We start from the raw sequence: 121,896 nt of genomic DNA on the forward strand, positions 1-121,896 counted from the left end.
AGAACTGCTGGGAATAAATCCCTTCTCTGCCTGGCAGTAATCAGCTCACGCCCTGAAGCATGAAATTTGATTAGGGCTTTTATCTCCACTGCATCACTTGGACTGTTATTACAGATCATAAAATTTACTGTGTCCTGCCCTGTCCACCCCTCTGTCAGTGTGACCCTGATGTAGGACTCAGCGACCTCCAGGAAACAAGAACAGGGTTGGCCGCTTACTGAGTGAGGCACTTCATTCTTTTTCATTTCTATAAACTTGCACATACAGACCAAGGTAATGCTGCTAAAGAAGGGAGCTTTCTTCTCAGGGAAACCTAAGGGTTACTGGGGTTGGTTTTTGTGCCTTAGTATATCTTAAATGAGGATAGGAGATAGTGTAGGTATGTGTAATAAAACCTTTCTTACTGCATTTACAGTGCAAATTTTGTCCAAAATGGTAAAAAGAGCTACATGTACATGGTAGAAATGTCTGTATCTGGAAATGGTAGCCTATAGTGATTTCTCGAACTGATTTGCAAATTAGAATATTCTAGGGAGATGTTAAAAACACTTGTTATTAGTCCTTATCTCCTACCATTTGCATGTGAGCCCATATTTCTGAGAATTCAGCCCAGGAGTCTATATTGATCACATTGGTATTCTAGAATGCACTGATGCTCTTTGAATACCCAAGGACAAGGCATATCAGGGTTTGGGTGCCCTGGTCTGAGGATCCCTTTTCCATGAACAAAAAGCCACTGAAACTTGAGTGAAGAGGGTTTATTTTAAGAATTCAACAGGATATCTGAGGCCAGGAGAGAGAGTCCTGCTGGGCTATGTGGAGACAGGGACCAGAAGTGGGAGTAGAGTCAAGACAGAGGTTGCTCTGTTGTTCCTCAAATGCCTTACTCTCTGCCTGTGCAGGTATCTACTACACTGACCAGTTTCTTGTTTCATGGTCCAAATTCTTGAGAGATGAAAGATGACTGGTCAGATTTGCCACAGGTCTCCCAAATGGTATGGCTTCTCCTGTATCCTGAGTTCACTATCAGGCAAACTGACTGGAGCTGAGGAAACTAGGTTAGTCAGGCTCAGCTGTGCTTGGAATATGCTCCCCCTAAATTCACATGTTGAAATTCTACCGCTCAAGATGATGGTAGTAGAAGATGGGGCTTTGGGAGGTGATTGGGTCATTAGGATGGATCCTCATAAATAGATTTAGTGTCCTTATAAAGAGACCCCAGAGAGATCCCTTGCTCCTACCACCATGTGAGAATACAACAGAAAGTCTGTGACCCAGAAGAGGACTTCAGTTGACCATGATGACACCCTCGTCTTGGACTTCCAGCCTCTAGAATTGTGAGAAATAAATTGTTTACAGGCCACTCAGTCTGTGCTATTTTGTTACAGTAGCCCAAACTGACCGGGACGGGCCCTTAACATCCCCCTTCAGGGCTCTGAAGGTCTTCCTTGTTAAGATAAATAGGATGGTGAGAAAACAGGCACACTGTTTAACATTCATTATACCACCAAAGACTGACAAATGCCATTTTAACAAAAACACAGCTTATACATGGTCCAGAAGCAATTATGGTGGCACATTCTTTTTCTGTAATCAAGGTGCATGGAAGTCAAGACAGAATTCTTCATTAATTCATTAAACATATATTTATTGAGCATATATTATGTTCCAGGTACTCTTTTGGGACTTTTTACTACTTTAAATGCTTGGGATAGTTTGGTGAGCAAAAGAGGCAAATCTACTTGTTTTTGAGGAGCTTACATTTTAGGATAGAGAGGAAGATAGGTATTAAACAAAAATTCTCTAAATAAATTATGCAGTGTGTTAGAAAGGCATTAGTTCTATGAAGGGAAAGGGGGAAAATATGTCAGAGTAAAGAAAGTCAAGAAAACCAAGGAAGTGGGTTGCAACTTCAAATATGGTGGTCAGTATGATCTGAGATGACATTGGAGCCAAGACTGAAGGAGTTGTAGATGTGCAGAGAATAAGCAGTCTAAGCAGAGAGCACAGTCTAAGCAAAGGCCCTGAGGAGAGAGAATGTCAGTGTCACTGGGATGGGTGTGTGAGGACACAGTAGAAGCAGAGGCTCTAAGGACACAGCATACTGGGCCTTATAGCTGTTACAAAAACACTGGCATTTTTCTCTGAATAAGACAGAAGTCAAGGCAAGATTATAAGGAGAGAGAAGACATGATTTGACATATTTTTGTTTGCTTTAAACTTTTCATTATGGAAATGTTAAATAAAAGCAGACCCTATGGCCCATCACCCAATTTTTAAATTATCAATTTGTCAATCTTTTATATAATCCCGTACACTTCCCCTCCTCTCTCAACCCAAATATAATATCATTTAACCAGTTGTCAATCTTTTATATACCCCATTCACTTCCCCTCCTCTCTCAATCCAGATATAATATCATTTAATTAGTAAATATTTCAGTTACGTAATGTACTTTTGAGGAATAATTTATAGTAAGACATAGCTGCATGATTATTTTCATGTATATATACACCCTTGTAGCCACCATCCAGATCTAGGTATAAAATATTTCTACCACTCAGATTCCCTTGTCATCTTCCAAATCCATAACCCCACTACCACCATTTAGGGTAGCCACTATTCTGACTTCCATTATCACAGATTTGTTTTGCTTTCCTATAGAAAGAATCATACAATATGTAGTCTGTCGTGTCCAGCTTTTTTAGCTTACCATTTTAAAAATTTACAATATTCATTGATGTGATTGTGTGTAGTAGAAGGTTGTTTTTTTGTTTGTTTGTTTTTAGAGAGACGGTTGTTATTTTTAATTGATATATGATATTTCTTTATATGGACATACCACAGTTTATCAATTCTCCTGTTCACATTTGGTATGTTTTTAATTTTTGGCTACTGTGAACATTCTTGTGTGTGCTTTTTGTGGACACATGAACTTATTTCTGTTGGATATACACCTAAGAGTATTGTATTCAGGAGTGCAATTCATGGAGTAGGCAAATATTTAACTTTAGCAGATGTTTCCAATATGGTTGAAGTGATCTCACTGTGTCCTGTAATGTATAAAAGAGTTCCAGTTGCTCCAGATCCTCACCAATACTTGCACTGTCAGTTTTAAAAGTTTAACCATTGTGGTGGGTATGGGAATTTCCAATTTCCTAATGAGTTATATTATTGAGCACATTTTTCATACACTTGTCCTTTTGGAACAAAGTATCTTTTTGAATTTTTGCTCACTTAAAAAGCGGTTTTCTTATTATTTCTACAAATCCTTACTTATTGGATTTGTAGAAGAACAAATCCAATTTATTGGAAGAACACAGGATCTTTGTTGGTATTTGTATTATCAGTATCACCTTCTAGTCTATAGATTTCCTGTTAACTTTCTTCATGATGAGATTTGATCATTCTTAATTTTACTGAAATATAATTCATCATGTTTTTCCTTTTACATTATGGTTCTGGCTTCCACTTTAAGTATGTGATCTACTTTGAATAATTTTATGTGTAGGGTGGGAGGTAGAAGTTTGTTTGTTTATAATCAAGCAACTGCCACATAGGTGTGTGTGTTTATCCTGATCTATTTTCTACTGATATATTTGTCAGCATTTACACCCACACCACACTGCCCCTTATTGCTGTATTTTGAAATCAAATAGTGTGCAGTTTTCCAACTTGGTTATCCTTCTCCAACATTATCTTGGTTATTCTGTGTTCTTTGCATTTTCATAAATTTTAGAATGACCTTTTCATTTTCCAGAAGACAATCTTGCTGTAATTTTGATTGGGAATGAACTGATCAATTCAATTTGGTAAAATTTGATCAATTTGGCAAAAATTGACATCTTAACAACATTGACTCCTTCCATTAATATACATGTAATATTTATCTCTTAATTTAGATCTCTGATTTCTCTCAGCCATATCTAGTGGTTTTTAGTGTGAGGTCTTGCACATTTTTTGTTATATTTTTATTAGGTATTTTATCATTTTGATGCTATTGCAAATGGCATTTTTTCATTTAATTGTACAATTTTTTTTGCAAGTATATAGAACTATATTTTTTATATGTTCACTTTGTATCTAGTGACCTTGTTCAATTCACTTTTTTCTTTTTTCTTTTTCTATGAATTTGACTATTTTTTATCTTATTTTATTTTAATTCCAGCAAAGTTAACCATGTTATATTAGTTTTAGGTGTACAATATAGCAATTCAACAATTCTATATTACTCATTGTTCATGAAGATAAGTGTACTCTTAATCCTCTTTACCTATTTCACCCATCTCATCACCCACCTCCCATCTAGTAAATCCTTCCAGTTTGTTCTTTATACTTAAGCATATGTATATATATATAATAGGAAGTTATTCATCCATAAAAAAGAATGAAATCTTGCCAATTCACTTTTTAATTCTAACAGTTTATAGATTCTTTTGGAATTTTAATATACTGTTATGTCATCTGTGGATCAAAGAGTTTTACTTATTCCTTTCTTATCATTAAACACTGTATATCTCATTCTTGCCTCACTGCATTGGCTAGGACCTCTGGCACCGTGTTGAGAAGAAATGATGGAAGTAGAGAATCCTTATATTGTTCCAGACTTTAGGGGAGAAAGATTTCAATATAACACCATTGAGTATGGTGTTTCTTGAAGATAATCTTGTTTTTGTAGATATTTTAATGAAGTTTCTTTCTATTCCTAGTTTTTCTTAAACTTTTTTTAAGATCAAGAACTGGTTTTGGATTTTATCATATGATTTTTTGGCGTCTATTGAAAAGATCCTGTGGTTTTTCTCATTCTGTTAAACTAATAAATTACATTGACAGATTTTCAAATATAAAGCAATTTTCTCAATTTTTAAAAGAATTACTCTGATTACTATGTTGAAAATAGACTGGGAGAGGCCACAGATGGAATCAGGGAGAACTGTTAAGGGGTTGTAATAGTCATCCAGAAGAGAGAGAATGGTGGTACAAATAGAAGTTGTAAGGAGCTGTCAAATTCCAGATATGTTTTGAAATATATGATTTTCAGACACATTTTACATGGAGAGTGTGAAGAAAACCCTGAGTCAATAATGAACTCAAGGTTTAGGGGTGGGATAACTGGAAAAACAGAGTTGGCATCAACTGAAATAGGAAAGAACGTGCATGAAACAACTTTGGGGCTGCAGATCAGGGGTTAAGATTTGGATATGTCTAGTGAAAAGTCATATGTCCAGCTGGCCCCTGGAGTTGGACATATGGGTCTAGAGGTAAGAAGAAAGGTCTGTGTTGAAGACATAAGCTTGGGAGTCACCAGGGAATAGATGGGACTGAAATAGATGAAACTGGTTCAGATCATCAATGGAATAAGTGTCCTAGACAAAAGGCTGATTCCAACATTAAAATGTTGGGGAGAGATTAAGAGTCACTTATGGTTTGTCTCCCTCCCCATCCCATCTTGATTCACAGACCTGTACCCCTGGGGATAAAAATATATGTTTATAAAATAAAAAATTTAAAATGTTGGGGAGAAAAGAAAGAAGAGCAAAGGAAGGTACAAGTGGAACCACCAGGGTAGGAGGAGAAAGAAACAGAGAATGTTCCTTTCAGGAAACTAGTGAACAGTGAATCCAGGAGAAGGCATGACAAGTCCATCAAGTTAGATGAGAACTAAAAATCATTAGATTTGGGAATGTGTAGGTAACCAGTAGCCTTAATAAGAGCAATTTGGGGAGCAAGAACCTGATTAGAGTATTTGAGACAATGGAGGAAAGTGTTTGACCAGAATACATAACACTTTTGAGGAGTCTGATTCAAAGGAGAGCAAAAAAATGGGGCCAGAGCTCCTGGGGAAAGTAGGATTATAAGAATGTTTGTTTGTTTGGAAGGGGAGAGAAACAATAGCATGATTGTGTGCTCATGGTAATGACTCAGTGGGAGAAATAAAAAAACCTGATGATGCAAGAGAAGGAAGAGTTTTTGGAGCAAAATCTGTGGGTAAGTGAAGAATTTGAGGTCCAATCACAAGTAGTTACATGCAGAGGAACTGGCTTCAGATAGGAAAAAGAGATCAACAAAGACACGAGAAATCAATGCCTTACAGACAGAAAATTTTTGTGGTGGGCGAGATTGGTAAGCATGTATACTCCAGGTATCTTTGGCTTTGTCATCTTGAGAATACAGATGTAGTTTCAATAAGATCCAAATCTCCAGGACTCTGAGTCCCTCTGTTTGCTGCTGGAATATCAGTCTTTTCCAGATTTATTTTCTCCAAATAAGTTTAGAGACCCAGAGGTGATTCTTATATTTGTACAGATGGGAGTCCTGTTTATTAATAGCTATCAGAGCTAGATGAACTTAAAAAAATCACACACTCAAACTCTGACAGTTCTACAGGACTCAGGGCCAAGTATCTTTTATCCTTGTTCTAAAGAAATATTTCTTCTTAGTTATGCGAAGTCCCCAGAGAAAGGTTGCTTGCACAACCTCTTTCTCACAAGACAGGCACATGATACAGGACAGATTCTCATGTAAGTTGTTGTACATCACCGAGAATCTCTAACCTCTTCTGACATCAGGCCCCAGCATTGGGTTTAGCTCATCATTGCACAGTTCTTCTTCCCTTATGCTGAGTTAGCTCTCAACACTCCCATTATTGCCTCCTTTCAGTTGGGTCTTACTAGTTCCCCGCTCTCCACCAAATGGCAAGGAAATGGCAAGGGGCAGAGAAGGACCAATGTCTCCAGGTATCTGCCTATGTGGGCACTAGAAACTCACTAACTGCTAACTTCAGTATTGTGGCAGCAGAGTATAGAGAGGGAGGACACACACACACACACACACACACACACATGTGCATAAACACACACATGCACACACACTGTATAGTACCTGGGTGTCTTTTTTTTTTTTTTTTTTTTTGCTATAGGTAGAAAAGGCTTTATTTGTTGAGTAAATTTGACATATAACATTGTGTAAATTTAAGATGTACAACATGTTATTTGATACATTTCTATATTTTAATATGATTTCTGTTACAGCAATATTTATCATATTATGTAATTATAGTACCATATTGTTGTCTGTGTTCATTGTATTGTGCATTAGATCTCCATGGCTTACTTACTGCTGATTGCAAGTTTACACCCTTAAACAACATTAATCTTATTTCCCCACCCCATTTCCTGGTAACCACCATTTTACTCTCTTTTTTTTTTTCTGAGTTTGATTTTTTATACTTCACATAAAACTGGTAAAATATTTCTCTGTCTGACTTATCTGATATTATCTCATAATGTGCTCAAGGTCTGTCCATGTTGTTGCAAATGGTAAGATACCCTCCTTTCTCATGGCTGAAAATATTCCATTGTGTGTATGTAACACATCCTTTTAATCCACTCATCTACTGATGGATGTTTAGGTTGTTTTCATATCTTGGCTATTGTGCCTAATGCTACAATAAATATGGGAGTGATTATATCTTTTCAAAATCCTGTTTTCATTTCCTTTGGGTATATACTGAGAAATGGAATCTAGATCATATGAATAAGATCTTTGGTGGAATGTAAACTGGTCCAACCACTGTGGAAAACAAGATGACCTTGGACATTTTATACCCCCTTCTTACCACTGTACTAAGCCTCATTATTGTCTAGTTCATCAGCTGTGTTGTTTATAACTAAACTCCAGAATTTGAGACTTCACCCTAGGAACTTTTCACCCTTTCTGCAAATCATAGAATATATCCTTTATACAAATGGATATATGGGTGGGAGGTTGTGGGATAACCTAACTCAGCCAGTTCCAACTCATTCAGTCCATATGGGATCAAGGAATGTTTGCTCAAGTGGATAATGGTGTGAGGCTAAGACCTTTTGACAAGGACATCTAGACCACTTAAGTCTTGTTCTTTCTAGGACACTGATTTTATGGACACTGACATTTGTCTATATGGCTTTTTTTCTAAGTGTCATGGCTACAGCCCACATTTGTGTAGGTATAGTTTTCCTTTACTCATGCCAATGAAATCAAATGTGCAACGGCAAAGTTTTGCTGGCCAAGGTGTCAGAACTCTAGATAAGATTCAACTTCATGAATTCTAGAACTTTGAACTCAAGGGGAAGTGGTTTAGTTTCATGGCAGTTTTTTCATTTTTTTGTTTTTTGGGGTTTTTTTTAGACAGAAACTGATGAGGCTTGTAAAAATCACCAGGAGAGAAGACTCAGTGTTCCTCGATACCCTTGTTTGTCTCCTGGATGATTCATGAATCTGTCAGTGGAACCCAGTTGATTTGTCTAAACGAAGTTATCAATCTGCCTTTCTCTGGTCCCCAAGAATATTCATGTATTGTAATGGAAATTACAGTGTTGGAAAATCATAACACTGTTGTTACTTACTTGTCAAGGATGACCATAAGAATGACTCTTATGGATCTGGCCTTATGGACAACATGTCTTCCACTCCGTGCCTCTGTATTGGTTCTACTGGTCTGTTCTCAGCTGGTTAATTCCCACAGAGCTGGCTTCAGAGAGATGATCTATTCCTCATATCCTGTAAGGCTGTGGGGACAGCTGGGATCCAAGACACTACAGACTGGCACATCCATTGCTATTGCTTCTTTTGGCTAGGAGTCCCCTCCTTTGTACTCTGTATCCATATTCTACTGGCTCACCTAGATGATATTCTTTAACAGAGGGATTGCAGGTCACTGTGATAGCCATTTACCTAGCATTTTCAAAATGACGCATTTATACAGGAGAGCAGAATGTCTTCTTTGACATCCACATCCATGGGATAGATGGTCTGAGTAATGCATACAATGTCCTACTATCTATAGTGTCATTTCCAAATATACCTCCATTTGCATGGTATGGTAGCAAAAGCTTTGGATTAAAACCAATGTGGTTGGTTCAAATCCCAGTTTTGCCACTTACCTTTGACACTGGGGAAATGACTCTACTTTTTATGATATTCAGGATAATAATACTTTCCTCACAGTCTGAATGAACCTGAGCAGAGTCTGGCACATGATGAAGACTCCATGAATATTCATTTTCTGTCCTCTGAGAGATTTTTAAGGTATAAGTTAGAGTCTCCATGAAATTTCAATGCCAGATAGCCACACAGGGCAGTATTACTAGATAGGACCTTGCAACTAAATATTTATTTGTTTATTTATGTATTTATTTTGTGAACATAAAGGGCTGATTTGTGCAGTCCCAGACATGGGTGATACTAGAACAGAAAACATACCTGCTGACCAAAGCTCCTTGAGGTAAAAGCTGCCCTAATCCACCTATAGGTCTCTAGAAGGCACGGCCTCATGTCTACAGTTGAGGAGGTCCTAAGTGACTATGAATTAATTTCAGAATCATCTGGGTTTATAACCTTAGATTCTAATGTGGCAATGTTTCAATTTGAATTTACTTATCCACACAGAGGCACAATCACAGTGAAGCAATGGTCCTTTGGGTGTTTAAAACATATATATTTTTTATGTGGGAATGATGGTTTGTGGTTAAACTGGGTTTACAAAATCTGGTTAATCCCGATCCCTACCACAACCCTGAGAGGCTATTTCCCATTACTTAATTCTACCATCAGAAAGGTAGCCTGGGTGGGATGAAATGATAAGACCAAGGTCTCCTCTCCTGTCCAGGGTAGTGAAATGGGGACTTTTTGTTATAGCAAACTCCTATTAGGTATTGTTACTGAAATCCTGATAGACCAGTGGTTCTCAATTGGGGTGATTTTGTCCCCCCAGGTGACATTTGCCATTACCCAGAGATATTTATAGCTGTTATGCTGCTGGGTAAAGTGCTCCTGGCATCTAGTGGGTGGAGGTCAGGGATGACTTTACGCATTCTACAATGTATAGGACAGCTCCTACAACAAAGAATTATCCTGCCAAAATGTCAACAGTGCCAAACTTAAGAAACGGCAGTAGACACAAATATAACTTTGTCAAAGATGAGCGAGAAATGACTCCCAAGTTTTCTGAGTTCCCTTGAAAAGAGTTGTACTCTAAGCATGGGCTATGCTGCTGAAAAAACCATGCTATTCCTCTTGGCCAGAATGTCATTGGCTTCCTTAGCCTTGGGAAGCTTCCCGCTTTTATGTTTTGTCTTCTTTTTTGTTCATGAACTCTTGTTCTTGTCCCTGCCCCTCCTTGTGGGGACAAAAATGAACTCTTGTGGACTCTTCATTATTTTTATATCTCCTCAAACACTAGATACATTACTAATGGTAATCTTAAAATTGCTTACTAATGTACTTACTTAGCACTTACTAATGGTAATCATAAAAGAATTTATTGAACGCTTATTATGTGTCAGGCAATTTTCTAAGCATTTTATATTTATCCTATTGTTCTAATCCCTCAATAACCCTATGAAATGTGTACTAAAACCATCTCTACTTTACAGATTTTTGAACTAGGGCATCAGGTGTCTAAAAATCTTATACACAGAATTAGAATTAGTTAAGTGGTGGCATTGAGATTTGTTGCTGGGCTCTGGAGTCTGGGTGTGTGACCATTTAGTCACATGATTTCACATGCTTGGTACTGTAGTCCACTTGAAAACCCTTTAGAGTAGAGAAAGGATCAAGCCCAGTGAACTCAGTGCTTTCGGGTTCTCTGCAAGGCAGGAAGGAAGCAGATACGGATAATAGGTATGGAGCTCCTATGGAAAGAATCTGAAGTAGAATCAGCAAAGCCAACAACTGTTTTGGAAGGAAAAATAGGACTTGGGGAATGAGATGGCTCTTCCCTGGACAACCTCGTTTCTCCATCCTTCCCCAGGGTTAAAAACAAAACAAAAATTGTAAAAGAGAAAGCAACGAAATACTGGATCAAAAGGCCAGGCTGTGAGTCTTTCAGTTCAGTTCACTTTTGTCCCTGGAGGGTATGTCTGCGGCTGCCTGCGGCCCGTGGGGTCAGTCTTTGGTTCATTTGAGTGGCAGTGGCTGGGACATATTTCAGCAGAACTCTCCACAGCTGGTTCTTGTGCAGGTAGTGCTTGATGAATGATTTTTGCCTCGTGCTATTCATTAAAGGCTGTTTGCCCTGAATGGACTGTCAGGTTTTGCAGGATTCACCAGCAATCACCAGAATTCACCACTCATGTGGAGGAAAGAACAGATCGGAGACTTGGGAGGCACTAATTAGATATGCCTGTAAGGGGTATTGTGGACACTTGTCTCTCTTATTCATTCATTCACTTACTCATTCATACATTTCTTTAGCAGACATGTATCAAGTTGTCCAGCATGCCTGGCCTAGTGTAGGTCCTGGGAAAACAAAGATAATAAAAGCATTGTTGGGAAACATGACCATGCCAAGGAAGGGTTGCCATATAAGAATGTGATTGTTGTAATGAAGGCTGGAGAGTGGAAAGCTTTTTGAACACAGGCTTCAGGCTTCAAATCTTGGCATCGTCACTACCTGTGTGAGCTTGAGCAAGCTATTTAATCAATGCCCTTCAGTGCCCTTGTGCTAAAATAGGAATAATGATCAATGTACCTACCTCATAGAGTTGTGATTATTTAAATTGTAAAAGTGCTTGAAAGATGTCTCATACATTGTAGGTGCTCAATAAAGATTAGTTATTGATTTTTTTATTGATTACTCAGTGCTTATTGAATGAAAATTAGTGTCATTGTATATTGAGTACAGTGAATACAAAGGTGAAAGAGAACCTAGGACTGCTCACAGGGTCAGAAATGTTTCCAAGAAGGTAGCATTCAGTCAAGACTTGAAGAGGGAGCATGAGATTGCCAGGAAGGCCAGCAAAATGAAGACATTCCAGGCAGAAAAGACAACATATGCTAGAGCAAAGAGGCATATTTGCAGGACCAGTTGTGGTTTGCAGTGTCATGGCCATAGAGCACGATGGGGAGAGGCTGGAGAGGAGACAGGACAGGGAAGCAAGGACCCATTTGTGTGACATGATGAGGTTTGGGATCTGTCCTATAGGGAACTTAATGTCATTGAGTGATTCTGTACAGGGATAACACAATGCTGTTCTCAGATCACCCTGGCAGCAGTGGGAGGATAGATGAGGAGGATAGAAAAAGAAACAGAGAGACCAGCCAGAAGGCCACCAGGCACTGGCAAGTTCGAGAGAGCTGAGCACCAGCACCAGCAAAGACAAGGAGAGAAGCAACCTACGAAGAGATTCGGGGAGGCAAAATTAGTAAGAATCTGTGCCTGATCGGATGGAAGGGCTGAGAGAAGAGGATTCTTGAACGGTTCCCAACAACGGGTAGATGAGGTGGTGCCCATCCCAAGATGGGGAAACTGGGGGAGGATGAGGGAGGTAGGTGTTGAGGTGAAGAGGAGCACTGGGGGACTGAAACCATTAGCAGCTGAGGTTCCTCAGGAGAATGTCGAGGAAGGAGAAGCAAAGACCAAGCTCCAGGGGATACATTTCAAGAGCAAGAAATTAGCCCCTAATGTCAACGCCACGGCCAAGTCAAATAACAGAGGACCCCAAGGTCTCTCGTTAGGTTTGCTAGCAGGTGGTGTTTCTAAACTTGGTGAGAGGCATTTCGGTGATGAGACCAGCAGCCAGACTGCAGTAGGTGCCAGGGTGAAAACAGGGCAGGGACGCCTTTTAGAAGTCTGATTGCAGGGAGGAATTGCTGTTTTTTGAAACATATTTTTAAAAGCTATCTCTAAATCTATAGTGGCCAACAGGGAAATCTCTGAAACGGCTTGCTGTGATAAAGAACAGAATATTAACAAGTAGAAAATTCTTGTGTAGAGACAATTTCAAAACGTATCTATGTTACATTCAGGCAATAATTTTATAATGGAAAAGAATATTTTAGAAGCTGTTTACATGTTTCATAAGCTCTGACTGCTAGTGTGCTCTATTAGAAGACTTATAATTTCTAGGAACTTATTTGTGTACTGAATTTCCTTGGAACACAGCTTATGTCTTTTTGTAGGCTAAACTAATGAATGTATTTGTCAGTAGGTACTATAGTTCATGGAGTCTGGTAGCAAAATCTCCAAATTTCAAATGAGTAACCCGTGAAGTCTCAGATTCTCACATTTTGTGTGTTGTTTTGAGAGTCATAGATTCTCATAAATCTGCTTCCCGGAGCTCATGAGACGAGGGCTTATATTTTGCATGGCACAATCACCATCCTCTCTCCATCCCAAATTCTTAGAAAAATCCAAAAAGCAATACTTTCTTTAGACCCAGAACATGTTTTAATTTTTCTGGCTGGAATTGAATGAAATCGCTTTCAAAAAGTGGTGACAGAATATCAGAGAGACAAGTAGAGGAGTCTCATACTTGAAAGCTATTTAAAATCGCTTGATTCCAGCATCAAATTCTAATACTAGTGATGGCAATCATTTCCCACTGAGGTCGCGGTAGGTGTCTCTGTGAGGAACGTTGTTTTTGAGGTAACATTTGAAGGATGACTGGAATTTTGATGAAGAAAATAACCACCGAGGAATGAGAATAACCCAGGCAAAAGCCCAGAGGCTGAGATGCAAAAACCTAGTTGAAGAACAGTAATTTAAAGTATAGTTCTTTGAAAGACGTATTTATGATGAAAATAGTGGAGATAAGACCAGAAAGGGTGATTAAGCTCGGTCTGTCTTGGGGATTGGACTTGGGGAGCTGAAGGAGCTAGAAGCATGGAGCTACTTGAGTAGGGCATGAGCCAGATTATGAGATTTAAGTTCCCATAGACTGGTGAAAGAAAAACAAAAAAGCAGAATCTATAAGAGCAGTTAAATCCTGGTTAACAGATGATGGGAAGAAGATGGCCAAGGGAGCTACAGTCTGTGCTTGGCTCACAGTGCCTAGTGGAGGCAGGTAGATATGGTCATGCTGGGCTGTGAGAGACAGGTGTCGGCACTGGATTGGTCAGACTGGGCAGTAATGGCAGCTCTCACCCTGAGCCCTGCCTGACTCTGCTGTGGTTTCACAGTGTTGACTAATGTTTCCTCCACTTACCCAGAATGATCATGGATGATATGAGCTTTCCTGCTTGAAGTCATCACCTCTGACTTGAATTGGCTCATTCTCTGGAAACAGATTTCTCTGTGTAATGCTGACTGGTAGATTGTAGAGCCTTCTCTGGGTCTCTCTTCATTCTTCTGTGTGTACATATGAAGAGAGATAAATCCTCTTTCTCCTGGGACCAGGAGAAACTGTTAAGAGGTTAAGTGTAAAAGAAAACCAGTGCATTCAATTTTGAGGTAGGTATCTATTGTTTTGTCTGCTTGGTTTCCCTTTCACCCTGGTATTCCCTTTCCTTATGGAAATGCCCATTTTTCTATACTACATGATTCTGAGGGAACTGTTACTCTTGGCACTCTGCTCTGCTAAGTCTTGGGTGTGGACATGTGACCAGAGTCTGGCCAGTCAGTGCCTCGTCCTCAGGCCACAGTTAGTGAACATGGGTGGACATGTGACTGAAGCAGGACCACTCAGAATTCTTCTCTGGGATTTTCTGGTTGTGCTGAGATGATGGTTAGAATTTTCTGCAACTAAGATCTTCCTTCAGTCAGAGAGAATGAGGCTATCCACTGAAAGAAGTAGCCCCAACAGGGATATAGGTCCGATTCCTTCCCTTTGAGTTCCTGAACATGGCTGTGTTGGAGCCACTCTCTGCAACTTTCCACTCACCCCATGTTTTTCTCGCTCAAGTTATTTTGAGTTGTATTTTGGTCACTTCAACTGAAAAACAAGTCCTGATTGACGTAAAAATAGCTTATTGGTCATTTGCTCTGTTATTGACTTTGCCTTTATAACTTGTTTGGTTTCAGACAACCAGAAAAGACTTCCGAGGGTATGACATGCCCCCCCCCACAGTGCTAATTTAAAATTAGCCCACAAGATATCCTTACTGATGTGACACCTTTTCAACATCTTGTAGGTCTGTAAGCTTAATTCTGTGGAGTTATGCATTTCTAAAGAAATCTCAAAATACTTAAGAAGGAATCCCTGCTCTTTGGGTTTAGTTTCACAAGAAGGAAATGGAGTATTTCTGAAAAACAGGTGAAAACTGTGGTGATAACAAACATTAAATACTAAAAATAAAAATGGTTCAGAGAAAAGGTATTATTTCTGAGAGTATCATTAAGGTGTTTCATTATATAGTAAATGAGATGCAGTTTCACACCCTGTCAACTTATATTTAAGATATGGGGTGTGTGTGTGTGTGTGTATGTGTGTGTGTGTGTGTGTAATTTTGCTATAGAAAATGGGGCAATTTAAAACCATTACAAAGCCTGGAATCTTTACATTAGAGAAAGGTTTCACTTGCTTATATCTACATCTCATATTATATATATATATAATATACAAATAAATATATTTAGTTCCTGGTCAGAATTGTCATTGGCTATCTAAATCCCTGCTGCTCAGCCATGAGTCAGGCTGGGAGTGAGCTGGCAGATAGGGGGGAAGGGTCAGGAATAGGTCACTGAAATGAGAGCATCTGAACCAGCCTTGCCACTCAGGTCACTCAGAGTGATTTTGAGGAATGAGGTGTGGCATCAGAAGGAGCCAGTTACCTGGGATGGAACTTGGGGTCTGCAGTGGCACCATTGTTCTTCCAAGTCTTCCTCTCTTTGGAGGAGGATGTCAGGTGGCAGCGGAGGTACTGAGAATCAGGGAACAGGTATGGTTTCCTCATGCAGCTGAGGGAGCTTGGGCTCATGTAAGGGCTCTGTTTCCAGCAGAACAACTAGGAACTAGCGAAACTAAGGAGCAGGTAAACATAAAGGAGGCTGGGGAAAGGCCACAGCTCAGAAGAGGCACCTGGTCCTTGTCCCTGGGACACAGGCTCAGGGCAGCAAGTGAATCCAACCCTAAGAGCAGGGCAGGCACAGAACACCCTAAGCAGCTATGCCGTTTGTGACTTAGGAGCGATGGAGGCAAATATGCAGGGCTGGTGTCAATGCCAGAGCCAAGCAGATGTAGGGAGGGGAGGGGCTGACCCATACCAAGGAAGGGATGGGGTTTGGTGCCTCAGAGGGGGAGACCCTGAGGCTGCATCTACTTCTCCCCATTCCCTCCCATCTATTCCTGTCATGGATGAAGACTCATGATGTAGGAAAGGAGCTGAACCAGAGTGGGTGAGACACACCATAGTCTCCTTGTCTGTGAATCCTGACTCATCCGCGTCAAGAAACTCCCCTTCATCTGCAAGGAAGGGCCAGGTGCAGGCTTCTTGAGTGGGTCCGTGGACTTCGAACAACACATCTACTCTTCGTGAGCTCATGGGTGGGCCTATTTCAGTCTCACCCTACTTCTGTCATCCTTCCTCAGGACCACGCCTCTCTTTGGGCTGTTTCTGAGACACTTCACTTTTCACTGTGATGTTTCAGTGATGCTGCTGGATTCTTTCCTATTTACAGGGCTGAAAGTTGGGCCAGTATAAACCAGTAGCTAAACAGTGGTTGGTGGGGTATGGTTTGAGGGGCACCAGGAAAGCTCTCCATGTCCCTACCTCTGCTTAGAATTCTCTCAGAGTCATTTATTTGCACTCAGTCATCCTGTCACCCCTACAAGACCATGTTCAGTTAAATCTGTTCACTGCTGTGCTTATATCGGCATGCAGCACGTAGCGGGAGCTCCATAAATATTGCTTGGATAAATGTTCTTCAAGGGATACTGTGTTAAAGCGTAAATACCTTTGGTGCAGTGCACTGAGCTGTTATCTGTCCTTACCACCCAGGCAGGAGTGACTGCTTTTCCTTCGTGTCAACTGACCCTGAGCCACTCTTCTCTGTTCCCTTCAGGGAGCCATATACAGGCAAAGGAGATTCACAGTTAGGGACAGTTATCCCTGGCAGGACACAGGTATTTTTCCTTCCTGTTCCCATTCTACTCCCACTTTTTCCTGGCTCACAATCCCTGACTTGGTCTCTTATTTATGACTCTGCTCCTGCCTTAAAGCTGGCCTGGCCTCCCAAGCTTGGATTTCAGTTCTCCCTGAAGTTGGTGGCTCAGTCCATCCACCTCTGTGCCCTGGCCTTTCAGACTGCCTCCTTGAGGAGGATTTTTTACCCTGGAGGGGTCCTTGGCTCTGCCCCACAAGGTCCTTTCTGTGGCAGGGATGCTCTGAGATATGGCTGTGATCTGGACGGTGGGGGTTGGGAGGACAAGGTAGGGGTGTGAGAGGTCACATGTGAGAGCTCACATTCCTCACTGACCTCCCCTTCCCACTTCAAACTCCATGCTGCCTCTCTGTGCCAGAAACTGTCCTAGGATTTGGTTGGTCTGAGAAAATGAAGCGTCTCTCCTCTGACCTTTCTCCTTTGTGATTTTTGCAAGCTCTGCTTACCTGCATATTCCTCTTTGTGGCTCTCTATACCTCCTCCTCAGCCTCCCCCAAGTGTGTGTCTTAGCCTGCTATCCCCAGAGAAGGGCAGAGCCAAACCTTGAGCATGGGCAGCCTAATTGGGGAAATGGTGCCTGGGGTATGGGGATGGAGACTGGAAAGTTTGCAAAGGAGAAGGTGGGAAGGCCACATGAGGGGGTGTTCTTGCCTGAGTCATGCCTGCAGGCCACTGGGGCTCAGCACCCCCATGCCCAGAATTGTCTATGTAGTGACAGAAGGAAGGGATGTCCATCAAGTACTTCACAATCGCCCTGTGAGTCATCAGGTTCCTTGCAGATCCAGGCTGGGCTCCACGCTGTCGTGTCCAAGAAGCCTGAGGGCACAGCACAGCTGAGGCACGAAGCTCTCAGCTTATCCCTGTGCAAAGCTGGTTACCATGGCAATGGCAGGATGGGATATGGGCCAGGAAGAAGTGCAGCAAGACTCAAGGACTAGTCCTCCCTTGTCCTGCGCCGATCTAGTGATGCCTGTGTTAAGCCCTATTTGTCACAAGGACTTCAAGCTGTTGCCAAACATTATCTCCACCAAAGACTTCGGACAGTAGGGTGAGTGGAACATACCATGGTTTATGATCTCACAGGCCACTTCCCATACCACACCTTCTGTTTCCCTACCTCAGGGAACACTTCAGTTGGTCAAGGCTGCTAGCCTGGTGGGATGGCTCGGACCTTCCTCTCCAAGGGCTCTGGGCCTTTCCAGACTGTGATTGTACAAAGGGCCCCTGTATAGTCCTTACTGGGTACAGAAAGCCCCAAGACACACCTCAGGGGCTCTTCTAGGTTCCAGACATACTCCTTCCTGCCGCTCACTGTAGAGTGAGTCATCTGGTCCAGTTACCCCACCAATGCCCTTTCTTTGCCTGCTTGTCCACTGGCATGAGAAGCCTCATATGAACAGATGGCAGCTACAGCTAGTAGAACTCCAGCTGCATGCCTTCCTTGGGACCCAGGGCCTCTGATCCCGCAGAGTCTGGGGTCATGAGACAAGAGCACCGATTCCACAGGGGGCCACTGACAGTGATGGTGGGGAGAGGACCACATGCACATCTACTCAGGTTATACCTTTGCAAAGCAAGGGCCAAGGCAGCAAAGGTGTTCCATGCCTTCAGACCCTCCTTCCCTTTGTGGTTTCTGACTCTGTCTCTGTCCATCCCTCCTCCTCCCTCTCTGTGTCTGTCCCGGGCTTTCTCCATGCTCTCGGCCTCTCTCTGTCCCCTGACAGTCTGATCCCCCTCTCAGGGGACTAAGGCTGTGACTGCTGATGTTTTTCCTCCACACATGTTCTCCCAGGTCTGCCTCACCTGGGCTGCTCCTTTTCAGAGTGTTGGGGGGGGGGGGCTCTGGGGAGTCAGGGGCAGAAGGGAGCCTGTGCATAGGGGCTGCTTATGAAGGTGGTGCTCAGGAGGGAAAATTCTAGAACTGAAGCTCCACTCAGAAACTTGCCAAGGATTCGCTCTATTTAAATTTAACTGGGAAGCCATTCCATCCCAGGCCAGACATCCCTTCGTCCTTCCTGCCTCCTACCATGGGGAAGTAATGAGAACAGATGCTGAGCGCACTGATGGGCGCAGATCGGAGATGCCCCCCTTCTCTCCCAGGACCACTCCTTTTGTACCTAGGCAAGGACCGCTTGCTCCCTGCAGTAGAAGCTCTCCAGATCACCTGGACATCCTCCTCCCTGCACACACATGACCATCAGAGCCAGGAGAGGAGGCCCAGGGATCCAGAAGCCTCCCCTCCCCGTTCTCTCCCACTCCAGCCTCCCGTTAGCCAACAATTCCTGGGTATGTTCACTTCTGTGCCATTTTTATGCTAGCTTCTCCACTTTTCCATTCTCCTTACACCCCTGCTCCATATTTTTTCAAGGCCAAACCCAAGCATCATTTTCTTTGTGAAGGTCCTGGTGGAATTATTAGTCTCAGGTCTTCTGTGCTCCTTTGGTGACATCTCTAAAATAGTGCTTTATACATAATAACTCGTTTAATTCTCATCGCATCCTTTGAGGTCATGTATGTTCCTCTACCTGTTTATGGAGGAGAAAACTAAGTCACAGGGAAATTAAATTACTTGTCTAAGATAACACACAGAGGACTGTCACTTATAGGATAATGCCTTCTTGTATACTGACAATGTGTAGCTTTGTGTGTCATAGAGCAGGCCACAGATATGCCTCCAAGTGAGTGATCTGGATGCTGGTGCTTTCTGAAAAGAGTCAGTTTGGTCTAATTTAAGGATAATGCAAGTGTGATTGATGCTTCATAATATGGAAGCAGATTCTCTTGTATGCAAGCTCCCTAAGCCATTCAATCCTCTTCTCTTTCTGGTCATTTTCCAGTTTTGTTTTTGTTTTGTTTTGGTTTTGTTTTTTTCTCTTCTGGATGGAGAACATCAGACAAAATCGCCAAGAGGAAGAGGATTGCTTGGGGGAGAGGGCTGAGGTCTTCACTAGGTTAGATGTTTGATGAATCCGCCAGCTTCACGTTCTTCATTAGGGTTGGATAAATGAGAATTGGCTTCAGGCAGGGGTGGAAGAGGGAAGCTATCAGAGTACCTGGTGAGAAATTGAATTCAAAGAGAGGGAATGAAGTGGAATATGTTCCTTTCAGTGCCATTGATCTTTCTTTCCATCAAAGCATCTCCTGCAGGCTTCGGTTACGGATATAGAATTATAGGAATTAGATATGTTACCCTATCTACAATGATGGCAGGATCATTTGTCAATGAAAAAAATTCAATTGTAGAGTTTCTGGAACACTCTTTATGCCTGACTTGTTTCTGAGATCTTTTTAATTGGATTTGAGTCTTTTGTTTTGTTTCTTTGGACAAAGTCATTAACCCCTGTTTCACTGGGCTGGAAGAAGAAATGAAAGATAGTTTTGACTGTCAGGGAACCCTGAGTAAAATATAAGAGTCAGAATTCATGCCTGCCTTGTGTGGTGTGAATGTCACACCTGCTCACTCCTCATATGCCTCAGCACTGCTGGGGGAAGGGAGGGATGTGGTCCACTATGACCCTCATTCTCTCTGGAAGTTTTTTAGGAAATGCAGCATCAAAATCAAGGGCTAACCCATGGGAATTTGGAACTGATTTGGTGACAAAGGCACAGAGTGGTAGGAAAAGTTCTGCTTTCTAGTTCTGACTACTACTGAACTAAGGGTTGGGAGAAGACAGAGAGAGGTGCATTAGTGTGGAAAATGTTTCCTTGCTTGTAAAGGGGAGGGAATGAATTAGAAGTGTCCAAGTCTCAGGATTGTGTTGCAGGGTAGAAAGCCAGGTCTGCAAGCCAGTGCACACACACATCTTTCCTTACTCCTCCTTCCATCTTTAATGACTCCTTTCATCCTAAATGTATTCCTCTTTAATCCTTGTACTCTAAACTATGTCCTCAGAATATGGGATAGATGAAAGCAATAATGATCAAGATAATGATCCTATTAATCTAGTAAGAATCTAATTAATTTAATTTAAGGATTATGAACTACTTTTTATCAAATACTTAGTATGTAGGAGATACTAAAAAATACGATTTCATTTAATGCTCAAAGTAATCTGAAGAAATAGATACAATTATCCTTATTTTAGAGATGGGAACACTGAGGCCCCAAGAGGGAGAGTGATTTGTGCTGGGGTAACAGAAAGTAATGGCTGAATTGGCATGGGCTCCCAGAGTTGTTTTTTGTTTTTTGTTTTTTGTTTTTAACACAAAGCCATGCTCTTAACCATTATCATACACCTAAAAGGAGGAGAAAGGTGGTTAGCAACGAACCACAGATGCAGAATCCAAAGGACGTTTCCTTTGTAATCTTAGGCTTCTCAGGTAGTCCTCATGTTCAGCCATCATTATCAATCTTAAAATCCTATCCTTGGACTTATGTCTTCATCTTCCGAACTTATGTTCTCATCTTCTGGGATCATTAATTCTATGTGTCAACTGGCAGGGCCTCAGTGCCCAGATATTTGGTCAGACATTATTCTGGATATTTCTATAAGGTTATTTTGTGAATTAGATTAATGTTTAAACTGGTGGACTTTGAGTGAAGCAGATTACACCCCACACACCCAATTTAAGTGGGCCTTGCCTAATCCGTTGAAGGACTCTGAGACTAAGAGTCCCTGAGCAAGAAGGAATTGTGCCAGCAGATGGCCTTTGAACTTGAACTGCAACATAGCTCTTCCCCAGGACCCTAGACTGCCAGGTGACTTTGCATATTTCAGACTTGTCACCCTCCATAATCATGTGAGCCCATCCCTTAAAATAAATTTCTTTCTATAAGGTACACATCCTGTTGGTTCTGTTTCCCTGAAAAACCCTAACTAACACTTTTCCTTCTTGGACTTCTCCTTTTCCATCTACTTCTAGTCCTCATTCCCCCTTCTGCCCTGATAAGAGAGGCTTCCTCAGTGTTAGATGGCAACTTCTTGTTCTTTTCTCCTTATGTCTTTTCCCTTTGAGAAGACACCTATTCTCACAGCTTCATGATGGATATGTGTTACTCTGAAATCTTGGCTCCTACCCCTGACTGCTTTCTTTACCCCCAGTTTGGAGCTGCCTGAATCTTTACAGGAGGACGTCACCAAACACCAGCTAATCATTCAGCTCCCACGTCACCCGACACTCATCCTAGTTAGAGTCTTTTAACACTCAGACTTAAACCTAGAGTTGTTTTCTTCTTCTCCTCCTCCTCCTCCTCCTCCTCTTTCTCATCCTTCTTCTCCTCCTCCTCATTCTCCTTTTCTTCTCTTTTTAAAGATTTTATTTATTTATTTGAGGGCCAGAGACTGAGCAAGAGAGAGAGCATGAGCAAGGAGAGAGGCAGATGGAGATGCAGACTTCCCCGCTGAGCAAGGAGCCAATGTGGGCCTGGGATCATGGCCTGAGCCATAGGCAGATGCCCAACTGAGCCACCCAGGTGTCCCAAACCTAGATTTTCTTAACTGGTCCTTTTCCCCTTCCCCATATTCAACTGGCCACCCAGTGGTTCAAATAGCTCTTCCTTGGAACCACCTTTCATCTTGCTTTGGTCTGAATGTTTGTGTCCCACAAAAATCATATGATGAAATCCTAACCCCAAAGACGATGATATTAGCAGGCGAGGACTTTTGGAGGTACTTAGGTCATTAGGATTTAGTCCTCATGGCTGAGGTCAGTGCTCTTATAAAAGAGATCCCACAGGGCTTCCAAGCCCCTGTGCCACACAAGATACAGTGAGAGGTCTGTGACCTGGAAGAGGACCCTCACTAGAACCTGACCTGGCTGGCATCCTGACCTTGGATTTCTAGCCCCCAGAACTGTCCCCAATAAACATTCATTGTTTATAAGCCACCCAGTCTGTGATATGTCATTATAGCAAGCTGAGTGCACTGAGACATATCTATTCTTGCCTTCACATGTGTATGGCTGGCACCACCTGGCCCAGGCCTGTTTGTCTCCCTCCTGGACCATCTCCCTGTCTTCAGATCGATCTCTTCCAGCCCACCTCTCTCAGAAATGGAAGATTAGCTTTCTTAGAGCGTCGTTTTCTTTATCTCCCTTATCCCGGTTTGGCAGGATAGGGAAACAATCCCTGTCTCAAACCAGTGCAAAAACTAGATCTCAAATTAATCCTTTCTTTGAGAATAAGGCCCAACTCTGCTTCTCACCATGTGCTCGCAAACCCCTAGAAACCAGTGCCACAAAGAATATAACACTAAATCAGAAGCCCCTTTGGGACCAGCTGTCTCTTTAAGAGCAGCACCAAGGGGAGCTTAGACCGGACTGGATGGGGTCTTCTTGGGAGGGATCCACCAGGATCCACCACTAACGCCCCAGTCCATTCTTCCTGCACATCAGGGCTGACTCTTGCCATCAGTCTCCGCCAGGTCAGACGAAGCTTATTTCCTTGGAGGCTGAGCTCAGATGGAGATGTCAGAGAGGAGTCAGAATTGGAGAAGCTGGTCCAGCGAAAGGAAAAAATTTCTTTGTTTCTGAATGTTCCTGTTGACTCGAAGGCTTCTTTGGGCTCATAAGGACCAGTAAGCAGGGGGGCAGTGGTTTATCAGAGTAACTTCCCTATGAAGTACCCATATTAGAAGGCAATCTGTCGTTCTGGTGTGGGGGATAATGTGATATTTGTTATTGTTTTTAGGGATGATATAAATGCTGTGACGGCACTTTGAGAGGAAGACTTTTTATCAAATTGGACCAAAGTTATGGAATAATAATAACAACGGCAGCTATTATTTATCAAGTACTTAATGGTACCACACGCTGTGCTAAGTGTCCAGCATATATGGGCTCATTTACTCCTCACAATAAAATCATGAATTAGGAACCATTATTACTTTCCTTTTACAGATGTGGAAACTGAGGCATAGCGAGTTTGCCCAAGGGAACAAGATTTGAACAGGTAGTCTGGCTCCTTAGCTCATAGCCACAGAGAAGGAAGGGGATCTGACTGATTCCTATAGCTGGTAGGTGAGAATTCACTCTAATTAGTGCCTAATTAGATGCTGGCCATTTGGAAGGGTTTTATTGTAACTAGAGAAACTATAATTTCTCTGCAATGGGAACCTACATCTGAGACTCCTGATAAGTGACTGAAAATTTCCCAAGATACCAAAGGGCTCTCAAATTTGGAGTGAAATTAGGTCAAAACAAAAACTGAATGTATTCCTGGTGGCTGGTGGGTTATCTGGGGGTGTGGGCCTTCAAGGTGGCTCCTGGTCAAGTCACAGGGCAAGAAGGAGAGCAGTAAGAATAACTGAAGATGGGTAGAAATTTTCAAAATGTACTTGCTGGAGTCAGGAAGGATTTCTTTTCAATGATGCTGATTGCTTGAGGGCAGCTAGAAAGAGCAGAGGCTTCATGAATGCTGGGTCTGAATTCTCTGGGTGTACAGATAAATTTAATGGATGTTCTGTCACATTGATGAAGAGAAGACCCTGGAGCTGTCCAAAGGGAAAGACACAGTTTGACAAATCTTGTGCACTTCCCGTGGCCCCGGGGAGCTACAGGGGCTGTGACTCAAAGGCTTCCTTCCATTCTGATGGGTCTGATGTATCTGGAGCCTTCTACACTGTAACCGAGCTTTCCCGGGCTACACTAATGTTAGGAAGGACATTCAAAAGTGTCATTAGAATGATAACAGAAACCATGTTTGACAACGAGTTCTCAGACAGAGAGACCCCAAGTTTCTCTCTTCCCTGACACAGTTCCTGGTGGCTTCTGGGTTCTACCTGGCACCATTTAGGTCCTCCTGCTGCCACCAATGCATAGTTGGCTCTCTGTGGCTGTGGGGTCCCATTCCAGCTTCTAGGGAAGGCAGAATCTCGACTACCAGCCCAGTACCTCGGTTTGACTGGTTTGAGGGCCACTGATTTGGCTTAAAGAGAAATGGGTAGGATCTGGGGTGGGGGGAAAGGAAAGAAATTACAAGTTCTGTTTTCTGGGAGATTATCTTTCTTTTGCAATATTTTCCTTGGTGACACTTTTGGGCTCCCTTCTTCCTGCTGTCATCTTCCTCTTCTTCATTGGATCAACTTCAGAGAAAGCTCCTCTGACTTTCTTTCCAGACACTGTGGGCCTGGGACTGCCTCTTGTTTGGAAGGCAGGCCCCCTACTCGTGTACAGCAGCAGGGATAACAGCAGGGCAGAAGACAAGAGGAAAATATGAACAGGTTTGGACCAGCTGTCCAAGGCCTATGAGAGAAATACCCTCTTTTCCTGTGTGTGTCTCATGCTTCTCACCAGCACAGCAGCCAGAATCTGAGGCTTCAATCGGGATATAAAGTCTTGGGGAAGAAGCCAGCAGGGTCACCTGACCTGCTCCCAGGCCAGCTCGCCAGTGAAGGACCAGCTCAGGCCAAATGCCCAGGGCTGCCACCTATGTTGGGTGTTTTGTGCAAAGAACAAGTTGTAATTGGATGGCATCCCTGTTAGACAGCTTTGGGTAGAACAGAATGAGGCTGTTCACCTCCAGGAGAGAAGCAGTGAGCAACGAGTGTCCACACACCTTATCCTTGGACTTTTATCTGCTGTTTCCTCTTACATCCTTCGGAGGACAGCCTTATCCTCTTTCATTCAGCCTTCCCAGGACAAGTGGCAGGTGGGTCTCAAACCCCTGCTCTGACGTTTGACACCATTCAAGAAGCAATCTCATTAAAAGAAAGAACTGAGAAAATCGTTTGAGTATTTTCTGATTATAATTTAACATTTTCTTGAGTAGAAAATTGCAGGATTTTGTTGAAAAGCCCCTTTTTGACTTATGTGTGTCTCTTCTAGTTCTGAACATTTCAGTCACTGTCTTATAAAAAGAATTTTACTGGTTTGAGGCTTGGCAAAGAGAAATGATCTAGTTTTCAAAAATGGTCTTATAAAGAGTATGTGACTTTTTTCCCCCCAGAAGTTCTTTGCATCTTCTTTTATGTCTAAACTCTCATGATGATACGCCTTGCTTTTTCCACTTATTGTGCTGAGTGCTTGGTGGGGCCTTTAATCTGAGGAACGGTTTCCCGTAGGAAAAATGCCTCAGACATTTGCTTCTATTACACTTCTTTGATAACTTTGTCCCCCTCTGTTTACCCTGTTTGTCTTTCTCAAGCTCTAGTATTTGGATGTTGAATTTCCTGGATTAAACATCTAATTTTTTCACAAATGTTTCTCCCATGATTTTTCTCTCTCGGTTTGTTAACTAATTTTTTAAAAATGTAAAACAAACCCAAGCTTATATAAAAGTTGCAGATGGGGCACCCGGGTGGCTCAGTCAGTTAACTGTCTGCCTTCGGCTCAGGTCATGATCCCAGCATCCTGGGATCGAGCCCCAAGCCCCACACATGGGGCTCCCTGCTCAGTGGGGAGTCTGCTTCTCCCTCTCCCTCTGCCCCTCTCCCTGCTTGCACATGCACTCTCTCCCTTCTCAAATAAATAAAATCTTTTTTTAAAAAGTTCAGGATATAGCAGAAAAAACTTTTTTTCCTAAGCCACTTGAAAGCAAACTGTGAACATAATTCCATGATGTCCAAATGCTTTAGTGGTGTTTCCTACATAAGGTCATTCTCCCATACAACCACAATACAACATCAAACTCAGAAAAACTAATGCTGCTACATTACTACCATCTAATTTTTTTTTTTAAGATTTTATTTATTTATTTGACAGAGAGAGATCACAAGTAGGCAGAGAGGCAGGCAGAGAATGAGAGGGAAGCAGGCTCCTCGCTGAGCAGAGAACCTGATGTGGGGCTTGATCCCAGGACCCTGAGATCATGACCCGAGCCTCAGGCAGAGGCTTAACCCACTGAACCACCCAGGTGCCCCTCACCATCTAATTTTCAAACCCCAGTCATGTTTTTCCAGTTTCCTTTAGGACACCCTTTATAGCAAAAAGATCCAGTTCTGATTCATATGTTACATTTATTTGTTTCTCTTTAGTCTCTTAATCTAGAACAATTTCTCATTGTTTCCTTTGTGACCTTGAGACTTTTGAAGATTAAAGGTCAGTTACTTGGTGGACTTTTCCTCAACTTGGATTTGTCTGATGTCTCCTCTTGATTAGACTCCAGTCATGCATCTTTGGTAAGAATATCCCAGAAGGGGCACTACATGCTTCTTACTGTATCCAATGCAGGGTTTTAACTTGTCTTATAACTGGTGATGTTTTCTTTGATCATTTGATGAAGGAGGTGTCTTCTAGGCTTCTCTGCAAAGCTGACTTTGCCTTTGTAATTAATAAGTACTTTATGGGAAGGAATTTTGAACCTATGTAAACATTCTGTAAACCATATAAATAGTATAAGTAGAAACTATAAAGAGAAATACTTATTAGGAAGAAACCCTTGGCAGCTTGCTCAAGGTACTAATATATTTTTGCATATTTGTTCCATGTGAAGGAATATGAAAGAACATTTACAACTTCGTGAACTGAGAGCACTGGAGAGTTGTGTTGTGCTTCTCCATTCTTCCTCTTGGAAGCAGATTTTAGTATATGTCAATCTTAAACTAAAATTTGAATCTCTATTTTTAAAACAACTATAGGATATAGGTGTATGTGCTTGCATGTGTGTCTATACATTTATTTTCTAGCTCTGTCTGCTGACAGGGTCTAGAAGAGATGCACCCCAAAAGCAACAAGTACATCTAGGGGCTGCCCTGGTTTTGAGATATCATTCTCTAGTAAAAACAACTAATGCTCCTTGGAGAACTAGGTCATTCCAGGCTAGGTTAGGAAAAGTACAGGATGAGCCTGGAATATCTTGTGGTTTCAGAAAGTCAGAAAGTACTTGGGTTGCCTGGGTGGCTCAGTCAGTTAAGCATCCAGCTCTTGGTTTCAGCTCATGTAATGATCTCAGGGTCATGAGGTCAAGACCCCCATCAGGCTCCATGTTCAGCAGAAAGTCTGCTCTTCTCCCTCTCTCTCCCTCTGTCCTTCCCCCTGCTCACACTCTCTCACTCTCTAAAAGAAACAAATAAATTTTAAAAACAACAACAACTAAGAAAGTACTCAAAAAATGGTAGGGACGTATTGAAAGTAGGGAGGAGCCAACTGAAAAAAGCTTTCACTGTACAAATGTGGGACAATTGGAAGAACAAAATAGATGGTAAGAGTAGAATAAGATAAGATAGAAGATGGTAGCTACACTTGCAGTGAGCATAGCATAACATATAAACTTGTTGAATCACTATGTTGCACACCTGAAATTCATGTAACCTCATGTGGCAACTACACTTCAATTAAAGAAAAAAGAATAGAATAAGATAAATATCCATGAATCTATACTGATATAAATAAACACTTTAGTAGATAAATAAATTATTTGGGGAGAAGATCAGCTCTAACTATAGAATTTTAATTAAAAATATAGAAGGAATGATAAAAATTTTTGAAAAATCACCATTTGGCAAACACCAGAGTAATCATTGTTACGGGCAAGAGCATCAGTGGATGATAAAAATTAGCAGGTCAAAATATATTTGGGAAACAGGATAGTTTGTTCCCCACCCATAGTTATTAATTAGAAAAGTAACAATAGAGTGGAGAAGCCAAGCAGACACCACCCTAAGCAAATGATCAAAGTTGACATAGCCAGTAATGAGATATACTGATATCATGTGTTTCCTATTATGATCCACTTAGAATGAACTTTCTAGAAGGTAACTGACCAGTCCTCTTCAAAATGTCAAAGTCATTCAAAGCCAAGAAATAATAATCATTTGTCCTAAATGGTAGGAGGAGTCTCAGACACAAGACATCTAAGTGTAATGCATGGCCCTGGGTTAGAGCCCAGATCAGAGAAGAAAAGTTAGTGAGGCTTGATAAGGGCCTCTACATTAATTAACAGTATTGTATCGATGTTCATTTTCTGATTTTGATCTTTATATTATACTTAGGTAAAACATTACCATTTGGGAAGGGTGAGCAAAGAGACTTGTAACTCTATGCACCGTATTTGCAATTTGATAAGTCAAGATATTTCAAAGAGAAAAACTTAAATATTTTTAGTAAAATAAGTAAATCAGAGCCTGTGCCTTTCTGTTAGGCACCCCTGAAATGCCATCACAGTTAAGTCTTGAGCTGCTGTTGTTCATTTTCTCCCAAGCGCCTGTCTGCCAGCCTCTGGAGAGTGGTGGACATAGGGCTTGGAGCCCCACTGCCCCGTATGTAGACATTCATCCATTTAGTATTTTACCCTTTATTGAACTTGGTGTCTCCATGTCTGGGAACATTTCTGTTTCTGGAGAAACTGTACAGTTTTTCCAGGGAATATGTCTCTTGTCTCCCATGGAAAGTGGAGGAAAGTCGGCCATTTTGCTCCATGGGTGTGGGAAAGGATAGATGCATAGATGCTCCTAGTGAAGGCTTTTGTCCATCAGGTTGTTTCCAGACCCACTCTCCATCCCTGCCTTTAGAGGTACCTGGTGCCTTCAAAGCCAAGCCTTGTAGGGGCTCCATGCCACACATCTGCTTGCTTGTCATTGGCCTTCGTCTGAAGGCAGCTGGGTTCCAACTTTCTCCGATCTGCAGGTTTCATTCAACCAGTCACTTTCCTTGCCATGTTTCTTGTCATCTTGTCATCCATTCTTTTTTTTTTTTTTTAAGATTTTATTTATTTATTTGACAGAGAGAGATCACAAGTAGGCAGAGAGGCAGGCAGAGAGAGAGAGGGAAGCAGGCTCCCCGCTGAGCAGAGAGCTCGATGCGGGACTCGATCCCAGGACCCTGAGATCATGACCTGAGCCGAAGGTAGCGGCTTAACCCACTGAGCCACCCAGGCGCCCTTGTCATCCATTCTTATTGTCCACATGATTTCTTCTTTTACATTTCTTTCTTTTTTTTTTTTTTAAGATTTTATTTTTAAGTAATCTCTATACCCAGGGTGGGGCTCAAGCTCACGACCCTGAGATCAAGAGTCTCAGGCTATACCCACTGAGCCAGCCAGCTGCCCCTCCTTTACATTTATTTTTGTACTGTCATTTTTGAGATAGTTCCATGGGAAGCAAAGATCCATACATGCTTTCAATATCCAGGCTTTAGTGGAAGTCCCCCCGATGTTTTATACCATTTCTCTGAGCAGGTCCATCTGCTCCTCATGCAAAAAACATTTGGGCCAACACCATGACCTGCAGAACTCCTGAGATGTACGTGAAGGTCAGGTGCCTCTTTGGGAGCCTTGCAACCCTGAAAGGCTGGCATTTACAAAGAACAGTTCATGTGACAGACCAATGCAGGTTTTAATTTCAGCAGATAGGGTGAGTATTCAGATGAGGGACATCGAGGAGTGTTGTGGAGGTCACTTTCTTCTGAGGGCTTGGCACACTCCAGGTCACTTGTCTGAGGCTTGAGGTGCAGCCATCCTAGGCAGGGAGGGCATGGAAGGTGGAGGGGGAAGGCGGCCTGACAAAGAGCATGTGCTTTGGAGCTGGTTCAAATCCCCCTTCAGTCATTCACTTGCTGCATATTCTCAAGTAAGTTTTTTATCCCCTAATATTTTTTAGGTTATTCATATATAAAATGAATATAATAATGTTCATTTCATTGGTTTATTGTAAGGATTTAATAATATAATGTATATAAAACATAAATGATACCTAATATGATTATTGTACCCTATTAAATGGCTTATCTGCTGGGCTTCCAAGGATGACAGAAGCAGGGGAGAAAATAGCCTTGTGCTCATTCAAGAAGAGAGCCAGGCTTGTCTGTCCACCCAGAACTGAACGGGAAAGCGTGGGCCTGAAGTGGCACTGCCCCAAATACTCGGATTTGGTTTTGATGTCTGAGGTTGTCCAGCTACAGGAGTCCCCTTCCCTCTCTGTTCTTCCCCCTGAGAGAGCTGCTGCTGTCTCTTTCGCAAACAAACCAGAGACCTGTCAGGTCGGGCTCCTTGCCAACAAGCGCCATTTTTGTTCTCTTCTGGAGTCTGTTCAGCAAAGAGGATCTTTGCCTTCTTCCTCTGGAGGTTAAAACTCAGGAGTATCTTGGGTGCGAAGGGCTGACTCCTCACCTCAGGCCTTCTGGAAACTCCAGAGGGGAAGTCATGCCTGAAGGAAACAGCTGCCTCAGAGTAGGGCCGATAGACACAGAGGAATGCCGTCCAGGCTCTTGGAGAGCTCTCTCTCATGCTCTCTTTTTCATTTCCTTCTTGTGTAGTTCATAGGAGGAGGGGCTCGTGGGCGGCACCTCGCCTCAGCTGCTGGTGGCTGGCAAAGTGTCTTCTGGATCACACAGAGGGCAGGAATTGGGGGGAGCCACTTTTGAACTTTAGTGGGTTCCCTCCAGGGAAGTCGTAAAAGCCCATCTCAGTGCTGCCGAGAGAGTTGCTGTTACAACAATAAGAGCAGCTGTTGCCTTGAGGACTGTTGTTCCAGAAACTCATAACAGCACGAGCCTTGATTTTAATATTCTTTTACAGAGGGGCTTGTAGAAGACATTTTGATCTGGCAAATGTTTGTAATCATAACGGGGTGTGTGTGCCCCAAGGAGGCCTGCAGACACCAAGGGGAAAGCGGAGTATGACCTGGAGCCTTGCAATTTCTTTGTGATAAAAGACATTTGACAGAAAGGAGAGGGCAAAGCAGGGAAGGAGAAGTGATGGTTGTTGTCTCAGAAAGCAGAATTAAGATTTTGGTTTTTGTTTTGTTTTTTAAGAGCATACAGTGGGGAATAAGATTGTTTCTATTCGCATACAGGCAAATATTTTAAAACATATGTTTTCTGTAACCCATGGATAAAACTTCTTTAAGTACGCTGTCGCCTATGCTCTGTATCTAGGCAACTAGCACAATTTCCCCTCTTGTGAGTATTGCTTTTTAAATGGTAACTGGAAAATTGTGGAGTCCACGAAGTAGTGTTTTTCAGGCCATGGAAGTTGGTGGCGGTACAAATGGATGGTAAATTCTGTGTGCCCAGCATGAGCAAAGGACCCTTGTACAGGCTTCGGGCTTTGTAGTTCCAGATATGACTTGTCATGGTTTCTTCACTGATACCCAACTGCTGGGTAGGGGACATCCAGTGGTTCAGTGCATTTAAGAAAGAACCCAACCCTCTTGCTCTTGGATGAATTTGAAAAATCAACAATTAGAGAAAGATCTGGGTAAGTCAGACCCATCCATCTTCACTGACGGTAACATTAGACAGTCCTCAAGGAAGATGGCTCTGTAAGCAAATAGGTAGTCTTACAGAATTTAAGACATAGGATATTATTTTTTTTTTAATGAGGCCAGCTGACAGCCTACACAGGCTGCATGAAGGAGCCGCTAGTAGGACATTTTAGTCCAGCATCTGCGTCCTTAGCCTTGTGATGGGGGAACTCCCTCGGCCCAGTGTATGCAGGTTTGTGCTAGCTCTGGAGTATGGAGGGACACTTTCCAGACCCATGAGACACTGACTTAGAGACACATTAACACAGGACTCCTACTAACTGGACACTCATGTACACTTACCTGGATCACCTCCTTCCCAGTGTCTTTCCTGGAGATCCTAAAGTTTCTTGCAAAACTGAAAGTGAAGGAACGGTTACCTAGTCTCACAGGACCAGCTCCACTAGAACCTAAAGAGTTATCCCAGTTGTCCCAGGAAAAGATACTTTTCTAGTAACCAAAAACCATAAATTGGTCACTCTTGGTTAGACTCATTTCTGTTTTTAAAAAGTGTTCTATTTGAGTATGGTTGACACACAGTGTTACATTACTTTCCAATGTACAACATACTGATTCAACATCCCTATATGTTATGCTGCATTCCCCACAAGTGTCGCTGCCATCTGTCACCATCTAACAGTTATGGTATCATTGACTCTATTCCCCATGCTGTGCCTTTTCTTCCTGTAGAATTATTTTTAAAACCCTGACCAGGACTTTTCTATTTATCCCCTATCTTTAGATTCCAAGGAGAGCTTTCCTTTGCATTTGTCATTAGCATGTTACAATTTTCAAAATTACAGCTTATCTCAATAAGCGAAAGTCCATTGACTAGTCTCCGGTGGCAGTGCAGAACACTCCTGGGGTCCTTAACTGGGTCTGGGAGCACTGCAGTCTTATCTATGATATGTCTGCCAGGCATCTCTGAGGTGGAGGAATTATAGTAGATGAATAAAACTAGGGGGGACTAATCCCATTCATTGCATATTGATTTTTGTCATTTCCAGTTTTCAGAGATGTCATTCTCTGACTAAATCCTAGTGCTAACTTCAGAGACTTTTCTGACTATTCAGAAGAAATATTTTTGTAGCATATTTCCTGGGTCATCAGGAAGGCAATTTGCTCTAATTCTGCTTCGTCGAGTTGCATACGTACAAAACCAATGTGAAGAAATACAACAATTCAATGGCCTGCCCCTTTCAGCTTGATTCAGGAGTTCCTTTCTGACTTAAAATAGGGGCTGGGGGAATCTTTGGGGTAGCTCATAAACCAGTCTGTCCTCAAGTTGTGCTCATGGCAAAGTGTCAGATGGTCCCCCAGGAGTCAGGGACCTGAAGCCATGTGACTGCTAGGACTTGGCCACTCCCCATGCACTTCTACCCAGAGACTCTGCGGCCTCTCTGAGAAGCTCCTCTGGGTCTGTTCTGTGGACAATTGTGGTCAACCATGGAGATGGCTGATGAGAGTGTCACAAGTGTCGCTGGAACTGGTGGGTTTTGCCACCTCACAAAGGGTGTACTGAGATACACATGTGCGATGTGGAGGACATGGAGAGGCCAGGAAAGGAAGCCTCCACCTTCTTCAGGCTCTCCCCTTATGAGGGTGGTGCCTGCCACTAATATATTTGGGAAAATCTTTCAATTTCCTGGAGAAAGCTCAAGAACTTCGACCTTAAGCCCCTTGTAAGAATTTGATCCAGGGTATTGGAACACCTTTAAAGAAAAGCTTCATTTTCAAAGCCCTTAAAGCTTTTCTGCATTGTTAAAGGTTGAGATCAAAATTCACTTTGATTCTTTTGTTTAGGGAAAAATCATTCTGTGGGAACGTTAAAAAGAGAAAAAAAAAATTTTTTTTAAGCAGTTTTAGATTTACCTGTCTCCTTGGGCTCCTCTTGGCTGTGACCATTTGTCAGCTTCTCCTTATTTTTGAGGACCTTGGCATTTTTTGAGGGGTATTGGTCAGACATTTTGGAGAATGTCCCTCTCCTAGAATCTGTCTGATGTTTTTCTCATGATGAGGCTGGGGTTTTGAAGTTTGAGGAGTAAGATCATGATGGCAAAGTGCCTTTTTATCACATCATATTAAGGTTACATACTACTTAATGTGATTCATGATTGTTACTGTTGACCTTGACCACCAGACTGAGATGAGCTTGTCAGGCTTCTCTACTCTGAAGCTATTCTTTTTCCTCTTTCCTGGCTGTCTTATTCATGAGAAGGCCACTGTGCATAGCCACACTTCCTGAGTGAGAAGTTATGCCCTCCCTCTCTCAGGCAGAGCATCTACATAAATTATTTGGGATTCTTCTGCATAAGATAATTGTTTTGTCTCCTTTCCCCACCATTTATTAATTCATTCAATAATTTATTTATATTAGCTTGGGCTCATAGGTATTTAATATTTAGATTATAATACAGTATTGCTTTATTCATTTTGTTGCTCAAACTATACTCCCAGTATTGGCCATTGGGAATTCTGTGCTCCTTTGACATACCCATCAATGTGGGTTACTTTATTTTAATTTATTTTTAGTTCCTTCTTACTGTATCACATTAGAAGATGCTCTAGGCTCATCTTGTATATTTCACACCCTATTCCTAGAATCAGCCATTTCTTCAAGGAAAACCTTTGTTCCTTTTATTGGAGAATGGTATTAGAAATAAAGATCTGAGGCACACCTGAGTGGCTCGGTCAGCTGGGTGTCTGACTCTTGATTTGGGCTCAGGTCATGATCTCAGGGTCATGGGATAGAGCCCCGCACTGGGCTCTGTGCTGAGTATGGAGTCGGCTTGCCTCCCTCTTCTCCTCCCCAGCTCTTGCTCTCTCTCTCTCTCTCTCTCTCTCTCTCCTTCTCTCAGATAAATAAATAAATATCTGGGCATGAGGTGAGTTCTCTGCTGCTACTGGATGTCATTTCTCCTAGTCCCTACAGCTGATAGAACAAAGAACCATGTGTACGTATATTAACCTGTGTGTATACACATATCTATAAATATTCTATGTGCCACCATCTGTGCCTATATTAAGCTAAACATGAGTTCATACTGATGCCTCAAACTCCAATCTATTACCATATGGATTATTCTAGCCTCCTCCCCTCGCCTGTCTGTAAATTTCCACTCCAACAGTGAGAAATCTGGTTCTGTAGGAACTCTTTTATACAGATAAACAATGTTAACATTTTGGCAAAATTTTTTCAAAGACTGCTGTCTTTGTTTTGCTCCATGTTCTTGCTTTTTTGGTAATATTTTTCTAAATACATACATGTATATGAACATATACATATATTTTTTATTTTCATATATATGGTATTACCTTCCATGATGTCTCATAACATGCTTTTTCCTACTTAACTACGTATCAGCAATAACTTTTCAAGTTAATAAATTCTGACATACATTTTTTTTAAATATATATTCCACAAATTAACTAGTCCCTTACTCATAGATGCTTTGGCTGATCCCAATTTTGTCACTATTATAAACAGTGCCTCAGTGCAAAATCCTTCTGCACATTATCTCTGTAGAAAATATTCCTAGAAGTAGAGTTTATTCTAAGAAGATAGAAGTCTTTAAATTTTTCAGAGTACTTCCAGGAACATACGATTTTATTTACACTGAACTTGAAGGAGTCAGCCCCAATGTGATGGTTGATTTGGGGGCTGCAGGATGGGGGTCATGTCTGTTTTCACCTTCACTGCAGAATGGATGCCTTCTCTCCTGCTGGCTGGCCTTCTGTCAGAGCCCGGGATCTCCCTAATGTCAGGGTGTGGAGCAAGAACTTGAGAGTTCTCTGGCCTAGCCTGACCTTACCCAGGGGCCAACTGATGAAATCTGTGACCCTTGGCCTCCCCTCTCCCCCCACACTTCTCTATTCCAGCATTTCTATAGATGCTTCCCTGTCCTAATTGACCACAGAAGCTCTGAGGACGTCAGTGCCTGCTTGATTCCCAGAGCTCCATTATCACATATCTTTAAGTGTCTGGGATGGGCGAGTCAATCTGCAGATCAAGCAAAAAAGAAGAGAAATTAGATTAAATCTTGCCTCAGAACTTGGAACTAAACCCAGGGCAAGCCCTTCTCAGAAGTGCCAGGGAAAGACTTTCTATGACATCCTGAGGGGCTAATGCTACTGATCTCTGGCCTGGTGTCAGCTGCTAAGCTTCTTGCTGAAAAGAGCACGGAGACCATTCTTAGAGATGTTTTCATTAAAGAAATTTTCCAGGATTACAAATCTTCCATGAAATGGCAAGATGACAGTACTGGGGCCTGGAACCCCTCCTGAACGCATACTATGTGGGTGGACACTGACTCCCCTCGGGCATTTGTTGTGAGGATTAGAGAAGATAATTTAATGCATTTGGCATATAGTAGATATTCAGTAAACAATAACAACTAAAAATAGCTAGTATTTATCGAGAACTTATTATGCACCGGAGACTATTCTAAGCATTTTGCATGTGCTAACTGATTTTATCCCCATGACAATACTGTGAATTGAGTGGGATCCCCCACCCCGTGAATTTTATGGATGAGGAAAAGGAGATATGAAAAGATAAAGTAATTGGCCCAAGGTCACACGGACAGTAAGGGAGCCAGGATTTAAGGTTAGCCACCAACCCCAGAGTTTGTATTTCCTTCCCAGACCGCTGGCTCTCAGGAAACAGCATTCTTTACTGGAATGAATGCTGCCTTTGGAATCTGTGGCATATACTGCTAGCTGCCTCCTTGATACCCATTCTCCCCTACTTCCTTACTCACTGAACCCCAGTATTTTTTGCAGGATGATGATATGCCCAATTGCAAATAAACACCTCCACGGACTTTCTGGCATGTAGAGTGGACTTGTGACACAGTCTGACCAATGAGATGTAAGCCGAAAGGACAGACCAGGCTGGCACTCATGGTTCCTCCGTCTTGTCCCCTCCCCCTGCTTATAATGCCCACATGTACAGGAGCCTTCTCGTAAGCAAAAGGATGAGAGCCATATTCTCAAGGATGGAGAAGCTGAAAGAGGGAGCCTGGAATGTCAACAGCATCGTAAAACCGTCCAGAACTCCTGGAGGGCTTACATCTGACCCTTCTGGGAAAGAGAATAATTATCCCCCTTTTAGTGAAGCCACTCTAAGTCTAGTTTCTCTTACCTGCAGCCCATAGCAATTGTAATTGATAGAAAATCCCAGCTGTTCTAGTAGGTCCCTCAAGTGAGGGTCTGCGTGTTACCTCATTAAGCTCAGAGCCTCAATCTACTTATCTGCTCTTTATCTCAAGTTACATCTCATAATATCTGGAAAAGCAGGTGCACAGCCATTACCAGCATTAAAGGAAGGAAGAGAAAGCAAGGAAGAGAGGGAGGAAAAGAGGAAGAAGGAGCAAGGCAGGGAGAATAGGAAGAAGAGAGGAAAAGAGGAGAGAGACGGGGAAGAAATTTCTCCCAGCTGGTCGTGAACACCCATAGTGTACCCCAGAGTGTGGTACAAAACAGAACTTGTCCTTTCTCAGGCCACACAGAGTCAGCCTCTACGGATGCCTGGGAGATTTGTGTTCGCCTAACCTTCTCTTTACTTCCTTTTTTCTAGCCCCTTTCCCTCTCCCAGTCTCTGGCTTATCTTGCTGATGCTCCCTGTGGTCAAGGCAAGGAGGCCCTCCATTCTGAGTCTATGTTACCAGGGCAAAAGGGGTGGGCCCTACAGTTTTCTAGGTGGGGTCAGCTCAGTGGGTTCTGAGACTTGATAAAATCGACAGTAGTAAGAGCATGGATACAAGAGCTAGACTAAATGGGTTTAATTCCCACTCTATCACTTACCAGCTGTGTGACTCTGGAGAAGTTACTTAGCCTTTCTGTACCATCGATTACTTATCCCTAAAATGAAGATAATAACAAGACCTATTTCATAGAGTTTTTGTGAGTTTATATGTAAAACATTCACAATAATTTTTCTCAACTGAGGACAGTTTGTCCTCACTCTCACCCCTGAAGGGCACTTGGCAGTGTCTGGAGACATTTTTGGTGGTCACAGCTGAAGGAGGGGTGTTACTGGCCTTTATCTAGTGGGTAGAGTTCAGGTTCTTTAAAATGTCGAATGCAGTGCCTGGCATGTAGTAGGTGCTCAGTAAACATGAGCTGTTAGGACCACCCCACATTTGTCACTATCACAGGGAGGGTTGTGAATATTTTTGTGAGCTAGAATTGCTGTGTATTTTCCAAAGCCTTTTGATGATAACAGAATAAGAGTACGTGTGGGTAAGGGCATGGAGTTAAGCATGGGGAGGGATGGAATCCTTCTCCACAGAGAATGCTACCATTCACAGAAGGGGATTTGGCAGGCTTGGTCTTGGGTGGGTTGTGGGGACAAGGATGGATGTTAGGATTAAAGGGTCCTTGGCTAACCATTTGGAGCAGAGGTCAGCAAACCATTTCTGTAAAAGGCCACATATTAAATAGTTTAATCTTTATGGACCAAGAAGCAAAATTTATTACAGGTGGAGTGCCTAGGTGGCTCAGTCATTAAGCGTCTGCTTTCGGCTCAGGTCATGATCCCAGGGTCCTGGGATTGAGCCCCGAATTGGGCTCCTTGTTCGGTGGGAAGCCTGCTTCTCCCTCTTCGTCTCCCCTGGCTTGTGCGCTTTCTCTCATATTCTCTCTCTGTCAAATAAATAAATAAATAAATAAATAAATAAATAAATAAATAAGACTATTATGTAGGTACTCATATAATAAGAAGACAAATTCCCATAAACTCTTAGGAAAATTAAAGATCTTATTTATGGGGGCACCTGGGTGGCTCAGTGGGTTAAAGCCTCTGCCTTCGGCTCAGGTCATGATCCCAGGGTCCTGGGATCGAGCCCCGCGTCGGGCTCTCTGCTCAATAGGGAGCCTGCTTCCTCCTTCTCTCTCTCTGCCTAACCTCTCAGTCTACTTATAATCTCTGCCTGTCAAATAAATAAATAAAATCTTTTAAAAAAAATCTTATTTATGTACTCCAGTTTGAATTTGATATAATTTTCACATCATGAAACATTATTCTTCTTTTGATTTTTCAGGCTTTTAAAAATGCAAAATCCAGGGGACCTGGGTGGCTCAGTTGGTTAAGCGTTGCCTTCTGCTCAGATCATGATCCCAGGGTCCTGAGCTCTGCCTACATTGGTCTCCTCAGCGGGAGCCCCTTCCCCACCCCCCAGTCTTGCATGCACACACATTCTTTCTCTCAAATAAATAAATAAATAAGATCTTTATTAAAAAATGTGATATCCAATCTTTACTCTTAGGTCATACTGAAACAGGAAGTGGATTGGATTTGGCCTGTGGGCCATAGTTTGTCCAACCCTGGGTTGGGCGTCATCACCTCAGCCAGTGACTGTTCCTGCCCTGAACCCCTAGCCTGGTTCTCTGTCACCAATTCTGGTCATTTCGTGTTCAGTTCCCCAGGAGCAGACTTATCGCAAAATGGCCTGTCATTGCCTAGGGCACTGGACTGGGCATACAAATGGGCCAAGTGTCTGTCCCTGCCCTGACGTTGCTCACCACTTCTGGGAGACGGCCATGAATCAGGACAGGAAGAGAGCCTGGTGATACAGTGCCACAGGGCAAAGGATGTAGGGGAAGGAGGCTCTGTGGCCCTCAGAACTCATGGAGCCTGTGTATGCGGGGGAGTGTCCTAGAAGCCACAGGCTTGAGCTGAGACCTGAAGCATACATAGGAGTTTTCTAGAGATGGGGTGGGGATGTAAATTTTCAGGGAGCAAATGATGTAAGTGATGGCAAGGGGTCAAGCAGTGTCCATGTCCGGGGATCAAGAGGTAAGCATTGTTTTTACTGCTGGGATGCAGGGGGGTAAGGGACAACAGCCCAGGAGAGGTGAGCCCAGCAGGAAACGTGGAGCAGCCATCCTGTGGCCCAGACTCTGGGACCTGCCGGGACCCCACCTGGTGTTTCTCTGTCACACAGAGGCCTGGCCCCACTCCTCAGGCCTGTGCCTGGGGGCTGTGCCGAACCACCTCCCTGGACCTCTGTGAATCACCTGATCTCAAATGGGGCCGCAGCTGCTCCTCACCTGCCCCGAAGCCCACCACTCCATGCCCAGCTGCTGACCCACCTGCCCTGGCCCAGAGTCTTCTGGCTTCTGCAGAAGGAAGCTCTAACTTCTGGTTAATAAAATGGTCCCCTGGAATCTGGCCCAATTCCTCTCCTTCCTGCTTCCAGTGAGGTCTAGACTCACCTTTTCTTCCTTATCTGATTCGGAAGGCGAAGCTTGCACATTCTTACCCGATAGACCTCGAGGACAGGGGCGTTTTCCGATGTCCCTGCAATTCTAGGTGTCACAGGAGCCCTGCCTCGGTGACAGCCACAGGGAGCCCGTATTGGAGGGTGTGTGACTGGAGGTGTCAGGCGTCAGCTCACATTCAGCTGGAGCCTGTTTCCCCATTTCAGATTTGAGATTTTGACTCTGTTACTATTCAGTTGGTTGTATTTCTTGCAAGGTCGGTAAGGAAGGTCCCAATCTGAGGAATTAGAAGCCAGCGAAGATTTTAGAAAGTGAGTGAATTGGAACTCTTATACATCACTGGTGGGAATGTAAAATTTGGTGCAGTTGCTGAGGAAAGCATATTGGCAGTTCCTCAAAAAATGTTAAACATTTGATGAGGCAATTTCACTCCTAGCTATATACCCAAGAGAAATGAAACCATATGTTCACACAAAGACTTGTACACAAATTTCAAAGCAGCCAAATATTCATCATTGCCAAAAAGTGGGAACAACCTAATAGCCATCAACTGATGAATGGATAGAAAAATGCAGGACCAGAGTACGGCAGTCATAAAACAGGAAGGCAATACAGACACGCACCATAATGTGAATGGCCTTGAAAGGATCATATGGAGTGAATGAAGCCAGACACAAAAGACCACTTGTTATGTGATTTCATTTCTTCTTCTTTCTTTCCTTTTTTTTTTTTGTTTTTAGGAAGGCTCCATGCATGGAGCCCAATGTGAGGCTCAGACTCATGACCCTGAGGTCAAGACCTATGCTGAGTATCAGGAATCATCAGGAATCAGGCACTTAACTGACTAAGCCACCCAGGTGCTCCATGATTTCATTCCTATGAAATAATCTTAAGAGGAAAATCTGGAGACTGTAAGTAGATCAGCTGCTGCCAGGGTTTGGGAAGAGGGGCATAGGGGGAGTGACTACTTATTGGGTACACGTTTCCTTGGGGCTGATGAACATGTCCTGGACGTAGACAGTGGTGATAGTTACATGACATTGTGAATGTAAGAAAAGCCATGAAATTGTATACCTTAAAAATAGTTAAATGGTGAATTTGATGTTATATGAATTTTTTCTCAATTTTTTAAAAAAGTGAGTGAGGGGCACCTGGGTGGCTCAGTGGGTTAAAACCTCTGCCTTCGTTCGGCTCTCAGGTCATGATCCCAAGGTCCTGGAATCAAGCCCCGCGTTGGGCTCTCTGCTCCGAGGAGAGCCTGCTTTCTCCTCTCTCTCTGCCTGCCTCTCTGCCTGCTTGTGATCTCTGTCTGTCAAATGAAAAAAAAAAAAAAAAAAAGTGAGTGAGATCAACTCTCAGCTTCCTGTGGGTGTAGGGCTCCCTGGAGAAGCAGTGGTGTCTCTCATGTCCTTATATCCTGGCTGGTACAGATCCTGAAGCCTGGTGGCCCTGCATCCACATTTGGACCCTCCTGCAGAATAGCACAAAATGCAAGATCAGCCTTCTTCTGATCCCAGGAGTGGCAATAATTTCTCTCCTGTGACAGCATGGGGACAGATAGTAATATTTTTATACTTCATCTGTTATTCTGAGGGACTTCGGTGTCTGCATTTGGTTTGCCCCTTTGCCCTGGAGGCCCAGGACTTGTCCCAGGCAGGGTTCCAGGCCCTTGATGAGGAAGAGCCTCTTTCCTCTTTCGCCTCATATGTTCATAGTCTCGCTCCAAAGTCTTCCCCTCTACAAGGAGGGACCATTCACAGACTCACACTCTCCATGGGCATTTGTTTAGACTTTTGTGTCAGGTTCTGTCCTGGGCCTAAGGATCCAAAGATGAACAATACAGAGTCCCTGCTCTGAGGAACCAGTGAGGGAGGCCAAAAGGTGGCTGAGCGGCACTGGTGTGACAGAGGACACGCATGAGGTGATGGAAGGAAGGGCCCAAGGGGAGACATGTGCACAGGCCTGGAGGGACAAGCAAGACTTCATCCAGGAAGCAAGGCAAAGACAGGCATTCCTAAGCCATGGATGTGTAAAAGAGCCCAACACACTGAGCTCGAGTTGAGAATGGGGTCAGGGATGGGTGAGTAAATGAGTGGATGAAGTTGGACCACTAGACAGGGGCAAAGCTTGGAAAGCCATGTTCACTAGCCTGAGCTTAGAATTGATCCTGATAGTGGAGGGAAACTACTCAAGGAATTTAGGAAGGGAAGTTCCACCATTAGATTTGCATTTCAAGATGGGGGTACATATTGGGAACAAAACAGAGGCTGAATTGGAGAAAGAGTTGGCTTGGGGGTTGGCAGGAGGCTGCTGCAGATGATATGTCCAGACAAAGGCCATGGACATGGAGGAGGCTGGGGCAGAACTAGCTGGGCTCAGGTGCTGAGTGGCTGGTGCAGGAGGGTGGGGGTTATAGGAGAGAGCAGTTCTGGGAGACTCTCAGACTTCTGATTTGGGTAGGAGTCATTATGTGATGAGGGACCCCTAAGAGGAACAAATTGGGAAGGCAGATGGCAAGCTGAGTTTGGAGCAGGGTGAGCCTAAGAGCCTCAGGCATGGCCAAGTGGAAAGGTCAGGCAGGCCAGCAGGTGGAGGGCTGGCGCTTAGGTTGGAAGCCTGGGTGACTTCTACCTATATTTCCCTGCATGCATGTCCCATTTCTCCCCAGGAGTTCTGTTTTGGGAACTGTGACCTGGAAGCTGCTGGTGCCTGCTCCTGTCAAGGTTATTCTGGTTTAAACTCTTTCTCCCTGTTGGCATGTGATTTCATGCTTTTCACTTCTCCCTTTAAATGGAAATGCAGAAAATGATCTTTGCCCTCCAGTGGGGATTGCGATTTTTTTTTTCCTCTCTCAGCTCTGACACCTGCTACTGTTTCACTTGCTATTAAAGGCCTGTGTGACCGTGACTGGGTGGCATGCCTGGGGCAGTGCTAAATGGGTGTGTGGGAGGGCTGGGAGAAGTGTCAGGAGAGAGGTGTTAGAGAGTGACTCACAGGCCCCAGGGCAAAGACCGTCAGGCTGGGGCTGGGGAGCCAGAAGGAGGGTTTCCCAGCAAGGACCCATGGTATGTGCCCCCAGAATGAAGGGTCACCCCTACCTTGGCATCCAAGGCTCTGAAGCTCTTTCTGGGGCTCCTACCTACTACTCTCACCCATCTGCCCGGCACGCCGTATTCTGCCTTGTCAAAGGTCACACAGCTCCTGCACAATGGAACCAGAGTATCAAGTCATATGTATACGACTGTGTATGGCAGTCTGCCCTTTATCCCTCCACCACTATGCCTCTGTCACCATGACAAATGATCCCATCAGGGTGAGAACAAAGGGCAAGCTACTTGCCGACCCAACCCAACCCTACTGGCTCAACCATGAGTGACTGGATTGGGGGTTCCATCTGTAAGGCCAAGCCGTCAGGAGAGAGATAATGGGGTGTGGTCGTCTGTCCAGCCTCTTTTTTCCCCTCCCCTGGGAGCCTGCCACTGCCTTGGGCTTCCCTTGGTCTTCAGCCCTGCTCAGGCTGCAGAGGGAGGTGGGAGCCACCTGCTTTCTAGTCCCAGCTTGTTTGCCAATTTATTCTCTTGCAAACAAATCCTGCCTTGTGGTATTGTTGCTGTAATGGGAAAGAGGTTCATCTATTTCCAATTCTGCACTGTGGGCAGACTTTTAAGGGATCTGTCTGTTTTCAGTTCCATATTAATCTGCTTCCTGCCACAGCTCCAAATATCTTCTGCTCATAAATGCGGGCCATTTTACTTAAGGGCTGGGGGTAGACAGGAGATGGGGCAAGGTTAAAGGGACTTGTCCTATCTTGAGACAATACCTGAAGGGATTTGGACAAGGTAAACACCCAAATCCTTTACCTATGAAAATGCTTTGCTCAACAGAGCTGATAAGAAGCACGGGTGTGTGTGTGTGTGTGTGTGTGTGTGTGTGTGTGTGTGTGTGTCTGTCTGTCTGTCTGTGTGTGTCTGTGCGTGTGTGTGCACGTGCATGCACGTGCCTATGCAGGCTTGCACATTCAAGCTGTTGAGATTTCAAACCACCCCTCCTTGGTCAGCAGTACTTCCATACTGGAGAGATGAATCTCAGTGATGCTCAAGGCTTCCTTTTTTTTGTTTTTTTTTAAAGATTTTATTTACTTATTTGACAGATAGAGAAATCACAAGTAGGCAGAGAGGCAGGCAGAGAGGGGAAATCAGGCTCCCCACCAAACAGAGCGCCCGATGCGGGACTCAATCCCAGGACCCTGAGATCATGACCTGAGCCAAAGGCAGAGGCTTAACCCACTGAGCGACCCAGGCGCCCAAGGCTTCCTTTTTATCTGGAACACTGTAGGTCTTTGAAGGACAAAATCAAGCCATAGGAGATCCTTCCTCATGCTCTTGAGGCCGGCCTGGGGCACATTTTTGAACATCTTTCTGTTTCCCCAAGAGAGCTCTAGGCTGAAACCCTGCTGGTTAGGAATCCTACATCACAAGGCTTTTCTGGCGTTTAATCTCCCTAATCCATATGATGATGCCATGGCATTATCTCATGTTTAACAAATGAAAACAACACATCTTGGCCTTGGCGGGCAGACCTGTCCAAGGAAAGCTGTTGGAGACCAGGAGTGAGATGTTGGATTGGTCCCGGGAGTTCTGCCGCCTCTCACTCCATCCTGTGTCTGCTGCCCTAACCATTGCTCTCTTATGTTCATCCCTGCTGAGTTTAAGGAGCTGCAGTTCTAACCCAGATAGGAAGATTTAAATATCCTTAATTCTCTGCCCTGAAACATCGTTCATTAAAACCCTCATGTTTCAATCTTTTTTTTAGATTGTGTTCCTTGATTGATCTCCCCCCTCCTCAAATGGGAGCCCGGTGACTTGCAATTACCATTATCTGAGAGGAGATGTGTTTGCGTACATAGCCAGGGGCTTAGATGTGCTTATTATTTCCAGAGTGTGTTTTGTGCTCTCCCAGGTTTTTTCTTGCCTACGTGATGCTACTTAAAATCTACTGTGCAATCTTCACAGTCTGGGTCTCATTTGCTTTCAGACTTCTGGGCCTTCAGATCCATGTGTGGCCTGCCCATCTATGTATTATTCATACACACACCTGTTCTCAAGAAAGAAACCAAATACAGATTAATTTATTTTATTAATTTTTTTTAATTGGAAGATGAGGAATCACAGCTCTAGTTTATAAACCTGTTGCCCCCTCCACCCATAAGCTACTCCCAAAACATCTCTCAAGAGCCTTTTTCTCCATAGCAAAAAGCTGCCTCCTCTCCAAAGGGGACCCCCAAGAGCTCTCTTGGGGGCACCTCTGCCCAGAGACATACCTCTGCAATCCCTAATGTTGCTCAGTTGTGTTCTTGCCTGACAGGAATGGCTCAGCTATGAGAGCAGGCCTGTATCACTGGAAATTGCTTCATTCTGATACAAAAAAATTTCCAGGGGCACTTGTGTGGCTTAGTTGGTTAAGCATCCAACTTGTGATTTCGGCTCAGGTCATGATCTCAGGGTTGTGAGATTGAGGCCCTCGTCATCAAATCATCATTGGTTTCCATGGTCAGTGTGGAGTCCGCTTGAGGATTCTCTCCTTCCCTCTCCCTCTGCCCCTCCGCCCTCTAATATAGATAAATAAATCTTTTTTTTTTTTTTTAATTTCCAGAATTTAGAAGATGGGAGAATCTTGCAAGGCTTACATTATTGTCAGACTTTAACCTTTGCTATTATTGATTGGGTTTGTTCCTAAAATCAACTTTAAAAATATTTGCAGTAGTCTTATATTATTAATGATTTTTTTTTCCTAATCCCTCAGAAATTCCTTTCATGTGTTTCCGTCTTTGAGCTTCTTGGTTGCACTGGCTTGAATAATTCCTCATCCTGTGGTAGATTTTTCTCCCAGAATGAATCAGCTGTCATTGTCACAGAGCAGTGTGTCAGGTAGGCATGACCTGTGGGGCAGAGAAACCCAGGAAAGCTCCTGACAGGAAGTTGATGTTCTGAAGTTAACAAAACTACAAAGAAGTTTGTGAATTCGTAACACAGTTAAATGGTCGGAAGTATGGCCCCTGGGTTTAGAACAAACTCTACCACGTATTGGTCAACAGACTTGGGACAGGCTTTTTTACATCTCTAAAAGAATATAAACTCATCTGGACAAAGAGAGAGGGAGAAAATAAAGGATTAAATAAGATATTACATTTTAATGTCAGACGCCCTCCGTAAGTGTTAGGGACTGCACTGTTACTCTTGAGTTTGTAAGCCAAGATTTAAAAGCATGACTCTAACTGGGAGACGGAGCACAAGATGGTTTGCTGTGAAGACAGCCATCTCCATGACAACCACAGTGACCTCCACTTAGCAGGTTTCTTGACAAATCACCCAAGGCACCATTTTGCTTATAGCTCAAAGATTCCCTGGCCCTTCCAGGAGCTTTCTAAATGAAGATTAAGGAAAGTTTCCTTCTTTTTAATACAAGAATAGATTTTATTAATTTTAATTTTATAAGTAATACAGGAATATATTCTCTTTTTAAAAAAGTAAACATTCCAGAAAAGGCTGATGTCTCCTTCACACACCATCTCCAGCCCTCATCTCCACCCCAGGGGAAACTCTCACCATCAGTTTGATGTGTCATCTTCTACACATTTTACCATGCAACGAATGCCCACAGAAAAATATATAATATTATTTAATGTGCATGTGTGTGTTTATCCTAAGCTATTACATTATGTGTCATATTATAGCTTGGTTTTTGTACACACCAGAGTAGGTCTTGAAGATCTTTTCATGTCAGCACATATAGAACATTTTTTAAAAACTGCTATACAGATATGTGTGTATGGTGTAGATGACCTACGCCTAATTTAGCCAATCCCATTTTGATGGCCATTTGTTATCTCCAATTTGTTGCTCTTGCAAACAAAGGTGCCACAAACATCCCTGGGTCTGCCTTTTGAGCACATGGATAATAGTTCTTCTGGGGGAGATATGGAGAAGCCAAATCACTGACTTATAGTACATGAACGTTTTTCACTTTAACAGATACTGTCAAATTGCTCTGCAAAGTGATCATACCTGTTTAGAATCCCACCTATACAGCATGGAATTTTTTTTCCTCTTTCACCTTTTCCAATTTAGTAGGTAAAAAAAATAATTCCCTCATGTTTGAATTTCCATTTTTCTGATTACCAATAAAATGGAGTATTTTGGTCACCCATTTGGGGGCCATTTATATTTCTCTTAATTTATATTTTACATTTTTTATCTCATAAAAATTTTATAGTTATATTTTGCATTTATATTTCCATGAATTAGAATTTTATATCTAGAGTATTTTTCTACTGGATTATTTTTTGGCTTTTATTTGATCTGTAGAAGTTCTTTATGTATTCTAGATACTGCTCCTTTGTCACAAGTATTTTCTCCTTTTGTTCTTTAGCTTTATTTATGGTGTCTTCTGTCATACAGAAGTTCTGGTTTTTGATGTAGTCAAATTTGTAGTCTTTTATGTGTTTTTGTGCCTTGTTTAGAAATCCTTTTCTATACCAAGTCTTGAAAAAAATCTTCCTGCATCATTTTAAAATGTTTCCTTGCATCTAGGTTGTTACTGAGAGGCGTCTTCTAGGTAAGTAACACATTATCTATGTGGCAGGTGTAGCCACAGCCCAGACAGGAGGCTCAGGCCCTGATGGTTCAGAACTGGCTAACTCAACCCTCACAGAAGACTTGAGCAATCGTAACAGTTTCCAGTAGAGGGCAGTGTCTGAGCCGGTCTGCCTCCCTGTATTGGGGCCCTCCTGGGTTCCCTGACTGACCAAAGGGAACATTTTAACTGTTCTAAAATTACCAAGTGCCAGTGAAAAGAAAGTATGTCTAGTCGGGGAAAAGACCAGGAGCAAAGTCTGTTGTGAGTGTGCTACACAGCGGGAAATAAAACAGGGCCAAGGGGAGAGTGTCCTGGTGTACTCTGTGTGTTATGACCACACCTAGGGAAAGAACAGATCAAAGTTAGCCGGGATCACAGAGGGTTTTCTCTAAGGCAAGCTTTGATGTCTGCTTAAGTCTGGTCCACACACTTGAGATGAAAGCTCAAGTTTTACAGAGGAATTGTTATTTACTGAAACATGAGGCAGGATGGAACATGCAATGCCCAAACTTCCCCTTTTTGATTCCATCAATAATGCAAGCCCTGGCTCCTTCAGAGGGGAAACTGAGGAAACAACAGACAGCGCTGTTCAGTTTAGTTCCCACCCCATTTCACCCCAGGCATATCCTGGGCTAGCAGGTGTTCTGTTGTTTGTGTGTTTCATACTATCAATGTAGGATTAACTGTACCATCATGAACCTGGAAGCGCTTTGGCAGTGAGACGCAAAGATTTTCGTAAATCTGTGGATCCACATGAATTTACAAATCTGACTCAGCCTCTCAGCTCATGGGCTGGGTTCTCCCTGTTGTTCCTGCTCATCCACTCTCTACCTCTCCCTGTCCTGCTTTATGTCCAGGAAGGTTGCCTGTGTGGGAGGAGTCACAGTCCCTTGTTCATTGGTTTCTGGTTTGCATAGACTGATGAGAAGTACTTGCAGGAAGAGAAGTTTGCATATTTATTCCCCAGGCTCCCTCCCTGCCAGGCTGCAGCTGGCAGCAGCTTCATTTCTTTGCAGATTCAGGGTAATCCTACAGCTATACGAAGGACTAACCACGCTCTCTTCTTCCCCTTTCATGCCTTGGGGTGTGAGAGCTTTCCAGATAGTCTGGGTGCTTCACTACCCTGTGTTGGCCTCCTTTATACCTTCATTAACTTCTCTTCAATCGTCTCTCTGAGTGCACTGTTTGATCCCTGCCCCAACCCTGACTATTGCAGAAATCTAAATCTATCTGGAGTCTTCACCCTGAAGCAGATCAAATGTATAATTAAAATTTTATTGTTGTTTTGACAATAAAACACACCTTTGCCACACTCGCAGTCTCCAAGCCCAGTGGTGGCTGCTGCCTTTCCAAGACACACACCTTTCCAAGACACAGCACAAGTCATTACAGGCTTGCCTACTATACCCCAATAGAGGGGTTCATTTTCTGTAATTCTCTAGTGTATATTTATTGAAGACCCCTTCCTCCAGGCTCATAGAAAACTCTCACTGCTGTAAATACTCTTTAATTCCATCTTAAACTTTAAAGGCAAGCAACCTGGAAGATGAAAGGATCACAGGAACCAATTTGGATGCCTTGATGGTTTGACTAATTCATTGGGGGATGCTTGTAGAAAGTTGCTGGCAATGTAAATTATTGCATTTCTAGGCAGCCCTGCCCTTCAGGGAGAGGATTGCTGTTCTATAAGCTATGCAGTCACCATAAAAAGGGAATCCAGGTAGGTGGGGGCATTTAGTGCCCATCTCTCCCCCAGATCCACATGACCTGATCCCCACCCCATCCCTTCCCCTCTCCTTGCACCCGCTGGCTAAGACATGAGGGAACAAAGCCCAGAGATTCCATTACGAGGAAGGGAACCTAATCAACACCTGAGATCACCACGGATACTGACAGCGGACTGGACACCGACTTTAATTAAACACTTAGTGAGGCTTATCCACTGCAGACTGTTCCAGTTAGATCGCTTGTCCTTTCTGGGCACACCACTTCTGCCCCTGTAGCTGATCCACTCTACCGAATTCCCAATCCAGCCCTCACCCAAAACACAGCCCTTGTCTAGTGACCTAGGAGACGCCCTTGATGCTTTTTCCTCCTCTGGCCCATGTATTGCCATGCCCAAGGAGGGTGGATTTCATCTAAGTCTCCCCACTCTGCATTCTTCTCCCACCTCCACCCCCAGCACTTGGTCAGGACCCCCTGGACCACTCCACTCGCTTCACAACTGGCATATTCTCCTGCCATCTCCATGCCCTCTCCATGGCCCAGCCAGAGTGAGAGTTACAACTATGATCCTATCCCTGATACCCTTCTGCTTGAAACACTTCAAAGGCTTCCCCTCACTTTTGGAATAAAGACCCAAAGCTTTATAAGCCTGCACAGCCTGGTCCCTACCCAACCCTCCTGTATCATCTGATGCCATGCCTCCCTTAGCCATGATCTGGGTCCTTTTCTTGGGTCTTCTTTTTGAGCCTCAGACCTGTCGTGTTCCATTTCGGCTCATGCCCTGTGCCTTTGCCTCTGATTTTCCCAACACCTACTTTTGCCTAGTAGACTCCTTTAGACCCTGACTCAACCAACCAACCCCACCCATGGACAAGGCCAGTCGCTGTTGCACACTCCCATGTCCTGTTCATGGGCTGTAATTATACACTTAGTTGAGAGATTGATGCCTGTTTCTTCCACTAGATTGTATACCATGTGAGATGGGGAGTAGAGTCTGTCTTTGTGTACCTAGCATATAGGACAATCTCAAAAAAAAAAAAAAAAAGAAAGAAAGAAAGAAAGAAAGAAAGAAAAAGAAAAAGATTTGCAGAAAAAATTAATGGATGCTATCATGCTCTTTCTTTAATATCAGCTAGTGGTGCCAGCACCTTCCCAGATGGAAGAAATGGAGGTCTGGGATCTGGAGAGAGGTAGACATGGCACTGATTCCAGAGTCAGGGGGTAGACTAGATTGTTTTCTGACAGCCAGCAATTCTCTGACTTGGGGGATATTCATATCCTCTTGTCTCTTCTGTCTGTAGAGACGCTCCCAAAATCTGGCTCTGTCTTGTGCTATTGTTGGCGTGTCCATGCCTGCACACACACCCAGCTTGTGACCATAAGAGCCCCTCAACCTTGTAGCTCCAAGCCCTTGCTTATTCTTGGGCGGGGAACATGGGCCAGCCAGTCCTGAGCCTGCTTCTGAGCACATACAATAAAGCACTTAAAAGCCAGTTGTTATCTTGGAACTTCTTTCCTCCCACATTATTGGCAATGCAAATGATGGATTAAATTACAAGCAGAAAAGGTTTTGTTCAGAATTTGGAGTTTTCAAAATCCTCCCCAGGGTAATAAAATGGAAAAGGGAAAACCAAGCACACAAGATCTTCCTTCTAACCCCCAAGCACCAGCCAAGACTGTAGCCTAAGAAATGATGTGTATGAGGAGGAAGGGAGCCAGGGCTCGGAGAGGTAATTGTCTAAACCAGTGTGCACCATGGTCACTTGGAAGGCTTAGGAAACACGGATGGCTGGGCCCCGCCTCCAACATTTCTGATTCAGTTGGTCATGGTGGAACCCGAGAACCTGCATTTCTATCAAGTTTCCAGGTGAGGTTGATGCTGCTGGTCTGTGGAGACCCCACCTTGAGAATGGCCACGCTATGCTGCGCTGCCTCCCCACACGCTCTGATTTCTCTGCGTATCCTCATTATGTGATTGTTGAAGCATAGACTCTGATCAAGTAGGTTGGGATAGAGCTTGGTACCCATGCTGGTGTGGTGAGGATCATGTACTTAGAAAGAAGGCGGTGCCAGGGAGGGTCATTCTCACCTAAGTTTCCAAGGTCTCACTGGGGTAGCCAACAGGAATCCAATATCTGCATGCCAGGGAGTGTTTATCTCAGCTTCAGAAGCAAACCTGGACTTCCTTTATCCCTCTTTGCTGAAAAGACCCTTCCCCAGAGTGTTGACAGGGGGGAAGAGGAAATACAGCGTAAGAGATATACAGGCATACTTGCGAGATAGTGTGGGTTCAGTTCCCACGCTGCCACTACAAAGTGAATATTGCAATTAGGCTAATTAAAAATTAAATAAATTTTTTGTTTTCCCAGTGCAAATGAAAGTTATGTTTACATTATACTATAGTCTGCTAAATATCTGCTATAATAGTGACCAAAAAAGAATGTGTATGCCTTAATGAAAAAAAATTTAATATTTTGCCTATTTGTCAGAGAGAGACAGAGGGAGCAACAGGCAGAGATAGAAGCAGGCTCCCCACTGAGCAAAAGCTGGATGGAGGACTCTAGGAACCCCAGGACCGTGACCTGAGCCGAAGGCAGGTGCTTAACTGACTGAGCCACCCAGGCATCCCTTAATTTAAAAATATTTTATTGCTTAAAAACACTAAGCATCATCTGAACTTTCAGCAAGTCATTTTTACTGAACAAATATAAGTATGCATGTAACAAATAGAATGAGGAAAACTCTGAAATGCTGTGAGCATTACCAAAATGTGACACAGAGACACAAAGTAACAAATGCTGTTGGAAATGGTGCTGATAAGCTTGCTTTACTCAGGACTGCCACCAACTTTGAATCTGTAAAACACACAGCGACCACGAACTGCAATAAAGCAAAGCAGAGTGTGATGGGGTATGTCCACAAGGGCAGAATCATGCTGCCAGCTCAGACAGGTGGACAGAGTCTCTCTACTGGGAGTCCAGTCTCACTGAAGCTGTACAAAGTGTAGGGAGTCAGTGTGGAAAAGTAAAATTTTCCCCTTTGTAAAAGAACTGGGTGTTCCAGGGTATCCTTTAAAAGCAAGAGCTCTGGGCTTTGTTATTTAAATGAAATAGCATTTGTAAACCATTTTCATCCCTTGCTGGGCTGCTAGTGAGTGCATAATGAATGACAGGTATTGTTATTTTTTTAACAGGAAGGACTAGTCAGAATCAGAATCCATAATGAGAGGGAAATGAGCAGGCTGATAGCCTATAGAATAAAACAGAGGGACTGTTTAGCTGTTGGGACTTCCTGTTCTCCGCCCAGCTCCGAGTCTGGCCCTCAGAGACATCAGTTCCTATTTGTTGGATGGAAGGAAAGAATTACACAAGTCCAGGTAAATTAGTGGGTGGGGGGATCTGAGCTGATGGTACTTTTCCAGAGGGAAAGAATGACGGAGACACCTGGATTCTTTTTTTCTTTTAGATTTTTATTTATTTGACAGAGAGAGAGACAGCAAGAGAGGGAACACAAGCAGAGGGAGTGGGAGAGGGAGAAGCAGGCTTCCCACCAAACAGGGAGCCCGATGCCGGGCTCGATCCCAGGACCCTGGAATCATGACCTGAGCCAAAGGCAGATGCTCAACGACTGAGTCACCCAGGTGCCCCAGACACCTGAATTCTTTAAAGTGAGGGCTTCTGGGCCCTGAGTAGCCTTGCTTGGTTTCCTTATTTATACAACGAGTCAAACCACTACCATAACAAGGTTATTATGAGACACTCTTGACAATGCATGCCTAAGTGCTTCATTAATTGTCGAGCACAAATCAAATATTAGCCACTTTAATCAAGTGGGACAACCACCTAACAGATCCTTGAGGTGTGACAACTTCAGTGTTGGGGCTGAGAGGAAAGGCTTCCTGTCCTCAGGCACTTGCTGTATTGGCTTTATCTTTTGGGTTGGCTCTTGCGTGCTAGAAACATCTTCATACTATTTGCTGAATGGGATATGAGCGCCTTCAGAAGGCCTGAGTGCAGGTGGGTGAGCAGGGCCCACCAGGTGAGAAGCAAGAAGGGCCCACATTGGTGGGTAAGACAGGGTGCCCCTGAGCCCCGAGGGCGGCTCAGAGCAGAGCCGCTCCAACCTCCCTCCCTCCTCTCCACAGCATCCTGCGCCTCATTTATTGTTAATGCTGTTTCCACAGGCTCGTTTGCAAATAGCCTGAATAAAACATCAGAGCGGGGAGGGGGCAGTGCTTGCGGTCTTCCATGACTGCCTCTGCCTCCCGTCCCTTCCCGCCTTCCCTTCCCTCAAGTTCCTTCTCCCTTCATTACTCTGATTAACAGTAGTGATCTAATTGGCTTGTCCTGAAACCCCCAAGTGGGACTCACAGGCTCTTGCAGGGACGGTAGGGAGGACGACTCAGACAGGTCCAGCCTTTGTGTTTGCTGTTTTCCTGGATGGATGAAGGAGAAAAGCAAGCGCTGAGTTTGCAGTCTTAGAGAGGAGATCCGGGATCGCATAGCGGCTCTGATTTCCCCCACCCAGGGAACTGCCTCAGCCCACAGGAGGATGGCGAGGGCTCCGCGTGGAGAGGACCATTCAAGCCCAGTCGTGCGCAGCCCCCAGGCTGCTCCCGCCGGGGTGCCAATCCAATCCAGCTGGAGAGGCAAAACCCACACAGGATCCTGAGACCAGGCCCATGAGGGAAGGCAGAGCCAAGAAGGCAGAACCTGAGCACAAACCTGAGTCCACACACCCAGTTGCACAGGGAATACGGTTTGTTACTTCTTGTAGCTTAATTACTGATTCTCCCGATTCTTGCAGCAACCACACTCTTGTGTTTTTTCTGATCGCCCTCTCGCTAAAAAATGTATCCTTTAGGGGGGCACCTGGGTGGCTCAGTGGTTTAAAGCCTCTGCCTTCGGCTCAGGTCATGATCCTAGAGTCCTGGGATCGAGCCCCACATCGGGCTCTCTGCTTAGCAGGGAGCCTGCTTCCTCCTCTCTCTCTCTCTCTCTCTCTCTCTCTGCCTGCCTCTCTGCCTACTTGTGATCTCTGTCGAATAAATAAATAAAATCTTAAAAAAAAAATATATATATATATATATTCTTTAAAACACTACCATGGAAGCCTTGCCAGCTTCTAAAACTGCCATGTCTTTAAGATCATTTTAACCTGCAAATTCCGCCCAGACGCTCTCTTATTTTTATAAATTTTCTGTTTGAGAACCTGAGCCTTTTAACCTGTCAAGTTTCCCACAGTCTGGATTTTGCTGATTGCATATTCAAGGAAGAGTTCAGTATGTTCCAACGAGCACTGTATTTCCAGCAAATTAGTAGCAGGATCCAAAGGCTTGATTAGGCTTAAGTTTGATCTCTTTGGCGAGATTATAGATGTGGTGCGTTTTTCATCGGGGGGCACATAGTATCTGCACGTCGCCTTTATGTGATGTTGGCAGCTGTTGATGGTTAATGCCTAGATCCACTCATTCACTGGGGTGGCAAAATGGTGATGTTTCATCATTTCTTTGTCATTTATTGTTGGCATACTTCCACAAAGAGATGTTTCCTCTCATCTACAATTTGGTTATCCGGTGCTGTAATTCACAAAGGAAAGACAAAGCAAGTGATCGATTCTTTGTCTTTATGTATCAGTTTTCAAGCTATTGAATAAATGCTTCTCATCCTTCAATAGTGATCAATTAAGTTTTTTCAGATATCATTGGGAATCTATGGCTTTAAACATATTTGATAGATTTAAATACATTAATACAATTATTTATCCTACTAAATATAAATTGTGCCATCTTTGGCCGTGGGAGCTTCTACGGTTGGTTCCCAAGTGCTGTGAGCACGGCCCCGTTAAGTCTCTGATACCTTCCCTGCTATCTGGGGTGACAAGGCTCATCTTCCTCTGCCCCAGACCTGAAACCAGCCCTTCCCCCAAAAAGCCCTGATTCTTTTTAGTGGGATATGATGCTGGGGGTTCTCATTGCTAATTTGCTACAATATCAGTCATTGTTTTTAGTCCTTTCAGTGGACAGACCTAACGAGTTAAGAGGGGGAAGGGGAATCTATAGACAGTTCTATAATGCTTGTTCTGAAAATGTAAGCTTGTTCAAACACAATTGGTATATTAAGGAATGGTTTGAGCCTAATACAGATTTTGTGTTTGGCTATGGGTGATTTCATATACAGGAGAAAAAAAGAGGTGAAGGCAGAAAACTGCACCCAGCCGATCCAAGCTGCTTAAGAATACACAAAACAGTGGAAAAAATCTCAGGAATCATCTTTCCAACAACTGAAGAGGAAGCACATCTATCTACAAAGATCTTAAATCCAAACTGCCAAATCCAGCCCAAGTAGCACCTTTTTCTGCCAAGTGTGAGTGGCTGGTTTGGTGGTTTCAAATATCTACAGTTTCGAGAGTTTTCGGCTGTCAGGTGCAGATGAGAAAGCAGCAAAAGAAATTCCAGCAATGACACAGAAGCTAACCGAAGAAGCTATGCTCCGGGTAACATTATCGATGGTGATGAGACAGGTATCATTTCTGCATGTCTCAGAGGGCCTCCGTCTCAAAGGCAGGAAAGCATGACCCAGAATTTAAGGCTACAAAAGATCTTTTAAGTCTGGTGTTCAGCGCCAATGCCCAGCAGAGGATAATGAGCCAGCCGCCCACAGCAGGTTTTCCAACTTTCTACCCAATGTCCAGTAAGTGTCCTTTCACCATTTTACAATAACAAGCCACACCTTTCCACTGCCCAATTTCGCAAGCGATCTTCGGGTCCTTTCCAAGGCAAAGTACCATATTTATTGTCATTATTTATGTATTTCTTACCCATTTAACATGTATAGAATTATGCTAATGTCAGTCCTTTTTAAAAAATTGTCACTGCTGAAGTTTTGGAGGGTTGTACCCCTATTCCTTTTTTTTTTGCCATAAGCCTTGTGGTTTTCATCGAGTGGTTTTTCGTACGGCGGTAATTCTTCGGAGCACATATGTCATGTTCTACATGCACACACCTCATGAGTTCATACTGACAATTCCAATTCTGTTTCAAGACTTAGATTTTTACTTGCTTAACCTCATCTGTGGTACATCGCTATCTCCTTTTCTCCCGTCCCAAATCCTGGTTCTCAAGGATGCAGGGCGTGATAGAATATTCCATAATTACTCGTTTGCTTTATCTCATCTCTCACACACAAACAGCCTCAGAATAATAGTACAAAAATTGCCACAACCTATATAATTACAGAGAAATCTCCCAGAGAAGAGTTCTGACTGGTCACTTTCAAGGGTTGGCAGTGGAAAGACTGTTCTAGGGCCCCCTCGAGATCTCATCCCAACCCCGTTGCACTCACCGCTATTGGATTGAGCAATTCAAATTCAAGTGCTGTCCTCAAGCTGGTCTACTGGACTTCTGTCAGATTCCCCCTTCCTCCTTCAGCTTCCTCTGATTTACTTGCTAATACTGGGCAAATCTTGACACTATTGGTGGTTTGTCCTGCCTACTTGTGTTTTGGGGTTGGGGGGGATAACTTGTCACTTAAACTTGTTGTAAATGTTGTCCATGGCTGCTTAATTTTTTGCTGTCTAGCTGCACCATCTGTGTTTGTGTGGGAATTCTGGGAGGTTTAAAAACCAGGTCATTGTCATTGCTTTCTTCTCAGAATCCCTCATTTGATAACCATTTTTCATAGTTGGTCTTTGAATATTGACATTAATTTTTTTTTACATACATACAGATGTTTTACATTTTTAGTAAAATCTGTTTGATCTTCCACTGTTATTTTTATGTGTAAAAAGTCCTTTGCCCTTTAGATGTTACATAAAAACCTTTTTACAATTTCTTATGATATTTTAAGTTTCAGTGTGTATATATATACTTCTCTCATCTATTTCAAAGATTTTTTTAATTTATTTGACACAAAGAGAGAGCAAGTGAGCACAAGCAGGGGGAGCCGCAGAGTGAGAAGGAGAAGCGGGCTCCCTGCTGAACGGGAAGCCTGATGATGCTGGCTTGCTCTCAGGTCCCTGGGATCATGACCTGAGCCAAAGGCAGACAGTTAACTGACTGAGCCACCCAGGTGCCCCCATCTCACTCATTTGAAATTATTCTAGAAAATACTATGAGAGGAATAGTTAAATTAATTATTTGCCTCCTCAAACATCAAATTTCTCCAAATCCATTTGTTGAATTTCTAGTTTCTCCTTTAGTATAGATCAGATATAAATATCAAGGTCTATATGTAGGCTATATCTTCTTAGTATGTCTATTTTTGTAATTATACCAAAATGCTTATGTATTTTTTTATTTCATTTATTTCAACTTAAAAGTATATTTTAAAGTCTAGGACATGTCCCTCCTCACTATTTTTATTTTATTAAAAAAGCAAGCTTAGTTGCTTTCACCCACATTATTTCTTAGTGAATTCCAGCAAAGTGAAAGTCCAAAGTTAATTTCTTGGGCAACCCATTGGTTCTCTGACAATTTCCTTACTTAAAATGTAATCATGTCTACTTGTTTGACCTCTTTCAAATGTCATGTAAAATCCCAAGAGGTCTTGTCCATGGTTGCATCATTGCATCTCAGAATCAGTTGGCAAGGCTCATGATAGCTTACTCAAGGCTGGGCAAAGAAGTGTTGGGGAAGGGTTAGGCCTGATAGTAGATCTGCTTAGTAGAGAGGTAAGATTGCTGTTGAGATGGAGGATGCCATCTGAAAGGCAGGATTCAACCAGGCAGGCAAGACTTCTCATGACAAGAGTTTTAACCTTTCCAGGTGTGATTCAGGAAGGTGCTCAAATGTTGGTAAGTCCAAGATAGAGAAGTTCCATCCATAGGTAACCAAAACCCAGCACCAATCTTCAGTTTGGAGCAAATGCTTCTTACAACCACTAACCCATATTTGTTAAGAGCCGAGTCGAGTTAGGACTACAGTATGAAACCATGGAACAGAACAAAGCTAATGCAATCACAAGAATGCTAATCCATGATCTTGATCTCTGGAGGTGGCTGAAACCAACTGATTTTCACCACCACAGGCCAGCAGTAAGGATACATCATATTTGCATTCTAGAGTTGATTTTTTTCCTAACTGCGCCTTTCAGCTCTGACCTTGTGAGGTGAGGCCTGGATGTTTATAAATGCCTTCTTCTGTCTTTCTGAGATAAAAACAAAAACAAGAGCAAAATTAATATGTCCAATAAATGGGGTGTAAAGACTCCCATCTTGTAAATAAACTTGGAAACATATTTTGGAATCTCTTCTACAAAACATCAGCCGAGAACCATAGTTGAGATTAAGTAGATTTTATTTTATGTGCAGCCCATGGTTTAAAGGAATAGGAGTCACATAGTAAATTTCGGCCTTCAGGAAGACGCCGAGATACTAAATAGGAACAGGCAGCTCATGTCTGTCCACACTGAATCCTCTAGTAACACAGGCCTGTTCATCTGCCCCAGTGTTTTTCCCTGGGTTCCAGCAGTCAAAACCTTTAATATACCTGCAAGAAAGCACATTAACTGATACTCTTAGCAGAGTCAAACTTAGAGATTCAAGCACTTGTTACGATGACCACTTCCTTCTCCCTCATTTTGCAGCTCAGAGAGGAGGCCTGTAGGCCTGGGGAGGGGAAGGGACTTGCCTGGGAAACTTGTCCGCAGAGAAGCCAGACCCGCCAGGTCATTGCTGAAGATGGTGGCTGCTTTCACAGATTTCCCCCTTCTCATTTTACAGATGGACCAGCCACAGGAGACTTCCCTTTTACAACAGAACCAACTACAGGAGACTTCCCTTTTACAAGGGAGCCAACCACAGGAGACTTCCAGACCAATTACCAAGGGATGTTCTGAGATTCCTACTGGTAAGGAAAACATCAGGCCCACCTTCTTTAGGAAGACCTTCTTTAGAAGAACCAGAGCTTATGAATGGTCATTTTTATATAAACTGCCCATAAAGCTCTCTCAGAAGGTGCAGCCCTATAAACATTCCCAAATAGAGCAAACAAACAGTGCATTTTAATGACCTAAAGAAAATGATGATGAATGATTTTAAGTGAGGAGGGCTGCCATAACACTGTAAGTAAAGTCAATACATTACTGAGTCCATGAATTAATTAGTGTTTAAATAATAGAAATGACTATCAATTACAAAACATTACTGCAAATTACTTGCTGTGCAAACAGCTTCTTTTGCTATTATTAATAATTCTAGCTACTGATTTTCTGTAATTGCCAGCCACCGTCTTCCTTTGGGTGAACAGCGGAGCAGAGTTGGACTGCAAAGTCAAGTTCCCACTCACCCCAAGAAAAGTCAGTTGGTACCCCCCATCCCCTTCTGCTGACCCTTTAATGCAGGCTTGCTTCTCAGCCCCCATTCTCTGCTGTCTGAGAAACCTGAGAGGCTGTCAATTGGTATTTACTCCTTATGGTCAGAACTAGCTTTAATATTAAAATCAAACATCCAAGAAAATGCCTGAGGCAACATTTTCTGTTTCTGAGCATGATTTGACCGATGAAATCCTTCCACCTTGTGTGAGCAGCTCCGTAACAGTGGAGGGCAGATCTGGCCGGGGAGTAGATGACAGGGAGCATTGTGATTTATTAGAAGGTCTGGGCTGGTGGTTTAGAGGATCAGAGTTCAGGCCCCTACTCTTCGATAACCTCAGTGTGGGATTTGGGATGAGTTATTTGACCAATTTTGAGGTTTTGCTCTCCCCATTAGAAGAAATAGACTGTGCTCCTTGTCATCTATTTCATGAGGAAATGAACGAGGATTATGGCTGGTGCTTCAACCCCAAATAAGGCATATGATCAATGAAGAAAATCTTTGCTCTCTCTTTTCCATTTAAAATAGTTGTGAGTTAATTCTCGGGCTGATGCTGATGGGGTCAGCCACCTGTGTAAATGGAGCCCGAGGAATTACGGTGCAGCCCCCTGATGTTCCCTGCCTTCCCTGTCCCCTCTGAAACTCACACATAACATCATGTCCCACCCCATGGAAAGCTAGCACTTCCCGAGAGCTCCAGGTGGGCAAGCACCATCCTCAAATGTTACCTGGGTTTTCTCTTTCAGTCCCTTCAGCAACCCTATGAGGCAAGTCACTTTTATGCAGTTATTACAAAGAAAGAAACAGAGACACAACAAGGGCATAGCCACAGAGCTAGCAAATGACAGAGCCAGGAGATCAACCCAGAAGGACTCTCCCACCCGACTAAAACATCAAATACACAACTAATCTCAGAATGGGCTTTGGCCCTGCAGCCCTGCCTTCTTTCCTATTCCGCAACCGGGATCTAATAACTTAGAAGGCAGTGGTCTCACAGCGAAGGGGCCCTCCAAGCAGAAGCCTCTGCTTCCCCCAGGAAACTCTTCCCAGCACTCTCGCCTTTGTGGCACCGTGGGCCCACCCTGTTCTGGCTCTCAGCTCAGGGACCCCACATGGCTGGGAGCTTCTGGAGGACAGGGACAATTCAATGTTGGGTGAGCAGGCCCTCACCCAAGGTCTGCCAACCATAGGTAAACAATTATATAACTAGTAAGTCCTTCTCTCGTATCCCTCCAACATATGCACACAAGGACTTAAAACCTTCAGGCTCCCCAAAATCCCAGAATGCCACTCCAGAACCCTCTGACCAATGGCCATTTCCATACCTGCCCTCCAAGATGGCTGCTGCCAGTGGAGGTGGGAGATAATGGGGAGGTGCGGTCTCTGGGACCTTTTAACCCATTCCCCTCAACACCTTTCTCCCCCAGGATGCTTGATATCTTTTTCCAGACCCTTCCTCCAGGGGGCTGGTTGGCATAGGCAACAGATGGAGTCCCTGAGAGCAACAGGAAGCTTCTCTCCTCCTCAGTCCCATGCTTACCCATGGCCTGCCAGCCTCCCCCACCCTCATAACCACACCCCCCTGTCTTAAAAGGTGACTGCAATAAAGCAGGAAATATAAAGCAGAAAACCCATATTCTTTGGCTGATCAGTCTTTGAAATAAATGCTACAAGGTAGAACAGAAATAAATTTATGAACTATTCGAGCTGCTATTCCTCGATTTCAAAGTAATCCAATCATGGGGAAATGTCAGTTCCAATTGAAGAAGAAAACAGACTTCAAATGTCTGGCGTTCCCCAGCCTGAGCAATCACTGAGGTCATAAATGCGGTGATTGTTTGAGAGCCCCTGCAAATCCTGTCCTGGGCACTGTGGCCGTGGCGTTTGTGTAGGTTCTGTGAAAACCTTGCACTCCTCAGCATGCGCACGCTCTCACCTCTTCTCCAACGCACCCCTCCACCCTCCCTCAGAGGGGTGTTGATATTTCAGCCCACAGAAGGTCTGTAGAGCTTAGACTCCAGAACACAAAGGGACAGAGCCCACTATGCTATTAAAAGAAGGAACCGCTTTGGGTCCTGATGGCAGAAGGCAGACTTGGTGGATGTGAGGCCTCCAAGGCATTCAGAAAATTCACTTCAATCAATGGGAAATGAGTCAGAGGGGCAGCAGGCAGCCCTGGAGCCTATCAGACTAGGCTTCTTGTGGACTGGTGAGGGCTGCCAAGGCCTCTGGGAGGAGTGGCATGGGTCACTTGACCTGCTGCAGGAAAAGCAAAGTTCTGCTCCAGAGCCCCACTCACCCAGAGGGACCAGGAAAGGACAATGATGCAAAATGCACCAAATCTTGCTTTTGCTCGCTTTCTGAACATCTCAGTGAATCTCTGACGTTGGGGTTAAGGCTTTGTTGACTCATCTACCATGGGAATGTCTGAAATTTCTTGGCCAAAAATCTCTTTCCTTTCTTTGTAAATTATGTAGATTCTTGGTGGTTCCTTATTATTCTTTGCCTCTTTGCTCGCCAGTTTTCTGCATAATAGACAACACTTTCTTTTTTAGAGCCCTCTGACTCTTTGCTCCCAGACACTACTGTCACTGGGTGTTTCTCCTCTTTGAGTCCTTTTCCTTGGTCTTCTTTGAAGACTCTTGTTCTTTTGTCCTTGAATGCAGGTTCCTCAGAATTCTATCTTCCACATTTTTGCTCTTTACTTTCTCCCTAAGAGTCTCTGTCCAGACCTATGTCTTCGGTGATCACCTGTATGTTCACTTATGGCCCAGGTGAGACCTTTCCCAAGCTCTAGACCCATGTCTACTGGATCTCTCCCTTGGGACACCTCACAGTTGCCTCAAATTCAACATAACTCAACATACCATCTCCCCTCTGTGTTCCCCATGTCAGTCAATAATTACCCAAGGAAGAACCCTAGACGACTTTCATAAGTAACTCCTCTTTTTATCTACCAAGTCATAGCAAATCTGTTCTCTTATATCTTTTGGCTCTGTTTTTCTCCATCCTTATTGGCATCATCTTTGTTCAGGTGACCATAAGCCTTCTCCTTATAGCTACAAGAGTCTCTTAAACACCACTCCATTTGTAGTGTAGCCCTCTTAGTTAGCAGTTGTCACAGTAATGCTGCATATTGAAAAATCTCAATATCCCATAAAAACAAAAACAAAAATGTTAAATTCTCTCTTGTGAGTGTGTGGGGCAGCTGAGCAAGCAATGCTTTAGGCTGCAGCAGCTGGAGTGGGTCTGCTGCACTTGTCTCCTCTCATCCTCCTGGGCCCAATGAACTGGCCAGGGCACATTCTTTGCAAGGCAAAGGTAGAGGTACAAAAGGGCAGTGGGAAACACCCAAGGCCCCTTAAGGCCTGGGCCCACATGCCATTGGCCAAAACAAGTCACATGGCCTGACCCAAAGTGAAAAGTTGGAGAAGCACCCGCTGCTCACTATGAGGTCATGGCAAGGGCGTGAATGCAGGCATGAGTATGGGAAGAGCAGTAAGCAGCGGAGCCAATAACGTAATCCACCACTGGCCCACTCTAACCCATTTTCTACCCTGCAGCTAGATTTCTGATAGGCACATCTGCTTATGTAACTCCTCATGGTCCTGGAAAGAGAGTGTAAATTCATGGTGTGACTCTATTCTCTCTCTCTTCTCACACCACCAATTGCTGTGGTCCTGTCACATTGTATTACATTTCTGTCCAAAATTTGTCTGAACTTCAACATAACAAAACACATCATCCTCCCCTTTGTTCCCTACTCCTTAGCTACTATGCCAGAGATAATCATACATATGCAATAAACTGCTTATAATGGGGATGCCTGGGTGGCTCAGTTGGCTATTCTCTGCCTTGGGCTCAGGTCATGATCCTGGGGTCCTGAGATCAAGCTCTGTGTTGGGCTCCCTGCTCAGTGGGGAGCTTGCTTCTCCCTCTGCCTCTACCCCTCCACTCCGCTCATGCTCTCACTCTCACTCTCTCTCAAAAAAAAAAAAAAACCCAAAAAACAAACTTGTAATGGATGATTACCGCATCAGAATCTATTTCTGAATACAAATTTTAATGTCTTTGTTTATTTTTAACACAAAATTAGATAAGTTTGGAGTAACTCTGTATATTAGAACCATAATTGTTCTGGTCCAATTGATGAGAAGATTAGTCTGATAAGCATCTCAGACCTAAAGAAAAAGCTTGCTTTGTACCAAATGGAAATCTACCTATTTATGTATTAGCACACTGAAAAATAAACAGCGTCTGACATTTTTGAGACACACACCATTGGTTGCCAATCCGAGAGCTAGTCCCCTTCTTCTGTTTTAGCAGAGGGGCAATGTGCTCATCCCCAGAGGGATGACTCCTGATTAGTCTAGGTCAGTTATGGTATCCCATTCCTCTCTGCTAGGGAATAGCTTATGAATGGGCATGTGACCTGACTGGCCAGTGAGATCTGAGGTGAAGTCTACTGGCTACTCATGGGAAAGTTTTCATGTCGGATGAAATAGAGAGCAAAAGGAAGAGAAAGGGGGTCCTCTTCTGCACGCTCACCCATGTGCTTGGAATATTGTTCTGTAAGGACAAGAGTCTTGGAACTGTGGCCTCCATCTTGCCATCACAAGGGGAGATATGGCTGATCTCCTGAGGAAGCCAGAGCAGAAAGATGAGAGAGTCTGCATCTCTGCCGACCCTCAGCTGCTGCCCCCATGTTGGAGCCACCTACCTCTGAGTTTTCTGTTACAGAAATAATTAAATAATTAAATTGCTTAAGCCGCTCATCTGCAGTTATTGCATAATTTGCAGCTGAAATACACACAAATAGCTTTGAAATTTACCCCAGACAACCCCAAATTTGTTGTTAGCAAATATCAGAGACTTCCCATCACTCCAGTCTATTATTTAACATAGTTTTCTTCAGGCCTACGATGTTGTCACAGCTGGCTTTTATTGACTGCAGCGGCTGATACGCTAGAGAACAGTACTCACTGGCATGAGGAGTCTGCCACTACTTTTGTTTATTAATCCATGTTCCAGTCAGTCCTCTCGGCTTTCTTGTTGTGTTCCCTGAGTCCTCAGAGGAACCGGGAGTTGTGGAGCTACAACATCTTCACCTGTGTTTTGAGACTTGTCCTGGGAATAATTTACCAGAGCAAGAGAGAGAATAATGCAGTCCCCACAAATCAGTTCACGTGTCCAGCCTTGGAACCTGTGTGTGTTTTACTTTACATGGCAAAACTGACTTTACAGATGTGATTTATGTAAGGTCCTGAGATGGGGAGATTATCCTGGAGTATCTGAGTGGACCTCCATATCATCACAAGAATCTGTAAGAGTGGAAGGGGGGGGAATACAAGAAGAGCATGAGATGGACACGTGACTATGGAAGAATGAGCAGAAATGAAGGAAGGGGGCATGAGCCCAGGAATGCAGGAAGCCTCCGTAAAGGGGAAGAGGCAAGGAATGGGATTCACCCTGAGAGCTTCCAGAAAAGAACACAGCTCTTCCAACATAGTGATTTTAGCCCAGTGAGACTTGTTTCAGATATCTGACCTTCAGAACTGTAAGATCATAAATTTGTGATTCATTTGCAGTGATTTGCTGCAGTAGCCATAGGAAACTAATACAATGCGTTGGCATTATTGACTGTGAGACTGAACACCTCTGGTTCAGGCACGTGGTTGGGTGGTGCCTGACTGAGAGAGAAAATGATGAACTAGAAACTCAAGCCAAAGCCAGAGGGGCATCTGGGCTTAGCAGTGGAGTAGATGTAGTCAGGGAGTGTCAGGGAGTTCATAGTTCTCAAGGGAAAAGGAAACCCCCCATGAGATGTAAGGTGCACAAGCCCACATAGGCTTAGAGTTCTAAAGCGTCCTTTAACATTTGAGAAACAAGGACCTTGTGCGAGTGCCCAAAGCACATCTCTTATGTCCTATGAGCAGCCCTGTGTGTGGTCAGTAAGAGTCTCGACCCAGGTCACAGGGGAAGAGTTTTCTCAGACTCTGACCCATGGGAAAGATGCCAGCCTCTTCTTTATCAACAGCAACAAATAATGGTCCTTCAGTCAGCAAATAGGAAGTAAGTGCCAACTCACGGCATTTTCTCCCCCATCTAGGTAGGCTCGGACTGCTGTAACAAAAATACCACAGGCTGGATTGTTGGAACAGTGAACATTTACTTCTCACAGTTCTGGAGGCTGGAAGTCCAGATCAGAACACTAAGGTGGTAGGGTTATGGTGGGAGACTTCTTACTTGTAGACAGCCAACTTTTTGCTATGTCCTCACATGGCAGAGTGCGAACACTGCTCTCCTCGTGTCCTCCTAGGGAACCAATGTCATCATGGAGGCTCCATCCCTATGACTCTTCTGAAACTAACTATCTCCCCCAAATCCCACTTCTAAATGCCATCACACTGGGGATTAGGGCTTCAACACAAGAATTTGGGGTGGAGAGACACAAACATTCAGTTCATAGTATCCCTTTGAGTTCCTTTGGGGAAGACAGACATTAAAGCAAAGACAGTGAATACATCTATAACACTGAATATAAGTGTGGTGAAGGAGGAGACTCAGATACTAAAAAAAGAGTAGAAGAGGGAGCTAAATTTAGATTGGAGGGCCAAGGAAGGTATTTTTTAGGAAACTGTATGCAAATTGAAGATAAGTGGGAATGTATCAGGGACCAACTGAGGGAAGGGAGATCCAGGCCCAAGGGACATCATGTGCAAAGGCCCTGAGACAAGAAAGGAAGTGGGGAGTTGCTGTTACTGTTGTATAGTATAGAAAAGAAAACAGGACACAAGAGAACCTGGTGCCTTTTAAAAGCCTTGGGTGATTTCAGGCTAAGGTTTTGTCTTCCCTTTGTCAGGTTTTCTGTGGCATGAACTACAAGCACCCATGGACTGAAGAAACACCAGCATAACTCTTAAGCTCCACAGTCCCAAGCAGCCTGCGGCTGTCCTCTCTCTAGAGGGTACAGAGTGAGGCTGAGGGAGGGCACCTCCCTGTCATTTCTGTCCATCTTTCTTTCTGGCCCAACTTCTTTGCTGTGACCTCTGGAGATTTTCTAAATTAGAATCATTACCTATATGGGGAGCCGGCAATGCAAATCAAATGAGAGGCTGCGGCAAGCTAATGAAGGCCAACGACCCCAGGATCTAATGGAGAGGAACAGCTTTGGTAGAGAGAGAGGAGTCCATAGCACCGTGTGCTGCTTGGAGCAGGGAAAGAGGTGAATTTGGGATTTTTATTGTGCTCTACGAGGCAGGTAAAATTGAAGTATATATCTTTATTTCCATTTATACCTTGCTCATCCCTATTGACATAGATCCCTGTGTATCTATGTCCATCTGTATCCATATATCATTGATCTATATATTACACCTGTAATCTGTAGATCATGTCTGTACATCATCTATCTGTATCCATATCCGTGTGTGTGTGTGGCAAGGGGAGGCATATGATAGTTATATGTCTCAGGTAGGCGAAGGATGTGGCCCAGTTAATCATGCTTTCCTCATTCTCATCTAAGCATCAGGAGATGAGGTCTTAAAGGTCAGAAGATGATCCTCAGAAGGAAATACAAAAGATACTTTGGAATGGCTCAGCAAAGTGTAGAAATTCAAAATAAGGTAAAGAATTAAACAGACAGCTAATACAAAAAAAAAAAAAAAGAAACATTTTGAGGGCGCCTCGGTGGCTCAGTGTGTTAAAGCCTCTGCCTTCAGCTCGGGTCAAGCCTGCTTCCTCCTCTCTCTCTGCCTGCCTCTCTGCCTACTTGTGATCCCTGCCTGTCAAGTAGATAAATAAAATCTTTAAAAAACAAAACAAAATATTTTGTCCTTTTCTGTGTCCTGAAATATAAACATCTTATGTGTATATACACTTAAAAACTTTGATAGATGCACATAACGTAAAACTAAGTTATTCATTTAAAAATCGTGTACTGAATGCCTGATATATGCCAGGAACTATTCTATGAATAGATCTGGATTTTCACAAAATTGTATGTGTGAAAATCCTAGGTGGTTTCTGACTATCACTTACTTCCAAGTTTTGTGACAGTTTGGGAAAGTGGTTTCACTGTAACTGGTAAGCCATCATCCTCAGAATCTATTTTAATGGGTTTTCCATTTAGGAACTCAGATCCAATGCTAGTAGGCTCTGTTTTTGTGTTTCTCCTCTATTTTAGTGAGGTTTCAGATTCTTGGTTTTCTAGTATTTCATTCACCCAAGGAATGCTAGTGAGTGTGCCCATGAGGAGCCTTGCTAGAATGAGGAAGATGTCAATCAAGGTTGCAACTCTCAGTGAGCCAACCACTGACAAGGAAAAAAAGAGGATCAGTTTTCCCCATTGAACAATTTTAAGAAAAGCTTGGAGGCCCAGAACTGGAAAACCACTGACACAGGGTAAGTCAATTAAGCTTGTATTTTCTCAGCTCATCCAGTTTTGCTAGTTGCGTTTGTTGGTTAATTTTTTTATGAAAATTCAGTCCTGAATTTTATTCTCAATAAGTTAATAGATTTTATTTTTATATCCTTTCATCCTGGCACATAATTCTTTATGTTCATAGATCAATATTAGGGGAAAATTTCTTTGCCAAGTAATGATCCATGCAGTCATAATAAAAGGGAAAAATTTCAAAGGTTTTCAGAGCCAAAAAAGAATTACTACAGATACAGGGTCTATAACTGTGTTGTCCAAATGTGCCACCAAATTTATTAGCCATTTGCAGCTCTTTCATGATTAAGAGTGAACCTCTTGGTGATTGGAGCCAAAAAATAATCTGTTGACTGTTAGAACTAGAAGTATCTTAGATATTATGTAAATCCAATTTAGGCACTTAGGAATGAGGAGACTGAGGCCATGCTTATTGATAACTCCTACCCTTTCAAAATATTCTAGGTCAGGGCCATTGATTTCATAAATTACACACAGGACTCTTGCTTAACTGCTTGCTAGACCCTTCACACCAGTCTAAAATTGCATCTTGAGAATGACTGAGGCCGAAAGAAGTTAATTTGTGTCAGATGATATAGTTATGATAGAATTTCAAGCCGAGGACTAATTTTCATGTAACCAAACAACATCCGCAAAATGGAGATAACAATTCTTCGTCTGCTACATCGTTAGGAGGACTAAACAGGATAAACTGTGTGAAGTCATAATATTTATCCAGAATTCCTTTTTTTTTTTTTAAGATTTTATTTATTTATTTGACAGAGAGAGATCACAAGTAGGCAGAGAGGCAAGCAGAGAGAGAGAGGAGGAAGCAGGCTCCCCGCCAAGCAGAGAGCCCGATGTGGGACTCGATCCCAGGACCCTGAGATCACGACCTGAGCCGAAGGCAGCGGCTTAACCCACTGAGCCACCCAGGCACCCCAGAATTCCTTTTTCATGTGTAATTTGTCTAATCAAAAAGGCCAGTTTCTCTCGGGCATCTAGGTGGCTCATTCAGTTAAGCATCCAAATCTTGATTTTGGCTCAGGTTTTGATCTCATGTGAGGTCGAGCCCCACATCAGGCTCCATGCTCAGCTGGGGGTCTGTTTGGGGGGTTCCCTCTCTTCCTGTCCCTCTGCACATCTCGCCCCACCTCTCTAAAACAAAAACAAAAAATGAAAAATGAATCTTTAAAGAATAAAAAAGGTGAGTTTCTCAAATCACCAGAGGGCAGATTTACAGGACTTCAGGAAAGGACTGGAATCAGGGACTGGAATCCACCAGGGCTCTCTCTCCATGTCTCCACTCAGGCTCTCCCTTTACAACTGGTTGATTCTTCTTTAGCTGCAGACAAATCTCTTCTGCTTTCCATAGATCATGGTCACTCAGCTGACCTGTGGGAGAGACTGAATCTCTCTCTGTTTCCAGCGGGCATTCTCAGGGAAGAGACTTTATGTGGCCATGGTTAAGTGTAGACTAAGTTCCTGGGTGTGTTGGGGGTGGGGGATAGAGTAGAGACAGCAGTAGGGTCACCATAAGTCTGGGAAATGTCCAGGAGTAGGTAGTTCTCCCCAAGGGAGAAGAAAACTCACAAGAGGTAGAAGATATGACATGGGTCCACCTGGGTAGGGTTCTAAAGCTTCCTTTAACATTGTGGAAACAAGAACTTGGTTCTCTGATGACTTTTCATCCAGCTTCCTTTCTCCACCTCTTTTTTCCTGGCTGGTGCAGGTGTCCAGGGTGCATCCCTTACACCCATCCTGTGCGTGGTTCTTTGTGTGATTATTAAGAAACTGCCTTAGTCAGCTTGGCTGCTCTAACAAAACCCATAAACTAGCTGGCTTATGAACAACAGATTTTATGTCCTACAATTGCAGAGGCTGGGGTTCAAGATCAGAGTTCCAGCTCAGTCAGGTTCTGGTGAGGACCCTTTTCCTGGTTGCAGACTGCTGACTTCTCACTGTGTCCTCCCAAAGTAGAAAGGGGCAGGGGGGCTCTCTGAGACCTCCTTAAGGGCACTAATCCCATTCAGGAAGCTCCACCCACAAATCACCTCCCAAAGGCCTACCTACAAATACAATCACTTTGGCAGTTAGGATTTCAACATATGAAGTTTGAAGGAACACAGACTTCCAGTGCATAACAGGACCTCAGTCCAAGTTGCAGAGTAGAGAGAGGGCTTGGACTCCAGCCCACTGGAGAGATGTCAGTCTTACTTTTACAACAGTAGTAAATGATGGGGCATTCACTCAACAACTGTGAACTAAGTGCCAATTTACTGCATGGTGTGAGATGTTGGGGATGCAGTGTTATACAAAATAGTTATGGCCCTCATCTTCTCCCCCTAAATTCTTTTGGAGAAGATGGGTATTAAACCAAAAGACAAAAAATAACTATATAATAACATGATAAATGTGATAAAGGATGAGAATAGGATACTAAGAATAATGAAGGAGCACAATTTATATTGGAGGGCAGGGAGAGGTAAATCTCAGGAAATGATATATAAAATTGAGACCTGAAAGATAACTAGGAATTAATCAGGGAAAGATTTGGAAGAAGAGACATCTAGGCCTAGGTAACAGCATGTGCAAAGGTCCTGAGGCAGGAAAAGGGGGTTTGGGGCCTTCTTTGGGCACATATCATACAGGATATGATTCCTGGAGGTAGGGAGAAATGGTACACAGAAAAAAAAGGACTGGCCATTAACCTAGGAGGTTTTCCCTATTACTATAAAACAGTGAAGACCTGAGAGTTTTATTGGAATCTCTATCCTCACATAGGCAGATTAGTTATATAATTAACAACCTTACCCTGGGACTTTTTGGAAGCTATTGATACAAGCAGTACTATGCAAGCAGAGAGTGACATTCTACGGGCTAGTGTAGGGGACTCAGCTGTGGTAGAAGAAGGTGGCAGGACCCTCTAGACTCCAGGACCCAGCTCTGGGCTTGTCACTGGCTGGGTGGGGCAGAGGGGAGTGGTTGCCAATTTCCTCATCAGAAGTCAACAGCAGGTTGGGGTTTTTGTCTCTCACTTCTTTTCTCTTCATGAATGTGGAGCAATTTATTTCCAAATGCAAACTATTCCTTATACCGCGTTGTAAGAGGGATGCTACTGGGTTCGGGGCAGGAAAATGAGGTGATCTAGTTCCTTTATCTCCATCCCTCCCTCACTCAGTTTAACTCTGCAGTTTTCCAACAAGGTTCAAAGTGAAGGAGATTGCTGGCAGAGCTACCCGGGGTGGCGGTGGGGAGGGGGTGGCAAACAGTAGCCCTTGGGCAAAATCCAGCCTGTCACCTATTTTTTGAAATAAAGTTTTATTGGAACGCATGCCCATGGGTTTACCTATTGTAATGCCCATGGGTCTACCTATTGTCAATTGCTGCTTTTGCTCAAATGGCCCACAAAGCCTAAAATATTTACTCTCTGGCTCTTGAAGGACATTTGCTAACCTCTGTATGTACCACAGATTGTCCATAAATTACTCTGTCAATGATCATTTCGCCCTAAAAAGCTAGGAACAAGAACCAAGCAAAAGCAATACCTGTGAAATTATTTTCTTCATTTGAGAAAACTGTTCAGTACTTCAAAAGCAAATGAGAGAGAAAGTGGAAAAGAGAGAGAGAAAGGAAGAAAGGAAGGACGGAAGGCAAAAGAAGAGAGAAGAAAAGAACTGTCTCCATCTGATCTCATTCTCTTATTTTACTAAGGAGAATGTGGAAGCTGGGAGGTCACATGTCCTGCCCAGTGGAACATGGGTAATGACCCGACTGCCTACGTCATGAGCGCTCCCCATACCCAGTAGGGACTACATCAAAGTGCTACCATTCTTCACTCTAACTTCCATTTGGGGTGCTTCTAAAAATGACACATTTTCCTTACCTGGGAAGTACAGGTGTTAATAGCATACAAACCTGCCCTTTGGATAGTCCGAGAGTTGCCTGGGTCTCTGAGAATAGGCCCTTTTCTCTCTTTCACCATGACGCAAAGGAGGAGGAGGGAGTCCATTCAGGGACCCTGCGCCTGGGGTCAGGGGTGGCAGTGTTTGGGCTAGGCAAGTGCAAGCCGTGACAACATTTGATTTGTGGCTTCCTTGACTCTCCACACTTGTCTGCAAACATTAGTCAGGCTTCTCAAACAGAGCTGATGGGTCTGAATAAATAATTTCAAGTACAGCTCACGCCAGCTTTCTGAGAGGAGTCAAGTGGAGGATTATTGGAGCTTGCCTTCAGCATATGCCCCCCGCTCCTCTCCTCTGCACATGTCAGCAGCTGGGCCTGCTGCATCCACATTCATCAGTCCCTCCCGTTTCCTCTCCTGTTTCCTTCTCCCACACTGGCAAGGGTCACACGACCTCCAAAATAGGTCTGGCCAAATTGCATGAGGCTAGACTTCTCAGCAGAGTATCTGTTCTCTATAGAACAAGCTGCAAGATGGAATCTGGGGCTGGGCTAATTCCCTCCTGGTTAGAAGGCGAGTGACCCCCGCTGAGGGCAGCCTCACCCCAAGTGAGTCTCATAACTCACCGCCATTATCTCTGTTCTACTTCTCTGCTCTGGCTGCCCTCCGCCCACCCCCCCTCCAGCAGAGAGGCCATGGCTCTGAATTTTTGACCAAGCCCCTAAACCCCCTAAACTGTCACACCCCTTTATGAACTCCCAAATGTTCACTTGACCCTTTCAGTTTATGGTTATTTCCGTCCGGTAGTTTTTTGATTTTTGGTTTTTTGTTTGTTTGTTTGTCAGGTGATTTGGGAAGAAGGCCCCCCCTCTGCCCCCATGCTGGGCCAGAGGGCATTTGAGGCTAAAGCAGTTATCCTACCCCTCCCTCCATCCTCCCTGGCTCTGGGCTCACCTGACCTTGCCCTTCAACAGACCATGATCCCGACTCTCCAAGATCCTTGCTCTGCTTGCTCCTTTGAGCTGATGCTCCGGTCCTTTTTTGCTTTCAAATTTGCTCCAATGGAGTCTCTCCAGACAACAGTGTTTAATCCCTCAACCTGTCCTGCCCTTCGCCACCCAATCCAGATCCTTTCCATAGTGATCTGTTTTTTTCCTAAGCACTTATCTCCTTTTAACCTGCCGTGGAACTTACTTATCTATTATTTATTTATTATTCTCTTCCCCTACCAGGATCCAAGATTCTCAAGAACAGACTTGACTACCTGTTTTATTCACGCTGTCCCAAGCTCCTAGAGTAGGGCCTGATACGTGCAGACACTCAGGTCTGTGCGGAAAGCATGAATAGATGTCCTCAGAGTTCCTGTGACAATGACACAAATTAGAGATACCCTCTTTTCTTCCCACCTCCTACCTCCTTCCCATCTTGGTCCTCACTACATGGGCAAAGCCAACAAACACAGTAAGACACAGACTATTCAGTTCATGATGATAGAGAAGCTGGGTACATTAGCAAAGGCAAAACTTTCAACCTTCTCCTCCTCTGACCCTGGGAGCTTTTTACACACGTTGATATGAAATACTCAGGACCTAACAAAAATTTTATGGTTAGCCTGGAGACTTGTTTATATAACAAGGAAAATAATTTCAGACCATATATCCCAAGTGTCTAAAACCTCATTTTTAAATTTCTCTACCTGTGTTCCATTCCACAGAGTAGCACAAAACACAGTCTTACCAACTCGGTTAAGTTTGGTCAATTCAGGGTTACTTCCTTAACCCACTTTCCCTGGCATGGGCTGTGTGCCGAGAGAATGAACAGAGTTTTGAGATATCAGGAGTTGGCTGTAGAGGTATCTGCACAAACTGTCATTTCCCAAAATGCCCTTCCTTTGGGGACCTTAGCAATTACAATTCATACTGGACCCATCAAGGGCATCTTCTTGTCCCAGTTAAGAGACCAAATATAAGAGTCACACTTGTGCCACTCAGTCACAAGAGAGAAGGGCTTGGCTGCCTAAACAACTAGGGGACCTGCTGCTATTTCTGGAGTACCCCCAGAACCCAAGGACTGGGGACAGCAGTGCACAGGTCTGAGAGTCCCTGCCCTCAGAGATTACATTGTCGAGGGAAGAGCCACATTGTAGGCACAAAAACAAAATAAATTGGGCGCCTGGGTGGCTCAGTGGGTTAAGCCGCTGCCTTCGGCTCAGGTCATGATCTCGGGGTCCTGGGATCGAGTCCCGCATCGGGCTCTCTGCTCAGCAGGGAGCCTGCTTCCTTCTCTCTCTCTCTCTCTGCCTGCCTCTCAGTGTACTTGTGATTTCTCTCTGTCAAATAAATAAATAAAATCTTAAAAAAAACAACAACAAAAAAAAAAAAAACAAAATAAATTAAGAACGGGTGACGTGGGGTACTGTGAAGGGAGCCAGAGGTGGAAAGTTCTGTCGAAGACATGACATTTGAGCTGAAACAGAATGTTGCGAAGGAAGCCACCATGAAAAAATCTGAAGGAAGGGATTTTCAAGAGGAAGAAACAAAAGTGCAAAGTTTCCAAAATAAGAATGAGTTTGTTCTGTTTGATGGAGTAAAAGAGGACTGTATAGCCAGGGTGTAGAGAAGGAAGAGAGATTGGAGAGAATTGCAGGAGAGATGTAGCTATGGTCATATCAGCTGTGAAACACTTTGGAAACAAGCAAAATTGATTGCTGGGTGGCCCTCCCTCTAACACCCTTGTGGTTAGTCTTTCCCTGTCTATAAACTATGTTGCAGCTCTACCAGGATGTGTTATCCTGAGAGCCATACAAGTGATTCTTGCGCATAGAAATGCAAATTGTATCCAACAGAGAGGCAGGTGTTTGTTGCCTTCTAGGTATTGACTAGTTTGGTATCTGTATTTATTTTCAGCTTTCTATTGTATGTGTGTGATTTTGAATCCTCCTCTGAACTAGTGGTAACATCTTACTAGTTCCCTCATTAATAGTGACATGTTCATTTCATATTTGTGTAAGAGTTGAGATTTTACCTTCAATAAAATGGAAACATTAAACTCCTTTCTATTCTTCCTCCTCTGACCACTTTCTCTTGTTCTCTTGTTCTGAACAGTCACACATCTTGGAGTAAGTCAGAAGCAGATGACACTCTCTTCCGTGTACAGAGGAAACAACCGGGGCTTGGAGAAGTGAATACTTACTGTTGGTTTGCTCACTTCTGTTCTGGTTTGCTCACACAGACGGGAGAGGAGTGCCACACCTATGGGTTCTTTAGGGAATGCATTGAAGTCGTTTTGGGAATGGGAAGGACTCTATTCCCAAAGATATGAATGTCCTGCATTGCCCAAAATCGTCCCCCAAAAGGAAGATATCCTCCCCCAAATACCATGATCACCCACAGGGAGCAACATTGCACTTGGTGACATTGATCCACAGAATGTGATGTGGGGTACTGTGAAGGGAGCCAGAGGTGGAAATGGCTGCCTGGGGGCTTTAATGACGGCCCCCAAGAATCCTGCTGGGACCTAGACAAACATTCTATTCACTTACCAGATCACTAAATAGAAACTAGTTTTATGGTCATATTTCCCCTCTGGCATGCAGAAATGTTTATAGCCTTCAATAAAGACTGTTCTCTATTGAGAACTGAATTGAGTATATATTGTTTTAAACCTCAACATCTTCCAATAAGATTTATATTCTTGTTTTGCTTAAGATTCACATTTTAATGTGGCAATAAAAACTAGTGAGATTGTCTCATTGTAAAAGATGCTATTTAGTTAATTATCAGGCCCCACGCCACAAATCACAGTATTGGGTTTCTTGTACCCAGAAAGACTGTTATTTCTCCTTCCCCTCCCATGAGTCATGTGGTATGGGTTGTTCTGATGAGCAGCGCTGAGACTAGAGATGGTGGGGAGAGAAGAGTGGAAGGGGGTAACTTCCCTGTAGTGTGAACCCCCCTACCGAAAGCCTGCCATGCATGCATTAATTCAGGAGGCAGTGTAGTCAATGGGCAGTGCCAGATCTTGAATCCAGCTCTGCCACTCACCAGCTCTGTGACCATAGACACATTATTTATCAACTCTAAATCTCTAGTCCCATATAGGTTATAATGGTGTTGTTTCAACCTCCTGCCTTTGTTTTGAAAATTAAATTAGGTAATGGGTTGAAGGAGGCTGGCAAGAAAAGCAGGTCATGAGTGTGGGATCTTTCTTTAGCAGCGGCTGACAGCCTTGAGAAGCATCCAGCATCATGTTCCTGACACTTGCCCAGGGTCATCAGGACTGCGGACAAGTATCCAACGACTGGAAGGAGACAAGCAGACATCAGAACTTTGGAGATTCAGATGAGGGTTTGAGCAGCAAGAAGCAAGGTCTCAGGCAAGGATCGGGGCCAGATGAGGTCAGAAGCAATGGAGAAGGGTGATAGACACACAGGTAAAGAACAAGAATGGGGCTTGTTATTAAACCAGGTTACTTCTGAGGGATTTCTGGGCCAAGAGCAGGAAGCCCAGAGACTTCAGGTTATCAACAAAGGGCTGCCTCCCTTGAGAAGGAAAGTGGGGTGGGCAGCATCGAGGACTGCTAGGAGAAAATAAAACCAGTCAGTACCTCTGCAGGACCCTTCGGCAGAGAGCATGGTCTTCCCTTGAACAGACTTTGGTTTCCCACCTTGCCCATGCACCGGGCAGCTGGCTGGTGCTGGGGGCAGCCTTCACAGTCTAGGGCAGGAGCTGTGACGAATCAGTGATTCTAACGTCAGCTCCAGGGGAGCCTCGGGTGCCCCGACACTGATCTGGAGAGCCTCAGAGATTTCAGATGGATATTATCTCCAGGATCACCTCTGAACAATTGGTAATGGCTGCCTGGAACATTGTCTTGAGAAATTGTCTGAAGACCACATTTGGGGAGAATGCTGTGATTATTTATGTCTGCCAATGGCTTAGAAATGCCGAGTGAGGTATACTTGCTACCTTTTATCTGGAAGGAATGCAGCCAGTTCCTTCCAGCTGACAAGCAGCTGGAGCCTGCTGGTAGGGTGTTGGCGGAGGCCACTTACTCATTCATATATTCATTTATTCAACATTCCCAGAATAGCCTCCATGGGCAGCGTGCTGCACTGGAGAGAGACAGGGAGGGATGCAGGAAGAAGTTCCAGGGACCCTCAGAGCTATTTTATAGACCCCAGCATGCTTTGGCACTTCGTTTAGATTCAAATCCGCAAACAATCCCCAAGAAATAAAAATTATTATCATTTCAGTTTTTCAGGATAGAAAACTGAGATTCATCTCGGTTTGGGTAATACCTGGTTTAATAATCCCGGCTGTAATAACTGACGTGTCCTCAAACGCACAGTCTTCTGTTGAAGGCCTGGAAAAGGACGAAATATTGCAGGTCCAATGCCATTTGCCCTCTTTGTCATGTAACATCAGGCTTCCTGACACACGGTCCAGTTCTCCGCCAAGCTCTAAGTATTACCTAAACTCAAGGAATGTGTCTTCGGTGAACTGGCCCATATTTTATCTCCTTACAAAATAGCTGCTTAAATATCCCTCGAGTATGCACTTTCTGAATCATTAAGGTCTCAGGGTGCATCAATTACACTAATTTGGGAAAGTGATCACATTCATGCAGGGCGGTTATTTTTAAAGAAAAGACATTTCAGTGTATTGATGGGGAATTGGTGTCCGGAGTATATAGATTTCCAGTTATCCCCTGTCATGGCAAGAGTCCATCGGTTTCCTTTAAGAAATGAAGAGCACATTATGCCTGGTATTAACAAAGATCAATTTCAGGAAAGGAAGGCATCCAACACAAGGGAATTGAACTGAGCTGGGAATAGATGACGTAATATTTGAAGTGATAAGGGATAAGTCATGCTGGGACTCCAAGTTCTTGTGTAAATGATGATTAAATGGAACCTGTGTCCCTGCCTTTTGCTAAAGGTGATATTTCTTTACTGTAAAGCATAATGTATCTATTTTGGCATTGTCGGTGAAGTATGCAGTCAATAATTGGGCTTCTTAAAGATTTCAGAATTCTTTGGTATTAACGTGAAGGGAGAGCCTTATCTTTGCTGCCAACTCATTTCTGCTCTTCAAACCGAAGCGACAATCTTGTATAAGAATTTGGCTTTGGGTATTATCTTTCAAGAAAACAGTATTCCAAATTTCAATACAGTGAATAGAGTCACACAGACACCATGAGGATAATATGGGAGATTTGGGAAATAGAGTGAAGATAAACTCTCTGCTGAGATGAGAGATGTAATGAAAGAAAAGGAAAAGATGGAGTGAGCAGGAACAACACTGGTGCAGGGTTTCTATTGGCGGCTCTAAAAAAAAAAATACAACAGCAACTAAACTAGACGTTTTCTTTCTCTTTGGGGGTCTATAAAAGCTATTTAATTATTTAGGTCGATTCATATAGATGTTTAAAGCTGGAAGAGACCTCAGATACTACAACAGATGAGAAAGCCCAGGGAGGTAGTGTGACTTACAGGGGATCACAGTGTCCCTGTCTCCCAGCTTATAGGTATTTCTTAGTAGCTCAGTTTTTGTTTTTAAGAGGAAATCTTCATTAAACACACACACACACACACCATTGTTCCAATTCTTTTGATTTTGTTTTTGGTAGTGGTACTGACTTTTGAACATGCACCAAAAACTAGCACCATGATTGGATTCCAGAAATGCTAAGTTGGAACTCAAATGAATGCTGAGGTGCTGTTTCCAAGTTGCTCGCAGGCTGGCATTCGTGACATCTCCCACTGACACACAGGGTCATTCAGGAACTAAGAGCTCACCAGAAGACAAGAATCAAGAACCTCATTTTTATTTTTATTTAAGATTTTATTTATTTATTTGACAGAGAGAGATGACAAGCAGGCAGAGAGAGAGAGAGGAGAAAGCAGGCTCCCCGCTGAGCAGAGAGCCCGATGCAGGGCTCTATCCCAGGACCCTGAGATCATGACCTGAGCCGAAGGCAGCAGCTTAACCCACTGAGCCACCCAGGCGCCCCAAGAACCTCATTTTTAAAAGAAAGAAATCCATTTCATCATTTTTTCTAGGCTAACCACTAGGTGTATACTTTGAAGGACATAACGCAAGGTGAGGAGGTAAGCTAGGAGTCAGGATTCTCAGCCTCATAGACACATCCCAGGGTTTTCCTGGACAGGAAAGGGGCTGCCATCATGACACCTAGAATTCCAGATCTAAGTGAGGCTTCCCGAAGCTTTCTTTGGTGTGAGATGCTACTAGCACAATAGTTAGCAGGAAAGGCGGGCAGTGTTTATTAACATGGAACACACAAAGATGGTAGCCCAGAGGCCCGAGCTCCAGTCACAGCCCTGCTATTCACCAGTTCCGTGTCCTCTGGCACGATCTGTTTCCTGCCATTAGGCTCATTGACCTCAAGGTCCGTAAGGACCTGTCATCTATCAGCCCAGTCCAGACCCCTCACTCCCTTTGTCCACCAACCACCATGACCACACCTTGAACCATGCCACCCCACTCCCACTCCCTCTCCCTCTCCCTTCATGTTGTCTGAAATTTGGAATTTTCACTCTTGGCCGTTTCTCTATTTCTCTCACACATGTCAGCAGTCTCAACCAAACACAGTTCTCTGACTCTGCTGGGCCTCCCAGTTCCTTGGGGCTCTGGGGATCCCTCCTTTTCTACTGTTGTTTTTCAGTGATAGTCACTCCACTAACACTCTTCCCACTACCCTCCTGTGCCTACTGAGTGTCACCCTTCCCTTGGCAATGAGCGCTCTGATGATCCCACTCTGGAAATCCAGCCACCCACTTCCTCAAGTTCTGCTACTTAGTGGTGCCTGGGAAGCCTATCATGGGGCCATCCTTACTGCATTATGGATGCCAACCTCTTGGCATCTGGAGCTTTTTGGTCTGGTTCCGTAATGACCAATGTAATCCTTTACCACTCCCCTCAGTCGCTCTACCCTGTCCCTATTCCTAGTTTCCATCCCCTCATTTTTGCAACAAATGGCTTGGCTTTCTGTTCCCTGAGAAAGACTCAGTAGGGCAGTTCCTGAACTAACCCGAAGTTTCCTGGAGTCTGAGTGACCTGAACCGGGAGGCCAGAGGGCAGTTCAGACAGGTGTAGTCTAAGCTTGAGGGAAGACAGGTGGAGCCAGAGGGAAGAGAGGCCAAGCCATAGCAGAGAATGGAAAACCAAATGGATAGTTAAGGTAGGCTCCAGCGCAGGAGGTCCTGAAGCTGAGGCAGCAGGATTCATTCAGATCCTCCTCAGGAGGACCCTATCTGTGCCTCGTTGGATTTCTAGTTCATTTCAAATCTCACCTAAAGACATTAGAGTCTCCTCAGCCTGAAAGTCTTAAATTGTCCAAATCACAAGTGAATTTGCTCTGAAAAGCATTTTCAGGTCTAGAGTAAAAGATGCTGGGCAATAAAGTTATATTCTTCATATTGAGCTGGGCTGAGGGAACTCGTCCCTGAAATTTTGCGACTCAAATGGAGCCCTGGCTCAATTATTTTCCCATTTGTTTTCATCATCTGACTTCTCAGCAGGTAGAGACTTTTAGCCTGGGGGAAGATTTTTGGTCAGGCATCCCGCTCAAGGCATGGAGCTGTAAAGACGCTGTCAGATCAGGAGTATGCTGGGTCGAGTGGTCCTTCTGTGGTCAGTTTCACTGCCTCGCCCTCACTTTGTTTTTCCTTTGTGTGTTTTGGGTGATTTACAGAATCCCTAGCAGGGTGGAAGAAACTAATGACCCAGAGCAAAGGGTATCTGCTCATTTGGCTTCTCTTGATCATAAGATTTTGATGTCTTTTGGCTCTTCCTTGATGCAGGAAAGTAATCAATAGCAAGTTATTTTTTAGTTGCAGCTCTTGGGAATCAATTTCTTATTGTGGAAAAATCTCGGTGCACAGACAGGCCCTAGGGACCCTCTGGCCAATGTGAAGGGCTCTGTCCTGCATTAATTTTCCTGGACAAGGTACAGAGGTTGAGCCTTTCCCTGGGCAGCAGCTGGGGCAGTGAGAGAGGAACTGTGAAACGGCTAAGAGGAAGCTTCTATATAGGAGAATGGCAAGATTCTGGCCAACCTCTTAGCTGAATCAGCAACGCTGAAATGCCAGTTGGACCACTGGGCCTCCTTCCTCAAGAGCTGAAGTTGATATCAGATAATGGGCGAGTGGGCAGTGGGCTGATGGCCCTGCCACCAAAGAGAAGAGCCAGTGGTCGGTGGAAAATCTGTGGGCCAAGGCTTCTTGCCAAGTATATTTATCTAGTCATGGACATGTTTAACTTTCCAAAACAAAGGCAAGTCAGAAACCCCTCTAAGTGAGTGTTTATTCTTTAATAAGCCAGAATGTTTGTTCTTTAAAGAGTCCTAGACAATTTATCCTGGAACAAAAGTTAACAAATCCTGTTACATCAGTAAAAATGTTTACCCATTAGGTTCATTGATTTATAATAGAAACCCTCACCTACTTCCAAAATAGGCTTCAGGGAAAACAACCAAGAGATTTATGCTGGCACTTTCAGCTCCTACCCTCTGTTTTTAAAGTGGGGCTGAGTTCCTTGTTCAAAGTAACTCTGAGTGACCCTTCCTCCATGGCTTTAGCTCTCGCTGGGTTCTGGTCACAAGCCTCCAGGTAATAATGGCCTCCCACTCTTGATAGTTTCTGGGTGCTTCAGCATGCCTTGCTGTCTCTCTTAACCCTGCCCAAACCCTAGGAAGAAGGCTTTTTGTTAGAGTTTCCTCACTGAATTCTGTTTCTTGCTGGGATTCTTTCCAACATGTTGGAAAACCTATATGGTTGTAATACTTACTTAAAACCATCTCTGGGAATGCCTGGCTGGCTCAGTCATTAAGTGTCTGCCTTCAGCTCAGGTCATGATCCCAGGGTCCTAGGATCGAGCCCCACATTGGGCTCCCTATTCAGCAGGAAGCCTGCTTCCTCTGCTGCTTCCCCTGTTTGTGTTCCCTCTCTTGCTAGGTCTCTGTCAAATAAATAAATAAAATCTTTAAAAAAAAAAAAAACCTCTGTTCTTCGGCCAAGTGTCATCTGTTTATAAAAGGAGCCAGCCCTGATGTGGTGCTTTGCATGTCTGTCCAGTGTGATGTTTGTTCAAGCTTCCATTCATGAAATGTGCCTGGGGAAGTAGACATCATCAGTTCCATCTTACAGAGAAGGAAATGGACTCACTGGAGTTTAGGAATGTTTTCGAGCTCCATGACTAATTGGGGTTACACGGGTCAAGATCTCAGCTCTCCAGCAGGCTCTTCTAGCCCAGATGGTTCTGACCCACCAGCAGCCAAAGGAAAAATGGAGGCTTTGCTTTGTTATTTACTCTTCATCAATTTCTAAAGACTTGAGAGAAATGTTTCTGCTGAAGGGCCACCCTTAGCACAACCTCCAACTTCAAAACAACAGATCTCCTTTCAAGACCATGTGTGATCTTCTTCCCCTTCATTTCCACATAAGAGTCCCCTGCTGCTTTTACAAATCTTCAACCTTTTACATTAGGCTCTGTTTCTAAGGTCTTTCAGAGATCCTGACTGAGAATGGCTGTGCTGGGTTTAGCAAAGGAAGAGAGCTCTCATTTAGTCATTTCAAGTATGTTTCTCTCTTTCTCTTACTCTCTACCTGTTTCCCTGTTTCTGTGTGTCCCTCTCTTTTTCCTCCCTCTGATCATGACTTTCTTTCGTAAGAAGCCTTATAGGACAGGCTGACAGTCCTTTGTATGCTGGGCACCTAGATACTAAGAGTGGGAAGTCGTGGCCACCTCTAGGCCTCTGACCAGAGCCCATTAGAACTGTGATCATGGGGGCGCCTGGGTGGCTCAGTGGGTTAAGCCGCTGCCTTCGGCTCAGGTCATGATCTCGGGGTCCTGGGATCGAGTCCCGCATCGAGCTCTCTGCTCAGCAAGGAGCCTGCTTCCCTCTCTCTCTCTGCCTGTCTCTCCATCTACTTGTGATTTCTCTCTGTCAAATAAATACATAAAATCTTTAAAAAAAAAAAGAACTGTGATCATGGAGCCATGGTGGCTCAGCCCCTCCCAGAACAGTGGCACTGAAATTGGGAGGAACAGGGAAGAAAGACCTCAGTCTTTGTTTCTCCTCTCACCTTCTGATCTCCCGCTGGTGCTTCCCAATGGCCAAGACCAACTGTGGGCTAGAGGGCAAGGAAGACTGGGTGATGCCCCATACAGAGGTAGCTTTGGGGCAAACAGCAAAGTAGAGACAGGCAGATGTGTATGGAAGCAGTGGAAGGGGCAACAGGTTGGGAACAATAGAAGATACCCAACATAGTGATGATTCTATCTACCAACAACAGCAAGACTGGTTAGTGGGATGAGTGAAAGACACTTTAGTTCATTACTTCAGCCCCTCTCTCCACACCGGTTTCCAAACTAGTGTCAAAGCATTTCTTGATGAGTTTTGGGAGTCCAGTGAGTGATTGTGTCACTCTCTGAAAATTTCGGTTCTCTCCACTCTCTCTGTCCCTTTGCCTTGTGTTCTGTTAGGGGGGACCATTGAAGTCATGTTGGGAGTTGTGTCTTTTTCTTCCTCCTGCATTCTTCTCCTTTGCTGACCGCTAAAGAGGAAGACCAATTTTCAGCGATAGACCCTCCAGACTCGCCACGGTAGAGGTCTACCCATATGGCAACAACAGATGTGGCAGGCTTGCTTCCAGCCTTCACCTGATACAGGAGATTATCTTACCATCAAGCTGATGAAGGTTAATTATCGGCACCCCCGTCCAACTCACATAGACCCTTGTAAGGGCCCAGAAATTTCATATCCATAATGTTGTATTATTTTCCTTAAAGAAGGCCCTCACAGTTGTACAAATTTCAGGGCCAGAAAACCTGGATCTGTCCATTCCTCTCTATATTTGTCCCTGAAGGTAACCTTTTCTCCCCATGACTGGTTTGGCAGTGTCTGCAGAAGCCAAAGCAGCACTAATTAATACACGATAGCTCTATCGGCAGAGACTCCGGCATATGGTCCAGTCAATGGCCCAAACAAAGGAGCATTTGCAGGTGTCACCACATTCTAATAAAGCTGCGGCAGTGAAACACGGTTGGTGACACGAATGACAAAGGCAGGCTGCTGAGGACTGGCCAGTCACAGATGAAGCTCTGAGGCTCTGCAGCTTAATAAACCTTATGCATAACACCAGGGGGGCAGCCCCCCCTCATAGGCTGGCTTGCCCTCTTGCACACCTGCTTTCTGGGGAGGCGTAGTGAGGAGAGCAGGCCTGCTGTGCTAACCTTTCCGGAACAGTACCTGATTTAGGCTGTGGGGAAGCCAGCATGGCCTCAGCACCTGGGTGTGTGTGTGTGTGGACGCCAGCCCTGGGACATGGGGCCCTGGGTTAGGTCACAGAAATGGAGCGGTGGCTAAGGCTGCCAAGCCCAGGGCTCAGTCCTGGCTAGTCAGGCGATACAGTGCCTAGAATCCCTTGTGCCATTGGCTTCAAGAGGGACTGGGTTTAAGAGGCAGATGCCTTAATAATGCTGACCCCTCCCTCAAAAAAACCAGCCAAAGACACACTCCAGGTTGAGAAGCTACTAGGCAGCAGCACTGGTGATGAAAAAAAAAAAAAAATGAACATTTTCTTTATATTGATCTATCATTTCAGTACCTACCCAGAGCCTTATTTAGGGACAGAAGGGGAAGACAAGAGCCATAAGAAGGAGAAAAGAAGGATGCAAGAATATGGCACTCACAAGAGGGATTAAGAGCCAAGGCTCTGGAGGGCTTGATCCCAGCCACATTACCAGCTCTAGCACCTTGCTTGAGAAACTTAACCTCTCTGGGCCTTAGTCTTCCAATTTTGTAGAATAGTAAAAATAGTGCCTCCCCCCTACTCCCTGTCAGGATTAAATGAGTTAACACACATATAACCCTGTGAGGGTTCCTAGCCCAGAGGACGGAGCTCAGTAAGTATTAATACAATGTCTTCTGTCCTCCCATAACATCTCTGGCTTGGAGCACCGGCTTAATTGGAGAAAGCGTGGGCTTTGGGTAGAGAGGACTAGGGCTCTGAGCTTCCCAGCCACAGGGTGCTGGCCTCTTCACTTTCCCCTCAGCATCTTCCATCTGTGAAGTCAGAATCCCAGTAACCTCTGTCTCACCAAGTTCATTCTAAGCAGCGGATGAAGCAGGAATGATGCCTGAGCTTTCCTTCTCTGGGAAGAACAGTGGAATGTTGGTATTATTTGGAAGTCATACAATTATTCAGACACTTGGACTTTGCCTGCCTCCCCGGCTCACGCATGAACCTCCTCCAGGACCCTTCCTCTATCCTGCGATTAGAGCTGCGGTGCAGGATGGTCAGGTTCTCCGAGAACAACCAGTCCTAGCTCTGCCAGCTCCTGAGACCCTGAAGGGCTCCACTGTGGAGTGAATTCATTGCAGAACAACTTGTCAGGGGCTCCTTCAGGTCCTATCAACAAGGTGGTAAGAGTGGAGAGAGAAGAGATACACCCAACCCTTCCCAGGAGCTCTGGACACATGGGCATCATGAGGGGCTCAAAGTGGCACGCGGAGTCCACCAGCTGTCTCGCTGGCTGGGCCTGGAGGGGTTCAGGGAGCAGGTCTTTGTGCTGGGCCTCAAAAACGAGGAAGGCCCACCCTGGCACGTGCTCTGCCTGCCCCTTTCCAGCTGGCAGCTCTGCTTAATGAACTGCGCTTAGAGCCAAGAGGAAAGGGGCTTTTTGATGGGCAGAGTTATTAGTGCTCCGTTTTAATTATGCCTCCTGGTGTTTTCTCCGCTGCGTTCCTCTCACTTGCCCTGACAGTGCAGCTGGCGTCACCCGCATACTGCCCGGGACAAGCACACTGCACTCCTGTAGGTGGGGACAAGTGCAGGCGACTGGAAACCAAAGGTCATGAGCCTTCTCTTCCTTGGGTCAACTGAGTGGGCCCTTCTGGCCTTGACTTGTGGGGCCCAGGAAGTGCCTCATGTCAGACTGGCTGACCTTTGGGCAGGAGCTGATTTCTAACCTCTGGTGTAGACAGCCCAATCGTGGAAAGGAAAAGAACAACTTGTCAGGGGCTCCTTCAGGTCCTGTCAACAAGGTGGTAAGAGTGGAGAGAGAAGAGATACACCCAACCCTTCCCAGTAGCTCTGGACACATGGGGCCTGGGCCTTGAGAGGAAGTGTGAGGCGAGAGGGAGGGAGGGGACAGTGGTCTCCTGTAGAAACTGCTCCTGCCTGTCTCGGGTCCAGCACAGAGAGAACTGCTCTCAGAGAATGAGGAGGGATCTCTCAAAAGTAAGAGATTATCGAGGGAGGTTCTGTTGGTGGCAAACTCTCTGGACATTGGTCTGGAAAATGCTTTCCTGTATTCTCAGAAGACACTTTCACAGTGTATAGCATTTTTGATTCTCAGCCTTTTGGGTCTGGGATCCCTCTACTTCCGGCTTCCATGTTGCTGTGGAGGAGGCTTGTGGCTGTCACTTGCTGTTCCTATGATCTAAGTTTCCTTTCTGCCTGCTTTTAAGATCTGTTCTTTGACTTTGGTATGAAAGCTGTTTTACTACAGTGTGTCAGAGTTTTGGATTTTTTTTTTTTCTTTATTAGCCTGCTTGGGTTTTACTATGTTTCCATCTCTGGAAAGTCCTCAGCCTTCACTCTTCCAATATTGGCTCTTCCCATTTTATACGCACTCTGCTTGGGTCTGTGGTTGACCTTCTCTCTCCTCCATGCTTCCATCTCTCAGGCCTGTATCTATGGGAATCACAGGGGACTGGGGCTGAAGTGTGCTCCCCCAGAAAGAATTTACATTTGTTTCTTCCATCTGCCAGGGATGCTTTCAACATTGGGCTGCTCTGAACTAACTTCCCAATAACTAATGTCCGTACTTTTTGGTCTGTAAAGATAGTGTGAATTCCAGCTCCAACCCTGTATGGAAATAGGGAAAATGGGATATTTATTGGGGAGAGATTGTTCTTCTTCCTAGGGCCAAGGCAACTTCAGACGAGTTTCCTTGTTTGTGTCCTTGGGAAGAGCAATACCCTACCCCCCACACACCCCTCCTTAAATTCTTTTGCTGAGAGTGTAATGTGTGGGGAATCCCTGTCATTCCAACTCCCTGCATCCCCAGCATGGTGACAAACTCAAGACACTGGAATGGATGACGGGGGGCAACGAACCCTTGAGGGCAGTTGCTACCTCCTTCGCCACTTTGTTTTTACATCCTGGGTCTTTATCCACTACCCCAAGGGTTCTGAATTTTTTAAATTGTTATTCAATTTTTTAAATTGTTGTTGTTTGCTTGCTTATTATTTTGGAATGGAAAGGCTGTCGGGATTTCTAGTCCATTATATTTCCAGAAATGGAAGTCCTCATCAACACATACATCCCCTCTGTGAAGAACTTGCCGGCTTCTCACTCTCTTGATCTTCCTTTCATAAGCTCTTCACTGTTGGCGGGGACCCACCCTCCCCACAACAGGAGGCACAAACGGCAATCTGCTATCACGTGGGAAGAAAGTATGGTGTTAAAAGGTCTGTACGTTTATCTCATATATTGCTTAATTTCTATTTTTTGTATATAGTTTATCATGTGCATATTATATTAGTATAGTAATGCATGCTTGCAATCTATTAATAAACTAATATACATCTTTAACCTGATGGGGTTGGATAGTCATGAAGGTTGAGACACTCTACTATCTTTTGAAGCCCCTGGGAGCCATTCTCTATGTTCTTATGATTTTCGTGGCTGGAGAGAAAACATTCATTCAGAACTTTGCACACACCGAACTCTACTTTTGTCCAAAACCAGAAGGTCTGGCATGGGTTATGACAACACACCTTGTGTCAGTTGGGGCAGGGAATGTGCCTGCTAGGCCCAAGGTGGGGACACTGTGGTTGACCCTTGGATAGCCTGATTCTCTGAAACTCATTTCTGCTCCTCTGCTATACCCTGTAGTTTCTCATCTTAACAGTGCTCTCTACTACATATGTTCTTCCACACCTTTTGACTCAAAATAGAATTGACATGACATATACATATATCTCAGCACCCCCAAAGGCAGTTGACAGCTCCCGGTCCCACTCAGAGCTCTCACGGGTTCTCCTCCTCGTACCTTACCTGGGGCTCTTTGCTCTGAGCTTCCACTGCTCCTCCAGCTCTCCTTGATGCATTTCCTCAACCTGTCCTTCTTTACTCTCTGTCTGGGGTGTGTTTTCAGGATTCTGAAAACACAGTTCACCCTGGACACAAGCCATCAGAGTTTCAGGAAACCACCTAGCCAAGTGACCACTGCCAAGGATGTCTACCAGCAGGAGTTAGAGAGTCAAAACTTTCTTCCCCATTTTGAAACTCCAGTCTTTTTTTTTTTAAATTTTAAGATTTTATTTATTTATTTGACAGAGACACAGTGATACAGGGAACACAAGCAGAGAGAGTAGGAGAGAGAGAAGCAGGCTTCCCACTGAACAGGGAGCCCAAAGCAGAACTCTATCCCAGGACCCTGGGATCGTGACCTGAGCCAAAGGCAGACACTTAACTGACTGAGCCACCCCGGCACCCCACTGAGTTCTAGTCTTGAAGTACATTCCTGATGGTGATTCCAGGACACTTGATTTACAATATGACCCCAAATGGATCATACTGCCAGAAAATGCTGTCTGGATCTATTTACAGCTTACAGTCTTAGAAGATAGTAAACAGAGGGCTTAGACAACAAATATTATAAAATGTGTGTGTGTGTGTGTGGGTATAAATTGGTCGAATGCACAGATTTCATGAAGTCCTAAGAAACGTTTTCAGTTTTTATTTTTTAAAAATGTTTTCTTTTTTTTTTTAAGATTTTATTTATTTATTTGACAGACAGAGATCACAAGTAGGCAGAGAGGCAGGCAGAGAGAGAGGAAGGGAAGCAGGCTCCCCACTGAGAAGAGAGTCCAATTCGGGGCTTGATCCCAGGATCCTGGAATTATGACCTGAGCCGAAGGCAGACGCTTTAACCCACTTCACCACCCAGGCGCCCCTAAGAAACGTTTTTAGATGCAGAATTGTGATAAGTCTGGTTTATCAATATGGAGAACCCATGACACAATGAACAAGAAATTTTGTGCTTCCAGGCTTCTGTACTCCATCTACCCACAGACATATGAGTTGTGAGCAGGTCATAGTTGGGTCATTCCTTAAGTGAGTCAGAGCTGAATCTGGTATCCTCTTGTCCTCAGGACCCTTGAGAAGCCTGGGTCCACCAGTGTGGATGAGAACAGGCACAGAGGGCGCTGGGCCCTTGGTGTTACCACCTCCTCCTGTGCGCTCAAGGGAAACAAGCTGTGCCCCCAAAGAGGCCTGTGTTTGCTGAGCCAACAGCCTTCCCCTGTTTATATTTTCTCCTTAAGGAGGATATTTTTAAAAGCCTATTTCACAGAATCAATTTTAGTGGGCCCTTTAGAATGGGAGGTGAGCTAAAGGTAGTTCAGTTTGTTTTAACAATAACTTCGGCTTATTGAAGTGAGCATTAGTGTCTCATGTCCCCATATGGCAACCATTAGAGACAGGGAAAGCTTGAGGGGCATAGTGCTCCGAGATAGCTAGTAAAAGAATTTTTATAGGACCTGAAGATATCACCAATAGAATAAGGATGAAACCCATTTGTAGATGATAGGTGAGAGGAATTAAAAGGTCTTCCCGCTCCGGTATACAAGGTGAAAGGTCTGTGGCTCATATCTGTGTTAATTTAATCATTTATTTCCTCACGCAAATCAGTCAATCAACACGGACCGAGTGCCTACCATGTTCCCAGATGAGGTGGGTTCTGGGAATATGGGGATGAATGAGACACAGTCCCTACTTCAAGGACTTGCATACGGATGATAGACCAGGGAGGAGGCCACTGAGGGCAAGCAGAGGGGGTAAGTGCTAGAAAAGGCAGGGGGTGATGTGCCCATGCATGTGAGGGATACAGGGGTGCTTCTATTTGACCTGGGATGTCCCAAGCAGGCAGAGCTAGAAGTACAAAAGCTGCAAGAGGGAGAAAGCAGGTTGTCCTTGAGCAGCTGTGAGTAGTTGTCGGTGGTTTCCACTGGTTTGAGGAAGGGAATGCCAAGAGGTTAACCAGGATCCCCATCACAATGAGCCTTCCGTGGTTCCTGGCAATGGTAAATCATTAAAAGCTTCTCAGTAGGGGAATGAGGGGACCAAATATTCATTTCGGAAGGATGGTGTCAGTAGCAGTATGGGAATGGCTTAGGACCAGGAAAGGTGAAGACTAAGAGGCAAGTTAGGAGCCTGGAAAAGTAATCAAGTCAAAGGATTAAAAATGGCCTGAACTAAGGTAGCTGACATGGGATAGAGAGCAGAGAACAGACTGAAGATGTGTTAGGAAGGTAGAATTAACAGGACTTGAGAATGAGGTGAGTGTGGGAAAAGGAAGCAGGAGAGAAGCTGCAGCTAATGCTTCTGTTACTGGGTGGGTGGGGTAGTACTGCTGGCTGACATGGTGGACACGGGGGAGAGAGGAAGTGTAAGGGGGACAAGAGTGCATTACATTTTAGAGATCTCACATTTATCTCTGGCATATCCAGCAGACCCTTCGACCTATGTCTCTGGAGCTCAGTACAGGGAATTGGCAGGACTTAAAAAATTGGGGAGTCCCCAACCTATTGTTGGTATCAGAGAGAATGAGAATGGGATGAGATGATTCTAAGGACAGGGTAGAGAGGAGAGGTCTGAGGAGAGAGGGAACCAAGCAGGCCGGAATAAGGATGAGAAGCCCACAAGACAGCTGGAGGGGCAGCAGAGAAGTCGACCTAGGAAAGCACGATGCCAGAGGGAGTATGTGGGGAAGGGGTGGGGAGGAGAAGAGAAAAGAGGGGGAGGAGGGGGCCGAAGGAGTAGGAAGGGGTGGGGAAAGAAGGAAGGATAGGCAGCAGGGGGAAGAGGAGTAGGGGGAGGGAGAGAAGGGTACAGGAGGGGAGGAGGGCAGGGGTCCATGATTCAACAACTAGAGCATCGCTAAAGGCCTGGGTAGGAGCCGTTTCCGTGATAGGACAGGAGAGCAACCACAGAGAGAATGGGAAGTGGGAATGGAGCCTGGAAGCAGGGCTAAGCTTCTCCTTCAAGACTGTACCTGCGGAGGAGATGAGCTGGTGAGTGGAAGAGGGTGATAAGACATAGGGCCAAATGACAGGAGAGACCTGAGATGATTCCCATGCTGATGAGAGAGAGCCAATAAGGAAGAGGTTTGTGAAGTAGGAGTCGGGGATGATGATTAGGGAGGGGCCCCTGATGAGGGGGCTTGCGTGGGTCCAGAGTGTCGTGGCAAAGCATGGGGAGCAGGCTTTGGGCAAGAGGGTAGACCAGAGCCAGTGAACCAACAGCCGTGGAAACCCAGGGGTCTTCTTCTCCAGTAGGTGTCTACTTCTGGAATCAAGTTGGGGTGAGCTAAGCGGCTTCACTCACTGATCTTGGCCGGACTCACTTGTCTGATTCTCAGCATTATCAGCCCATTGGGATGAGTCTGTGGTAACTGGAGCGACGGGCATGCCTGGGCTCTGCTCCACCTGACCCTCAGCTCCATCCTGGGACCCCGGGCTGGCACAGCTTGTCTTTCCCCAGGTGATCGCAGGGGTGCAAGGGAGCAAGCGCCATGCCCGTGCACATGCGCAGCCTGTCTGTCACATCTGCTAACATCCCTCTGGCCAGAGTACATCATGTGTCTGAGCCTGGTCTCGAGCCCCACATGCACCCCCACCCCCACCCCACCACACACATTGCAGAGTTAAATGGCAGAGAGCACCGGTTCAGGGCTGGATGAAGAATTTCTTAACACAAAGAGAAATACTGTTTTGACATTTTGTCAAACATAAGAAAAAGAAGCTCACAAGTATCCAAGGGAAAAAAGACAAATTAAAGGCTTAGCCATTCCCTCTTCCGTTCAGGCCAAGGTGCTGCTGTATTATTTATGTCTGCAAAGGTTAACACTCAGCTTTGGTTAATAAGTAAAGCCTTCTGGAGGAGAATCCTTCGTGAGAGGGTCAGCACTACCATATAAAACTTAAGGACAGCAAAGTCGGCTTTATTGCTATTGTAGATAGGGGAACAGCCCTCTGCCGCCTCAACGGAGTAGGTAGAATCAGCTTTTGGGTAAAATAAAAAATATTCTCTCCAAATCTTGTTTACAAGAAAGGACTATTGAACTGTGAGAGAGGGTAAGAGTGTATGTGGGGAGACAGGAGTGTTTGCCAAAGGGAGAACAAGACCGCTGTGTGTTACATCCATATTATACCTGCATGGCCAAGAAATGATCTCCTAGATCCACAAAGTCAGATCCCCCGGGGCCAAACCAAAGGGGTAGCTCAGGGGGCAGGAAGGCAAGTCTGGGATGAGGCAGCTGTCCCCATCCACTTCAGCCAACCCAACAGACCATCACCTGCCCTTCTTCCTCCTTTCGATGTCCAGGCAGATCCATTCTACAAATACCTCCCTCTGCTTTCGAAGCGGGACTGAAGTGTGCTGCTGTGGATTTTACACACAATTAGCCAAGACGTACACGGTTGTCCCCCTTGAGTCTTACACTGATATAAATCAGGGGTCTACACGTGGCATGCCCTCTCCTTTCACTCAGCTTTAAACGTTTCCTGCAGAGAAATAACTGGTAAAAGATTTGCACACACAGTGTGGAAGTGGCCCAGGTGACCATTAGCCCTGCACGTGAAGGGGCTCTGGGTCCGCCACCATGTAAGGCACAATAGTGGGGATCTGATCACTTCTTTTTTTTTTTTTTTAAGATTTTATTTATTTATTTGACAGAGAGAGATCACAAGTAGACAGAGAGGCAGGCAGAGAGAGAGAGAGGGAAGCAGGCTCCCTGCTGAGCAGAGAGCCTGATGCAGGTCTCCATCCCAGGATCCTGAGATCATGACCTGAGCTGAAGGCAGCGGCTTAACCCACTGAGTCACCCAGGCACCCGATCTGATCACTTCTGATGTGAAAGCAGTCAAATGAGAAACATGGACTCGATGAGTCTTTAAAATACATATGTACATCCACTATCATGAATTATCGTTAATTTGCCCTAGGTGTGTGTTGTACCTGGCCGTACGCCCCATGTGAGTAGGAAGGCACCAGGAGTAGTAGTAGAATGCCCCAGAGTTAAGCATTCAGCGTGCAGACACAGACTTCTACAATAGCCTTGGCAAATATTTTAGGTTGGGTGACACCCAATCCAGTATTTTTTTTTAACATCCGTGTGCAGCAGTAAAGGAGCAGCTTTAAAGATTTCTTAGAAGCAAAATATCACACATCTTCTGTCTTCTTCCGTCTGTGGTAAAAATGACTGAAACAGATGTGGAAGAGAATACGGCCACAAACTAGAATGGATTCCTTCCCCAGCAAATGTTAACAGATGCTTAAGAAACATGGTTGAAGGTTCGAAGAAATGTGTATGGAACAAATTATACTGAGTAGGAGGTTTGTTATGCTTGGGGTGAAAGTACACATGTCTGAGTTAAGGGTATTACTAGGTTCTTTTTCAATAATAACTGTGTAAGAACTATCGTGTGTTGTGCTTGAGAGAGAGAGGTACTAACGGAAAGAGATGCTTAGGAAGATGTAATTGTCCACAGAAAATGACTTCTTGAAAACTTAGTGAGTGTTACCACCAAAGGAGTGGTAGAAAAAAGAATTTTGATTTGGAGGAAGAAAAGATTCACCAGTCAGGCTATGGATTTGCCCCATGTGTGAAATTTTTAAATTGATTTTTCCTAAACAAGGTATTATAACCAAGAAATGGAAGCCACAATTTCATAGGGCAGGACTTTCGAACCTGAGTATATGTGTGGGTCACCTGATGTCTTGTTAAAATGCGGATTTTGATTGAGTTATTCTGGCTTGTCTTGAGATTCTTTTTCTTTCTTTCTTCCTCCCTCCCTCCCTCTCTTTCTTTCTTTCTCTTTCTTTCCTTCAGATTTTATTTCTTTATTTGATCCAGAGAGAAAGAGAGCACAAGCAGGGGAGCAGCAGGCAGAGGGAAAGGGAGAAGCAGACTCTCCACTGAGCAGGGAGCTGGATGTGGGGCTCAATCCCAGGACCCTGGGATCATGACCTGAGCCGAAGGCAGACGTTTCACTGACTGAGCCACCCAGGCACCCAAAATTCCCCATTTTTAACATGCTCTCAGCTGATGCTGATGCTATTGGTTAACGAACCACGGTTTGACTGGTGAGACCATAAAGAAATAGAGAATGTTAGGTTTGGGATTAATTTTACAAAAATATGATCCTCTACAATATAGTAAAATATTTATTTTGTAATGACAGGTGGAGTGATCGTGCAATCCATGTGCACCATCGAGAAGTTTGCTGGTTATCTTCCGGCAAAGTCCTTAAGAGTGGTCATTCAGGAGGATGTGCTGGGGATTGACAATTTCATCCAAATATTTTCCCTTTTAAATAAATGACAAATAAGGCGCCCGGCTAGCTCAGTTGGTAGAGCATGAGACTCTTAAATAAATGACAAATAACTACTAGATTTCAGCCTAACCGATAGAATAAATACATACATAATATACACATACACCTAATCTGCTCTTCAGGGTAAAAGTGACAATTTAACAATGACTGAGAAAGTAACTGCTTTTTAGGGGACACTGGTGGATCAGTTGGTTAAATGTCTGCCTTCAGCTCGAGTCATAATCTCAGGGTCCTAGGTTCAAGCCCAGAGTCTACTCCCTGCTCAGACAAGAGTCTGCTTCTCCCTCTCTCCCTCTGCCAACACCCCCCCACCCCACTTGTGCTGGCTCTTTGTCTCAAATAAATTTTTTAAAAATCCTTAAAAAAAAAATAGAAACTGCCCTTCAGAAGCAGCTGGTTCTATGGAGAAAGCATAGTTATCATCATTATGTGATGTTGTTGAACACGACATAGGCACCACCTTATGAAATCTTTCATCTCTTCACACTAAGAAACCGGATTTTCTAGCTTTAAAAAAAAATCAATCACACAGTCAACCATCAACATATTTTATAAAAATATGAAAACATAGCTGTATTCCATCAGTGCCCTTTCCAATTCTTTGTAAGAAAATCAGGTTGAGATCAGAGAACAGAGAAAGGTGAATTTCCTTTCCACAGACTTTCCACCAAAACATTTGCATAATTGGTGAGCCTACTGAGTAATGAGTACCATGATTTGATAAGAGAGGTTGATGGTGCAAGGCTTCCATTTGAAGCTACAAAGTATCTTTTTTCACTGGGACAGCAATTAAATCCAAGTGAGAAAACCAACCAAACTCAGAACTAGACCATTGAATGATTTTATCACAAAGTCCTAAACCAAGATTTTAAAACATAAAGCAGCATATTCAACTGTGTTGTTCTCATAAAAAATATTAACGATATGTAAAAGACTTTAGTGAGAATAAAAATTTACCAGTAATAAGATCATTACTTAAAAGCATTACTTTTTAATCTTACCCTTTTTAAAGTTTATATTTTGTATATATTTTTATGTACAGAAAACATTGGTACAATAGTACATTTGAATAACTTATTATAACATAATATACATTTTGAGGATTGTTTACTTTTTAACTAATGGAGCATGCAATACGAAAATATCAGAAGACGCTAATATAAATTAACACTATGAACCCTGGTCATTTTCCTTCATTCATTCAATGAACATTTGTTGCACACAAATATTGTCTTAATGACTGTTGATTGCATATATATTCTAAAACACATTTAGCCTTAGGGTGATCAGATTTTGTTAGCAATATGCAAAAGTCTGAGTGGGCCATGGCTGCAGAAAGAAGAAAAAAGTCACTCTTCAGGTTGGATTAGGCAGCTGTGCTGCAGAATGCCTGGGTCCGGGTCATTCCTGTACAGAGCTCAGGAAGCATTTACTGTACCCCTAGCATGCCTAGTGAAGGAGTGTGAGCTGAGGAGAGGACATGGTCCCAGAGATGTTAAGGTGACTCACAGCAGAACCCGGCTGCTGACTCACGAGGTCCATCCGCCCTATGGGACCGCCGCTCTTCTGAGGAGCTTAAATGCCCAATCAGGAGCTTTGTCTAAATGTTGCTTCATTTTTCTGTTTAAGAGTGCTATCTCTTTCTATAGAAAAAGAGTTTCAGAGGAACTCTTATCACAGAAACACTTCGTATAAACTGCCTCTTGTGGAACCATTGCAATGGCTTCGCTAAGATAAGTCCTATTGTACATAATCACTAGTTTAAAGAACTCCCAATGAGAAAACTGAATAGAGGGAGATATTTGACTCTTATTTAAGGACAAGTGGAAATTACTTTCTTTGTATTAGGAAGAACCTGGGGCAGAATCATGTGTTCAAGATAAAGGAACAGGTGTATTTTTCTCGCTTCCTAATTCTGATACAGGGAAGAGAAATAAAAGAGCTAGGGTTGAGAAAAAGGGAGTTGAAACACGTGGGGAACGAAGCCATCAGCAGGCTTTAAATGAGGATAGAGCTAGTCGCTGAGAGAAGCCATAAAACTTTGCAATATAAATCTAGCCTGAAGGTCCAGCTCCACATGTCGGCCCTGAGGCACAATGACTGTAAGGTAGAATTTGTAATAAAGTAAAAGGAACATAATAATCAGGATGTGGCTATGGGAGAAGAGTTCTATTTAATGATAATTGGTAACTAATGAAATAGAGCAAAAAGGTGCTTCTCTAAGAAAAATGTTTGTTCTCTAAGGATAAATAGCTTTATTGTCTATTGTTTTAAGTCAGCAATTTAAAAAAGTTTATTAAGGGGTTCCTGTGTGGCCCAGTCAGCTAAGCATCCGATTGATTTTAGCTCAGGTGGTGATTTCAGGGTTATGGGCTTGAGCCCCATGGGGCTCTGTGCTGGGTAGGGAGTTTGCTTGGGATTCTCTCTCTCCCTCTCCCTGCCCCTCCCCTATGCTCTCTCGTGCTTTCTCTCTCTCTCTCAAATAATAAAAAATCAATCTTTAAAATGAAATTAAAAAGTCTTAGAAAATAAGTTACTATTAATCTGTTAGTTTGGACCTGGGCAAACATCATTTGAATCTAAAGAAAAACATTGACCAGTAAATTGCCCCAGATGCTTAAGACATCTACTGCCACTTGGTGGCAATGTATGCTAATTACAGGAAAAGAACTCACTTTTTTTTTTTTTTTTTAAATCTCAACTTTGAGAATGGAGATTCTTCTTTTCCCTCTTTTGTCCTATCTTCTAAGCTGATACAGATTTTCACCACATAGTTAATTTCTTCAACAAACATTAAGCACCTACACGCCAACAGGCACTGTTCTAGGCACTGGGGATACAAAAGTGAACCCGAGAATCAACGTCTATACTCTCATGGTGTTTAAATTTTAGTGAGAAGATCAGGAATGAATGACTGGTTTCTGATAGTGCTAATGGCTACATGAGGATAAGACAGGGTAATGTGGTAGGAAGGAACTGGGAGACGTACTCAGGGAAGGTCTCCTTGAGGAGCTGACATTTAGACTTAAAAGAGAATTCAGTCTCACAAAGATCTGAGACAAGAGCAACCCAGGCAGAGGAAACAGCACATATGAAAGCCCTAAAGGGAGAACTGTTTGTAGCGAGTCAAGGAGAGGTGGGTTTTAGATCAATTTAGAAAGAGAGGCAGGGCCTACGTTATGCAGGGCCATAAACGAGAGGAAATTTGAACTTCATGCTAAGTACAGTGGGGAGCTATGGGAATTTGGAAAACAAGGGCATGGTATTTTGCAGCTCTTCTCTGTAAGAGCTAGAGTGTATTTTCCCATCTCTGAAATCTGGGCTGGTATTGTAACTTGCTTTGACCTAAGAATATGTCAGAAATGATGGGTTAATTCCAAAGGCTCAGTCCCAGGAGGTCTTGAAGCTTCCAGCTTCCCCGTGTTGGAATGCTTTTGCTGCCATTTAAGATATGGCAAGTAACCATACAGAGACAAGACCAGGCCAGTAATCAGCACTGAATCTCAAGACATGTGAATAAGGGGAATTTACCCTCATGAGTCCTCATAGAGTTGCCAAAGGACCGCAGTGACATGTGTGAGCCCAGACAATTCCCACAAAAGAACTGCCCACCCAACCCAACCTGAGTTACTGATCGCAGAACTAGGACAAATAAGAAATAGTTGTTTTGAGCCACTATGTTTGGGGATGATTTGTTATACAACAATAGATAACCGAAACAGAACCTCTGGAGAAAACTCTGTAAGGAAGCCTAGGGCAGCCATGGAAATAGGGCAGTACCAAGCTCCTGAACAGAGCTGGGTCTCAGTAAGAACAACTTCCGGCAAGAGGAAAGGACTTGGGAAAAGCCCATGAAGGTCTCTGTCTGGCTGCTTTGCGAGCTAACACTGCCCGGGTGAATTGGACTGAAACCTGACTGTGCCCTGGAGGCTTTGAGGCTCAAGGACACTGAGGGAGGTTGAGCTGGGATTCTAGGGTCCAGAGTGGAGTGGGTTTTTTACAGCTATCCACTTAGAAAATGTGTACCAATTATACTTAAGATAGCTTCATTCATAATTGAGTGGGGGAGTGGGGGATTCTAGACTCCCCACTTAAGCTTTTGAGGTCTGAGAATTAAGCAAGATTATTGACCTTTGAAGCCTTTAATTCCCTTATCTCTTAATTACTAGTGACAAGCTGCATACTGCTTGTGGTAGAACAGTGGTCTTTCCCTAGTTGATATTCCAAGTCTATGAATTCTAGGTATTAATGAGCTAACCCAACAGCACTAGATATTCGAGAAGAACCCACAAGCCAGAGTATCTGGTAAAGCCCAAATTCTTCTTCTTTAGTTGTTGCTGTTGTTTAAGTAGGTTCCATGACCAGTATAGAGCTTGAACTTATACATGGGGCTTGAACTCACGGCCCTGAGATCAAGACCCAAGCTGAGATCAAGAGTTGGACGCTTAACAAATTCGACCACCCAGGCACCCCAAGCCCAGGTTCTACTGTGTTCCTTTGAAGATGGCCATGATCTCACTAGGGGACCTGCCTACTGAACATCCCTGAGAACAGAAGGAGGGTCTCAGTACCAGGCTGACACATACCCATCTTTCCTGATAAGATTCCCCATTCCTTGTCACACAACATGGAGGCTGGATCTGACGGCGGCTGAACTCAAGAGAAATTTACTTTTCTGTGAGCCTCGTTCACAGAGGGTCCTTTCTGCAGCCAGATGGGAAACTCCCATACCCCAGCTCCCTTGTATGGCCAGTACCATGCCCTTCACATCCTTCCTAGGATTCTACAAGATTATGGGGCTTGAGTCTTGTTTTGTTTTGTCTCAAGCAACCCAAAGAGTCACACGTGCTAAAAATGGAGTCCTTACATCATGAACAGTTGCAGCCAGCTCCCCACCATTCATCAACCCAACCCAACCCAGAAATACCTCCTTCTTATCCCTGGACTACATATTCTGTGCCTGGGCTGGAACAGGTTCACGGTATGTTCCCTCATGGCAACCAGCTCCCCCACCCATTGCCAGGTGTGTCACTCAGTGACCTCATAGAGGCCTTCTCTTCTCCTCTTAGATGCTCAACCTCAGGAGCAACCCTCATACTCAGGCCTGGCCTTGGGACCTCTGGGCTTGACCCCCATGTCTCTTACTCCTCGCTCTACGGCGTTATCTCTGGCTACAACTCCACACGAGTGGTTTCCAGCCTCCTCCTTGACAGCATGGTTTATATTTAGGTTTGGCTGAAAATGAGCAGATGGATGAGGCGGAACCACCTCTTCCCCAGGGATGGGCCCCGCTTTGTCTTCCTGACATTCTCTCTAGGAAGAAAAATGTTGTCTAGCGTTCGGAAAGTAAGAGAGGCATGGTGAGAGGTGAGAGGAGTGTTTAGTAGCTGAAGAAAAGGGTAGGGAGATAAAAAAAAAAAAAAGGGAAAGTAGCAAGTGAAGCATTAGGGACTGCCTCAGCACGCACTGACGATCTCAGAAAACAAAACAAAAAAGGAAAAAATTCCTCGTGTCTTTGGAACTTGGGGTGTGATATAGACTCCGCCAATCACTGAAGCTTAATCAAATACCACCTATGTATCTAGCACAGTCCATGCGCTCAAAAGCTTATGACCAATAGAGGTAACACATTTAAATAAAAAATCATGATGCAGAAAAGAACAGAGGTTGAATGACTGCTCTGAGAGCTCAGGGCCAGCCTGGCGCAGTGAAAGGCGACTCATCCCGGAGACTGACATGAAAACCTGGTCTAGGACTCAGCATATGAAAAAGCATCATGCATCATATTAAGGGATTTAGACTTTATCTTGCAGGGAATGGGGATGGAGTCATAGATTTTAAGCAAAGGAGTAATGCAAATAGATGTGTTTTAGAAAGATAAGTCTGTGGCAGTGTGGCTTAGAGGACAAGAGCTGGAGTCAGAATTATTTGAGATACACTTGCGCCCCACAGAGGAGCACACCTATTCTTTTTGTTGTATTTTTTTTTTTAAACAGAATTTTTAAAATTTAAATTCAATTGGCCAACGTATAGCACATGATTAGTTTTTGATGTAGTGTTCAATGATTCATTAGTTATGTATAACACCCAGTGCTCAATACACCATGTGCCCTTCTTAATGTCCATCACCCGGTTACCCCATCCCCCCACCCACCTCCCTTCTGTAACCCTCAGTTTGTTTCCTGGAGTCGAGTCTCTCGTGGTTTGTCACTGGCACTGAAATTTAGAGGGAGCAAAAATACGAGATAGTAATGTTTAAAGATTTTACCAGTTTTAACCCTCCCCTTCTACCCCCAGCAAATGTGACATCCCCCCTCAAGCTCTTTAGTGTGAGATCAGCTTGCTTTTTGCCTGACTTGCTCCTTGCCACCACCACCAGACATCCAGATAGATGGCTGAAGTGGGAGGCTCCAAATGAGAAGGGGCAGAACACTCTCTATGCTTCAGAGCCATGTCCTCTGCCTTGAGGACAATCTGCCTCTGATTGTAGGATAGATCCAGTGCTGCCTGCCCACATCACTATTCATGACCCAGGTTGGGGATTTTCACAGGTGTCCTCTCCAAAATTGGTGCTGGGAGCTCCTTCTAGGTAACCCAGACAATGAGTTAACTATGCTGGGGTGGGTGTTGCTTCTCCCCAGGTGTGGGCCTGACCCTAAGCTCAGCTTCCCACAGCTCTAAGGGCTTCTCTGCCTCAGAAGGGGGTCTCTGATATCCCGGGAACCCCAAGTTTTCTAGTCCTGAGCAGCTGGATTCAAACAGAACATCTGAAACAGCCGTGATCCAACCCCAAACTGCCTGGCATGGCACTGTCTTTCTGCTTTCTAATTAACAAGGTCAATTCTCACTCTTGATCTGTCAAAAGGCAGGAACAGCAGAGGAGCGAGGGGCCCTGGCACCAATGCATCTCTGGTGGCTTGATGACTGACAGAAGCCTGTTCGTTCTCTTCTGCTGTGTACCTGAAACTCTTCCCTTTCCTACAAAAAACTATCCCTTATCCACATCAAGTGTTGTTGAGCAATTTGTCCCAAACCTGGCGCACAGCAGGTAGTGACCCAGATGGGACACAGCTGGCAGAATGCTACACTTAAGAAATTAAGAAGTCATGAAATGTAGATGAACTAGCACAGGCTCTGAATCTGGATTTCCATGCCAGCTCTGCTATTAGCTGTCTAATAGTGGGTAAATTTACCTTCAGCCTCCGTTTACACATGTATAAAATGGGCAAAATTAATATCACACTCAATAAGATTGTGGTGAAAATCCCATGAGATAATGTTCCCAGCATACTTGGCTCCCCACTACTATTAAGAAGTTGACAGTGGAGAAGCATGCTTCATCCAGGCACGATTCCTCCCTCTCCTGGGCTTCCTCTGCACTGATGAGTTTCTCCTAAGTTCTTTGTTAGAAACATGTCGCTGTCCTCATGGTGATCAGTTTACCCCTCTGTGAAATGACACACTTTAAGGACACTATAGAAGTCATATACAGTCACTTATCTGAGGGTGTGACCTCTCACCTGGTGAACTTGTCCAACCAGACCCCCACCCAGACTTTGGAAGGCAGCGACAAGGTCCTCTGAGCAGCCAAAGCAGATGTTCCAAGGTCTACCCCATAATAGCACATACAGGTTGGGAGCAAAGATTCCCTGGATTTGGGATAAAAAGTTTCTGGCTTTGAAAACAGATTAATTCAAATCCAACATCTACCATTTGTGTGATTTTTGGAAAGTTGCTCACATTTTTTGAGGCTCCGTTTCTTTTAAATTTAAATCAGGGTGACAGTATGTTGTAAGGATTAGAGATAATGTTCCTGGCCCCTACAGGCTCCTTAATAATTGGGCTATTACTATTTCTGCAAGGCCAGGCTCCTCTAGCCCTTGTTGGTGCTAATAGTGTTCAGTAATGCAGCTGCATGAAGGTGAAGACATTTGATTCTCTGATCGCTGAACCAGTAGATTCAGGCAACCAGGAGAAAGTCTTCCAGAAAACAGTGGTTCTCAGCCCTGGATACACCTTAGAATCTGGGGAGTTCCTAACCCTCCAGGGCCCTCACCACACCCCAGACCTATTACATCCAAGCACTGTGGCCGGGGCCCTGACATCAGTGTCTATAATGCTCCCCAGGAGATACCGATATACAGCCGAGACTGAGAACCCCTGGGATGCTTCCCCAATGTCAATGTGCATATGGAGCACCTGGGGTGGTTACTAAGAAGCAGAGTCTGATTGAGAGGGCCCTGATTCTGAATTACTAGTAAGTTCCCTGGTGATGTTGATGTTACTGAGTAACAAGGGCTAGAGGGAGATTTCTCTTGTTATCAAGATATGACAGCCGAGAACCTAGTGTCATGGGAAGAGACTAAGATGGAGCCTTGAGTTCCAAAAGCAGAGTGGCCTGGCACTCTTTAAGCAGAGGTGCGTAGCCCTCTACTTAGCAGTCTCAAGGAGTGTCATTACTTTGTAACAAAGTCCAAGTTGACAGTCATAATTACAACCCCAAATCTTTGAGGAAAAGTTGCATTATGTGTAGGAGCACTTGTTTAAGAGGACTGGGGAACATATCATATATTTGAGAGAATCTCCTAATAAAATACATATCTTTAGTTATTAAAGGTGAGCTTTAAACAAAGTTTCCAATGAAAAATAACCAGTGTTGTGTTGGTGCCAATTACTGGGTTTACCAGAAGGTTGTCATTCAAAGGCATCTGACACTCAACCCTAGTCAAGAACTGAGACAGGCAGTATCACTGTTCCCAATTAATTATTCTTCTGTCCCAGTAAAAGGATTATAGTTTCCCAGCCCATTCACACAGGGAGCGGCCATAGGACTTTTTTATCCAATGGAACGTAAGCACTTGAAACATGCTACGTGCTACATCCAAGCAGAAGTTTCAAGAACCACTGCATGATTCCTTTGCCTTTGCCACAAGACTCTACTAGGGGGTGCTCCTTCATTCTGGATCCTAGAATGAAGACAATGTAAGGGCTTGCAGTGGATATGTCCAGGGGTGAAAAATAAGCATTGTGACAAATGACTAATACATGAGTAATACAGAGAGGATTGCAGAAAACAGTAAAAACTGCTGTTCCTCCCCGTGTACAGAGTTAGGGAGTTACTGTATGAAACAGAAAGTGAGAGGGGCCAGTAGTGAATGTGGCTCCCCGTATGCAGATCCTGAAGGAATGTGTAAATGTGGGAAGAAGGAGAAAACAGATACTTTCCTGGTAGATCTGGGGAGGTTTCTTAAAGAAAACACTCTCTGAAATGAAGGGAGGGTCTGGAAGAAATGAAGGTAGCGAATTACTCTAAAAGGTGAGAGGGCTTGGGTTAGATATTAGATGTGAAGCCCAACTTTAGATTTAGATTGAGGGAGGGAGCAGAGAGGGACAAAAAGGGGTGAGGGCTTTGCTATAAAGAGTGACAGGGGCACCTGGGTGGCTTAGTTGGTTAAGCATCCAACTCTTGATTTTGGATCTGGTCATGATCTCAGGGTTGTGAGATCGAGCCCCATGTCTGGCTCCACACTAGGCATAGAGATGGCTTGTGACTCTCTCTCTCCCTCTCGGCCCTCCCCCACCTCTCTCCCTCTCTTAAAAAAAAAAAAAAGGTGACAAATTTTTTCCTATTAGAGATATCAAGCCTTCAAGATGATTCTTTCCTGGTCTTCCTGATGAAGGCAGCAGGGGCTACTTTCAACATCTCTTCTTCACTCCCTGAAGAGGAACCATGGATCTGATTGACTGGACTCCTGGGCATTGATTTGACTTTTCCTTGCTCTTTCTCTGGTTCCATTTTCACTGGTGCTGATGAATGTGGTTTGAGGTTAAATAGCAAGGTCACTTAATTCTCTAGCCTAGGACAAATGAGGTACCCCAGGACTTAATCCAGTTCCCTCAAGTTTGGCCCTAGGTCCTAGAGTAATAGCCCCAGCTGTCATGAAGTGTCTGCTTGGCCAGCCATTGTCCTATGCTTATATTTCCCTTGCACACCTCACCTGCAGGGAGAAATAATTAATGTGGGCAGGCTTCAAGTATTCCTGTGTCCTCTGGCCAAAACTCCATCTTTAATACCATTTTAATGCCAAACCCCCTCTGACTTCTAAGACTACCTATCTTGCTCATGCCTGCTATCCTTGTAGCTATCGCCTGATGCCCGAAGAGATATTTTCAGCCAGAGTCAAGTTTTTAAATAATTATGTGCATGTGTGTTTGTCTTCTAAGGGCACCATGACATTTTGTAATCATGTTAATGGTTTTGGGAGGGGTGGTTATTTCCTAAACTTTCCTTACCAGTTTATCAGAATCCAAATAAGAACATAAGATCTGAAAACAGGTGAACTCAGCTGAGCAACTAAAGAGTACATGAAAAAAAAAAAAATAGGAAATCCCACAGAAGTAGAAGTAGCCACAGGAAAAGGATAAGTATGAAGAAAAAGAGAAGGTCTTAAAATGAGAAAGTCAGCTAGGGACCAAATGACTTGAGCATCTCCCCCAACTTCTTTCCCTTCATCTCTCCTCCATTTGATGAAGCAGCCAAATTTAGCTCTTAAGATGCTTGAGGTGGATATTTCTTTGTGTTGCAAGCTAACAGAAGAGTCTTGCAAAATCATTTTCTTTCTCTTCTCTGCATGTAAAATCCATTATAAGGCTGAGGCCATTTCTCTGCTCTAGAGAAAAGAGAAGTATTTACAAAGAAGGCAGAATAATGTCTTCACAAAATAATGTCTCTTCACAAAAGAGAAGACCAATTAAAGCCACACAGGGGAGAGCTTTGTAAGCTTATTTCTGCTAGGAGCAAAAACTCCTAGCCATCGACCAGCTTCCACAAGCAACCAAATCTGAGTCATAGGGATAAGACTTCTGAAGATTTCGTCAGAAATTGACATCCACTGGCTTGTACTCCACCATCTTCCTGCAGGCCTTGTGCATGAGGACACCAGATAGAATGGCCTAAGGGAAACAGAATTCTCCTGGTACAGCAGATAATCACCCAGAGCCATTAGATCAAGAAGAAGCAGTTTCATTCTGTCTCCGTTCATAGAGTCACTTACTTTCTCCTTGGCATTCCTCATTCTTTTTCTACTTTTCTATTTTCTGGGTTTCTTTTTTCTAATCCTCAAAAAATAAAATCTTGCTTCCTTAATCAATACTATCTGCAATGACCAGGAAGGACTTTCCTCCAGTTAACTACTGTCCCCGGAGTAAGATGAGCACATAGGAAGCCAGGCTGGCAAAGCATTAGGAGTGAAGGTAGGGCAAGATCCAGACTGGGGTGGTGCAGGGGAGAAGGATAAGGCCAGAGCTGAACTTGGGAAGAAGACCAGATGGGGGCGAGACTTGCTGGGGAGCATGGGGGCACTGGGAAGGGAAACTAAGAAATATGAGTCAAACTTTATACCAGGCAGAAGCTGGGCTGCTATCTCATACCAATGGAGAAATGCTTGTTACAGCAAAGGAATGAGGAGTCTGACTCCAGTTGTTAAATTCTGACTGCTGACAGCTTTTAAGCCTCACCCCTGCTCTTCCTCTTGTGCCACAGCAGATAAGAAAGCCTGGGTGCTCCCTCTCTTGGTGAGGGCGAGGGATTCACACTGAGCAAGTCAGTGCCTGTGCAGAACTCTCACTCTGGCCCAGCTCCCAACCACAAAAAAATTTCTGTGCTGAATGCTTTGTCTATTTTCTTGGGTATCTCCCTCCCCCAACTCCACCCCTGCCTGAATGGCCTGCCCTGCCCTCCTCAAACGTAATCCAAACCTTTTCATACTCTCTTGGTGTGTGCAGGAACTATTGTCAGTCTCCACATCTGAACCAAGGTTTCAGTAGGTGTCCACCTAAGTCTGCGGGTAACAAAGAATAGATCTAGGAGTGTACTCTCATCATCTGTGGTGATATCTGGTAATGATGTATTCAGGCCAAAATGACAACAACAAAACAATTTCAGAAAAGCTGGGCCAAGTTGACCAAGAGAAGGTCGAGGCTAGAGGTTGATACAGCTGTTGGTGGGATAAAGATGGAGACAGTGAGAAGTCAAGTCAGTATTTCTAATCTCAGCTTGTTGGTCAGAGTCTATCAGCTGGGCCACTTCCATGAATTTGAAATGCCTTTATAGGCTACAAGCACATAAAATGTGAGCTGGGAACATTGACCATAGTTCTAGGAAAACTCCAAACTCCATTCATCTCACTTGTTCTGACCCTTTCTCCCTGAGTTTTTGGTCTCCCATCTCGTTCTCTCACTGCCTCCAATTTTTATTTTACATGTTCATGATTTGATTATTTGCTTTGTATATAGTCTGATTTGAACTGGTATTTCCCCTTCAGATCTGATTTTTGCTACCATACATTAGGACTCTAGTTAAGCAATGACTCTATACATACAACACACACACACACACACACACACACACACACACACACACACACGTTCAGATACCACACACACCAGGAATGGAATGCTGACTAATGAAGAAAAGGAGCTAGTGAGATATATTCAGAGTCCAAGCTTCCCAGATGTCTTAAAGACCCAACCCCATGGTTTTCATCAGGCTATACATTACAAGGAAATTACATGCATATAGATTCTAATGGCACTATCTTATTTTCTCTGAAATTAGGGCAAGACAGCTAAGATCATTGGTGAAATAGTGATTTTGGTTAAACACACACACACACACACACAAGACATAAGTATTTGGCCCACTAGTGTCTATTTTTCAGTTAATCAAGACTTTGTGGTTAACTGAAAAGTGAGGTTGAAGATATTAGATTCGAGCTGTATACAAATCAGCACAAAAGATGCTCTGTGATAGTGGAGAGAAACAAACTGGAAGTTCCAGTTTTAACTTTGTCACTCTATCTCTGCGATTTTATATAAGTCACCTAATTTTTCCAGGCTTTTGTTTTCTTGTCTACAAATTGGTGAGTTTAGACCAACATCTAAGGTTCTGTAAACTCTAAACCCTTAGTGGATATGTTAGTCAGGATAGTCTAGGCTATGTTGCAGTAACAAATAAACTGAGAAGCTTAGTGGTTAAAACTTAAAGTTTATTTCTCATTTATGCAAAATCTACTGTTGTTCTTAGGACTCCCAAGGGAAGTTATTTCCCAAAGATTCAGGCTGCTAGAGGCTCTATCGTTTAGTAGTTGTACCATCCAGAAGACACGACCTCTAAGGCCTTTGCAGCAAGCATAAGAGAAAACTGAGGGTCAGGCCCTAGCTTGCTTATAAATATGTGATATATAACACTTCCACTCACAGCCAATTGACTATTCATCTCCATCCAACTCAAAAGGGCATGGCAATGTGGGATAGCATATCTCTGCTGTAGTGGGTTTAAGACTCTACATCAGGGTCATAGGCTCCCATCATATATGGCCCAGCTACTCTGACAGAGATTTTCCAAAGACAATACCTCTAAGAAGGAGTTGCCATCTTCCAAAAATGGGCTCAGAGCTCACAAATACACTAGCATGTGAATGGCTCCCCAAAGCTTATCAACAGGACAAAATCAACTCTGACAGTGCAATAGGAAATGCTCTGATAGTTTGTATGAGACCTAAAAGGGGGTGGGAAGAGGATCCTATGTGTAGCTACCGGAGAACATAAGCATTAAAAATGGAACCTCATTTCATGATTCTCATATTCTACTTTACCTAGTACACTGGGCCAAAAGAATGCAGAAAAACAAGTTGCTTAATTTGCTCTTTCTGATGCAGCAAAACAGATACTAGTTGCAGACTAAACAAAGCTGAAGGCATAGAGGTCATTTGCACCCAACCGTCATGTGCCTACTACTGGTCTTCTGCCTGGTCAACTCACCCAAACTCAACAGTTAAGTTGTATTCCTCTATTCCTCCATGCTCCCAACTAAGCTGAAGAATCTTGGTTTGTTCCACAGATTCTGAGTGTGATATGACACCTGGTGAATTTCTTAGGGCTCCTCCTTGCAAAATGAGTCTATTTTGCAGGAGAAAGAAGAGAGGGCTGGAGCAGACTCACCTGCAGCCTAGGGCTACCACAGCTTGGTCATAGATTATGCAGGAGTCCCCCTTCTAAGTCTTGGAATAAATCTTGCAGGTTACTACCTTCATAATTTGAAGAAATTTGGCTTTACAAAGCATTAAAGGGCCCAGGAGATATGTAGAGGAAAGGAAGAAAAATGGAATGGTTTCCAGGTAGCAATTCAGTTTCTCTTTGTCCAAGAGTTCATCCATTTCTGTGTTTTCCAAAGTGCCACTGGGGAACGTTTTCAGGGGATAACCTCCACTTTGCCTTACTGGCTATTTAGAAAAATAAATGTCTCAGTAGGCAACACCCAACTCATCTAAAAGATTCTATGTGTAGCCTCTCTTGAGGAAGCCACTTTTATAAAGCAGGGGGGAAATTCTCATGTGCTGGCTCATTAAATAGTGTTTGCGGAAGCAGGAGACTCCAGCACTCTCCTTTCTCCATTGCCCCCTGCCCTATCCCTGTCTCCATCATGTGGAAGATCCTTAATCTATTGAAGGCCCAGTTGGGTCCAAAGCCTAAGGTTAAGCCATGTCTAACTTATGGGATGGGCTTATCAGAAGTCTATTAAGAAGAATAGAGGAATACAGCAGCCACAAAAAAACTAGTTTAGTCCTATAAGAAAATCATAGTGGTCAGAGGAGGCTCTGAGTTCATCTTAGAGCTGACTGCACAATTTTATTTCCCAACCAGCCCTCCTGAACTCCTGTAAGTTTGATAATATGAATAAGAAGCATTTGCTGACCAAGCTCTTTGTCAGTTACTGTACCAGGCACATTATTATGTATGGATATGAGCTAGTTCTTAATAACATACCAAGCATGCAATTAAAGATTGTCAAGAAGCCAAATTTGGGTGTTTATGGACTAAAATGAGCAGTGTGTGGAGTTTCCTAGTCCAGTAGAGTTTCCTAGTCCAGTTTCCTAGTCCAGTCCAAGAAATCTGGCTGCCAGATTTCTTGGACTCAAGACAGTGGGTGAAGCTGAGATAGTGTCTGGATTTGCAGAGAACTGGGTGGATATAAAAAGTTCCTGGAGCTCTGGAGAGGAGAATGTGATCAGTCTGGCCTCATTGCTGTCTGGAGTGGGTCATCATTTTCAATTGCTAACCTTAAGTTCATTAGGAGATCTTCAGACTCATACTTGTTAATCATTTGTGTTTAACCCATGCCCTGGTACATTCTGGTTGTTATGTTCTCACAAGGCCTTACCCCTCCAGTTCCCATGTCACCTGAAAGTGGGACGAAGTCAGCAGATACTCTTGTCCCCATTTCAGGGACTGGGCTCCAGTGAGAAAGGAACCCTGATGACACAAACCCATGTAAACAACCCGGTGATCTGATTAGACAAGAAAAGAAGTTGCTTGAACCAAAATGGAACCAATTTAGGCCACTAAAATTAAGAGTAAAGAAACTCTGATGTCAAGACCAACATGCTCGCTGCTCATTGAATCATGGAGTGAATGTTGGTGGGGTGAAAGCAAAACCTTTTGTGGAGCACATGGCCATTCTCTCTACCTGGAGAAAAGGAAAGATCACACATAGAAGAGACCTGGACAGATGCCCCCCCATGCCTCCATCTCACTTTCCATTTATTGTCATGCTGTTCTCCTTCCCTCCACCCGCCCCCCCCACCCACCTTTACTCAGTGCCATCTGGTCTCTTTCCCCACTTTGGGGGCCAAATAGCATCCTCACAAACCCTGCCAGCCACCTCCTACTGCCAAACCCAATAGTCTCTCTCCGTCCTTGCTCTGGGTTGAATTATGTCCTTGTAAAAGACATAAAGAAGTCATCAGCTCCAGTACCTCAGAATGAGACCTAACATGCAGACATCAATAGTTAAGATGAGGTCATACTGGGGTAAGGTGGGCTTTTCACCCAATTTGACTGCTTCCTTTTAAGGAAACATGTGAAGATACAGAAACACGGAGGGAGAAGACATTTGAAGAGATTTAAGTTATGCTGTACCAGCCCCGGAACGCCTGGGGCCAGCAGACGCTAGGGAGATGCAGGGGAGAATCCTTTCCTAGAGCTTCAGAGGACACATGGTCTTGCTAATACCTTGATTTTGGACTTCTAGCTTCCTGACCTGGGACAGAATAAATCTCTGTTTTAAGCCCCACACCTTGTGCTCCTTTATCATGGCTGCTTGAAACCAAGTACTGTTCTCCTCTCGCATTCTCAGCCTGTTCCACTTACCTCTTCTCTGTCTCAAAACTCCCCCTGATCTTGATTGCCTTAACCCATCATTATCTTACTCCTTCACTTCACGGCTCTGCTCTGCCCTCCTCCCTCCCTGGTGTCCCTAGATGCTTCACCCTAGATGTATATGCATCTTCTTGGTAGTTTTCCCTTTGAATTTTGCTCTTTCTATGCTAAGACTCTCAAGGTTTCAGCTAGTGCTCTTGTGGGGATCACTCTCCAATTGGGATCATTCACTTATTAAGCACCTACTCAGTGTTAAGTATAGAGTAAGATGCTACAGATACAGGAGAAAGCAGCACAGCTATGGGACGAGGGAACTATTAAGTCTTAATTTCCTGTCCTCCATTTATCTACCTCTCTATCTAGCACCTCAACCCTAATTCACCAGCCTCTCCAGACCGTTCCCCCACTTGGTTTACTATTTTGGTTAATTGCTCCATCAGTCTTCTATTTCCCCAGGCAGGTGACCTTGGCTTCTCTTTGATTGTTCCTTTTCCCATAACAATCAATCCGCTATCAAGTCCCTTGGATTCTGCCATTATCTTGTTCCTCCATAACCACCCTTGTTTAAACCCACATTAATTCTCATCTGAAAGAGTCTGGCAACCTCCTCTCCAATCTCTCTATCTCTCGCCTCTCTCCCTTCTGAGTCATCTTATGAGAATAATTCCTTTTTCTCAAGCACAGCTGTGATTAAACATTTTTTAACCAAACCCTCAATGTCTCCCCACTGACTGACAAATTAAATATAAATTACTCACCCTTACATCAAAGGTCTTTTATGACAAAGCCCTGATCTACCTTATCTTCCAACTCTTCCCCACTGCACCTTACACATCAATCAAATTAGTTGACTTCTGGTACTTCTCCATCTTCAGATTTCTGCATATGCTATTCCCTCTACCTAATAAGTCTGGATTGCTTTCTTTTCCACTCCTCTAGCCCCACCTGATAAAATCTTACCCATCATTCTCCAAGGGTTGTCTTGACCATCACTCCCTTAACACAGCCCTTCCACCAGGTGGGATCCTTTCTCTCTTTAGTCCCCATTACCCATGGTTTATACCTCTCTTGATTGTATTTGTCCCATTTGCATCTTTGTCTTGTCCCCACACCTGGACTATGTCCTACCCATCATGGTGGATTAAGTCCTCGGAAATATGAAGAATGCACCAGAAATGGATGGTGTGGGTTTCATTCCAACTTTATTGACTTGGTAACGCTCTAGGAGTGACACACAATGATATTTCCAAAAGCTCTTCATTAAAACACAGAAAAATGACTTGACAGGGATTAGAGATGCCACAGTGTCTTGTTCTGAGAGATTTAGTGGGATCTGAAAGAAAAGGAAAACGGAATTAAAAACCAAATGTGTATCCAATAAGAGACCGACATCTTCAAAGCATTAAAATTATAAAAATAGCAATCAATATTCATGTGTCATTTACTATGTGCCAGACATGGTTCTAAATGTTCCATATTAATTCATTTAGTCCTCACAAAACCCCTTTTTCTGATGAGAAAACTGAGCACAAAATGCTTAGGCATCTTACCCAACCAAGATCATAGCTAATTAGTGATGGAGCTAGACCCAAGCAGACTGGCTTCCTAATGCCTGATTCCAACCACAACATTATCTGGCCTGCCTCTCACTGTGCTATAGTGAGCTGAGCCCCCAGGATACACCCATCTTTTGACCTGCATGATTCTAGTAAGCCACCACCACATGCAAACCAGTGTCCCTGGAGTCTCCTGGGAGCAATGATTCATACCAAGAGCTTTGAAGGGTCACTTCCTCAAGCATGGGGCTGCTGCATAAACTCCTCTAATCATGGAAATGGTGCCATCACCCCGACCAAAGAATGGACGACAGCAGAAATGGCCACTCAGGAAGTAGTGAAGGGTGTGGGGCTTAGACACTCTGAAGCCACGAGCCTCACTGTGTCAACACACAGTGTTGGGTAGGACATGATGGGTAGGACATAGTCTAAGTGTGGGGACAAGACAAAGATGCAATGTTAAGGTGGCTGCCCTAGCTGCTCTCTTTCCCCCAGATGCCATCCAGCCCCCCTCATTCCACTCACTAGCCAGGGCTGTGAGGAGTGCCATATGACATCCATACCCCTAGTTCTCCAGTTCTCCACATCCACTCCAGTTTCCCATTCACCGTCTCCTCTACTTAGAAAGTGCCATGCTGAATGACGATCCACAGTAGGGTGGAATGCCCAGATGCCATGGTGGGGAGGGCAGGTGGACGGTAGGAAGCTCTCCTTGCCCTGGTGGTCATATAGGCCAGAAGGGGCTGAGCTCCCATTTAGTGCCAGGCACTGTTCTCTGCCCTATTTATATATTAGCTCATTTAACTTCATAACAACTGCTCACTGATGGCCCTCTTTTTTAAATATTCATTTTACATATGAGAAACCGGAGGCACAGAAAAGTAAGGTAATTTTGCCAGATCACCCAGCTAGGTAGTGAAAAGGCCAGGATTTGAATTCATCCATATCCCTTCCTTTTAACCACTGGCCTTCACTGAATGCCTCCCTCCAAAAGGAATTGATTGCAGATACGTGAAATATCCCTTTAGAACACACCAGAATCAGTACTGGAGCTTTCCAAAGTACCAGAAGCCAAGCCTCACCCCCAGAACTTCTGGTTTCCTTGTTCCAGAGTGGAACCTGAAAGTGTCTATAAATGAAAAAGCTCCTCCGGTGGGTTCTAATGCTTTAGATCTGGGCTGGTTTGGGCGTCCACATAAAGTGCATTCATTTTGTCTTGGCCTTTGGGTGGTTCAACACCATATGTGCCAACATATAAGAAAAGACCCAAATACACAGATGAAAGGAATCCCACTGAGTTTTGACAAACATGGATTGATGAGATTTTAGAAATATGAGTAATATAATCTAAATATCTACTCATAGTTAATTCTTGGGTCACACATATACATTTAATTTCATGCATGACACAGAGTAGCCAATCAATATAGAAACACTGCTCTTTCCCTTCTCATCTTCCACAAGATCATACCAGTTTGACTAGTCACATGCATCTAGCACACTCTTATCTTACATCCCGGCACAGGTCCCTACCGCATATCACCTGCTGGTATCATGTGGTTCCTGGAAATTTTATCCCATGTCACAAAAAATACATTTGCATAACATCAGGGCCATCGGCCGTCTGTGTGTGTTGTGGGAGGGCTGGCCGTCTGCTGGTTGGTGACGCTTTCCCCTGGCCTCATTCTGATTGATCTGCACTATGTTCTGAGCAGTTTTTAGACATTGCACATGGTATTCCTGCCTGTGAGCATATTCTTGGCTATTTACAAACCACCAACCCCTTGCCATATTGTCCCTTAAAGTGAATCTCGAAAAAGCTTATTTACAATGATGGCCACACTTGCAATTGTGAGGTTACACACTCAGCAATAATAAATGGAGCTAGGACTAATAAATAATAACATCTAAATAATAATAGAGCTGAATTGTGAGATTACCCACTCAGCAATTTAATGGAGCTTAATCTCCATTACGTTTCTTTGTCTCCTGTTTCTTCACTGAGTCAGACCGGAGCTGACTCTCATGTTGGTTGGGGAGGTCTCTCCTGTGTTTGGGGTCCCAAGTAAGGTACCTGAAGGACATGTCCTCTAATGGGAGACACTTTGCAAAGGTTCCAGTAGAAGGTGACAGACTGTCTTCCAAAAGGTCATTCAGAGCAGGGAAGATCTTACTTTTCGTGCAGGCACAGACCAACGCCAAAGGACAAGGCCCTGCTGCTTCGATCTCCCCGCTCACTGGCCCAAGCGCCATCATGCCCCAGGCTGCTGGACTTCCTGGCCCCCCTTTCACTATCCCCAGACTCTGAAGCAACAGAGGAGCTCTCCTCCTCCTCCCACAAGGCCCCCTCCCCCTCTCTCCCTGCCAGGTGTCTGTGTCTGCCCAGTGGGAGACCTCTGTGGGGCAGCCCCCCGCATCTTTCGGCAGGGCCCTGGTGTTTGAACTGGGATGAGACAGGCCTCCATAAGCTGCTTATTCTAAGTTGAGGATTGTGCCTCCTTGCCAATTGATACTGGAAATAATTACTTCTTAGAATCTTTGAAAACCAAATGTGTAAAGAGAAATTAAAATCTAATTAAATGGATGTAGGCAGTTCTGTCTGAGCTGACAATTCTTAAGCCACTGCAGTTTGTCAGAGGTTACATTATCTGTCCCCAGGTGCCTCTGTCTCCACTTGGCCCAGAGCCTAGGACTCCGCTCCCCTCTCCAACACCCTCCCCTCAGCCCTATCCTGGGTCCTGGGTCCCTAGTGCCCTTGGGCAGAGATGCTGGAGACAGGCTGTCAGGGGGTTGCTGCGGCGCCTCCTGGAGGATGGCATTGGCCCTGATCTCCAAGCACAAACCACTGTTTGTCAACGGCGGTGCCTCTGGCCTTAGGGAGAGACAGTTCCTTTTGGGGGCATCTCTGGCAGGGGCAGGAGTCAACACCACCCCCAGTGAGAGCCACCTCTGGGTGCCAACTCTGTTGGGCAACTGGCCGTAGGCGGCAGCCAGAAACGATAAGCCCTAGCCCCCTTGGCTCTACTGTGACAATCCCTCCGACCAGAATTAGTTGAATCTGTGCACGTGGGACCAGCGGTGTGAGGTTCCTGAGGGAACGGACTAGTTTTTATAACAATCCACTTTTTGCCGCCACATTGTTACTGCATTTTATGAATTGGAAAATCAGTTTGTAATGGACTGGAGGTGGGGGTGGGGGATGTGGGCAATCACCACACATTGTTTGGAATGTTGTCCTGGGCCCTCCCTGCATCTTCTGGACCCAGCTCTCCACCGCTTCAGCTTCTCTGGGATCACTACCAGGGGCTACATCTTGTTGTTTGCATGTGGTTTTTTATAGCTCTATGTGAAAAGTGGTTCTTTCCTCCCTAGGCCACTTTCTTCCCTAGAAACCTTTTCAGTTGTTGGAAACAAAGGTTTGTGCCTATCACCTGAAGCAAAGGCGCGGTGGGCATGGTCATGGCCAAGTTTCACCTGGAGAGAAGCTGGATGCATGTCGGTGAGATGGGATCCAAGGCAGGTGAGGTGCAGGGAGCAGCGGCTCTCTCCTCTTCCCACCGTGGCTGCCCCACTCTTCCCAGCGTCTCTCTGCTCTGTTGTTTTGGGCTTTTTCCCTCTCTCTAGCTTCCCCCTCTGTGAGCTCATGGTTTCTGCTCCCTCTGCACTCTGCCCTGCATTGGCCCATCATGGCCTTTTCCAACCTCATGACCTTGGCTCTACCTGCCTACAGCCCAGGCTCTGACTTTTTTTTTTTTTATAAAGATTTTTATTTATTTGATAGACAAAGATCACAAGTAGACAGAGAGGCAGGCAGAGAGAGAGGGGGAAGCAGGCTCCCCGCTGAGCAGAGAGCCCGATGTGGGGCTCGATCCCAGGACCCTGAGATCATGACCCGAGCCGAAGGCAGAGGCTTAAACCACTGAGCCACCCAGGCACCCCCAGGCTCTGACTTTTTGTAGTCTGAGGTAACACGAGGAGGGACTCGGATGGGCTGTGGGCCTTTTCCCTGCTGGGCTTCAGTCTGAGCAGGCTAGCTAGAGGCTGCACTTAGGCTAGTGGCCTCTTCTGGGCCTGCTGCTTTCCTCCTAAGAGGAAGGGAGCAGAGACACTTGGTAGACTGCAGGCCCCTTAAGCAGCAGGGGCCATGGAAGGGGCAGTTTCCCAGGACTCTGTCCTAGCCTCCATCCATCCAAAGCCCTCTTGCTTTATCACCACTTACCCAGACTAGGTGACACCAGGCAGTCGGGCTGACTCCTCCCCCACCCCGGTCCTTGGGACGGGGTCTCTAGTGGGTACCAGCCGATGACAGGAGCCTCACCTATCAGATTCTGTGGCCGCATGAAGTGCACCTTCCTGAGCGTTTCTCACCTCAGCCCCGTGGCAACCCTCCTGCTCACTGCTGGAACGGGCGTGCAGAAGACGGCTGGAAGCATTGCCTACTGCCCAGGCTCGGGAATAGACAGTTCCGCAGGGGTTAATGGGGTTTGGGCTGATGAAATCACAGCAGTTATCTGCTGTGGAAACTCTGATAGTCTAAAACAGTTATGACTCCCTGGACACTTCCCCATTCCCTTCTGAGCCATTTTCATTCTCGGTCTTGTCGGCAATGAGCTTTTGCATCAACATGTCAGTGCCCCCTTGTAATAACGCCATAATGCCGTTGTTTTCACACCGCTGTTAAGGGTGGGTGCTGCTGAGGTTGCCACAGACGTGCGCCAGTTTGCCAGCTGAGCCCCCTGACACCCAGAGCCATCGCTTAGCTGGATGCCTGGTGAAGAGGCCCTTTTTCCCAACAGTGGGTCTCTGTGGAACCAGAGGCCATCAGGGGATCCTAATCAGTGAGGGAGCTCCTGGCCCCATGACCAAGCCCCAGGGACAAAATCCCAAAGGTGGGCAGAACCCTAGTTAACCCCCACTGTCTCCTCTACAGGCTTAATGCTCATTCTCGCCCCTAGGGGGAGCGCAAGGACTCCCTCACTCCATTTCCAATGGAGAAGAGCACCATTGTTTCTTGTCTCTAGGGGTAAAACTTTGAGGATTGAGATCTGACTTTGAGCCTAGAGACGAAAGTGAGAAACCAGACCCTTGTACTGTGTTTGGTCTGGGCTACAGGGACCTGCAAGAGCTTTGGTGACCAGTCCGGTGTTCATTAATGTGACACAGAAAGACCTCAAGGCTGAGTGTGACTCCTCCTCCTTCTGTCTGTCTGTCTGTCTCTCTCTCTCTTTTACTTCAGAGACAGTAACTACTTCTTCCCCCTTTCTCTTCTCCTGGCTTGGACCAAGTTGAAACCTAGGTTACTTTTGCCATCTCTTGGACCACTCTCTTCCATTCTGGTGTCTTCCCTTGAAGGAAGTTAGTCCTGGGACAGTCTTGTAGAGATGACCATCTCCCCAAATCACCCCTAATGCAATTTGATGCCTAACCTTCAGGTAAGGACCCACACTTTCCTTGATTGTCTTTACACAGTAGTTAAAATGTGTACAAAAGATGGCGGAAGAGAATACTTCACAGTTTGCTATAAATTGTCAAACTACAGGGAGACCATCTGGGTAGATTCTCTACAACTGTGAGGCAGAGGAAGGGGTCTGAGCATCCAGGGAGTGGATCAAGGGAGTGGATCAAGGACAGTCTTAGTGTCAAGCAGTTGTTTCCTGCCTTGGTGCATGGGAGGCCTCACACAGCTCTGCTGGATGCTAACTAGAGCAGCCAGTGTTTAGAGCTAGGGACTGAAAGTCCTCCACGGCTCTGTAGTCCTGATTCCTGGCCCAGACATCTGCTATTTCATAACAGACTAATAGAGATGGGAAGGGCACAGTGCTCTGCCAGGGAGCCATCCCCAAGAAGAGGAGCTAGTCAAGGACACGAGGCCAGGTAATCTGTTACCACTGGGCAAGATCTAACAGTGACTAATCACCCCTTGGGTTATGGATGCATTTGTACATCTGATATTAACACCCAGTACATTATTTATGAGCCCAGATATGAATAATTCAGTGTGTCCACATTTAGCAGGTTTCTGCCTGAAAATCAGCTTTGCATTGGCGCTTGGCTCCTGACATTGAACCAGGAAGGACTGGGAAAGAAGCAGCTCACCTCATGGGCCATGCCTAGGGAGACTGGACTGCTCCTTGTGGGGAGCCCAAGTCCTGTCCTGACACAGGGCATTCATTTAGCACTTCTGCCACCTTTGCTTGGTTTACTCATCTGTGTAATGAAGATAGTTGTTGGGCTTGATGGTCTCCAATGTTCATTCCAGTCTTAAAATTCTGAGAAGGAGAAAAAGAACTAACAAAAGAGGTAGGAACAGATGCAATATTCATGGTCCAGAATGGCTGCACTTGGCTGGGAGCTGTGCCCAGGTGGTTGGTTTCAGGCTCTGACTTGCTAGTGGTCCCAGGCACAGAGTGAGGTCTGGTCCATGGCCCATTTCCCTAGGTGTCTACGTGTTTCCATCACATGACCCTATGACCCTCCTGTTCGTGAGCTACCTGAGACCAGAGATCTAGTTACTATCTTTGTCTATCGCACTTATGAGGACGGTGCTCATCGCATGCTGGGTCCTTGTAGGTGAATGTTAAATGGAAGGATTGATGGGTAAGGAAAAAGTTGCCATGTGGCTTTCCCAGATATCAGATCTCTGTCCTTCACTCCAAACAGTGCCAGTCTTTGACTCTTTTAAGTGAAGCCCAGGGGATGGGAAAAAAAGAATAACCTTGCATCTTGCAAACTCAGCCATCTTTTGGCTGTGGCTAGAACTGAGCTGAGTGCCCCTCTTCCTAAGAATAGATCCTCCATCCCGTGTCTACTGTGACAGAGGAGATGGAGGCACGTGGTCAGTGACAGAAGCCGGCCAGCGTGTGACCTTGTGCTGGTCGATTCTCCAAGCCCCTTTGTTTCTCTGCAAAATAAAAGGGTCATTTATAAGGCCATTTTCAACCCCAGATTCTTTATGTAAACCGGGTGGAGAGAGAGGGGCTGTGGACCTGCCTTGAGTAACCCTGAGTATAGTGACACTTGAAATGTGAAAAGTGAAATTGCTCGTGACCCCTTCAATGCTGGAAGAATAAAGCCATGAGCTCCAGACCCTGTGAGCCAATTGCTCTGTCTCTCTGCTGGAGCTGGCAGTCACAGCCTCAGATTTGGGCCAATATCTGTGAACCCAGCTCATGCTCCTAATTCACACCTGCTCCTATGTGAACAAGTCCATGTGCCTTCCTGCGGGAGGTGGAGGAGGGAGGCCGAGAGTGCCCCAGTGCCTGATGCAGAACTCGAGGCAAGAGACAGCATTCGGGAACGGTGGGAGTCAGAGTTGGAAGGCTTCCGGTTTAGCCGAATGTCCCTGAGTGCACCTGTTCTTCGATCATGTAGGAGAAACGGAATCGTTCTGCTGCTAAAGATATGAGCCAATGGACTCAATTACCTCTTTTGAAAGCCTGTTCTGGCTTGTGATCATGGGCACAGTTTTATTCTAATTGAAATCTCTCTTGATGAGGCCTATTTCTTCTTTTTCTTTAATCTTCTGAGTTGATGGAGAAGCACAGACCATGGTTAGAAACCAGGCTTCCTAATTGGGTCTCGTCTTTCTCCAGCAGAAACTACCCTTGTAATCCTCGGGTGAGGAACCAGTCCTCTATTTTCCATGTCTCTTTTCAGTACCATTTTCAACTGTTGCACCCTCTTTTCAAATACAGTGATGAAATGTGGTGGCCCCTCCAACAGACAGACGTGTGCTTTCTATGACGCTGTTCCCAAATTGCTGGTTGACTTTTTAAAAACACCAGCTTCTGGGGCACCTGAGTAGCTCAGTTGGCTGAGCTTCTGACCCCTGATTTCTGCTTGGGCTGTCACTCTGAGGGGATAGGGAGTCTACTCAGGATTCTCTCTCTCCCTCTCTGCCCCTCCCCCCATTAACTTGTGTTCTCTTGCCAAAACAACATATAAATCTTTTAAAAATATTAAAATTAGGGACACCTAAGTGGCTCAGTGGGTTAAAGCCTCTGCCTTCGGCTCTGATCATGATCTCAGGGTCCTGGGATCGAGGCCCGCATGGGGCTGGATCTCTGCTCAGCAGGGAGCCTGTTTCTCCCTCTCTCTCTGCCTGCCTCTCTGCCTACCTGTGATCTCTCTCTCTCTCTCTCTCTCTCTCTCTGTGTGTCAAATAAATAAATAAAATCTTTTTAACAATTAAAAAAATTAAAAAGTATATAAAAAATAAAAAAATATTAAAAACATGGATTCCTGGGTGGTTCAGTCATTAAGTGTCTGCCTTTGGCTCAGGTCATGATCCCAGGGTCCTGGGATTGAGCCCCACATGGGGCTCCTTGCTTGTGTTCCCTCTTTCACTGTCTCTCTCTCTGTGTCAAATAAATAAAATCTTTAAAAAAAAACTTAAAAAAATTAAAAACACCAACTTCTAACTTAATTCAGTGCCTGTTTCACTGTGATTCTGGGATGGTTTTTTCCCCTAGAAATGCCTGTTTTAACTGTAAAATACTCAGCTGTTCTAAATATAATGGCATATAATGACACTGAGAAAGAGTGGCCAATGATGGTAACTGATAATCATAATGAAAAGGGAAAGAAATGATGGTGACCAAGCAATGGTGACAGAGGATGGGATTCCTGGAATGCAGCGATGCCCGATGCCCGCAGAGCAGCCCCTCTGCTCCGGCGCTCTAGGCAGGAAGCTAAAGATGGTCCCAGGCAATTGCTAGCACTCAGCATTGTTCTAGGATAATTTGTTCGGTCACAATTATCTCCAATCTCCTAGAGCGTTAATGCTTATTGGTAGGCATTAACACGCCCCAATCTTCCTCAAACACTAAGGACTTTCTCACTGGTTTCCGGCAGGCAGAGAGAAAAGCCAGAGAGGACGAAGATGGAAGGCAACCTCACTGAGGACTCTGCTGTCCCGCGGGGAGGCGCACCCCTCCACCCGGGAAGGGCTTCCGGGGCCATCAGCTGCCTGAGGTGGGGTGGAGGGCAAGCGCGTTACTGAGGTGTAGGCAGCTGGGGGTTTTGTTAAAGATCTTTCTATTGGGGCGCCTGGGTTGCTCAGTGGGTTAAGCCACTGCCTCCGGCTCAGGTCATGATCCCAGGGTCCTGGGATCGAGTCTTGCATCAGGCTCTCTGCTCAGCGGGGAGCCTGCTTCTTCCTCTCTCTCTCTGCCTGCCTCTCTGCCTACTTGTGATCTCTCTCTGTGTCAAATAAATAAATAAATTCTTTAAAAAAAAAATCTTTCTGTTGCATTCTGGAGTCTTTTTCGATTTAATTCAGTAAATGCTTATTGAATTCCTGCCAGCCAGGCACTTTGCTGGGCACCAGGAGGGAACACAAGGACAAAGATTTTGTCCCCAAGGTACTGACAAGCAGTGGGGAAGGAGGAAATGGAAGGGCGCAGAGAAACACAAATGTGGAGAAGCTGTGCAGTGTTTCCAGAACAAAGAGCCTGGGAATGAACTGCAGGGAGAAAGAT

General features: G+C 44.4%; 4 long non-coding RNA genes across 6 annotated transcripts; 2 read left to right on the forward strand and 2 right to left on the reverse strand.

The window, feature by feature from the left end:
* Positions 1 to 38,413: 38,413 nt before the first annotated feature.
* Positions 38,414 to 40,378, reverse strand: LOC309866392. Its single transcript, XR_014312632.1, has 2 exons — positions 40,242 to 40,378; positions 38,414 to 38,622 (listed from the first exon to the last, which is right to left on the reverse strand). It is a non-coding gene; the product is annotated as an uncharacterized lncRNA (long non-coding RNA).
* A 12,478-nt stretch (positions 40,379 to 52,856) lies between these two features.
* Positions 52,857 to 75,851, forward strand: LOC309866389. Of its 2 annotated transcripts, none has more exons than XR_014312628.1 (4): positions 52,857 to 52,936; positions 55,740 to 56,252; positions 59,281 to 59,407; positions 75,314 to 75,851. It is a non-coding gene; the product is annotated as an uncharacterized lncRNA (long non-coding RNA). The 2 variants fall into 2 exon arrangements; XR_014312629.1 differs by lacking the exon at positions 75,314 to 75,851 and adding an exon at positions 59,782 to 60,015.
* A 10,769-nt stretch (positions 75,852 to 86,620) lies between these two features.
* LOC309866386 lies at positions 86,621 to 99,658 on the reverse strand. Of its 2 annotated transcripts, none has more exons than XR_014312624.1 (4): positions 99,571 to 99,658; positions 88,300 to 88,421; positions 87,563 to 87,677; positions 86,621 to 87,105 (listed from the first exon to the last, which is right to left on the reverse strand). It is a non-coding gene; the product is annotated as an uncharacterized lncRNA (long non-coding RNA). The 2 variants fall into 2 exon arrangements; XR_014312625.1 differs by having other exon boundaries at positions 86,623 to 87,105; positions 87,563 to 87,674.
* LOC309866388 lies at positions 87,649 to 121,574 on the forward strand. Its single transcript, XR_014312627.1, has 3 exons — positions 87,649 to 87,710; positions 115,790 to 115,937; positions 121,271 to 121,574. It is a non-coding gene; the product is annotated as an uncharacterized lncRNA (long non-coding RNA).
* The last annotated feature ends 322 nt before the right edge of the window (positions 121,575 to 121,896 follow it).

The sequence above is a fragment of the Mustela nivalis genome (assembly GCF_964662115.1).
Source record: "Mustela nivalis genome assembly, chromosome: 6".
In the NCBI taxonomy this organism is placed as follows: Eukaryota; Metazoa; Chordata; class Mammalia; order Carnivora; family Mustelidae; genus Mustela; species Mustela nivalis.